Raw genomic sequence first — 144,179 nt, forward strand, 5'->3', positions numbered from 1 at the left:
CCAATGCCCCCATTGGTCCTGGTTCTGGACTGAATCGGGACTAATGGGCTGACCCGGCCTGGACCTTTGCCCCCTTTTCTACTAGTGAGCTTGTGTGTGGAGGCGAGTGGAGTGGAACGCAATTAGGGTTTTGTCCGGAATGCTGATAGGGTCCAATCTATGTGGGGTCGGGTGGGCCACAGTGGGCCAGATCCTATGTGGTAGACGTATATGGGCGTCCCCATATCCACCCCAGATATGAACTGGATATGGGAAGTGTCGGTCATTTCGAGCGTTTGAGTAGAATTTGCTATGTCCGATCGAATGGAAATTTCATGTTCGGACACCCGCCCGGGCGTTTGGGGCAGATTTGGGGGCTCCGATAATAGACGCTCTAAATAAAGTTAAAAAGGAAATAAAGCTTGGGAAACTGAAGTCGGGTCAGTAGGAAAGATCAAAAGAAAGAAAACTAGTATCACTGCATTCGTCCAGGGCCAATGCTCAAATGGTTGGAAAATCATTATGGGGATAAGGAAAAGCATAACGGCATCTCCAATGTCGTCCATCAAAACGGACACATCTGGACGTGTCCACGAATAGAAGATAGGGGGTCAACATCTAACCCTATACATTAAATGTCCACCGAGGGTTTTACCACCTTTTATTTGACATGCATATGTAGACCAATATCAATATAAGCATATGTAAATATAGTGCAAACATATGAAATCACAAAAAAAAAAGTTGGTTGTTCATAAGTTTTTTATATGCAGCCGATCCCAAAAGTTGCCAGTCCGGTTGTCTGTTCAAAAAAATCACATTTTCCCTCCTAGACGGGCTGACCATGCCAAGTTCTTCACTGTGCGGCTAGGTCCTCCTCAAAAGGTCGGTTCCTCTAAATCGGCCACCAAGATGCATGTCCCCTCATTCGCCATGATATACTCGAACCTCTTCATCATCTTGGTCATCATCCCTTCTCGCTTCTCCTTCTTCTCCTCCCACTTCCCCACCTGGTCTCTACTCCTTCACAAATATATTTTCTATTTATAAAAATTTCAATAATTCTCAAACATTTTTAAAATTCGAGAACGGTCATGAAAGAAAGAAAAAAAGTGAAACACTAACAAACAGTAAAGGGGAAAACCCAACAAGCGTTGTTGCATTCCCATGGTGTCGTGCGGAATGATTCCCTAATCTTGTATTGCATGGCTCCCCGATTGGGCCAATCCAGTGATGTAGAGTAATAGTGAGCAGGCACAGTAGGAAAAAAATCAATGGTAAATTTTGGATAAAACATGAACTTCTGTTTTTCAAAAAAATGTATATTTATTTAAAAAGTGAACATTTAAAAAAATTGTGAACAATTTTAAAAATACAAATACTTTTAAAAAATTTATGAACATTTTGTCAAAACTGGGGTCATTTTCTGAAAACTAGATTGTTTTTTGAAAATCTGAACATTAGAAAATCACACTACTGGAATCAGAGGATTTGTCGTCTGTCAGTTCTTTGCCGTCAGCTTGCGGACGGCAAAGAAGGTATTTGCTGTTAGTCCACAAAAAGCGGACGGCAAAGAACCGGTTGATGGCAAAGATGCAATTTGCCGTCAGCCTGTTTTTGCCGTCATCTAGCGGACGACAAAGGATCTTTGTCGTCCGCTAGCAGACGTCAAAGAGGTGGGTGGGGTCCAGTGGAGGCCAGAGCTGTAACGGCCCACCCCCCCCCCCCAATCTCTTTGTCGTCTGCTAGCAGACGGCAAACATGTTTGACCCTAACGGCTCTAACGGTCGTCCCTCCCCCCTCTCTCTCTTTCTCACCCATCGCACCCGACCCTGCACCGCCACCGTCGCCCCCACGCCCCACTGCCCGCCCACCCCGGCGCCTGATACGTCTCCATCGTATCTACTTTTCGAAACACTTTTGACCTTGTTTTGGACTCTAATTTGCATGATTTGAATGGAACTAACCCTGTCTGACGCTGTTTTCAGCAGAATTGCCATGGTGTTATTTTTGTGCAGAAATAAAAGTTCTCGGAATGACCTAAAACTTCACGGAGAATATTTTTGAAATTTATAAAAAATACTGGCGAAAGAATCAAGACCAGGGGGCCCACACCCAGTCCACGAGGGTGGGGGGCGCTTGCCCCCCTGGGCATGCCCCCCTGCCTCGTGGGCCTCTTGGTGCTCCACCGACCTCAATTCCAACTCTATATATTCACGTTCGGGGAGAAAAAAATCAGAGAAGGATTCATCGCGTTTTACGATACGGAGTCACCGCCAAGCCCTAATCTCTCTCGGGAGGGCTGATCTGGAGTCCGTTCGGAGCTCCGAAGAGGGGAATCCGTCGTCGTCATCATCAACCTTCCTCCATCACCAATTTCATGATGCTCACCGCCGTGCGTGAGTAATTCCATCATAGGCTTGCTAGACGGTGATGGGTTGGATGAGATTTATCATGTAATTGAGTTAGTTTTGTTAGGGTTTGATCCCTAGTATCCATTATGTTCTGAGATTGATGTTGCTATGACTTTGCTATGCTTAATGCTTGTCACTAGGCCCGAGTGCCATGAATTTAGATTTGAACCTATTATGTTTTCATGAATATATGTGAGTTCTTGATCCTATCTTGCAAGTCATTAGTCACCTATTATGTGTTATGATCCGGTAACCCCAAAGTGACAATAATCGGGACCACTCCCGGTGATGACCGTAGTTTGAGGACTTCATGTATTCACTAAGTGTTAATGCTTTGGTCTGGTACTCTATTAAAAGAAGGCCTTAATATCCGTTAGTTGCCAATAGGACCCCACTGCCACGGGAGGGTAGGACAAAATATGTCATGCAAGTTTTTTTTGAATAAGCACGTATGACTATATTCGGAATACATGCCTACGTTACATTGATGAACTGGAGCTAGTTCTGTGTCACCCTATGTTATAACTGTTGCATGAATAATCGCATCCGACATAATTATCCATCACTGATCCAATGCCTACGAGCTTTTCACATATTGATCTTTGCTTAGTTACTTTTCTGTTGCCACTATTACAATTACTACAAAACTGTTACTGTTACTTTTGCCACCGTTACCGTTACTTCCATACTACATTGCTACTAAATACTTTGCTACTGATATTAAGTTATCCAGGTGTGGTTGAATTGACAACTCAGCTGCTAATACTTGAGAATATTCTTTGGCTCCCCTTGTGTCGAATCAATAAATTTGGGTTGAATACTCTACCCTCAAAAACTGTTGCGATCCCCTATACTCGTGGGTTATCAAGACTATTTTCTGGCGCCGTTGCCGGGGAGCATAGCTCTATTCTTTGAGTCACTTGGGATTTATATCTGCTGATCACTATGAGGAACTTGAAAGATGAAAAAATCAAGATTTATCCCTCAACTACGAGGGGAGGTAAGCAGCTGCCATCTAGCTCTGCACTTGATTCTCCTTCTGTTTTGAGTAAACTTGCGACACCTAAACCTGCTTCTGCTATTAATTCTGATATGTCACATGTTATTGATGATGCCACTTCTGCTATGCATGATGCTTATGATGAAACTACTTCTATGCTTGATAATACTGTGCCACTAGGTGAATTTCTTGATGAACAACTTGCTAGGGCTAGAAAGAATGAAATTATTGAAACTGATAATAATGATGAAAGTGATGATGAGGATTCTCCCCCTATATATGAATTGCCTGTTGTGCCTGAGGGTTATGTTGTGGATGAAGAAACTGCTAGAGATTTTCTTGCCTGCAATGATAGATATGATCTTAAGAAATTATTAGCTAAGCTGAAAGAAAAGTATTTGAATGCTAGAATGAAATATGACCCTGTTTTTGCTACTTCACCTATTTGTATTACTGATAAGGATTATGATTTCTCTGTCGATCCTGAGTTAATTACTTTGGTTGAATCTGATCCTTTTTATGGCTATGAATCTGAAACTGTTGTGGCACATCTTACTAAATTAAATGATATAGCCACCCTATTCACTAATGAGGAAAAAAATCGTTAGTACTATATCCTTAAATTATTTCCGTTCTCATTAAAGGGTGATGCTAAAACATGGTTTAATTCTCTCGATCCTGGTTGTGTGCGTAGTCCCCAGGACATGATTTATTACTTCTCTGCTAAATATTTCCCCGCTCATAAGAAACAAGCTGCTTTAAGAGAAATATATAATTTTGTGCAAATTGAAGAAGAGAGTCTCCCACAATCTTGGGGGAGGCTTCTCCAATTACTTAATGCTTTGCCTGATCATCCTCTTAAGAAAAATGAAATACTTGATATCTTTTATAATGGACTAATCTATGCTTCCAAAGACCACCTGGATAGTTGTGCTGGTTGTGTTTTCAGGGAAAGAACTGTTGATCAAGCTGAATTCTATTGAATAGTATGTTGAGTAATGAAAATAATTGGACACTTACTAAACCAACTCCTAAGCCAACTCCGAAGAAAAGGGGTATTCTATTTCTCAGTCCTGAAGATATGCAAGAGGCAAAGAAATTTATGAAAGAAAAATGTATTAAAGCTGAAGATGTTAAGAATTTACCACCTATTGAAGAAATACATGGTCTTGATAACCCGACACAGGTAGTAAAGGTAAACTCTCTCTATAGATTTGATGAAGGTGATATTCCTCGTTATAAGTCTGCTAGCCAATGCTTAGATGAGTTTGATAATTTTATTGTTAAACAAGAAAACTTCAATGCTTATGTTGGTAGACAATTGAAACGTAATGCTTATATGATTGAACACTTGAGTGATTATATGTCTAGAGTTAAAGGTGAACTTAAACTTATTAGTAAACATGCTTCTATGGTTACCACTCAAGTAGGACAAGTGCTTAAAGCTCAAAATGATTTGCTCAATGAATTAAATAATAAGAAAAATGATAATGATGTTAGAGTTATGACTCGAGGGGGTAAAATGACTCAGGAACCTTTGTATCCTGAGGGCCACCCTAAGATAATTGAGCAAGATTCTCAGAGAACTAATGTTGATGCACCTAGTCCATCTAAGAGGAATAAAAAGAAAAATGATAAAACTTTGCATGCTTCTAGTGAACCTGTTGTTCACACACCTGAGAATCCCAATTATATTTATATTTCTGATGCTGAAACACAATCTGGTAATGAACATGAACCTAGTGGTAATGTTAATGATGATGTTCATGTTGATGCTCAACCTAGCAATAACAATGATGTAGGATTGAACCTGCTGTTGATCTTGATAACCCACAATCAAAGAATCAACGTTATGATAAGAGAGACTTTGTTGCTAGGAAGCACGGTAAAGAAAGAGAACCATGGGTTCAGAAACCCATGCGCTTTGCTGAAATGATTAGACCTGTCTTTTTGCGTATGCGTTTGACTGATATGCTTAAAATGAATCCTTATGCTAAGTACATGAAGGATATTGTTACTATCGAAAGAAAGATACCAGAAGCTGAAATTTCCACCATGCTTGCTAATTATACTTTTAAGGGTGGAATACTAAAGAAACTAGGAGATCCAGGAGTACCAACTATACCATGCTCCATTAAAAGAAACTATGTTAAAACTGCTTTATGTGATCTTGGAGCCGGTGTTAGTGTTATGCCTCTCTGTTTATATCGTAGACTTGATTTGAATAAGTTGACACCTACTGAAATATCTTTACAAATAGCCGATAAATCAACTGCCATACATGTCGGCATTTGTGAGGATGTGCCTGTTGTGGTTGCTATAACTGCTATACCGATAAATCAACTTCTATACTATTTAACGGACTTTGTTATTCTTGATATTCCCGAGGACGATGGTATGTCGATTATCCTTGGTAGACCCTTTTTGAATACTGCAGGGGATGTTATTGATTGCAACAAAGGCAATGTCACTTTTCATGTTAATGGTAATGAGCATACGGTACACTTTCCAAGGAAACAACCTCAAGTCCATAGCATCAATTCTATTGGAAAATTTCCATCGATTGTTATTGAAGGTTTTGAATTTCCTCTTCCTACTGTCAAGAAGAAATATGATATTCTTATTATTGGGGATGTGCATATCCCCGTTGATGTAACCTAGTGTTATTCGAAAATTCTCCGGTTTCATGTGATTCGGAATGAGTTTGTTAACAAGACTTGATCAACCTTGTTAGTGGATTCCTTTTGATGAGCATGAGATGGATGAAGTTAGAAAGCACAATTCTATGTACCCTCCTTTTACTTTCTGTTATTTAGACTAAATAAAGCAAAAATGGTAATTTCTATCTGTTTTTTGAATTATCCCTGCAATAAAAAATACCCCGAAAATAATTCTTCAAATGCCCTAAAATTGAAATATGTTTTTTGTAGAATATTTAAGAATATCTGGCACTAAGAACACATCAGGGGGAGCCACCACCTAGCCACGAGGGTCCAGGGCGTGCCTGCCCCCCTGGGTGCGCCCCCTACCTCGTGGGCCCCACGTGCCCCCCCTCCTCCACTTATTCCAGCACCCACACACTTCGTCTTCCTCCAGAAAAAATCACACACAACTCAAACTCGTGTTCTAGCTCATTTTGCTGCAATTTTCAATCTCCTTGCTCAAAGCTCCATTCACAAAACTGCTTTGGGGGATTGTTCTTCGGCATGTGACTCCTCCAATGGTCGAATTAGTTTTTGTTTTAGTGCTTTATTTATTACAAATTTTTGCTGCTAAGGTGACCTTGTTCTTGAGCTTGGATGTCGAATTTATTTGGTCCCAAGCAGTTCTAATGCATGATATAGTCTCTAGGCACTTGTGGGAGTAGTTGCTATCAATCTTGTTGAGTTTAGTTCACTTTTATTTTGAGTCACTAAAAATTTCAGAAATTTTTCAGAGGAAGAAATATGTTTAGGAAAATGTACCAAGGTGGTTCTTCAAGGAAGCAAGCACCCAGGCCTGCAATACGTGAGCCGGACCATGAGCCACCAAGAGAAGCTCAAGTGTGGCCTTGTGAATGGCCGTCAGAAAATTTCATGGTCCAAGCAGGAATTAAGGATGGATTTGACGCGTATGTGTGTAATGCTGAACTCGAGGGCTTCGTGTCAGATAAGTGCCCCCAACATTACTACCTGACTGACTCCTTTGTGAGAAGGTTTAAATTTACATCATCACGCAGTTCTCACATGGTCCTGTTTGATCTTTATGATAAATCTTGTACCATGGATTTAGAGGATTTTAATATTGCTTGTAAACTCCCGCAGTGGGGTAGTGCTAGTGATCCTCGCAAATCTGAATATAAAGACTTTCTTGCAAGTATAACTGTGGGGGAATCTAGGGAAATCACGCAAGCTACCATAGGGAGCATTCATTTTCCTGCCATACATTATTTTGCTCTCTTTATAGATAGATGCATTAACGGTAAGGACGAGGCATATCACATGTGCGTTCCTGATCTTAGTGTTCTCAAGAGTGCCGTATTAGGAGATTAACAATATAACTTGGGAGCTATTGTTGCACGAAGGTTGCATCGTAACAGTATTAGCGGAGATTTGTTTAGTGGAATTTATGCAACCCATTTAGCTAATTTTCTTGAGGTACCCATTCATGAAAATGATATGTGATACGTCCATTTTGCATCATGCTTTTATATCGATATTTATTGCATTATGGACTATTATTTCACTTTATGTCACAATACTTATGGATATTCTCTCTTATTTTACAAGGTTTACATAAGAAGGGAGAATGCCGGCAGCTGGAATTCTGGGCTGGAAAAGGAGCAAATATTAGAGACCTATTCTGCGCAACTCCAAAAGTCTTCAAACTCCATGGAACATCTTAAAATAAATAAAGAAAAATCCTCGCCAAAGATGAAGGCCAGAGGGCCCACACCCTGCTCACGAGGGTGGGGGGCGCCCCCCCCCCTTAGGGCACGCCCCCCTACCTCGTGGGCCCCCTGGTGGCTCTCCGACGCCCATCTTCTCCTATATGAAGTCTTTCAATGAGAAAAAAATAAGAAGGAACTTTTCAGGACGAGACATCGCCGCCACGAGGCGGAACCTTGGCGGAACCAATCTAGAGCTCCGGCAGAGCTGTTCTGCCAGGGATACTTCCCTCCGGGAGGGGGAAATCATCACCATCGTCATCACCAACGCTCCTCTCATCGGGAGAGGGCAATCTCCATCAACATCTTCACCAGCACCATCTCATATCCAACCCCTAGTTCTTCTCTTGTATCCAATTCTTGTCTCAAAGTCTGGGATTGGTGCTAGTAGGTTGCTAGTAGTGTTGATTACTCCTTGTAGTTGATGCTGTTGGGGAACGTAGTAATTTAAAAAAAATTCCTACGCACACGCAAGATCATGGTGATGCATAGCAACGAGAGGGGAGAGTGTTGTCTACGTACCCTCGTAGACCGAAGCGGAAGCGTTGACGCAACATAGAGGAAGTAGTCGTACGCCTTCCCGGTCCAACCGATCCAAGCACCGTTACTCTGGCACCTCCGAGTTCTTGACACGCGTACAGCTCGATGACGCTCCCCGGGCTCCGATCTAGCAAAGCTTCGGGGATGAGTTCCGTCAGCACGACGGCGTGGTGACGATCTTGATGTTCAACAGTCGCAGGGCTTCGCCTAAGCACCGCTACAATATGACCGAGGTGTAATATCATGGAGGGGGGCACCGCACACGGCTAAGGAACGATCACGAAGATCAACTTGTGTGTTCTAGGGTGCCCCCCTGCCCCCATATATAAAGGAGCAAGGGGAGGCCGGCCGGCCCTTGGGGCGCGCAGAGGAGAAGGGGGGAGTCCTCCTCCTAGTGGGAGTAGGACTCCCCTTTCCTAGTCCAACTAGGAATAGAGAGGGGGGAAGGAAAGAGAGGGAGAGGGAGGGGGAAAGGGGGGCCGCCCCCCCTCCTAGTCCTATTCGGACTCCCCATGAGTGGGGGCGCGCCACCTCCTGGGCTGCTGCCCTCTCTCTCCCCTCAGGCCCACTAAGGCCCATTACTTCCCCGGGGGGTTCCGGTAACCCCTCCAGCACTCCGGTTTTATCCGAAATCACCCGGAACAATTCCGGTGTCCGAATATAGTTGTCCAATATATCGATCTTTATGTCTCGACCATTTCGAGACTCCTCGTCATGTCTGTGATCACATCCGGGACTCCGAACAACCTTCGGTACATCAAAATACATAAACTCATAATATAACTGTCATCGAAACCTTAAGCGTGCGGACCCTACGGTTCGAGAACGATGTAGACATGACCGAGACACATCTCCGGTCAATAACCAATAGCGGGACCTGGATTCCCATATTGGTTCCTACATATTCTACGAAGATCTTTATCGGTCAGACCGCATAACAATATACGTTGTTCCCTTTGTCATCGGTATGTTACTTGCCCGAGATTCGATCGTCGGTATCCAATACCTAGTTCAATCTCGTTACCGGTAAGTCTCTTTACTCATTCTGTAATACACCATCTCACAACTAACACATTAGTTGTAATGCTTGCAAGGATTATGTGATGTGCATTACCGAGAGGGCCCAGAGATACCTCTCCGACAATCGGAGTGACAAATCCTAATCTCGAAATACGCAAACCCAACATGTACCTTTGGAGACACCTGTAGAGCTCCTTTATAATCACCCAGTTACGTTGTGACGTTTTGGTAGCACACAAAGTGTTCCTCCGGCAAACGGGAGTTGCATAATCTCATAGTCATAGGAACATGTATAAGTCATGAAGAAAGCAATAGCAACATACTAAATGATCGGGTGCTAAGCTAATGGAATGGGTCATGTCAATCAGATCATTCAACTAATGATGTGATCCCCTTAATCAAATAACAACTCTTTGTCTATGGTTAGGAAACATAACCATCTTTGATTAACGAGCTAGTCAAGTAGAGGCATACTAGTGACACTCTGTTTGTTTATATATTCACACATGTATTATGTTTCCGGTTAATACAATTCTAGCATGAATAATAAACATTTATCATGATATATGAGGAAATAAATAATAACTTTATTATTGCCTCTAGGGCATATTTCCTTCAGTCTCCCACTTGCACTAGAGTCAATAATCTAGATTACACAGTAATGATTCTAACACCCATGGAGCCTTGGTGCTGATCATGTTTTGCCCGTGGAAGAGGCTTAGTCAACGGGTCTGCTACATTCAGATCCGTATGTATCTTGCAAATCTCTATGTCTCCCACCTGGACTAGATCCCGGATGGAATTGAAGCGTCTCTTGATGTGCTTGGTTCTCTTGTGAAATCTGGATTCCTTTGCCAACGCAATTGCACCAGTATTGTCACAAAAGATTTTCATTGGACCCGATGCACTAGGTATGACACCTAGATCGGATATGAACTCCTTCATCCAAACTCCTTCGTTTGCTGCTTCCGAAGCAGCTATGTACTCCGCTTCACATGTAGATCCCGCCACGACGCTTTGTTTAGAACTGCACCAACTGACAGCTCCACCGTTTAATGTAAAAACATATCTGGTTTGCAATTTAGAATCGTCCGGATCAGTGTCAAAGCTTGCATCAACGTAACTGTTTACGATGAGCTCTTTGTCACCTCCATATACGAGAAACATATCCTTAGTCCTCTTCAGGTACTTTAGGATGTTCTTGACCGCTGTCCAGTGATCCACTCCTGGATTACTTTGGTACCTCCCTGCTAAACTTATAGCAAGGCACACATCAGGTCTGGTACACAGCATTGCATACATGATAGAGCCTATGGCTGAAGCATAGGGAACATCTTTCATTTCTCTCTATCTTCTATAGTGGTCGGGCATTGAGTCTTACTCAACTTCACACCTTGTAACACAGGCAAGAACCCTTTCTTTGCTTGATCCATTTTGAACTTCTTCAAAACTTTGTCAAGGTATGTGCTTTGTGAAAGTCCAATTAAGCGTCTTGATCTATCTCTATAGATCTTAATACCTAATATGTGAGCAGCTTCACCGAGGTCTTTCATTGAAAAACTCTTATTCAAGTATCCCTTTATGCTATCCAGAAATTCTATATCATTTCCGATTAGTAATATGTCATCCACATATAATATCAGAAATGCTACAGAGCTCCCACTCACTTTCTTGTAAATACAGGCTTCTCCAAAAGTCTGTACAAACCAAAATGCTTTGATTACACTATCAAAGCGTTTATTCCAACTCCGAGAGGCTTGCACCAGTCCATAAATGGATCGCTGGAGCTTGCACACTTTGTTAGCTCCCTTTGGATCGATAAAACCTTCTGGTTGCATCATATACAACTCTTCTTCCAGAAATCCATTCAGGAATGCAGTTTTTACATCCATCTGCCAAATTTCATAATCATAAAATGCGGCAATTGCTAACATGATTCGGACAGACTTAAGCATCGCTACGGGTGAGAAGGTCTCATCGTAGTCAATCCCTTGAACTTGTCGAAAACCTTTTGCGACAAGTCGAGCTTTGTAGACAGTAACATTACTGTCAGCATCAGTCTTCTTCTTAAAGATCCATTTCTTCTCAATTGCTTGCCGATCATCGGGCAAGTCAACCAAAGTCCACACTTTGTTCTCATACATGGATCCCATCTCAGATTTCATGGCTTCAAGCCATTTAGCGGAATCTGGGCTCACCATCGCTTCTTCATAGTTCGTAGGTTCATCATGATCTAGTAGCATGACTTCCAGAATAGGATTACCGTACCACTCTGGTGCGGATCTTACTCTGGTTGATCTACGAGGCTCAGTAGTAACTTGATCTGAAATTTCATGATCATCATCATTAACTTTCTCACTAATTGGTGTAGTTGTCGCAGAAACCGGTTTCTGTGTTGAACTACTTTCCAATAAGGGAGCAGATACAGTTACCTCATCAAGTTCTACTTTCCTCCCACTCACTTCTTTCACGAGAAACTCCTTCTCTAAAAAGGATCCATTTTTAGCAACAAATGTCTTGCCTTAGGATCTGTGATAGAAGGTGTACCCAGCAGTTTCCTTTGGGTATCCTATGAAGACACATTTTTCCGATTTGGGTTCGAGCTTATCAGGTTGAAGCTTTTTCACATAAGCATCGCAGCCCCAAACTTTAAGAAATGACAACTTTGGTTTCTTGCCAAACCACAGTTCATAAGGTGTCGTCTCAACGGATTTTGATGGTGCCCTATTTAACGTGAATGCGGCCGTCTCTAAAGCATAACCCCAAAACGATAGCGGTAAATCTGTAAGAGACATCATAGATCGCACCATATCAAGTAAAGTACGATTACGACGTTCGGACACACCATTACGTTGTGGTGTTCCGGGTGGCGTGAGCTGCGAAACTATTCCGCATTGTTTCAAATGTAGACCAAACTCGTAACTCAAATATTCTCCTCCACGATCGGATCGCAGAAACTTTATTTTCTTGTTACGATGATTTTCAACTTCACTCTGAAATTCTTTGAACTTTTCAAATGTTTCAGACTTATGTTTCATTAAGTAGATATACGCATATCTGCTTAAATCATCTATGAAGGTGAGAAAATAACGATATCCGCCACGAGCCTCAACATTCATCGGACCACATACATCTGTATGTATGATTTCCAAAAAATCTGTTGCTCTCTCCATAGTACCGGAGAACGGCGTTTTAGTCATCTTGCCCATGAGGCACGGTTCGCAAGTACCAAGTGATTCATAATCAAGTGGTTCCAAAAGTCCATCAGTATGGAGTTTCTTCATGCGCTTTACACCGATATGACCTAAACGGCAGTGCCACAAATAAGTTGCACTATCATTATTAACTCTGCATCTTTTGGCTTCAACATTATGAATATGTGTATTACTACTATCGAGATTCATCAAAAATAGACCACTCTTCAAGGGTGCATGACCATAAAAGATATTACTCATATAAATAGAACAACCATTATTCTCTGATTTAAATGAATAACCATCTCGCATCAAACAATATCCAGATATAATGTTCATGCTCAACGCTGGCACCAAATAACAATTATTTAGGTCTAATACTAATCCCGAAGGTAGATGTAGAGGTAGCGTGCCGACCGCGATCACATCGACTTTGGAACCATTTCCCACGCGCATCGTCACCTCGTCCTTTGCCAGTGTTCGCTTAATCCGTAGTCCCTGTTTCGAGTTGCAAATATTAGCAACAGAACCAGTATCAAATACCCAGGTGCTACTGCGAGCTCTAGTAAGGTACACATCAATAACATGTATATCACATATACCTTTGTTCACCTTGCCATCCTTCTTATCCGCCAAATACTTGGGGCAGTTCCGCTTCTAGTGACCAGTCTGCTTGCAGTAGAAGCACTCAGTTTCAGGCTTAGGTCCAGACTTAGGTTTCTTCTCCTGAGCAGCAACTTGTTTGCTGTTCTTCTTGAAGTTCCCCTTCTTCTTCCCTTTGCCCTTTTTCTTGAAACTAGTGGTCTTGTTGACCATCAACACTTGATGCTCCTTCTTGATTTCTACCTCCGCAGCCTTTAACATTGCGAAGAGCTCGGGAATTTTCTTATCCATCCCTTGCATATTATAGTTCATCACGAAGCTCTTGTAGCTTGGTGGAAGTGATTGGAGAATTCTGTCAATGACGCTATCATCAGGAAGATTAACTCCCAGTTGAATCAAGTGATTACAATACCCAGACATCTTGAGTATATGCTCACTGACAGAACTATTCTCCTCCATCTTGCAGCTATAGAACTTATTGGAGACTTCATATCTCTCAATCCGGGCATTCTGCTGGAATATTAACTTCAACTCCTGGAACATCTCATATGCCCCATGACGTTCAAAACATCGTTGAAGTCCTGGTTCTAAGCCGTAAAGCATGGCACATTGAACTATCGAGTAGTCATCAGCTTTGCTCTGCCAGACGTTCTTAACGTCGTCAGTTGCATCAGCAGCAGGCCTGGCACCCAGCGGTGCTTCCAGGATGTAACTCTTCTGTGCAGCAATGAGGATAATCCTCAAGTTACGGACCCAGTCCGTGTAATTGCTACCATCATATTTCAACTTTGCTTTCCAAAGGAACGCATTAAAATTCAACGGAACAACAGCACGGGCCATCTATCTACAATCAACATAAACAAGCAAGATACTATCAGGGACTAAGTTCATGATAAATTTAAGTTCAATTAATCATATTACTTAAGAACTCCCACTTAGATAGACATCCCTATAATCCTCTAAGTGATCACGTGATCCAAATCAACTAAACCATAACCGATCATCACGTGAAATGGATTAGTCTTCAATGGTGAACATCATTATGTTGATCATATCTACTATATGATTCACGCTCGACCTTTCGGTCTCTGTGTTCCGAGGCCATATCTGTATATGCTTGGCTCGTCAAGTATAACCCGAGTATTCCGCGTGTGCAACTGTTTTGCACCCGTTGTAGATGGACGTAGAGCTTATCACACCCGATCATCACGTGGTGTCTGGGCACGATGAACTTTGGCAATGGTGCATACTCAGGGAGAACACTTCTTGATAATTAGTGAGAGATCATCTTATAATGCTACCGTCAATCAAAGCAAGATAAGATGCATAAAAGATAAACATCACATGTAATCAATATAAGTGATATGATATGGCCATCATCGTCTTGTGCTTGTGATCTCCATCTCCGAAGCACCGTCATGATCACCATCATCACCGGCGCGACACCTTGATCTCCATCGTAGCATCGTTGTCGTCTCGCCAATCTTATGCTTCTACGACTATCGCTACCGCTTAGTGATAAAGTAAAGCATTACAGGGTGATTGCATTGCATACAATAAAGCGACAACCATATGGCTCCTGCCAGTTGCCGATAACTCGGTTACAAAACATGATCATCTCATACAATCATGTCTTGACCATATCACATCACAACATGCCCTGCAAAAACAAGTTAGACGTCCTCTACTTTGTTGTTGCAAGTTTTACGTGGCTGCTACGGGCTTAAGCAAGAACCAATCTTACCTACGCATCAAAACCACAACGATAGTTTGTCAAGTTGATGCCGTTTTAACCTTCGCAAGGACCGGGCGTAGCCACACTCGGTTCAACTAAAGTTGGAGAAACTGACACCCGCCAGCCACCTGTGTGCAAAGCACGGCGGTAGAACCAGCCTCGCGTAAGCGTACGCGTAATGTCGGTCCGGGCCGCTTCATCCAACAATACCGTCGAACCTAAGTATGACATGCTGGTAGGCAGTATGACTTATATCGCCCACAACTCACTTGTATTCTACTCGTGCATATAACATCAAACCATAAAACCTAGGCTCGGATGCCACTGTTGGGGAACGTAGTAATTTCAAAAAAATTCCTACGCACACGCAAGATCATGGTGATGCATAGCAACGAGAGGGGAGAGTGTTGTCTACGTACCCTCGTAGACCGAAGCGGAAGCGTTGACGCAACGTAGAGGAAGTAGTCGTACGCCTTCTCGGTCCAACCGATCCAAGCACCGTTACTCCGGCACCTCCGAGTTCTTGACATACGTACAGCTCGATGATGCTCCCCGGGCTCCGATCCAGTAAAGCTTCGGGGATGAGTTCCGTCAGCACGACGTCATGGTGACGATCTTGATGTTCAACAGTCGCAGGGCTTCGCCTAAGCACCGCTACAATATGACCGAGGTGTAATATCGTGGAGGGGGGCACCGCACACGGCTAAGGAACGATCACGAAGATCAACTTGTGTGTTCTAGGGTGCCCCCTGCCCCCGTTTATAAAGGAGCAAGGGGGAGGCCGGCCGGCCCTTGGGGCGCGCCAAGGAGAGGGGGGGAGTCCTCCTCCTAGTGGGAGTAGGACTCCCCTTTCCTAGTCCAACTAGGAATAGAGAGGGTGGAAGGAAAGAGAGGGAGAGGGAGAGGGAAAGGGGGGCCGCCCCCCCTCCTAGTCCTATTCGGACTCCCCATGAGGGGGGCGCGCCACCTCCTGGGCTGCTGGCCTCTCTATCCCCTCAGGCCCACTAAGGCCCATTACTTTCCCGGGGGGTTCCGGTAACCCCTCCGGCACTCCGGTTTTATCTGAAATCACCCGGAACAATTCCAGTGTCCGAATATAGTCGTCCAATATATTGATCTTTATGTCTCGACCATTTCGAGACTCCTCGTCATGTCCGTGATCACATCCGGGACTCCGAACAACCTTCGGTACATCAAAATACATAAACTCATAATATAACTGTCATCGAAACCTTAAGCGTGCGGACCCTACGGTTCGAGAACAATGTAGACATGACCGAGATACGTCTCCGGTCAATAACCAATAGTGGGACCTGGATGCCCATATTGGTTCCTACATATTCTACGAAGATCTTTATCGGTCAGACCGCATAACAATATACGTTGTTCCCTTTGTCATCGGTATGTTACTTGCCCGAGATTCGATCGTCGGTATCCAATACCTAGTTCAATCTCGTTACCGGTAAGTCTCTTTACTCGTTCCGTAATACATCATCTCACAACTAACACATTAGTTGTAATGCTTGCAAGGCTTATGTGATGTGCATTACCGAGAGGGCCCAGAGATACCTCTCCGACAATCAGAGTGACAAATCCTAATCTCGAAATACGCCAACCCAACATGTACCTTTGGAGACACCTGTAGAGCTCCTTTATAATCACCCAGTTACGTTGTGACGTTTTGGTAGCACACAAAGTGTTCCTCCGGCAAACGGGAGTTGCATAATCTCATAGTCATAGGAACATGTATAAGTCACGAAGAAAGCAATAACAACATACTAAACGATCGGGTGCTAAGCTAATGGAATGGGTCATGTCAATCAGATCATTCAACTAATGATGTGATCCCGTTAATCAAACAACAACTCTTTGTCTATGGTTAGGAAACATAACCATCTTTGATTAACGAGCTAGTCAAGTAGAGGCATACTAGTGACACTCTGTTTGTTTATATATTCACACATGTATTATGTTTCCGGTTAATACAATTCTAGCATGAATAATAAACATTTATCATGATATATGAGGAAATAAATAATAACTTTATTATTGCCTCTAGGGCATATTTCCTTCAGATGCTAGTTGGTTTATTTGGTGGAAGATCATATGTTCAGATCCTATATGCATATTATTACCCCTCTGATTATGAACATGAATATGCTTTGTGAGTAGTTACGTTTGTTCCTGAGGACAAGGGAGAAGTCTTGCTATTAGTAGTCATGTGAATTTGGTATTCGTTTGATATTTTGATAAGATGTATGTTGTCTAGCCTCTAGTGGTGTTATGTGAACGTCGACTACATAACGCTTCACCATTATTTGGGCCTAGAGGAAGGCATTGGGAAGTAATAAGTAGATGATGGGTTGCTAGAGTGACAGAAGCTTAAACCCTAGTTTATGCGTTGCTTCGTATGGGCTTATAGAACTGCATATAAAAATCCTATGGGTATGTCTCCGTATAAAATGGTATATGGAAAAGCATGTCACTTACCTCTCGAACTAGAACATAAGGCATATTGGGCTATTAAAGAGCTCAACTGTGATTTCAAACTTGCCGGTGAGAAGAGGTTATTTTATATTAGCTCACTTGATGAATGGAGAACCCAAGCTTATGAAAATGCCAAGTTGTTTAAAGAAAAAGTTAAAAGATGTCATGACAAAAGGATACAAAAGCGTGAGTTTAATGTAGGTGATTATGTATTGCTATACAACTCTCGTTTAAGATTTTTTGCAGGAAAACTTCTCTCTAAATGGGAAGGCCCCCATGTTATCGAGGAGGTCTATCGTTCTGGTGCCATAAAAATCAACAACTTCGAGGGCACAAATCCGAAGGTGGTAAACGGTCAAAGAATCAAACATTATATCTCAGGTAATCCCATAAATGTTGAAACCAATATTATTGAAACCGTAACCCCGGAGGAATACATAAGGGACACCTTCCAGACCGTTTCAGTCTCCGAAAAGTAATAGGTATGTGGTACGGTAAGTAAACCGACTCCAAAACAATTTTTAAGGCAATATTTCTCCATTTTGGAATATTTAGAAAAATAGAAAAATAAGTAGCACTCCGGGAAGGACACGAGGGCCCCACGAGGGTGGTGGGCGCGCCCTACCCCTCTGGGCACGCCCCCCTACCTCATGAGCACCTCGTGTGCCTTCCGGACTCCGTTTTCTTGCACGATACGTATTTTGGTCGGTAAAAATCCATTATATAACCTCCCGAAGGTTTTGACTCCCGTATCACGCAAATCTCCTCTGTTTTTGTTTCGAGCTATTTTCTGTCAGGGTTTTCCAGGCTAGGCATCATGTCGTCTCCCTCCTCAAACAATGGTGACAACGATGCTTGGCTAATGAAGATAGATCTGAAGAGGGAAGAACCCACGAGGGTCAACAAGGGTGAAAGGATCAAGAAGGCCACGGAGGATCAAGCTCCGGCAGTAAAAGACATCTTTCAACTTGATCATAACCTTCTTACCCCAACTGAGATCGAAGCTTTCAAGATGATTGAGTTAGCTCGTATACAAAACAAGTATCTCACACAAGAAAATATTTTGTTGAAGGACCATATTGTCGCACTCAAGGGCATTATTCGCAAGCTGGAGGACCTCTTACGCTCGATGTGCGATTATCCGTCACCTCCACCTTCTTCACCGACAAAGGAGATATAATCACATGGGTATGGGCACTCCCCTTGGCAACTTCCAAGCTTGGGGGAGGTGCCCCGGTATCGTATCACAATCACAACTCCTATCTTTACCCTTTTTCTTAGTTCGATCCTAATAGTAGTACCTTGATCTAGTTTTGACTTTTGCTTTATGATATCTCTCTTTGTAATCGAGTCTGTGAGCTATATATAATAAAGATTAGTGTTGAGTCAAGGGCTTGATTATTTTGCCATGGTCTTGGGTGAATAAAAGAAAGAAGAAAAGAATAAAAAGAAACAAAAAGTTCATATTGATCTTATTGAGAGTAATGACTTCACATAGAAAGAGTATGATGATTAAAAGTTGTTGGGAGTTGGCAGACATAGCTTTGGTCATTGTTGCAATTAATAGGAAGTAATAAGGAAAGAGAGGTTTTCACATATAGATATATTATCATTGACATCTTTTATGACTGGGAGCACTCATTAAAATATGACATGCTAAAGGGTTGATGTTGGACAAGGAAGACAACGTAATGAGTTATGTCTTTCTTATATCTGAGATAAAGTGTGTTATCATGGATCCTATAACCTGTTGAGCTTGCCTTTCCCCCTCATGCTAGCCAAATTCTCAGCACCAAGTAGAAATACTACTTGTGCTTCCAAATACCCTTAAACCAGTTTTTCCATGAGAGTCCACCATATCTACCTATGGATTGAGTAAGATCCTTCAAGTAAGTTGTCATCGGTGCAAAGCAATAAAAATTGCTCTAAATATGTATGATTGATTGGTGTGGGAGAAATAAGATTTATACGATCTTGTGAAGTGGAAGTAATAAAAGCGACGGACTGCATAATAAAGGTTCATATCACAAGGGGCAATATAAAGTGACGTTCTTTCGCATTGAAATTTTGTGCATCCAACCATAAAAGCGCATGGCAACCTCTGCTTCCCTCTGTGAAGGGCCTATCTTTTATTATTATCTTCTACCTTATGCAAGAGTCACGGTGATCTTCACCTTTCCTTTTTCATTTTATCCTTTGGCAAGCCCAGCATGTTGGAAAGAACATGATATATATATCTAATTGGATGTAGGGGAGCATGAATTATTATTGTTGACATTACCCTTGAGGTAAAAGGTTGTGGGGCAAAACCATAAGCCCCTATCTTTCTCTGTGTCCGATTAAAACTTCATAACCACAAATATTGCGTGAGTGTTAGCAATTATGAAGGACTAAATGATAGTTGAGTATGTGGACTTGCTTTTTAGCTCTGACATAGACTCTTTCCGATGTTATGATAAATTGCAATTGCTTCAATGACTGAGATTATAGTTTGTCGGATCCCAATAAGGTTTATGATTTATACTTTTGCATTGTGAATAGATCATCACTTGAACATAAGTAATCATATGACAAAATCTATATATGTTGCTGTTATGAGAATAATCATGATGCCTTCATGTCCGTATTTTATGTTTATCGACGCCTCTACCTCTAAACATGAGGACATATTTATTGTTATCGGCTTTTCGCTTGAGGACAAGCGAGGTCTAAGATTGGGGGAGTTGATACATCCATTTTGCATCATGCTTCTATATCGATATTTATTGCATTATGGACTGTTATTTTACTTTATGTCACAATACTTATGGCTATTCTCTCTTATTTTACAAGGTTTACATAAGAAGGGAGAATGCCGGCAGCTGGAATTCTGGGCTGGAAAAGGAGCAAATATTAGAGACCTATTCTGCGCAACTCCAAAAGTCCTGAAACTCCACGGAACATCTTAAAATAAATAAAGAAAAATCCTCGCCAAAGATGAAGGCCAGGGGGCCCACACCCTGCTCACGATGGTGGGGAGCGCCCCCCCTAGGGCGCGCCCCCCTACCTCATGGGCCCCCTGGTGACTCTCCAACGCCCATCTTCTCCTATATGAAGTCTTTCGATGAGAAAAAAATAAGAAGGAACTTTTCGGGATGAGACTCCGCCGCCACGAGGCGGAACCAATCTAGAGCTGCGGCAGAGCTATTCTGCCGGGGATACTTCCCTACGGGAGGGGGAAATCATCACCATCGTCATCACCAACGCTCCTCTCATCGGGAGAGGGCAATCTCCATCAACATCTTCACCAGCACCATCTCATCTCCAAACACTAGCTCATCTCTTGTATCCAATTCTTGTCTCAAAGTCCGGGATTGGTGCTAGTAGGTTGCCAGTAGTGTTGATTAATCCTTGTAGTTGATGCTAGTTGGTTTATTTGGTGGAAGATCATATGTTCAGATCCTATATGCATATTATTACCCCTCTGATTATGAACATGAATATGCTTTGTGAGTAGTTACGTTTGTTCCTAAGGACAAGGGAGAAGTCTTGCTATTAGTAGTCATGTGAATTTGGTATTCATTTGATATTTTGATAAGATGTATGTTGTCTAGCCTCTAGTGGTGTTATGTGAACATCGACTACATAACACTTCACCATTATTTGGGCCTAGAGGAAGGCATTGGGAAGTAATAAGTAGATGATGGGTTGCTAGAGTGACAGAAGCTTAAACCCTAGTTTATGCATTGCTTCGTAAGGGGCTGATTTGGATCCATATGTTTCATGCTATGGTTAGGTTTACCTTAATACTTTTGTTGTAGTTGCGGATGCTTGCAATAGAGGTTAATCATAAGTGGGATGCTTGTTCAAGTAAGAACAGCACCCAAGCACCGGTCCACCCACATATCAAATTATCAAAGTATCGAACGCGAATCATATGAACGTGATGAAAACTAGCTTGACGATATTCCCATGTGTCCTCGGGAGCGCTTTTCCTATTATAAGAGTTTGTTCCGGCTTGTCCTTTGCTACAAAAAGGATTGGGCCACCTTGCTGCACTTTATTTACTTTTTTTACTTGTTGCTCGTTACAATTTACCTTATCACAAAACTATCTGTTACCACTTATTTCAGTACTTGCAGAGAATACCTTGCTGAAAACCGCTTATCATTTCCTTTTGCTCCTCGTTGGGTTCGACACTCTTACTTATCGAAAGGACTACGATAGATCCCCTATACTTGTGGGTCATCAATATGGAGTTGCCTCCTGCTTATCTAGATTATAATGCTATGGTTCATCATCAGTTTGTTGAGAGGAATGAACAATTCCTCCAATAGCGACTAATCTTTGACAGACGTCGCACTGTCCATGTTGCTCTCCCTGCTCCTGCTTTCTTTGACTTTCAGGCAAAAGGGAGATATGTTATAACCAGGGAGGAGGCGAACGAGTATGAGAGGAGGACGGAGGCAGGTCGCCTCCAAGCTGCAGCTCATCAGGCAATAGCCGCTGCATCTCAGTACGACCCCAGTTACAACTTCGGATATCCGCGAGGCCATCCATGGGCATAGACCAACTTAGGCCAAAAGCCTAAGCTTGGGGGAGTACGTATTTCTCACAGACATTACATTCATGTTCACACACTCATTCTAGTTGTCGGTGCTCATACTTTTTCATTGTACTATCCATGCTAGTTTATTTTCTTTTCTTAGTTTCTTCTTGTGTGCTTGAAAAACCTTAAGAAAAACCAAAAAAATAGTTTTAGCTTTTAGCTAGTTTACTTTCCATGCATGTAGTAGTAATAATTAAAATAAAACCCAAAAAGATTTCTCGTTCTTCTTTTGCTTGTTGGTTTCCCGTGTAAATAGTTCTATTTCCTTTCTTTTCTTTGGGGTTCGAGAGGAGAAGACCTTGATGAAAATGTTGAAGTGGCTCTTATATGCATTGTTGTGGAATTAACCAAGAGCCCATATTACCTTGCCTTCTCCCTTGAATTAAATGCTTGCAGATTCCAGCTTAGACCAATGCACGTGCACTATTATTATTATCCACACCGTTCGGTCGTGCAAGTGAAAGGCAATAATGACGATATATAATGGACTGATTGAGATGAGAGAAGCTGGTATGAACTTGACCTCTCTTGTTTTTGTAAATATGATTAGTTCATCATTCCTGATTCAGCCTATTATGAATGAAACATGTTTGTAATGAAAATTAGAGATCATAACTGATCATGCCATGCTTAATTAGCTAGGAGTTTATAATGGTTTACCTTGCGTGCCAACATGCTATTAAAATGGTTGTGATGTAGTATGATAGGGTGGTATCCTTCTTTGAATGATTCGAGAGGCTTGACTTGGCACATGTTCACACATGTAGTTGAAACAAAATCAACATAGCCTCCATGATATTTATGTTCATGGTGGATTATATCCTACTCATGCTTGCACTCAATGTTTATTAATTTTAATGCATGTTCATGACTGTTGTCGCTCTCTAGTTGGTCGCTTCCCAGTCTCTTTCTAGCATTCGCTTGTACTAAGCGGGAATACTGCTTGTGCATCCGCTTCCATAAAACCCCAAAGTTATTCCATATGAGTCCACTATATCTTCCTATATGCGGTATCTACCTGCCGTTCCAAGTAAATTTTTATGTGCCAAACTCTAAACCTTCAAATGAAATTCTGTTTTGTATGCTCGAATAACTCATGTATCAACTAGGGCTATCTGTATCTTCCATGCTAGGCGGGTTATTCTCAAGAGGAGTGGACTCCGCTCCTCACTTACGAGAAAATGGCTGGTCACCAGGATGCCTGAGGGAGTCCTGGATTAGGGGGTGTTCGGGTAGCCGGACTATACCTTCAGTCGGACTCCAGGACTATGAAGATACAAGATTGAAGACTTCGTCCCATGTCCGGATGGGACTTTCCTTAGCGTGGAAGGCAAGCTTGGCGGTGCGGATATTCAAGATCTCCTACCATTGTAACCGACTTTGTGTAACCCTAACCCTCTCCGGTGTCTATATAAACCGGAGGGTTTTAGTCCGTAGGACAACTCCAACATACAACAATCATACCATAGGCTAGCTTCTAGGGTTTAGCCTCCTTGATATCATGGTAGATCTACTCTTGTACTACCCATATCATCAATATTAATCAAGCAGGACGTAGAGTTTTACCTCCATCAAGAGGGCCCGAACCTGGGTAAAACATTGTGTCCCTTGTCTCCTGTTACCATCCGCCTAGACGCACAGTTCGGGACCCCCTACCCGAGATCCGCCGGTTTTGACACCGACATTGGTGCTTTCATTGAGAGTTCCTCTATGTCGTCGCTTTTAGGCCCGATGGCTCCTTTGATCATCAACAACGATGCGGTCTAGGGTGAGACTTTTCTCCCCGGACAGATCTTTGTCTTCGGCGGCTTCGCACTGCGGGCCAATTCGCTTGGCCACCTGGAGCAGATCGAAAGCTACGCCCCTAGCCACCAGGTCAGGTTTGGAAGTTTAAACTACACGGCGGACATCCGCGGGGACTTGATCTTCGACGGATTTGAGCCACAGCCGAGCGCGCCGCACTGTCTCGATGGGCATGATCTAGCTCTACCGCCAAACAGTGCCCTGGAGGCCGCACACGCACCGGTTCCGACCCTCAATTCGGAGCCTACTATGCCGATCGAGGATGAGCAGTTGGGCTCCACCTCGGGGGCTGCGATCGCAAAGGCGATCGAGCCAAACACCAGCCCCGCACCCCGCATGGCCCGTGACTCCGAGGAGCCGGATTCCTCTCCGGACTCCGAGACCCCCACGCCCCTGCCGGTCGAATCCGATGGGGCGCCGATCATGGAGTTCACCGCCACGGACATCTTTCAGCACTCGCCCTTCGGCGATATTCTAAAGTCACTAAAGTCTCTCTCTTTATCAGGAGAGCCCTGGCCGGACTACGGTCAGCAAGGATGGGATACGGATGATGAAGAAATTCAAAACCCACCCACCACCTATTTGGTAGCCACCGTCGATAATTTAAACGACGTGCTCAACTTCGACTCCGAAGACATTGACGGCATGGACGACGATGCAGGAGACGTAGATGAACCAACGCCTATAGGGCGCTGGACAGCCACCTCATCTCACGATGTGTACATGGTGGATACCCCTAAAGGAAGCGACAACGAGGAAAACGGGGATGGAAAGAGGGATCGATCTCTCGAAAAACAATCAAAGCATCGGCGTAAACGCCGACCCAAGCCCCGCCTCGATAAAGACCTAGCCATAGAGCAGGATGAGCCGGTAGACGACGAGCATGCCTTAGAGCAACCGTCCGAACAGGAAAACCCGGATAGAGAAACCGAACATTCCTCCCCCGGCGAAAATGGCATTCCGGACGACCTTACGCTCGACAAGCCCATGGAGCAGAAGAACCTCCACAAGAGGCTCGTTGCAACCGCACGCAGCCTGAAAAAGCAGAAGCGGAAGCTAAAAACTGCGGAAGATGCACTCAGGATCAGATGGAGTAAAGTAATCAATACCGCAGACAAATACGGCGACAGTCGCCGCGCTAAAAGCTATCCGAAGAGAAAACTACTACCTGAATTCGACGAAGAGGCCCTAGAGCCCTCGCATTCAAAAAATAAGAAAGCCACACGGTCGGATAGACGACCCCATGGCCAGCATAAAGCGGCAAGAGGTGCCGCACTTAAGCCGGCATGCGACCCACTTAAGGATTCGCATCATGGCCCAGCCAGGTCCATTTACGGGCCAAGAAAGCAAGCTCTCGTAAGCAATGCAACAAAGCCATTATCAGAATCCGGCACACCCAAATACAGGGGCGCCACACACCCCCTATGTTTCACCGATGAGGTTCTGGATTATGAATTTCCAGCGGGATTCAAACCCGTAAACATAGAGGCATATGATGGAACAACAGACCCTGGAGTCTGGATCGAGGATTATATCCTCCACATACACATGGCTAGAGGAGATGACCTCCACGCCATAAAATACTTACCCCTCAAGCTTAAAGGGCCAGCCCGGCATTGGCTTAAAAGCCTTCCTAAAAACACAATCGGAAGTTGGGAAGAGCTCGAGGACGCTTTCCGAGCAAATTTTCAAGGGACCTATGTCCGCCCTCCGGACGCAGACGGTCTCAGTCACATAACCCAACAACCCGGAGAGTCAGCTCGGCAATTCTGGCATAGATTTCTTACTAAAAAGAATCAGATAGTCGACTGTCCGGACGCTGAAGCCTTAGCAGCTTTCAGGCATAATGTCCGAGACGAATGGCTCACCAGACACCTCGGCCAAGAAAAGCCTAGAACAATGGCCGCACTAACAAGCCTCATGACCCGCTTTTGCGCAGGAGAGGACAGCTGGTTGGCAAGATGCAGCACCAGCGACCGAAGTACATCCGAAACTAGGGATGGAAACGAAAAACCGCGACGCAATAAGGACCATCGCCGGACTAAGGAAAAAAGTCTGAAGAGCACGGCAGTCAACGCCGGATTTAAAAACTCGCGGCAAAATCAGAAATAGCCGCCCCTCCAGGACAACAGAGATGATTTATCCAACCTAAACAAAATCTTGGATAGGATATGTCAAATACACAGTACTCCCGGAAAGCCTGCTAACCATACCCACAGAGATTGTTGGGTTTTCAAACAATCCGGCAGACTCAACGCTGAACACAAGGGGCTCGACACACCAAGCGAAGACGAGGATGAACCCCAAAAGCAGAGCACCAGGAAACAAAAGAATTTCCCACAAGAAGTAAAAATAGTAAACTTACTTCACATAACAAAACGTGCGGCGCCCATAAAGGAACGCGCCACACGGCCTATCCCAAAGGGGTCCCGCCACTGGTTGTCAAAACCAATCATCTTCGATCATCTGGATTACTCTAGAAGTATCTGGAACGCAGGCTGGACTGCCTTGGTACTCGATCCAATAATTGGCGGACTCCAGTTTTCAAATGTCCTTATGGACGGCGGCAGTGGACTAAACCTGATATATCAGGACACAATCCGTCACATGGGGATAGACCCAACAAGAATCCGCCACAGCAAACCTCCTTTCAAGGGGTAGCGCCTGGTCCGGACACCCATTGCATGGGTTTTCTCCGGCTCGAAGTTATATTCGGCTCTACCGGTAACTTCCGCCGTGAAAAGCTGACTTTCCACATCGTCCCATTCTCAAATCGCTATCAAGCACTGCTGGGATGCGAAGCTTTCGCCCGCTTTAACGCAATACCGCATTACGCATCTCTTACGCTTAAGATGCCCGGTCCACGAGGCATCATCTCCTTGAAGGGGAAGCATTGAGTGCGCCTCCCCCGAGCAGAGGATTGTACGGCCGCTTTAACAGCCCCACAATACAATGGCTTCACCAGCCAGAACATCCGAATAGGTCATTAAGACCACGGACACGGATAGACGAGTCCGGCACAAAAGTATCGTTGATAAAGGCTTAGTGGCCATATACCCCTGCACTAGGGGCTCCGCACATATAAAATAAGAGACAATAAAGCTCAATTTTACATATTTTACTTTATACTTTGTTTATTTTAATATAACTTGTGTTCGGCACGACCCTTTTTCAACTTAGTTCCTCTCTTTTACAGATGAACGTCGTGTTGCGCCCGTCTAGGATATGGCACAATGGAGACACAGGCGCAGACGTGCAGTAGGGACCCGTTCCAAGGATTGTTTTCAGATTAAGACCCTGCGTAAACCTTTTTTACTGTCTCTTGTTGATACACATCCCCTGGTTCTATAACCAAGGAGGAGGCTGGCGTCTTGGCATGTGGCCACGTCAGAATTCCTGCGCGTACCTGGACACTAGGGGCTTATACCTCGGAGCGTTACCTCGCCTGCCCTCATAAAGACCGAATACCTTAGGGAGTGTTCGGCATCGCGAGTTTGGCCTTATATGCATCAGCTCCGAGTCATGATTTTGGTCAAATGTTGGGTTGCCCGGCTCCTGTGTTCGGCCGCCTTACGTTCCGCTCTATCGGCTAAGGCGGCACCAGGAGAACTACTGCGATTGTGCCCCGGTTCAGCCAGGCGAGCACCTCAGTAGAGAAAGCCGAAAACCGACTGGCATCATATAGCGTGAGACTGGTCAACCACTCGATGACTCTCTGGAATCTATAGGATTCCTCCGCATTAACAAAGGGCCGTTTCCCGGCCAGGCACATACGCGCCCTGAATTCGGGCGAGCGCAGTCGCCACCAGGGGCTACCTAAATAGTCCCATTGTCAAGCTCCTATGGCTAAGTGAAAGTGTTAAAGCATTATAGTCCGGTTGCCTAGCTTGCTACGCTATCACCTCCTTTGTAGGACCAAGACGTTGGATTCAGTGTGAAAATGCGCCTTCTGCGAGCACCCCCGCACTATGTGTGTGGGGCTGAAGCCAACGACTGCCATCTTTCAGATTTTGTATATATATCTTAAAACGGCCGCACAGGAGGTGTTCCAAATACTTGAAGGCACAAGTATAAAAGGCTACTACAATTCATCAAAATATTGCTTTATAATTACATATGCTATCAGAACATAGCATCCTTCGAGCACTGCTCTCTATTACACGAGCGCCTTCAAGGACTTCCTGAAAATAGTGCTCGGAGGGTACTCGGCTTTCGTCCGAATCTCGGGATGCAACAACGGTGGTCTCCATCTCCGCCCAGTATGTCTTGACACGGGCAAGAGCCATCCGTGCGCCCTCTATGCATGCTAACCTCTTCATTGCATTGATACGTGGCACCGCGTCAAGGAATTGCTGCACCGAGCTGAAATAACTCTTCGGCTCCGATCTCCCCGGCCACAAATGACCCATGACGTACTTCATGGCGAGTCCGGACAACCTATTCAGTTTGGCCCATTGAGCCAGACGATCGTCCACTGCCAGTGGACGCTCTGGATTGTGGAACTGCGACCAGAAAAGTTTTTCCACTTCGCGATCTTCTTGATCTCGAAAGTGTTCGGTCGCATAAGCAGCACTCGCTGCCAAATCCAGATAGGTGTCCTCCACACTCCACATCCGGTCCAACGGAGCAAACTTCGGATCGCAAAACTTCCTCCACGGCATAAAGGGCTTTCCAGTCGCAATCTGTTCGGCCTGACGCAGCTCCTCCTTCGCAGCTCTCATCGCAGAACGAGCGTCCTTGGCATCGGCAACGGCCTTCTCTAAATCCGTCTGTCTCGCCCGGTCTTCTTTCTCAAGAAGCTTGCAACGGTCAGCAGCACTCTTTAACTTCACGGCCATCTCGGCCATCTCCTCCTTGCTTTGGCAGTGAGCAGCCTGTTCGGCCTTCAGCTCTTCAAGGGCCTTCTCGGCAGCCGCATCACTTTTTCTGGCTTGTTCCTTAGCTCGGGCAAGTTCTGCTCGAAGACTCTCCACGGTGGCCGCACCATCTGCGTCAAGCACATACATTGTAAGATACTGGCATAAAGCTCCTCTTACCAGGTGCTGCCCGAGGAACTACATACCTTGAGCCTCATCAAGCTGCTTGTTGACGAGCGCGATGTCGGCATCTGCCACGTCAAGTTGCCGCTTTAGTTCGGCAAAATCATCAGTTCGGCTCGATTCCGGACACCTCGCCACCTACATTCAAAGGCGACATTTTAGACCTGGGATTATGATCCTCTGCGCGCTGTCACTTCTGACAACGCACAGAGTCTCAGGGGCTACTATCTACATAGGGCGCATCTTACTTATGCGCAACTGACAAAAGTGTACATTATCTAACGTACCTCAAAACCCGTCAGTAAACTTCTGACGGCCTCGTGCAATCCGCTTTCTGCGGATGAAATCCTTTCAATCACCGTGCCCATCAATGCACGGTGCTCCTCTGAGATAGAAGCTCGCCCCAGCAGATTCTTTAGCTCCTCCGGCCGAGCACCAGGCGATGCCAGACTTGTCCTATGGCCTCTTTAGAAGGCCGGACGCAAAGAACCTTGGGGGGCCACATAGCTATCTTCCGCCCCTTCCGGATTCGGAGAAGCCCTCCGCGACGACACCTCAGGGTCGCCCGCCTCGCTAGGTGGTACGGCAGGGGGAGGCGTCCCGCTCTCCATCATCTCCAGGAGAAGGTCCCCCGAAGACGAGCTCTGCTGAGAAGGGCTAAGGTCCGAGCTACAAGGTAAAATTTCGGTTAATCTTCTCAGGTTTAAAGCAAGGGTTTTTCTCTCAAGAATGTAATATTTCTCTACTTACGGCTCGCTGGTGGGCTGGTCCCCTTGAGGGCATAGTTCGGCCGAGGAATCCCCCGGCGTAGGACCCTCTGACGAGGATTTTTTTCCCCCGCTTGGAGGCCATAGCCTCCAGGTTTTCAGAGGCAGTCCTTTTCTTCCCCGGGGGAGAGGAATTTTCGGTTCCTTCCCTCCGAACAGCCTCCTTCGAGGAGGCCGTAGCTTCCTTGTCCCCTTCCTCACTTTCCTTTGAAGGCACGATCTTCAACATCCTGACTAGGACGGAATCCGGCCTGGTCTCAGGGAGAGGAGCCGGACACCTTATCAGCTTCGCCGTCGCTATCCACTCCAGTTTAAAGGGACAGCTCTTTAGGGGCAAGTTTATGACAAATATATGGATAACGAGTCCGGGCATAAGGCTACTCACTTGAGTATCCGGGCGATTGCATCTTAGACCTGCGTCCTCGGTCAAATCCGGACACATTGCTTGTGATCCGAAGAACAGTTTATACATCTCCGCGGGCGTTGCGCCCATGAAATGCTGGAGAGCTCGCGGTCCCTCTGGATTGAACTCCCACAGGCAAAGGGAGCGACGTTTGCCGGGCAGGGTTCGGCGAATCTGGATGACCTACGTCACCTTGACCAGGCTGAGGTCCCTTTCTAAGAGATCCCTAATGCGGCCCTGCAACAAAGGCACGTCCTTGGATAACCCCCAATCTAATCCTTTGTTGACCCATGACGCTAGCCGTGGTGGGGGACCCGAGCGAAAGGCAGGAGGCGCCACCCACTTGGTGCCCCTGGGAGCGGTGATATAGAACCACTCTCGTTGCCACAAGCCGAGCTCCTCTTGAAAAGAGCCCTCGGGCCATGGAGCATCGGCATTCTTACTTATGACAGTGCCTCCGCACTCTGCGTGCCGTCCCTCAATCAACTTCGGCTCCACTTCAAAAGTCTTGAGCCATAATCCGAAGTGAGGAGTAACACGGAGGAATGCTTCACACACGACGATGAATGAGGAAATATGGAGGATGGACTCCGGAGCTAAGTCATGAAATTCCAGCCCATAATAGAACATCAGCCCCCTCACGAAGGGATCCATTGGGAAGCCTAACCCCGAAGGAACTGAGACATGAACACCACGCTCTCACTAGGCTGGGGACTGGGAATAACCTGCCCTTGAGCAGGCAGCCTATGCGAAATTTTGCCGGTCAAGAACTTAGCCTCTCTCAACTTTAGCACGTCCTCCTCCATGACGGGAGAGGGTATCCATCAGCCTTGAATGTCGGAGCCGGATATTGTCGAAGGTCCAAAGCGCCTGCAATCTGGAGCCTAGGGTGTTGGAACTCGAGGCGACGGGCGAACTCGTTTGAGATTGGAAAAAAGGAGTAAGGCCTTGGTCTCTTTATATAAGAGGTTGAATACTAAAAGCCCTCCCCGTAACCGTTTGGGACTCGCCTTTAATCGAGAAAACATGCTAACGGGCACGATTGGGTTACCCACGTCCGTATTGATGAGAATCCCGTAAATAAAGGGGACACGATCTCTGCTTTGACAAGACGTGCCAAGGAAACCGCCTCGCAAAATGCGCTGAGGTGGAGAAGTGAAAACGTTTCGAATAAAGGCTTGGCCGTAGTGTGATGTCATGCTGCGGAATACGTCAGCAGATTAGATTTGTGTTATTCTCTCTATGGCAGTATGTGGAAATTTATTTTGCAGAGACGGACACTATCTTTAGTGTTTACAATCTTTTACGAGGAATTTGGAGGAGGAACCCGCCTTGCAATGTCGAAGACAATCTGCGCGCCGGACTCGTCGTCATTGAAGCCTGGTTCAGGGGCTACTAAGGGAGTCCTGGATTAGGGGGTGTTCGGGTAGCCGGACTATACCTTCAGCCGGACTCTAGGACTATGAAGATACAAGATTGAAGACTTCGTCCCGTGTCCGGATGGGACTTTCCTTGGTGTGGAAGGCAAGCTTGGCGGTGCGGATATTCAAGATCTCCTACCATTGTAGCCGACTTTGTGTAACCCTAACCCTCTTCGGTGTCTATATAAACCGGAGGGTTTTAGTCCGTAGGACAACTCCAACATACAACAATCATACTATAGGCTAGCTTCTAGGGTTTAGCCTCCTTGATCTCGTGGTAGATCTACTCTTGTACTACCCATATCATCAATATTAATCAAGCAGGACGTAGGGTTTTACCTCCATCAAGAGGGCCCGAACCTGGGTAAAACATTGTGTCCCTTGTCTCCTGTTACCATCCGCCTAGACGCACAGTTTGGGACCCCCTACCCGAGATCCGCCAGTTTTGACACCGACAATGCCCAATCCCATGCTCAAACCAAATCAAAATAATTGCAAACAAAACTCCCCCAGGATTGTTGTTAGTTGGAGGCACCCGTTGTTTCGGGCAAGCCATGGGTTGATGCTTGTTGGTGGAGGGGGAGTATAAACTTTACCATTATGCTTGGGAACCGCCTATAATGTGTGTAGCATGGAAGATATCGAGATCTCTTGATTGTTATGTTGACAATGAAAGTATGCCGCTCAAAATATTATTTATCTCCATTTCAAAATCGAGCTCTGGCACCTCTACAAATCCCTGCTTCCCTCTGTGAAGGGCCTATCTATTTACTTTTATGTTGAGTCATCATCCTCTTATTAAAAAGCACCAGTTCGGGAGCACCGCTGTCATTTGCATCCATTAATATTAATTTATATTGAGTATGACCATGACTGGATCTCTTTTACCATGAATTACAATGTTTAGTCAGTCCTTGATCTTCAAAGGTGCTCTGCATTTATGTTTTGCGGTCTCATAAAGGGCTAGTGAGATACCATCTTATTATATCATATTATGATTGTTTTGAGAAAGTGTTGTCATCCGAGATTCATTATTATTGCTCGCTAGTTGATTATGCCATTGATATGAGTAAACATGAGACCTAAGTGTTATTGTGAATATGGTTAGTTCATGATCTTTACTGAAAACTTGAATGCTGGCTTTACATATTTACAACAACAAGAGCAAACAGAGTTTCTAAAAGTTTTTCTTTATCACTTTCAGTTTGTCAACTGAATTGCTTGAGGACAAGCAAAGGTTTAAGCTTGCGGCAATTGATACGTCTCCATCGTATCTACTTTTCCAAACACTTTTGCCCTTGTTTTGGACTGTAATTTGCATGATTTGAATGGAACTAACCCGGTCTGACGCTGTTTTCAGCAGAATTGTCATGGTGTTATTTTTGTGCTGAAATAGAAGTTGTCGGAATGACCTGAAACTTCACGGAGAATATTTTTGGAATTTATAAAAAATACTGGCGAAAGAATCAAGACCAGGGGGCCCACACCCTGTCCACGAGGGTGGGGGCGCGCCCCCCTGCCTCGTGGGCCCCCTGGTGCTCCACCGACCTCAATTCCAACTCTATATATTCACGTTCGGGGTGAAAAAAAATCAGAGAGAAGGATTCATCGCGTTTTACGATACGGAGCCGCCGCCAAGCCCTAATCTCTCTCGGGATGGCTGATCTGGAGTCCGTTAGGGGCTCCGGAGAGGGGAATCCGTCATCGTCGTCATCATCAACCTTCCTCCATCACCAATTTCATGATGCTCACCGCCGTGCGTGAGTAATTCCATCATAGGCTTGCTGGACGGTGATGGGTTGGATGAGATTTATCATATAATCGAGTTAGTTTTGTTAGGGTTTGATCCCTAGTATCCATTATGTTCTGAGATTGATGTTGCTATGACTTTGCTATGCTTAATGGTTGTCACTAGGGCCCGAGTGCCATGAATTCAGATCTGAACCTATTATGTTTTCATGAATATATGTGAGTTCTTGATCCTATCTTGCAAGTCATTAGTCACCTATTATGTGTTATGATCCGGTAACCCCGAAGTGACAATAATCGGGACCACTCCTGGTGATGATCGTAGTTTGAGGAGTTCATGTATTCACTAAGTGTTAATGCTTTGGTCCGGTACTCTATTAAAAGGAGGCCTTAATATCCCTTAGTTTCCAATAGGATCCCACTGCCACGGGAGGGTAGGACAAAAGATGGCATGCAAGTTCTTTTCCATAAGCACGTACGACTATATTCGGAATACATGCCTACGTTACATTGATGAACTGGAGCTAGTTCTGTGTCACCCTATGTTATAACTGTTGCATGAATAATCGCATCTGACATAATTATCCATCATTGATCCAATGCCTACGAGCTTTTCACATATTGATCTTTGCTTAGTTAATTTTCCGTTGCCACTGTTACAATTACTACAAAACTGGTACTGTTACTTTTGCCACCGTTACCGTTACTTCCATACTAAATTGCTACTAAATACTTTGCTACAGATATTAAGTTATCCAGGTGTGGTTGAATTGACAACTCAGCTGCTAATACTTGAGAATATTCTCTGGCTCCCCTTCTGTCGAATCAATAAATTTGGGTTGAATACTCTACCCTCGAAAATTGTTGCGATCCCCTATACTTGTGGGTTATCAGCGCCCCTCCGCCCCGGTCCGCCGCCCGCCCACCCTAGCGCCCCTCCGCCCCACGCCCCACCGCCCCGCCCCGCGGCCCGACCACCCCGGTGCCCCTCCGCCCCGACACCCCGCCAACCCCCATCCGTCGCCGCCGCGCCACCCGGCGCCCCCCATGCCCGACCGCCCCGGCCCGCCGCCCGACCACCCGGCACCCCACGGCCCCGGCGCCCCTCCGCCGCAATGCTGCACCGACCCCCGACCGCCGTTGCCGCGCCACCGGCCGCCCCACCGCGGCCCGCCACCCGCCCACCCGGCGCCCCGCGGCCCCGGCTCTGCTGAGTTTTTTATTATCTTCTTTGTTTTTTATTTTGTTCTTTGTTTTTTAAAACTAGTAGAATTAGTAGGATATATAAAAATAGAATAAGTAGAATAAGAATAAGAATAAGAAGAAGAAGAAGAAGAAGAAGAAGAAGATATCCTTCAACCATACTACGAATATCTTACCCCCACTGAAATTGAAGCTTTTAGGACCATTAAAACGGTTCGTGTTCAAAACAAATATCTCACTCGTGAAAATATTCTATTGCAAGAGCACATCATTGCCCTCCGGAGCGTCGTCCGTAGATTGGAGTATCTTTTGAGCGTGAAGGATAAGCTCGCTTCTACATCACCAACACCATCACCTTCTTCACCACCAAAGGAGACTTGAGTATCGGGTTTGGGCACTCCCGGTTGTGCCAAGCTTGGGCGAGGTTCCCCGGTATCGTATCACACCACCTCTTTTGCCCTTATTTATCTTAGTTTGATCTTTAGTTATTGTCGGTGTCAAAACCGGCTGATCTCGGGTAGGGGGTCCCGAACTGTGCGTCTAGGCGGATGGTAACAGGAGACAAGGGACACGATGTTTTACCCAGGTTCGGGCCCTCTTGATGGAGGTAAAACCCTACGTCCTGCTTGATTAATATTGATGATATGGGTAGTACAAGAGTAGATCTACCACGAGATCAAGGAGGCTAAACCCTAGAAGCTAGACTATGGTATGATTGTTGTATGATGAAGTTGTCCTACGGACTAAAACCCTCCGGTTTATATAGACACCGGAGAGGGTTAGGGTTACACAAAGTCGGTTACAATGGTAGGAGATCTTGAATATCCGCATCGCCAAGCTTGCCTTCCACGCCAAGGAAAGTCCCTTCCGAACACGGGATGAAGTCTTCAATCTTGTATCTTCATAGTCCTAGAGTCCGGCTACCCGATAACCCCCTAATCCAGGACTCCCTCAGTAGCCCCCGAACCAGGCTTCAATGACGACGAGTCCGGCGCGCAGATTGTCTTCGGCATTGCAAGGCGGGTTCTCCTCCAAATTCCGTGTACTTGTTGAATAATGTCCGGTTTTTTGTAATACGGCGCTCCTTGGCTTCTGCGCCCAATAATGGCCGTCTTCCACGTGTCCAACGAATATGAAAAGTCTGAGCGTTTTTACATTCACACCCCTAGCCATATAAACGAGCCGTCTATTTAAGGGGATGGGGATTCAGATCCAAACCACACCTTCTCCTCTCCGCGAGTAATCATAAGAGCACCTCCAGCAAAGGTCCATTCCACCATGGTCAGCCATCGCAGCTCCTCCTCTCGCCCTCCCAGTCCTAAGCCTGGAGACTGGGAGAGGTGCTCCATCCCGCACAGCGAGCTAGTATCACTCCAGGCCAAGGGATTTATTCCTCAGGCCTATATGGTCCCGGTCCGAGCCGGACTCGCCACCTATGATGGCGGAGAGCAAGCGGAGAGCACCCCTGTCGGTGTCAAAACCGGCGGATCTCGGGTAGGGGGTCCCGAACTGTGCGTCAAGGCCGGATGGTAACAGGAGACAAGGGACACGATGTTTTTACCCAGGTTCGGGCCCTCTCGATGGAGGTAATACCCTACTCCTGCTTGATTAATATTAATGATATGGGTAGTACAAGAGTAGATCTACCACGAGATCAAGGAGGCTAAACCCTAGAAGCTAGCCTATGGTATGATTGTGTATGGAGATGATTGTCCTACGGACTACAACCCTCCGGTTTATATAGACACCGGATAGGGTTAGGGTTACATAGAGTCGGTTACAATGGTAGGAGATCTTGAATATCCGCATGGCCAAGCTTGCCTTCCACGCCAAGGAAAGTCCCATCCAGACACGGGACGAAGTCTTCAATCTTGTATCTTCATAGTCCAGGAGTCCGGCGAAGGTATAGTCCGGCTACCCGAACACCCCCTAATCCAGGACTCCCTCAGTAGCCCCTGAACCAGGCTTCAATGACGACGAGTCCGGCGCGCAGATTGTCTTCGGCATTGCAAGGTGGGTTCCTCCTCCAAGTCCTTCATAGAAGATTATAAACACCAAGAATAATGTCCGGCTCTGCAAAATAAGTTTCCACATATTGCCATAGAGAGAATAATATTAACACAAATCAAATCTGCTGACGTATTCCGCAGTGCGTCATCACACCACGGCCAAGTCCTTTACTCAAATCGTTTTTACTTTTCCACCTCAGCGCGGTTTGCTAGGCGGTTTCCTTGGCACGTCTTGTCAAAGCAGAGATCGTGTGCCCTTTTTACAGGATTCTCATCAATACGGACGTGGGTAACCCAATCGTGCCCATTAGCACGTTCCCTCAATTAAAGGCGAGTCCCAAACGGTTACGGGGAGGGCTCTTGGTATTCAACCTCTTATAAAGAGACCAAGGCCTTACTCCTTTTTTCAATCTCAAGCGAGTTCGCCCGTCGCCTCGAGTTCCAACACCCTAGGCTTCAGTTTCCAGGCGCTTCGGACCTTCGACAATGTCCGGTTCTGACCTTCAAGGCCGATGGACGCCTTCCTCCGTCACGGAGGAGGACGTACTAAGGTTGAGGGAGGCTAAGTTCCTGACCGGCGAGATTTTGCATAGGTTGCCTGCTCAAGGGCAGGTCATTCCCAGTCCCCAGCCCGGTGAGAGCATGGTGTTCATGTCTCACTTCCTTCGGGGGTTAGGCTTCCCAATGGATCCCTTTGTGCGGGGACTGTTGTTTTATTACGGGCTGGAATTCCATGATTTAGCCCCGGAGTCCATCCTCCATATCTCCTCGTTTATCGTCATGTGTGAAGCATTCCTCCGTGTTACCCCTCACTTCGGATTATGGCTCAAGACCTTTAAAGTGGAGCCGAAGATGATCAAGGGACGGCACGCAGAGTGCGGAGGCGCTGTTATAAGCAAGAATGCCGATGCTCCATGGCCCGAGGGCTCTTTTCAAGAGGAGCTTGGCTTATGGCAACGAGAGTGGTTCTACATTACCGCTCCCAGGGGCACCAAGTGGGTGGCGCTTCCTGCCTTTCGCTCGGGTCCCCCACCATGGCTAGCGTCGTGGGTCAGCAAAGGGTTAGATTGGGGTCTGCCCAAAGATGTGCCCTTGTTGCAGGGCCGCATTAAGGATCTCTTGAAAGGAGACCTCAGCCTGGTCAAGGTAACGCAGGTCATGCTGATTCACTGAATACTGCCCGGCAAACGTCGCTCGCTTCGCCTGTGGGAATTTAATCCAGAGGGACCACGAGCTCTCTGGAATTTTATGGGCGCAACGCCCGCGGAGATGTATAAACTATTCTTCGGATCACAAGAGATGTGTCCGGATTTGACCGAGGACGCAGGCCTAAGCTGCAATCGCCCGGATACTCAAGTAAGTAACCTTGTGCCCGGACCTCCTATCCGTAGAATTGTCATAAACTTGCCCCTAAAAGAGCTGTCCTTTTAAACAGGAGTGGATAGCGAAGGCAAAGCTGATCAGGTGTCCGGCTCCCCTTCCCGAAACCAGGCCGGATCCCGTGCTGGTCAGGATGCTGGCGATAATGCCTTTGGAGGGAAGCAAGGGGGAGGACAAGGAAACTGTGGCCTCCTCGAAGGAGGCCGCTCCGAAGGGAGGAACCGATAATTCCTCTCCTAAGGGGAAGAAGAGGGCCGCCTCTGACGACCCAGAGACCATGGCCTCGAAGCGAGGGAAGAAATCCTCGTCAGAGGGTCCGACGTCGGGGAGCTCCTCGGCCGAACTACAACCTCAAAGGGATCAGCCCTCCAGCGAGCCGTACGTAGAGAAAAGATTTTCTTTTTGAGAGATGAGAGAAATCCTTGATTTATATCTAAGAAGATTAACCGAAATTTTACCTTGTAGCTCGGACCTCAGCCCTTCTCAGCAGAGCTCGTCTTCGGGGGATCTTCTTTCGAAGATGATGGAGAGCGGGACGCCTCCCCCTACCGTACCGCCTAGCGAGGCGGGCGACCCTGAGGTGTCGTCGCGGAGGGTTGCTCCGAATCCGGCAGGGGCGGAAGATAGCTATGTGGCCCCCCGAGGTTCTCCGCGTCCGGCCTTCGAAAGAAGTCCTGGGACAAGTCCGGCGCCGTCTGGTGTTCGGCCGGAGGAGCTAAAGATTTTGCTGGGGCGAGCTTCTGTCTCAGAGGAGCACCGTGCATTGATGGGCATGGTGATTGAAAGGATCTCATCCGCCGAAAGCGGATTGCATAAGGCCGTCAAAAGTTTACTGGCGGGTTTTGAGGTACATTAGATAATGTACACTTTTGTTAGTTGCGCATAAATAAGATGCGCCCTGTGTAGATAGTAGCCCCTGAGACTCTGCCCGTTGTCAGGAAATGATGGCATGCAGAGGATCATAATCCCAGGTCTAAGATGCGCCTTTGAATGTAGGTGGCGAGGTGTCCGGAATCGAGCCGAACTGATGATTTTGCCGAACTAAAGCGGCAACTGGACGTGGCAGATGCTGACATCGCGCTTGTCAATAAGCAGCTTGATGAGGCTCAAGGTATGTAATTCCTCGGGCGGCATTAGGTAAGAGGAGCTTCATGCCAGTATCTTACCATGTGTGTGCTTGACGCAGATGGCGCGGCCTCCATGGAGAGTCTTAGGGCTGAACTTGCCCGAGCTAAGGAACAAGCCAGAAAAAGCGATGCGGCTGCCGAGAAAGCCCTTGAAGAGCTGAAAGCCGAACAGGCTGCTCACCGCCGAAGCAAGGAGGAGATGGCCGAGATGGCCGTAAAGTTAAAGGGTGCTGCTGACCGTTGCAAGCTTCTTGAAGAAGAAGACCGGGCGAGGCACACGGACTTAGAGAAGGCCGTTACTGATGCCAAAGACACTCGCTCTGCGATGAGAGCTGCGAAGGAGGAGCTGCGCCAAGCCGGACAGATTGCGGCTGGAAGGCCGTTTATGCTGCGGAGGAAGTTTTGCGATCCGAGGTTTGCTCCGTTGGACCAAATGTGGAGTGTGGAGGACACCTATCTGGATTTGGCAGCGAGTGCTGCTGATGCGACCGAACACTTTCGAGATCAAAAAGATCACGAAGTGGAAAAGCTTTTCTGGTCGCAATTTCACAATCCAGAGCGTCCACTTGCAGTGGACGATCGTTTGGCTCAATGGGCCGAACTGAATAGGTTGTCCGGACTCGCCATGAAGTACGTCATGGGTCATCTTTGGCCGGGGAGATCGGAGTCGAAGAGTTATTTCGGCTTGGTGCAGCAATTGCTTAACCGGTGCCGCGTATTAATGCAATGAAGAGGTCAGCATGCATAGAGGGCGCAAGGATGGCTCTTGCCCGTGTCAAAACATACTGGGCAGAGATGGAGACCATCGTTGTTGCGTCCCGAGATTTGGACAAAACCCGAGTACCTTCCGAGCACTATTTTCAGGAAGTCCTTGAAGGCACTCGTATAATAGAGACGCGGTGCTCGAAGGATGCTAATTTATGATAGCATATGTAATTATAAAGTAATGTTGTAGTGGTTTTATACTTGTGCCTTCAAGTATTGGAAACACCTCCTGTGCGGCCGTTTTTAATATATATATATATAACCTGAAAGATGGCAGTCGTTGGCTTCAGCCCCCAAGCACATAGTGCGGGGGTGCTCGCAGAAGACGCATTTTCACACTTAACCCAACGTCTTGGTCCTACAAAGGAGGTGATAGCGCAGTGGGCCAGGCAACCGGACTATAATGCTTTAACACTTTCACTTAGCCATAGGAGCTTGACAGTGGGACTATTTAGGTAGCCCTTTGGTGGCGACTGCGCTCGCCCGAGTTCGGGGCGCGTATGTGCCTAGCCGGGAAACGGCCCTTCGTTAAAGCAGAGGAATCCGATATATTCCAATAGGTCATCAAGTGGCTGACCAGTCTCACGCTACATCATGACAGTCAGTTTTCGGCTTTCTCTACTGAGGTGCTCGCCCGGCCGAACCGGGGCACAATCGAAGTAGTTCTCCTGGTGCTACCTTAGCCGATAGAGCGGAACATAAGGTAGCCGAACTCAGCAGCCGGGCAACCCAACATTTGACCAAAGACATTATTCGGAGCTGATGCATATAATGCCAAAACTCACGACGCCGAACACTCCCTAAGGTGTTCGGTCTTTATGAGTGCGGGCGAAACAACACTCTTCAGTAAAAAAGCCCCTAGTGTCCAGGTACGCGCAAGAATTCTGATGTGGCCACATGCCAAGACGCCAGCCTCCTCCGTGGTTATATTAAAGAAAACCAGGGGATATGTAGCAACAAGAGACAGTAAAAAAGGTTTACGCAGGGTCTTAATCTAAAAAGAATCCTTTAGAACGGATCCCTACTGCACGTCTGCGCCTGTGTCTCTGTTGTGCCGTATCCTGGGCGGGCGTCGCACGACGTTCATCTGTAAAAAGAGAGGAACGGAGTTGAAAACCGGTCGTGCCGAACAAAAGTGTAAAATAAACGAAGTATAAAGTAAATTATATAAAATTGAGCTTTATTGGCTCTTTATGTGCATGTAGCCCCTAGTGCGGGGGTATATGGCCACTAAGCCTTCATCAATGATTATTTTATACCGAACTCGTCTATCCGCGTTCGTGGTCTTTAATGACCTATTTCGAAGTTATTTGGCCGGTGAGGCCATTTTACTGTGGGGCTGTCAAGGCGGCCGCACAGTCCTCCGCTCGGGGGAGGCGTACTTTAGTGCTTCCCTTTCAAAGAGATGATGCCTCGTGGACCGAGCATCTTAAGCGTGAGGGATGCATAATGCGGTATTGCGTTAAAGCGAGCGAAAGCTTCGCGTCCCAGTAGTGCTTGATAGCGACTTGAGAACGGGACGATATGGAAGGTCAGCTTTTCGCGGCGGAAGTTATCGGCAGAGCCGAATATAACTTCAAGCCGGAGAGAACCCATACAATGGGTGTCCAGACCAGGTGTTACCCCTTGAAAGGAGGTTTTACTGCAGCGGATTCTTGCTGGGTTTATCCCCATGTGGTGGATTATATCCTGATATATCAGGTTTAGTCCACTGCCGCCGTCCATAAGGACATTTGAAAACTGGAGTCCGCCGATTATTGGATCGAGTATCAAGGCAGTCCAGCCTGCATTCTTGATATTTCTAGAATAATCTAGCTGATCGAAGATGATTGGTTTTAACAACCAGTGGCGGGACCCTTTGGGGATAGGTCGTGTGGTGCATGCCTTTATGGGCGCCACACGTTTTGTTATGTGAAGTAAGTTCACTGTTTTTACTTCTTGCGGGAAGTTCTTTTGTTTCCCGGTGCTCTGCTTCTGGGGTTCGTCCTCATCTTCGCTTGGTGTGTTGAGCCCCTTGTGTTCGGCGTTGAGTCTGCCAGATTGTTTGAAAACCCAAAAATCCCTGTGGGTATGGTTAGCAGGCTTCCCAGGAGTACTGTGTATCTGACATGTCCTGTCCAGGATTTTATTTAGGTTGGATGGATCATCCTTGTTATCCTGGAGGGGTGGTTTTGTCTGATTTTGTCGTGAGCCTTTGAATCCGGCATTAACTGCCGTGTTCTTCGGACTTTTTTCCTTAGTCCGGCGACGGTCCTTGTTGCGTCGTGGTTTTCCGTTTCCATCCCTAGTTTTGGATGTACTTGGGTCGCTGGGGCTGCACCTTGCCAACCAGCTGTCGTCTCCTGCACAAAAGCGGGTCATGAGGGTTGTTAATGCGGCCATTGTTCTTGGCTTTTCTTGGCCGAGGTGTCTGGCGAGCCATTCATCTTGGATGTTATGCCTGAAAGCTGCTAGGGCTTTGGCGTCCGGACAGTCGACTATCTGATTCTTTTTGGTGAGGAATCTATTCCAGAACTGCTGAGCTGATTCTCCGGGCTGTTGAGTTATGTGACTAAGATCATCTGCATCCGGAGGACGGACATAGGTCCCTTGAAAATTTGCTCGGAAAGCATCCTCGAGCTCTTCCCAACTTCCAATTGTGTTTTCAGGAAGGCTTTTAAGCCAATGTCAGGCTGGCCCTTTAAGAATAAGGGTTAAATATTTTATGGCATGGAGATCATCTCCTCTAGCCATGTGTATGTGGAGGATATAATCCTCGATCCAGACTCCAGGGTCTGTTGTTCCATCATATGCCTCTATGTTTACGGGTTTGAATCCCTCTGGAAATTCATAGTCCAGAACCTCATCGGTGAAACATAGGGGGTGTGCGGCGCCCCTGTATTTGGGTGTGCCGGATTCTAATGATGGCTTTATTACATTGCTTGCGAGAGCTTGACTTCTTGGCCCGTAAATGGACCTGACTGGGCCATGATGCGAATCCTTAAGGGGGGCGCATGCCGATTTAAGTGCGGCGCCGCTTGCCGCTTTATGGGGTCGTCTATCCGACCGTGTGGCTTTCTTATTTTTTGAATGCGAGGGCTCTAGGGCCTCTTCATCGAATTCAGGCAGTAGCCTTCTTTTCGGATAGCTTTTAGTGCGGCGACCGTCGCTGTATTTATCTGCGGTATTGATTACTTTGCTCCATCTGATCCGGAGCGCGTCTTCCGCTGTTTTTAGCTTCCTCTTCTGCTTTTTCAGGCTGCGTGCTGTTGCAATGAGCCTCTTGTGGAGATTCTTCTGCTTTGTGGGTTTATCCGGCGTATGGTCGTCCAGAATGCCATTTTCGCCGGGGGAGGGATGTTCGGTTTCTCTATCCGTGTTTCCCTGTTCGAACGGTTGCTCTGAGGCCTGCTCGTCGTCTACCGGCTCATCCTGCTCTATGGCTGGGTCTTTATTGAGGCGGGGCTTGGGTCGGCGTTTACGCTGACGCTTTGATTGCTTTTCAGGGGGGTCGATCTCCCTTTCCATCCCCTTTTTCCTCATTGTCGCTTCCTTTAGGGGTATCCACCATGTACACATCGTGAGATGAGGTGGCTGTCCAATGCCCTATGGGCGTTGGTTCATCGTTATCTCCTGCATCGTCATCCATGCTGTCGATGTCTGTGGAGTCGAAGTTGAGCACGTCGTTTAAATTGTCGACAGTGGCTACCAAGTGGGTGGTGGGTGGGCTTTGAATTTCTTCGTCGTCCGTATCCCATCCTCGCTGACCGTAGTCTGGCCAGGGCTCTCCTGATAAAGAGAGAGACTTGAGAGAGTTCAGGACGTCGCCCAAAGGCGAGTGCTGAAAAATGTCCGCGGCGGTGAACTCCATTATAGGTGCCCAATCGGATTCGATCGGTAGGGGCACGGGGGGTTCGGAGTCCGGAGAAGAGTCCGGATCCTCGGAGTCATGAGTCACGCGGGGAGCGGGGCTGGCGTTCGACTCGATCGCCTTTGAGATCGCAGCCCCCGAGGTGACGTCCAACCGCTCATCCTCGATCGGTGCAATAGGCTCCGAGTTAAGGGTCGGAACCGGTGCGTGTGCGGCCTCCAGGACACTGTTCGGAGGCAGAGCTAGATCATGCCCCACGAGATAGTGCGACGCGCTTGGCTGTGGCTCGAACCCGTCGAAGATTAAGTCTCCGCGGATATCAGCCGTGTAGTTTACGCTTCCAAACCTGACTTGATGGCCAGGGGCGTAGCTTTCGATCTGCTCTAGGTGACCAAGCGAATTGGCCCGCAGAGCGAAGCCGCCGAAGACGAAGATCTGTCCGGGGAGAAAAGTCTCACCCTGGATCTCATCGTTGTTGATGATCAAAGGAGCCATCGGGCCTCGAAGGCGACAACACATAGGAACTCTCAATGAAAGCACCAATGTCGGTGTCAAAACCGGCGGATCTCGGGTAGGGGGTCCCGAACTGTGCGTCAAGGCCGGATGGTAACAGGAGACAAGGGACACGATGTTTTTACCCAGGTTCGGGCCCTCTCGATGGAGGTAATACCCTACTCCTGCTTGATTAATATTAATGATATGGGTAGTACAAGAGTAGATCTACCACGAGATCAAGGAGGCTAAACCCTAGAAGCTAGCCTATGGTATGATTGTGTATGGAGATGATTGTCCTACGGACTACAACCCTCCGGTTTATATAGACACCGGATAGGGTTAGGGTTACATAGAGTCGGTTACAATGGTAGGAGATCTTGAATATCCGCATCGCCAAGCTTGCCTTCCACGCCAAGGAAAGTCCCATCTGGACACGGGACGAAGTCTTCAATCTTATATCTTCATAGTCCAGGAGTCAGGCGAAGGTATAGTCCGGCTACCCGAACACCCCCTAATCCAGGACTCCCTCAACCCCCAATCCCTCCAAAGGAGAGCGGGTATGCCCCGTCCCCTATCTAATAAGAGGACTAGGATTTCCAATTCATCCGTTTCTCCGCGGGCTTCTGGAGTTCTACGGCCTCCAGCTGCACAACCTCACGCCCGCCTCTATATTGCATGTCGCGGGCTTCATCGCCCTTTGCGAGCTATTCTTAGGTGTTGAGGCTCATTTCGCATTGTGGAAGAGGATATTCTGCCTGGTGCCCCGTTCTCAAGAGGGGTCCATATATCAAGTGGGCGGAGCCGAAGTATGGCGCATCGCCGGGACCGGATATCTATCCGGAACCCCAAAGAAGGCGTCCGAGGACTGGCCTTCGGAATGGTTTTATATAGATGATGTCCCGCTGACGGATCCTATCCGGGTCGGTCTCCCCGAATTCAACAATGCTCCCTTAAAGAAACGCTTAAGCTGGCATCCATGGAGCTCTCAGAGAGAAAGTGACAGGGACGTCCTTTACCTGATGGGCCGGATAAGACTATTGGCTCATTCCGGACTAACCATGATTGGAGTCATGGCCGCATGCATTATGCGGGGGGTGCTGCCGCTTCAGTATAGAGGCCACCCCATGTGGGATTTTAACGGGGAGGATGACGCCACCAGTTACGGTCGTAAGGGGCCGGCCTCAGCTGCCGCTCTAGTAAAGATCTTATTCTCTTTGTACAAGGGAGAAGAGGAGGAATTCCTCCACGTCAACCCGCAGGGCGGATTTACTATGTATAACCCTCCGAGTTGGGTAAGTGGACAATTTTGCTCGCCCATCCGTTTTATATTCCCATGATTAAATATGTAGTCTAACGACTTCGACGCAGGAACTGCGTCAGGAAGTAAAGGATATAAACAGCCGTCCTCCACAGCCCGAGGATCCAGAACGGCCCCTCAATCCGGAATCCGAAGAGGATCCGGACATATCGGTGGAGCTGATTGACGGGGTGTTTCATCAGCTAAGCAAGGACAATACCTTGGTGGCCATTACGGCCGATTACCCAGGGTTAATCCCGGCCTCCCAGGTGACAGAGACCGGAGTCTCATCCCTTTGAGAAGGATTCCATTCTCAAGCATTTCAGTTTTCCTGACGACAACCGTGTTTTGCAGGAGAGGTTTCCGAGGCGGGAGGCCGAACCTGCGGCGGCTAGCCAACGAGGGGTCGCAGGGCCCCGTGGGGTAAAAAGGAATGTAGTCCAGACCGAGACGCCGGCGCAAAGGTATAGCGCACCATCCATTTCCCTGGTGTTATCCCTTCAGGGAATATTAATGCTCGTGCTCTCCTCAGGACGAAGAGACCTCGCCGGACTATATCCGGAGAGGTTGCCAACCGCGCCTCCACCAGCAAGGCTCCAACGCCTGGCCCGGAAGCGGAAGCGAACACAAGGCGCGCACCGGACGCTCCTCCGACAGAGGATGCGGACAGGCTGTCTGCCACCAATTCCGAGGTGGAGAGTGCCATGAACCACAGGCGTCGCCGGACAGTTCTCCGCGACGCTTGTTTCTCCCAAGAGGCATTGGATGCCTTCAATTCGGGAGATGCGTACCTCCGTGCCGCTCAAAATGGTTTAGCCAGAGCCACGGAGCAATATGTAAAAGACATACGGGTAAGAAAATTTTGGTAAATATATATATACCAGTAGCCCCCGAGACTTGAAACAGTTAGAATAACTGATTTAAGGATCATTTGTTATGCAGGTTCTTACAAAAAAGAATACCCTACTGTCCCAGGAGCTGGAAGAGTGCAAAGCCCAACTTGAGGCCGTACTAGCCGCGGCAGGGGAGCCCAAGGAGACCCCCTCTGGTAATTTACGCTTCGAACGATAAATATTTTGTGAAGTGCGGCGTGGGTGCGAATCTGACAAATGAAATTGCAGATGGGGCCGGATTAAATCCGGAAAAGCAACAACTCCTACGCCAGCTGAAGGCTGGTGAGAGCATGCTGACAAAGGTGAGGCGGGAGAAGAACGATCTCCAAGATGCCAACACCAAGCTGGGCGTTGAACTGAAGGATGTTCGGGCCCAGCTGTCTGACTCCACTAAGGAGAATCAACGGCTTCGACGCGGCATGTATAGTAAGTGCTTAAACGAACTCTGAAAAGGGAGTTCGGCGGGGAAGTCGAGTAACAGAGTTATGTCTGTAGGTATGCTAACAGGTCGTCCTGCAGAGGAGATGCCCGGTTCAACGGGTGACCTTCTTCCCGAGCTCTTGCAACTGCACGAGCGAGTTCGGCGGGTGATGCAAGGCGTTGCCCAAGCCTTATGGCCATCCCTCCCCAGGCTCGAGGGCCTTGGAGAGCTTGTAGAGAAGTTGAAGGGAGCGAGGCGGTGTTTCCGGTTGTGGAAGATATCGGCATGCCGCCAAGGCGCGAGGGAGGCCTGGGCCATGGTGAAGACGCGGTACACAAAGGCTGACCCAAACCACATGGCCGAGGTCGGACCTGTAGGGCCAGACGGGAAGGAGATCCCTGTAAACTTAGTATACGGCCAGGTAGAATTGGCCGCAAAGTATTCCCAGCAGGACTGTAAATTAGACAGCCTGTTAGATGGTATTGAAGAGGAATACAATCAGTCAGAGTGACTATGTAATTTTTAATTGACATGTGTAATGCCTTCTAGCCGGATTGTAGATCGTTTGTCGTTGCCGACCTTTTCGCTTCAACCTCGGGACCTGACGGTCCGGAGTGTGTCCGAATACCCTACCGATTATGTAAGAACCGGGGTATGCATGGAGACCAGGCGTAGGGGTCATTAGTGCTTTATCAGATAAGTGCCCAACTAGTTATGTTATATTACATGGTTAGTAAGAAACATCTTCCAGAGAGAATAGTTCCGTTAGGGGTTCCTTTCTCTGGGAGGCATGCCCTAAAGTGCATGTCCGGACTGCAAACGCAGGAAAATCATCTGGGGGCATATATATAAATAAGTAAAAAAGGTCATCTTTTAGTTCACCGACCGAATATTCCCTTAAGAACGCTAGCTTTCGGCTTCACCCAGTCTGAGGTACACATCCGGCTGATCCAGCAGTAACAATCGCAAAGGTGCTCCCTTTACCACCTAGCCGAACAATCGGGAACGTAGGGGTAAGCACAGGAGCCAGGCAACCAAGCTTGGCCAAAACTTAAGTCATATCGATGCATATAATGGTGAAAAAAAGGTACATGCGGAAGTTTGACACATGTGTTGGGCGTGAAGCCCGTATAAATAAGCTTTTGTTTAAAGAAGCCCCCAGGTGTAGTGAGCGCGAGTAGCGCGTCACTTGTTGAGCCTTTAATGGCTATAAGAAGAAAAGAAAAAAGAAATGGTGGAAGGAGGGAAATGTAAGACAGAAAAATGTAAAAAATGGACAGAGGAAGGAGACGAACACAGAGTCTGGCGCTAGGCATAGAATCTTCGGAGACGGGCTGCGTTCCATGGGTTCGGCTCGAGTCGGTTATCCGACGCATCTCGCAGGTGGTACGCTCCACCAGTCAGGACTTGGTCGATTATGAAGGGACCTTCCCATTTGGGCTTGAGTTTGTCCTTTTTCTTATCCGGCAGGCGTAGAACTAGTTTGCCAACATTGTAATTTTTGGCCCGTACTTCTCTGCTTTGATATCTTCGAGCCTGCTGTTGATAGAATGCGGAACGGGCTTTTGCCACGTCACGCTCCTCCTCCAAGGCGTCCAAGTTGTCCTGCCGATCGAGCTCGGCCTCCCTTTCTTCGTACATGCACACTCGAGGTGAGTCATGAATTATGTCACAAGGCAGAACTGCCTCTGTGCTGTACACCATAAAGAATGGTGTGTATCCGGTGGTGCAATTCGGCGTGGTCCGTAGCCCCCAGAGTATGGAGTCGAGCTCCTCTACCCAGTGCGTGTTAGATTCCTTGAGGGACCGCACTAATCTGGGTTTGACGCCGCTCATGATAAGACCATTTGCACATTCAACCTAGCCGTTAGTTTGTGGGTGATAGACGGAACCATAATCGAGCTTGATGCCCATGTTTTTGCACCAGAGTTTTACCTCGTCGGCCGTAAAGTTCGTGCCGTTATTAGTGATGATGTTGTGGGGGACGCCGTAACGGTGCACAACCCCGGATATGAAGTCTATCACAGGTCCGGATTCGGCCGTTTTAACAGGCTTGGCTTCTATCCATTTGGTGAACTTATCCACCATGACCAGTAAGATTTTTTCTTGTGGGTTCCGCCTTTAAGGGGTCCAACCATGTCAAGCCCCCAGACCGCGAAAGGCCAAGTGATGGGGATAGTTTGAAGGGCGGTGGGTGGCATATGGCTTTGATTTGCAAAAAGCTGGCAACCGACGCATCGTTGGACCAAGTCCTGAGCGTCTGCCCGGGCCGTCGGCCAATAAAAGCCTGTACGGAAATCCTTGCTTACAAGGGACCGAGCTGCAGCGTGATGGCCACCGAGTCCGGCATGAATTTCGGCCAGCAGGTTCCGCCCTTCCTCTTCGGAGATGCACCTTTGAAGGACTCCGGTAGTGCTTTTCTTATAAAGTTCTCCCTCATGGACTTTATAGGCTTTAGATCGCCGCACTATACAGCGTGCCTCGTTTTGGTCCTCTGGGAGTTCTTGCCTAGTAAGGTAGGCTAGGAATGGTTCTGTCCACAGGGCGATGACGGCCATTAGTACGTGGGCTGAGGTTGTGATTTCATTGGCAGAGCCTCCGATTATGTCAGATTGTTCGGCGTCGGGCAGTGCGGTTGGGTCCGGGCTAATATTACCATGTTCCCGTCCCATACTATGGATGGCTTGAACAGCCTTTCCAGGAAGATGTTGGGGCGGACCGCATCGCGTTTTGCGCCGATGCGTGCCAGGACGTCTGCCGCCTGATTGTTTTCTCAGGCTATGTGGTAAAATTCGAGCCCCTCGAACCGAGCTGACATTTTGAGGATGGCGTTGCGGTAAGCTGCCATTTTTGGATCCTTGGCATCGAAGTCTCCATTTTTTGGGATATTGCGAGGTTTGAATCCCCGCGCATCTCTAGGCGTTGAATGCCCATGGATACTGCCATCCGGAGACCATGTAAAAGGGCCTCATATTCGGCTGCATTGTTGGAGTCCGTGTACATAATCTGGAGTACATATTGAACTGTGTCTCCTGTGGGTGACGTCAAAACGATGCCGGCCCCTAGTCCGGCCAACATTTTGGAACCGTCGAAGTGCATGATCCAGTTTGAATATGTGCCGTACTCTTTAGGGAGTTCGGCCTCCGTCCATTCTGCGACGAAGTCGGCCAAAACTTGCGACTTGATAGCTCGCCGTGGCTTATAAGTTATGTCGAACGGGAGGAGCTCGATGGCCCATTTTGCAATCCGGCCCGTTGCGTCATGGTTGTTTATAATATCATTGAGTGGTACTTCCGATGCTACTGTGATTGAACACTCTTGAAAGTAGTGTCGTAGCTTCCGGGATGCCATGAATACCGCATATGCAATCTTTTGATAATGTGGGTACCATGATTTGCATGGGGTGAGGACAGTGGACACGTAGTAAACCGGCTTTTGAAGGGGGAATTTGTGTCCGTCCGTTTCCCGCTCGACGACGAGTACTGCGCTGACAACTTGATGGGTTGCTGCAATGTACAATAGCATTGGTTCGCCGATGTTTGGCACGGCCAGGACTGGGTTTGTTGCCAATATGGCTTTTATTTCCTCGAGTCCGGCCGTGGCGGCATCCGTCCACTCGAAGTGTTCGGTGCGCCGAAGGAGGCGATAGAGGGGTAGCGCCTTTTCTCCCAAACGGGAGATAAAGCGGCTTAGAGCCGCCACGCATCCTGTTAATTTTTGTATTTGTTTGAGGTCCTTTGGGATATCCAATTGTGACAAAGCTCGGATCTTGGTTGGATTTGCTTCGATTCCTCTACCGGATACAATGAAGCCTAAGAGCTTTCCGGCTGGAACGCCGAAAATGCATTTTTCCGGATTTAGCTTGATGTCATATGCTCGGAGGTTGTCAAATGTAAGCCTCAAGTCGTCTACTAGAGATTTGACATGTCTTGTTTTTACGACCACATCATCCACGTATTTCTCCACTGTTTTGCCGATCTGGTTTGCCAGACATGTCTGAATCATGCGCTGATATGTTGCGCCGGCGTTTTTGAGCCCAAAAGGCATTGTGTTGAAGCAGAATGGGCCGTATGGGGTGATGAATGCCGTTGCGGCTTGGTCTGACTCGGCCATCTTGATTTGATGGTAGCCGGAGTATGCGTTGAGGAAGCACAACGAATCGTGTCCTGCAGTGGCGTCAATAATTTGATCGATGCGTGGGAGGGGGAAGGGATCCTTTGGGCAAGCCTTGTTAAGGTCTTTAAAATCAACGCACAGGCGCCAGGATTTGTCCTTTTTTTGTACCATCACCAAGTTCGCTAGCCAGTCCGAATGTTTTATATCTCTGATGAATCCGGCCTCCAATAGCTTGGCTAGCTCCTCCCCCATTGCCTGTCTCTTGGGTTCAGAGAAACGCCGAAGGGCTTGTTTGACAGGTTTGAATCCTTTTAGGATATTTAAGCTGTGTTCGGCCAGCCTGCGTGGGATTCCTGGCATGTCTGAAGGGTGCCAGGCAAAAATGTCCCAGTTCTCTCGTAGGAATTCTCGCAGTGCGGCGTCTACATCGGAGTTTAATCGTGCCCTGATGGAAGCTATTTTATTGGGGTCCATTGGATGGACCTGGAATTTGACTATTCCATCCGCTGGTTTAAAGGAAGTGGACTTGGATCTTTTGTCGAGTATCACATCGTCCCTGTTTACCGTGGAGTGCAGCGTAGTCAGTTCCTCAGCCGCTAGGGCTTCGGATAGTGCCTCAAGGGCCAATGCGGCTGTCTTGTTTTCGGCGCGGAGTGCTATGTCCGGATCACTAGTGAGAGTGATGATTCCGTTTGGCCTGGGCATCTTGAGCTTCATGTACCCGTAATGGGGTATTGCTTGGAAGATTGTAAACGCTTCCCGCCCTAGCAGAGCGTGGTATCCGCTAATGAACGGGGCCACTTGGAATGTGACCTCTTTGGACCTATAATTATCCGGCGTGCCGAACACCACATCTAGTGTGATTTTTCCTGCACAGCGCGCTTCCCGACTAGGGATTATTCCTCTAAAGTTTGTGCTGCTTCGCTCAATGCGGTTCCAGTCTATTTCCATTTTTTGAAGGGTTTCCTCATAAATGAGGTTCAATCCGCTGCCTCCGTCCATGAGTACCTTGGTGAGGCGAAAGCCATCCACTATAGGACTGAGGACCAATGCGGCTGGTGCTCGAGCTGTTCGGAATTTAGGTTCATCACTGGCATTAAAAGTAATAGTCGTGTCACTCCATGGGTTTATTGTTGCTACTTGATAGACTTCGGCGAGGCTGCGGAGTGTTCTTTTTCGCATATTATTTGATGCGAAAGTCTCGAAGACTGTTAAGACTGTACTGGAGTCCCTGAGGTGGCTTTCTACGGCCTCCGGAATTAGGAGATCTTCGCCCCTTTTGGCCACCTGCCGGAGTATCCAACATGCTCTAAGGCTATGAGTTGGTGTGGCGTCCTCTGTACTATGAATTTTACAGGGTCCATTAAGCCATCCCTCCAGTACGGTTCCATGCCCTGTAGAGGGTTTTGGTTTTTTGGTTTTTAACCCGGGTGTCTGATGATGATGCACCCTTTTACTTCGGACGAGGTTGCTATTCAGGGCCGGATTGTCCCAAAATTTAGTTTCGGTTTTCCAGGCACTTTCCGTCGCACAGTACTTTTGTACTATGGACGCCAAGTCAGCGAAGCGTGTAAGATCACGACGACCTGTGGCGTTGAGGATTCCCTTGTCCATGCAATTATTGTAGAAGATTGAAATTGTGTCTTCCTCGCGGCAGTCCTTTATCCTGTTCATAACCAGGAGGAACCTTGCCCAGTAACGATGTACTGTTTCTTTGGGCTTTTGCCTAATTTGGGATAGATCGCTTATGTTCGGGTGGGTGGGTGGAATTAAATCCAGAACCTCACCCAATCTGAGACTCGGAGGCCAAGGAGTTTCCGAACTCTGAAGTTTGGATTCTTGGATGTTGTCCAGTGAATCTAGCCTGTTGCCTGATTCTAAGTTCAGGTCTTGAGTCACATCCTCCCCTCCGCGGGTATCCGGCTTGGAGGGATCGGGAATCCGGACGTAGCTAGTCCTTAAGATAGATGAAGAGTCGCCGCATTGTGCCTCAACGTGATGGGTAACTTGGGGAGAATTAATTTCCCTTAGATCGGGTTTAAGCCCAACCTGGTCATAATCCGTAGTGACCCCCAAGGCGGCGAAGCGATCCAAGAGCTCGTTTACGGAAGAGAGCTCCATTGGATCTAACTGCTCGACGAGTTCCGAGCTGACGTGAAGATTGCTTTTGATGACCCGAGATGTCACCGTCGGCGCAACGGCCGAACAGGCGGTCATGAGAAAACCACCTAGCCGGAGAGTTTGGCCGACAGCCAAGGCTCCCTTAGTAACGGCGCCGTCTTTAAAGACGGGAAGAGGCATCCTTCCTGATTGCGACGACACAGAGGAACTCTCAATGAAAGCACCAATGTCGGTGTCAAAACCGGCGGATCTCGGGTAGGGGGTCCCGAACTGTGCGTCTAGGCGGATGGTAACAGGAGACAAGGGACACGATGTTTTACCCAGGTTCGGGCCCTCTTGATGGAGGTAAAACCCTACGTCCTGCTTGATTAATATTGATGATATGGGTAGTACAAGAGTAGATCTACCACGAGATCAAGGAGGCTAAACCCTAGAAGCTAGCCTATGGTATGATTGTTGTATGATGAAGTTGTCCTACGGACTAAAACCCTCCGGTTTATATAGACACCGGAGAGGGTTAGGGTTACACAAAGTCGGTTACAATGGTAGGAATCTTGAATATCCGCATCGCCAAGCTTGCCTTTGAAGGAAATATGCCCTAGAGGCAATAATAAAGTTATTATTTATTTCCTTATAATCATGATAAATTTTTATTATTCATGCTAGAATTGTATTAACCGGAAACATAATACATGTGTGAATACATAGACAAACAAAGTGTCACTAGTATGCCTCTACTCAACTAGCTCGTTAATCAAAGATGGTTATGTTTCCTGACCATGAACAATGAGTTGTTATTTGATTAACGAGGTCACATCATTAGTTGAATGATCTGATTGACATGACCCATTCCATTAGCTTAGCACCTGATCGTTTAGTATGTTGCTATTGCTTTCTTCATGACTTATACATGTTCCTATGACTATGAGATTATGCAACTCCCGTTTGCCGGAGGAACACTTTGGGTGCTACCAAACGTCACAACGTAACTGGGTGATTATAAAGGAGCATTACAGGTGTCTCCAAAGGTAGATGTTGGGTTGGCGTATTTCGAGATTAGGATTTGTCACTCCGATTGTCGGAGAGGTATCTCTGGGCCCTCTCGGTAATACACATCACATAAGCCTTGCAAGCATTACAATTAATATGTTAGTTGTGAGATGATGTATTACGGAACGAGTAAAGAGACTTGCCGGTAACGAGATTGAACTAGGTATTGGATACCGACGATCGAATCTCGGGCAAGTAACATACCGATGACAAAGGGAACAACGTATGTTGTTATGCGGTCTGACCGATAAAGATCTTCGTAGAATATGTAGGAGCCAATATGGGCATCCAGGTCCCGCTATTGGTTATTGACCGGATACGTGTCTCGGTCATGTCTACATTGTTCTCGAACCCGTAGGGTCCGCACGCTTAAGGTTACGATGACAGTTATATTATGAGTTTATGCATTTTGATGTACCGAAGGTTGTTCGGAGTCCCGGATGTGATCACGGACATGACAAGGAGTCTCGAAATGGTTGAGACGTAAAGATTGATATATTGGAAGCCTATGTTTGGACATCGGAAGTGTTCCGGGTGAAATCGGGATTTTACCGGGTTACCGGGAGGTTACCGGAACCCCCCGGGAGCCATATGGGCCTTCATGGGCCTTAGTGGAAAGATGAAAGGGCTGCCCACAAGGGCTGTGCGCCTCCCCCCTTCCCGTAGTCCTATTAGGACTAGGAGAGGTGGCCGGCCACCCCTCTCCCTCTTTCCCCCTTTGGGGAATCCTAGTTGAAATAGGATTGGGGGGGAGTCCTACTCCCGGAAGGAGTAGGACTCCTCCTGCGCCTCTCTCCCTGGCCGGTGCCCCTCTCCCCCCTTGGCTCCTTTATATACTGAGGTAGAGGCACCCTAGAACACACAAGTTGATCCACGTGATCTATTCCTTAGCCGTGCGCGGTGCCCCCTGCCACCATATTCCTCGATAATACTATAGCGGAGTTTAGGCGAAGCCCTGCTGCTGTAGTTCATCAAGATCGTCACCACGCCGTCGTGCTGACGGAACTCTTCCCCGACACTTTGCTGGATCGGAGTCCGGGGATCGTCATCGAGCTGAACGTGTGCTCGAACTCGGAGGTGCCGTAGTTTCGGTGCTTGATCGGTTGGATCGTGACGACGTACGACTACTTCCTCTACGTCGTGTCAGCGCTTCCGCAGTCGGTCTGCGTTGGGTATGTAGACAACACTCTCCCCTCGTTGCTATGCATCACATGATCTTGCGTGTGCGTAGGAAAATTTTTGAAATTACTACGAAACCCAACAGCCTTCCACGCCAAGGAAAGTCCCTTCCGGACACGGGACGAAGTCTTCAATCTTGTATCTTCATAGTCCTGGAGTCCGGCTGAAGGTATAGTCCGGCTACCCGAACACCCCCTAATCCAGGACTCCCTTAGTTATCTTTTGAATTTGTTGAATAAAAGCTTAGTTCGATCCTTTTCAAGTGTTTTGCTTAGTGATCTATCCATCTTTATAATCGTGTGCAAGACATATAATAAAGTTTAGTTCAAGTTTTGCTTTCTTTACTTTTATGTTTCAATCAAAATAAAGAAAAATAATAATGAAAAGATCATATGCTGATCTTATGGTAAGTAATGACATCATATAAGGAAAAGTATAAGTGGTAAAATTTATTGGAGATTGACAAACATAGCATTGGTCAATGATGCAATCCATGAAAGAATTAATAAGGGAAGAGAAGATTCGCATGCAAATACACTATCCTAGACATCTTTTATGATTGTGAGCCCCATCAAAATATTTTATGCAAAATTTGTTGATGTTGGACAAGCAAAACAACGTAATGATTTATGTTTGTTCATATTCACATAGAAGTTATATTGTCATAGATCCTTTAACATGTGGTGCTTGCTCCCTATCTTTGCTAGCCAAAAATTTCGCACTAAGTAGAGATACTACTTGTGCATCCAAAAATCCTTAAACCCAAATCTTATTTTGAGAGTCCACCATACCTACCTATGGATTGAGTAAGATCCTTCAAGTAAGTTGTCATCGGTTAGAGCACCATTGTCATTTTTATGCTTTGTGTTAGTTGATGTTGAATATGACTGTGACTAGATCTCTTTTGCCATGAATTACAATGCCGAGTCAGTCCTTGAAATTCAAAGGTCCTTGCATTTATGTTTTGCGGTCTCAGAAATGGCTAGCAAGATACCATTGTACCATATTATATTATGATTGTTTTGAAAAATTATTGTCATCCGAGAAATCTTATTATTGCTCACTAGTTGATTATGCTATTGATATGAGTAAATGTGAGACCTAAGTGTTATTGTGAATATGGTTAGTTCATAATCCTTGCTGAAAACCTGAACATCAGTTAGACATATTTGCAACAACAAGATCAAACAGAGTTTGTAAAAGTTTTTCTTTGTCACTTTCAGTTTGTCAACTGAATTGCTTGAGGACAAGCAATGGGTTAAACTTGGGGGAGTTGATACGTCTCCATCATATCTACTTTTCCAAAGTCTTTTGCCCTTGTTTTGGACTCTAATTTGCATGATTTGAATGGAACTAACCCGGACTGACGTTGTTTTCGGCAGAATTGTCATAATGTTATTTTTGTGAAGAAATCAAAGTTCTCGGATTGATCTGAAAATTTACGGAGAATATTTGTGGAATATATAAAAAATACTGGCGCAAAAAGATACCAGAGGGGGGTCAACCAGGAGCCACAAGCTCTGGGGGCGCGCCTACCCCCTCCCCCCAGGGCGCGCCTCCCAGGCTTGTGGGGGCCTTGGAGCTCCGGCAACCCTAACTCCAACTCCATATATACCTACTCGTGTAGGAAAAAATCAGAGAGAAGGATTCATCGCATTTTACGATACGGAGCCGCCACCACCTTCTGTTCTTCATTGGGAGGGCTGATCTGGAGTCCGTTCGGGGCTCCGGAGGGTGAAAATTGACGTTGTCGTCATCATCAACTTTCCTCCATCACCAAATTTCATGATGCTCATCGCCGGGAGTGAGTAATTCCTTCGTAGGCTTGCTGGACGGTGATGGGTTGGATGAGATTTATCATGTAATCGAGTTAGTTTTGTTAGGACTTGATGCGTAGTATCCACTATGTTCTGAGATTGATATTGCTATGACTTTGCTATGCTTAATGCTTGTCACTAGGGCCCGAGGCCATGATTTCAGATCTGAGCCTATTATATTTTCATGAATATATATGTGTTCTTGATCCTATCTTGCAAGTTATACGCACCTATTACGTGTTATGATCTGCATACCCCAAGGTGACAATAATTGGGATTCTTTCCGGTGATTACCGTAGTTTGAGGAGTTCATTTATTCACTAAGTGCTAATGCTTTGTTCTGGTTCTCTATTAAAATGAGACATTAATATCGAATATTGGTTTCTGAGACCGAGCTCAGATGCTCCCAAAATCTATACCGCAGGTTGTCATGTGGATTTGCGCCCACTGCTGTATTTCACTATTGTATATCTCCATATTTAGCACTGCTCAGCAGCGCAATGAATGCGACTGCATGTCACACTGTACAAGCAGAACAGGCAGTTGAGGCACGGTTCAGCCATATTTCTGAGCCGGCCTGAGCCGTTCACCATCACTCACAGACGGCTACTAGACGAGCCCGTCTTAAATACATCTCTGGAACTGCCATTATTCTCTTCTCCGTATCATCTGATCACGGTCAGCCACTTCATGTATGTTAAGCAATGAATCAAATAACCAGAAGTAGTTGCAGCATATTTAAATTCAGACAGATCGTCATCTGTTCACATAATCTCTAACACGTACATAGTTCAAATTACTCTAATTAGATCTCCATTAGGAATACATCCCATGCCCATAGCTTTCCAGATGCACAATGCTAGTAGGGTTTTCTGATGCAAAATAACACTAGAACTCAAATGTGCCCATTTAACGATAAGTACACGCACAGCCAAAACTGCATGCAGACTGGAATTGCTAATGTCTTTCTCGTCAGTCAATGATCTCCTCGTACAGGAACTCCGGGGTATCTCCCTTGTTCCCCTTCATGTTCACTATCTCGTATGCAATCTTCTTGCGCAGGTGCTTGATCTGACCCTGTGATGAAGCAAAAATAGGAGAAAACTATTAATTACTTTCATCAAATATGCCTATCAGTTTCAGCTAGTCAAGAAATAGGTTAGGTGGTTCCATACCTGGGTTATAGTTGATTAAAGGTATAGACCGGTGAACTCCAGCTCGTAGTGAGCGACATATACGCCACTGTCTTCCCTGTGAGGAAACAATATTGAACTTAGGAATTTTGCAGGCAATTTTCTTTTATCAACCTGAAATGCCTAGGTATGTTCTAGGGTACTCACACACGCCTAATGCATGGCTTGTGCTGCGCCACCAAAGGGTACACAAACGACCATCCAGTGGTCTCAACCAAACCGGCTCCGAACATGTCACTGAATATGGTGCATAACTTCTGCTGAAACTTCCTTGCTAGCGGCCCATGTTTGATTTTCATCTCATCCGACGGATCTGTCTCCGTTGGGTCAAGCACCATCATAATCTTCTCGGTATCCAGGATATATAATGACCGGCAATCCATGAAATGCACCGGGAACATGAACTGAAAGTTGATTTTCAAGAACACAGAGAAAATAGGAAAATTAGGAGCATATGGATAACTGATGCTCAACTTTTCCATTTATTCCGTTTACCTTCTTTAGCCAATCAACTCTATAGCCCGTGACTTTAGAGTCCATCGTCATCTGATGGCTCACTGTCCAACCATAACCTGTAATTTGGCAACGTACACATTCAGTCTACGAGTTCTTCCACCAAAACAATATTCAGTCTAATAGTTCTACTACAAGAATACTAACAGTATGATGAATGTGGTTCTGACTGTTAAACAAGGCACCGCTAAGGATGGGATGCAATGGCCAAGCTTACTTTCTGGTGTATATCGACTTTTTTTCTAACGATTACAGAAGTAAACAAATTCCGACAAAATCCAGTGCAGTTGTGACGAACATACAGTGACAGACCAACAGCGGGAGGATTTGGGTTTACACCTTTTTTGTCCTCCCAGATGCCTCTGGATTGACTCTGTCAGTAAACGGGGCCGACCTCGTCGGTGATGCATCCGCACGACGGCGGACTCGAAGTCCTGCCATATCATTCCCATCGCCGCCGAGCTGTTGAGCGCAACCAGATCCAGTATTTGAGTCTGCAGGAACGGCAAGGCCGGCTCCGCTGTTTGGCAACAAGACCGGGGGAACCGGATCTGGGTGCTCGAGGTTGTCCGCGAACTCCTCTCGTAATGGAAACCTGCAAGAAGATATCATTGGCCGCTACCAGGGCCCGTTCGTTAGGTCTCTTCTTCAAGGAAAAACAGCCTGAAGAGCAAATCCTCAAAAAATTAATTGCAGATCTGAGACCACTTACCTGTCAATGGCATTAAGCAGGAACTCAGCCCCACCATCTTCCAATTCCCCGTGCTCGCCGTTGCAGAACGAGCGCCGCAGCAAGGACCTACTCAGAACGGAGACAGAGGTGGGGGGAGAGGGACAAACGGCTCAGCCGTCCACTTCCGTCGCCGCACACCTATCTGATCCCTGGCTCGGCTGGACTAGTAACGATCTGGTCCATGGACCAGAGTTCCCGTGTGCGAGCGCCGTTCCACCCATACGCTTTGGGCCCACGAAATAGCTACTGTTTCGTACCGTATTTCATCGTACGTCCCTTTTTCCACGCTCGACGTCACACGCGTCAGAACGAATTATTCGGATCCCGAGCCTGGAACTGACGCCGGCGATTTCGGGATCATCTGGGCTCGGGCACCAAATCGCCGTGTCCCATTAATATCTCTTAGTTTCCTTATGGACCCCGCTGTCACGAGAGGGTAGAATAAAAGATCTCATGCAAATTCTTTTTCATAAATACGTATGACTATATACAAAATATGTGCCTAGATTATATTGATGAATTGAAGCTAGTTGAGTGTCGCTCTAGTTTATAACTACTACATGATGAATATTATCCAACACAATTATCCATTACTGATCCAATGCTTACGAGCTTTTCACATATTGATCTTTGCTAAGTTACTTTCGCCGTGCTGCTGTTACAATTACTATAAAATTGACTGCTACTATTGCCACTGTTACCGTTACTTCCATACTACGTTGCTGCAGATATTAAGTCTTTCAGGTGTGGATGAATTGACAACTCAACTGCTAATACTCGTGAATATTCTTTGTCTCCCCTTGTGTCGAATCAATAAATTTGGGTTGAATACTCTACCCTCAAAAACTATGGTGATCCCCTATACTTGTGGGTTACCATTACTTAAGACTAGCAGTCACACAAGCTCCTAGAGCTCGCTGCCTGAATCAGTTCGACTTCTTCAGTCTCAACTTCAAGCAGAAAGACATGGTAAAACTCAACTCCAACTTGAAATCTAATCTCTAAGGAAGTTCGCAGAGAACTCCAATGAGAAACTCATTGCTAAACAGCTAGAGTTGGAAGATGTGACCGACATGCTAGGCCGGTCTCATCACCTTGCTCAGCTGCTTGCGCAGCAGCTCCCGCGCAAGGCTAACGTTTCTTGAAGCATGGTGGTCTCGGTTCAGTATTATTTTGTTGCGTTGCAATGTCAAGGGCCTTTAATGCCCAGTTTTTGTAATCTGCTTCTTGGTTGTGCTTTATGATCACTGGTGGCGAATTTTGATGCCCAGTGGATGTAATATGTCCTAATTCATTTATTGTATAGTGTAGATTTATTCTTAGTCACTATGCGTAATTTTTTATTGTATAGCGTAGGTTTGTTCTTCATTCCTAGTTATGTATATGTTATCATTCGCTATCAGAAAAAGGGTGAAAATCTAATGGAGGTGAATGGGCTGAAACATGGGCCTCTAACGGGCCTACATTTCAGTGGGCCATAATTGGGCCGGCCCGCAAGATGTTGTACTTGGGCCTACGCGGACCTGCCATATGGGCCCTTCATGGATACGGTACGCCCAGGCTCATAACTCTCATGGGCCTTTAGCAGGTCCAATGTTTAGTTGGGCCCATGTAGCTTCGGGCCATTAACAGGCTGAATATTCTGCTGGCCTGTGTTGGCCCAGAAGACACCATCGGCCTTTAGCAGGCTGATAAGCATGTTGGGCCTCCATTTTCAAGAGTAGTCCACAAGCCTTTATCAGGCTGAAATATACCTCGCGCCATTATTGGCCCAGTTAGATGACAGGTCGTTATCAGGCTGAAACATACCTCGGGCCTTGGTTGGCCCAATCATATCATGGGCCTTTAATAGACCGAAAGCTTAGTAGAGACACCAATGGGCCGGAATGTATGATATGCCTTTAACAGGCCCGAAGTCAAGTTGGGCTAAATGTTGCCACCGAGATCACGAGCTATTAATGAGTCGAATGTCGCGTCGGACCATAAATGACCCATGCAACACGGGGCATTACCAGGCCGAAAGACACATCGGGCTGAAAATGGGCCCATTTCTACATTGGGTCTCTAACAGGCCGAAAACACACTGGGCCGTAATGAGGCCCAAAGACCGAGCGAACAATTAACGCGCCCGATCTGGCAGTGGGTCATAAATGGGCCATGTTCAAGCAAGCCGCGTTAGTGGGCCGACCCACTAGTACCTAAGCAAATCTTATGGGCCTTTGAATGGGTTGGCCTTTTTAACCTAAATGGGACATTATTTGGTCGTGCCATGTGTCACTGTTTCATAGGCTCGTCTTGTCCATTGGATGAGTGACATCTATCACGATGCCGAGCTAACACATGGTTCCTTTGACCAATGAGAATTTTACACGTGAAAAATCGCCATTGGTCCGGACTATTAATGGGTCATCGAATCCAAAACCGGACCCAATAGATTAATGACGACCCGTTATGGTGGATGCCACGTGTCGGTTACCCTTGATGAAAACACTTCCATGACGCGCCATTTATCGTCATGGAAGTGGACACTTCCATGATGATAATTTGAGTATTGTCATGGGACACTTCTACGACAGCATAGGTATGATTATCTTGATTGATTCTGTCATAAAATCGTCACTGATGTATATGCATGATAGAAAACGTGACCTACTGTAACAAACACGTATCATCACGGAAGTGGTTTTTTATAGTGGGCCTTTCCACCTCCCCTGCAACTGAATCCGGCTACCAATAAAGCAGCAGTCACGTATCATCACGGAAGTGGTTTTTTTATAGTGGGCCTTTCCACCTCCCCCGCAACTGAATCCGGCTACCAATAAAGCATTAGTCGGTGGAGCTCGGAAGAACATCGCGGCCGTCGCAATCTTTTTGGTGGGAGGGAGAGAAGGGAATGAGGACTGGGGAGGGAAAGGAGCTAGGTTTGCTGGAGAAGATGTTATATACCAAAGAAATTTTTGGGTTGTTTGTGGTCTGTTTGGGCCCTTGTGTTTAAATCTTTCAGCCCATCCCGCGGAATTGCAGCAATCAGAAAGACAACTCGCGCTGTTTCGGGCACGAGTAGCGGCAAATTGTGGTTTTCCAGTGATTGCCTCGCGGGGAGGCTCGCAGAACACGATAGCGTCGCGATCGCTCAGTTTTCGCCAGCAATTTACAAATTTGATGAGAAGGTCTCATTAGAATCAAACCGCATCTTATACTCAACAGATGAAACGCGGGCCATGATGAGGTCAATCCGATTTTAGTTGCCAAACATAGTTTTAAGAAAAATCCATTCGACACCGTCACAAGCCTTGTGCATATCACGCTTTACCGCACAAGTACCCACTTTCACATTCTTCTTTTTCTTCATTGAGCGTGACGGCCTTTGGTGAACTTTGCTCACGGTGATATGCAAAATGTGCATTGATGCTCGCACCACGAAACCCTCCCCCCCCCCCCCCCCCCCCCCCAAAACGAATTATAAAGCACGCAAGCAAAACAAAAAATAAATTATAAAGCACACCCAAACAAAACCAGGGTGGTGTCGCCCCTCCTCCTCGCCCCGCCCCCGCACCGCCTCGCCCCTCCTCGCCCCACCCCACCCCCGCACCGCCTCGCCCCTCCTCCTCGCCCCACCCCCGCACCGCCTCGCCCTCCTCGCCCCCGCACCGCCTCGCCAGAACTCGGAGGGGGCGAATCGCCGCGGCGTGGTGGGCCGGCGTCGTCGTCGCACGCGCGGGAACGGAAGGGACGCCGGAGTCGAACCCTGGGAGTGAGCGCACCACAAGTACTTCGACCGCCGCGGCGCGGGGGCGGGCGGTCGTCGTCGCGCGCGCGCGCGTGCGGGAACGGGAGCCGGAGTCGAACCCCAGAGGCATCCCGAGGTCGAGCCCTTCAAGCACTGGGTGGAGGTCGACCCCAACCCCAAGTACTTCGGTCGCGGCGGCGCGGGGCCGGTCGTCGTCGTCGTCGTCGCACGCGCGTACGGGAACAGGAGCCGGAGTCGAACTCCAGAGGCATCCCAAGGTCGAGTCCTTCAAGCACTGGGTGGAGTTCGACCCCAAGTACTTCGGTTGCGGCGGCGCGGGGCCGGTCGTCGTCCTCGTCGCGAACGCGCACGGGAAGGGGAGCTGGAGTCGAACCCCAGAGGCATCCCAAGATCCAGCCCTTCAAGCAGCGGGTGGAGGTCGACGAGTTCATCCACAACTCCTGGAAGAGAAGATCGACGATCCCATCGGTGAGATTTGATCTTACAGTTTGGTGACTCTAATCTGCCTTGCTTAATTTTCCGTGTTAAATTTTGGTGCACGTAGAATCGGGGAGACCGACTATAGATTGTGTTGTTGGCGCGGATCCAGACTAGTCGCTAGATTCTCGGATCTGACATGGTTTCTGTCTTTCTCGAGAGTGTGTTTCTGTTTCTTATGTTCTGTTGGATGATTGATATGAATGAAATTACTAAGGCTTTGATTCATCGGCAGGTTATCTGTTAGTAGAATATCCTATGCATGCAGGTTTGTAGTGTTTTGTTCGGACATTGGGATGTGCTGACCTGCTGAGAATTGAATTTCGGTTGAAATGAATTGTACGGGCTTTGGCATTTGTTGTTTAGAATTTGAGATGCATTGAGACTTGAGAAGCTGTGGATTTATCACTTTGGTAGAAATGAGTCGCGTGGGTTTTGCTGTGCTTGTGTGGTTTTGACTTGCGCAATCTGTAGTTGTTCAGAAATAGGGATGTGCTTGCTCCGACAGTGAAGTATTTGTTCAGAAATAGGGATGTGCTTGCTCCAACAGTGAAGTAGTGCTTAATTTTGGTCGAAATTAATTGCATGAGGTTTTGCTGCGTTGGCATGGCTGTGCAAGCAAATTGTATTTGCTGCTCGGAAAGTGGGATGTGTAATGTGTTACTCTGATTGTAGTTTTGGAGTCGTGGATGTAGCGATTAACTTTTGTAGATTTGCATGGGTTTTACCACGCTGGCGTGGCAGTGAGTTACTCGGGTTTGCGATTGTCATCAGAAATATGTATGTCGTGCCCTGGTGTTATTTTGGAAAATTGGATTTATTGCATAGTTAATTAGTTGTGCATGTATTGACCTGCCAGTGTGGCTGCAATGCCGTGTGACCATAATATTACGCTATAATTAATTTATCCATACATAATTACAAGGAATGTTACCTTTAAGTTGCTCTATTTTGTACTGTTAATGTGTGGTGTGATTGAAAGGCTGGATGAAGATGTTTTACATGCTGGTGTTGTTGCATGGGTGTCGAGGTGCATCTAGTTGTTACCAAAAAAGGGTTGGTGTTGAAAGCATTACTGTAGTGTGTCGTAATGTATCCAAAGGTTGGTGTTGAATTCACTTGTTAGTTGTTACTGTAACCTTTCAACTCAATAGTTGTACACTCAACATCGAAGACTATCACAGCAACATTTGTGTTATGGTTTCTGCAACCAGAATGTTCTTTCTGAAATTGACTCTTGTGCCTCTTAGAAGCGAAGGATTTTACCATGTGATTGATACATCCTACTTATTGCTTAGGTGTTTTCATATGGTCATACCTATTTTATATTAGTTGGTTATCACAAAATAGCCTTGTACAATTGTACATTACCTTTGCAGCCTTTACTTTGACTATGTTATGGCGAATCGTTATTTTTCCTTTCTATTGCAAGGTATGCTTTAACTAGTACGAAATAGAGAGATACATGGTAGGAAATTGAAGAGCAATTATTTGATAACACTGGATAGTTCGGAACGTAAATCATATAACTTGTCTGCTTTTTTTTAGTTCACTGAAGAGCCATTACACTTTTCTACATAACAAACTGTATGAATGATCATTTTGTAATTTCAGATCATGAGGATTGCTCGGTTGGCGCTCCAGATCCGATCATTGCTTACAGGCAGCCCAAGTCCTCGGAAACCTTTTCTGTATCGGCATGTCTCAAGCTTTCCTAAATGGGACTGCACTCCAGCAAGCAATAGAAGGTAAGTGTTGGCCCACTTAACTGTTTGAGGCACGCCACAGTACCATAATTTTGGCTACCAACCATCTTGTAGGTTCATGTGGGGCCTTTTGCTTTCTTCATTGGAAATACTAGCATATTAGATCTTTGTTTAGACGAGTAATAGTGAAGGTCTTGTTTGGGACGCATGATCCTGGGTCATTTTGTTATGTCTTTTTGCATTTAGATTTGCTAATCAATAGTTGTTTCATTTCTGAAATTAATCAGTGTCTATGTTTCCCTATGTTGCGGCACTAGCTCTTTAAAACATGTGTTTCTCATGTGCAAGTTATTTTTTCTGTATAGCTGGCACTCAAGGGAAATAGATGTTAAAGATCTCGAAGATCCAATCAGCTTTTACCGGAGAAACCCAATCTTCGATAACATTCTGACAAACAAGCTTGTTGGGAGACCAACAAGCAAGAAAGATAAGACAAAGATCAATGAGTTTCGTGCAAAGATATGTCAGATGGATCAAGAGATGCTTTCAGAATTGGCTGCATTCGGGATCAGGTCATTAGCAACAGGGGTTCTGAGACATCACGTTGGGGGTATCCATTTAGGCGATGCTGTGAATCTGTCCAACTTAAGGATATGTAAATCTTCTGGGGAGTGGATTTTGCTAAACACAATGCCGAAGGAACCAATGGAAACTCTCACTTTGAAGCATAGATCTGAGGATTGGATTGTGATAAGGAAGCTTGTCGAGGATGTTGTAGAGGCTGTCTGTGGATCTCAGATTGTCTATCCAGTAGACTTTCAGCATTGGTTGGATCAATTAGCAAAACCAAATCCAAGGATATTCCTGATATTATATCATACTGTTTTCCTGAGATTGAACCCTAGGTTTTACTATCACATTCAGATGGATCAGTTTCTAAGGAAGGAACCAAACTACATCAAACATAATCTCATTAATGAACCTGAGCTGATTGAAATGCTGCGCAATCTTGGTGATCTGAGGGGTTTGCTCAGTTTCGCTGAAATGCACGAATTGCTGAAGTCATGTATGGACCACTATGATCGAGCTGAGCCAACTGCTGCAAGTGAATCAAAGAGCAAAAGTGGAGCTGTAGCAGCAACTGCAACCCCAACAACTGCCTCCAAGAGAAGAGGGAACAAAAGCAAAACAGTAAAACTCAATGCGACAAGCACAGCAACTAATGCTGCATGTCAAGGTCTGTCTCAGTCTCCTGTTGCTCTTCGGAAGGGCCACAAACATTTCAAGGGTGGTAAAACTGCAACAACGATAAAAAATGCAACTAATTCTGCAGGCAAGACTCAAGCATCGATAGCATCAGGCCAGACTGTTTATGAACAGGAAAGACTCGATGGCGGGCGGAACTTGGTCGCAATTAACCGCAATGGTCCAATTCATGGCTGTCAACAATCTTTCAAGTTCTTCGAATTTACAGACAGATCAATGCTGAATAGGCAGGCAATTATCCAGTTGCTCTACTTTATATTTCTCCCTTTTGACCATACCGCTCTGGAGCTATTCTACAAGAAGAATATTCACCCAGCTCTTGACATGGAGGGTCTTTTTGGAGAGACACCTGCCACATGGAGAGCAGCAATCAAGCAGCAACAGGATGATGACATACTCGTAGAGCAAGCAACCAAGGCTGAGATCTGAAACAAGTCTGTTCTTGTTGTGAGCATCAGGTATGATTCGTAACAAGCCCTTCCCGGTGACATGAAGGAGCAGCAGCAAGGATGAACAACTGTCCTGTTGGAGCCGTTTTCTTGTCCTAAATGCTGTTCCATTGATCTTGTCTTGAAACTGATTTGATGATGATGTTTGTACAGCGATATAATGATGTTAAAACGATCACGTAAACTTGTTGAACACAGCAAATTTTGCTGTTGTTTTGTGATGTTTTGCGGTAGAAATGTTAAACGGGATGATGTTTCGTTGATCTTGTCTTGAAACTGATTCGATGCTATCTGCCCACCGATGTGATGATGTTAAAACTATAATGTACGCTTGTTGAGCATGACTAATGTTTTGTTAAATGTATCTGCTTGTTGAGCTGAAAGTACAAATGTTTTGTTGTATCCAGTTTATTGTGAATTTTTGGCAGCGGTACACCAGTCAGTCGATGACCAAGTATCCACTGACTGGATTGCGTCTCAGCTTTAGTAACGATGGAGCCAAGAGTGTAGATTATACTGTTGGAGACAACCCCATTTCTTTTGTGCAAATGCATGGGGTAATGTAGTTCAAAATTTTGTTACCATTTTCCATGCAAGTTTCTGCCTTAAATGCCAAAAATGATCAAAAGGATATTTGCGTTCTTACAAATCCTTTAGAACTTTTCCAGGGTTATTATATACCATCGATCACAATCATATCAGAAGATCAGCCCCAATGGAATTCATCTTGACCAGTAACAAAGATAAAACCAAAAATCAATGCCAATTGATGTGAACAAGTTTCACTATTGCAAAGTAACTTCCCAGCCTAACTTCTCTTGACTCGTCTTCTTTTTGACTGAAGAGACACGCACATAGCAAATTTGACAAAGTTTGGCAGCACAGAATGAGCACACGGAGCTCTTAATGCCACTTCCTGTAGCTCCACGCGGTGACTGCGCCGATGGCAAGCCAAAACGCTGGTCACCCCCACTGTGCCGCCGGTCCCCTACCACCGGCGCCGCGCCGTCCGCGCACAGTGAACTCCCCAGCGTGTCCCCCTATCCCCCTGTTCTCGCCAAAGCCCTTCGTTGCTCCTCCCCTGTCTCCAGGAGCTCGCCGGACCCCGACCGCCCATGCGCGGCACTGCTCGGCCGACCACCAGCTACCGCCGTCACCTCGCCGCTGGTTCCAAACAGATCCCCGCATAACCGCTTACTCAACCCCCCCCCCCCCTCTATTTGCCACGTCCAGTCCTCGGACCCTCTCCACTGTCGCCGGCAATCACGCACCCAAGGCGCAATCATGGCGTCCCCTCGGCCCCGGCTATTTAAGCCACCCCTGCGTTCGCACGCGTGCAAGATCCCATTACTATCCAAACTAGAAACCTCCCCGTGCAGGAATAGACCCATGTCCCCTTCCTTCTTCCTCTCCGGCGAGATCACCGCCGTCAGTCCCCTCCGCCATGGCGAGCTCGAAGCGCTTCCCCTCGCCAGTTACTTTACAACGCGTGATACACTGGTGAAGTCGTAGCTCTCCATAGACTCATTTACTCCGAGGGATGACCGGGAGCTCGACATCGACCTCGACCGATGAGCTCCTCCGCGGGAACCGATGCCGCCGTCGCCTGGGTCCTCCCCTGCGTCCGTGAAGTATTGCGTCTAATGCGCCTCGGCTTACTAAGAGCACTGATGCCTGTCGCGCCGTGGGAGATGGTCGGAGTCGCCGGGAATCGTCGTCGGCGTCGTTACTGACGTCACGCGCGCGAGGCAGACGACGGCCTCGTTGAACCCGACAAGTGGGACCGCATGGGCCCAGCTCGTCAGCCTCTGTACCGGCTTCCCCCGTGGCGCCTTCTCCTTTTTTTTTGAGGGGTGGTGGTGCCCTCTCTGATCGCGGCTTTCCCGCAGGCCGGCGTATTTTATATACAACACCATCCAGTTTCGGCCCAGTTCGGCCCATCTTCAGAGAATTGCACCCGTGCCTGCAGTATTGCAACAGTGCACTTTCTGATTAATTCTCAAAAAAAAAGTGCACTTTCTGATTTATTCGCAGAAAAAATCAGACCCAAAGGTGAATATTTATTTTACAGATTGGCCCTGGCATTCAATCTGCAATAACTTTCAAAGCCCACGTTCATACTTTTCTGAGGCCGGTGCAATGCAATCCATTTCATTCATGTTGCAAGTCTCTAAATTCGCACATATGCACATATTCTTTATTCTGTCATTCTCCGAATTATATTTTCAGATATTATTAATTCCTCCGGCAATCATCTATCTTTCTAAATGATCTTCACCCGAGGTAATACAATCAACTAGCCTATGCCCCGTAACATTGCTCACGATTTTTTTCGCATGATCTTTATCTTGATCTACATGCTAGAAGTGTGTATATGGTTTATGGTTTATATGGCTATGCTTTATGTGCTTGCATGGTATATATCCATATCCTTATATGCTTTGATTGCTAGAAGAGTACTAGAGATGTGATATGTGCGTATGAGTATGGAATCTGATGATTCACTCTAGTCAAATGAATAAACTTGTCGAAAGTACATGGATGCCAACTTAAAAATAATGGTGCACAATACCTTAACCGAACACTTACTTTATTTGCACCTGTTGAGCCCCCATGCCTAGCTTAGGCATGGATTAGATACATTCATACTTTCCTGCGGTTACTATGCCTCACACTATGTGGTAGTGATTGTTGATGGCTTACAACAACCGTTTTATATATTGATTGCACTATGACTATTATCCTTAGATGGAGTGTGGTTGTTATGTTATATAGTGATGTTGTCCTTTGTCATGATTATCCATCATTATAAAAATGTGATGAACCTGATTTATTTATTGGCATGATAAAGAACACACCTAATCAACACAACCGCCTCCATTAGTTAGATCGAGTCATAGTGCCGCTCAACCGAGCTAAATAAATGCGACCACATTTGCCTTACCTAGGAAGGCCCTAACCTAATATATCACCAAACCTCTTATTTTCATCCTCATTGGGTACGATTAGATGGCGTACATTGCCTAGGCCAGGTGAGCAACGTCTAACTTATGGGTGCATTGGACAAGTAGTTGTTATTGAGTACTCGAATCTAGTTAAACCGGTCACGGTCAGGAATGCCCTGGGGCATTGGGTCCATATATGCGCCCCCATGACATTGTTGTCGATGATGTTATAGACGTGTTATGATGGTAGAACCGGTTTGTTGGAGTAACATTTGTCCACTCGCGAGGGAAGTATATCGAGATACAAGACAAAGAGGGGGACTTCATGGTGTGGGTAAAATATACAACCTCTGCAGAGTCTTAGCCTATTTGAATAGCTGCCTCCTCGATTATGGACACAATTTGCATTTGGCCACACTATTTATTTCGTCTGTGTCGAGTTTGGAGGTATGAACATCTTTAAATATAAGATTGCACGTGAACAAACTTGAAACAGGGGATATGTCATAATTTTGTGCAGGAACTGGATGACATGACATGTCATGACTTGGTATGTTAGCCATGATATGGCTAGGAGACCGATGATATTGATTGGTAGGAAAACATGAGAATGATCTTGGGTGATAATAAGAATAAACCTGAATAAGATGCATTTGCAGGAACATGCTTTATCCTCGTTATATTATATTTAGTTCAGTTATCTTGACAGATATGTTAGTGATTTCTTGATAGCTAGACTTGCCGTGATACTATTTATGCTTGCCATGCCATGTTAACTATAGTTGTTAAGTTAAATTTTTGCAGATTATGTTGGTAGGTCATGTTTTCTTTTTATTTTCTTCTTTTGCAGGGGAGGTCATGTTTTCTTTGCTTGGGATATAGTATGTTATTTGATTGAGCTTGCAGTACATTAAAAGTACTCACAAGACTTTTAACGTGGGCATCTTCAACTAATATGCAGCTAGAGTGTTCGTGTGCTAGAAGATTAATCCAGCTAGTCATGTGCGTTTATAGAGCCCATCCATGAGCCATTGTAACCACTGAAGTCTTCCGCTGCGATAATTTAAGCCACTGGTCTATTACGACAATGTCGTATAAACAATCTTGCAATAGCTCTGTAAACCTGAGAATATATTGTCGTTAGCATTTCCATGTCATGAACTCAGTCATGCATGCTCGTTATCCTGGGCTGAGGTATGGAAGTGCCCTTAAGGGTATGAGACAGTCACCATCATCCGAACCGATGAAGATCGGTAAAGGGATTTCTCTCCCAAAGATGCCTTGCCACCAACTTTCCGTTCCGGCCACAAAACGGATTCCCCATACACATTAGGTTGTGTTTCTAACAAAAAAGGTGTGCACCGACGTTCACTGCCCTTCTTCTTTGACCTCCACGACGACGAGGAAAGTGGGTCGAGCTGTTGCTGAAGCCATGTACGAAGGTTCATGTATAACGAGTACATGCCTACTGTCAGATCCTTGTATCTTTTTTTTTTGGTAAAATCTGCGTGTGGTTTCCCACAATAATATCTATGGAAACCCAAGTACCTTCAACGAGTAAGATTTTCTTTTGGTTATAATGACCAAAAAAAGTATCTTAACTAAGGATAACTTGTTGAGATGAGTCTGGAAAGGAAGTAAAATTTGTGTTTATTGTGGACAGGGTTAATGTATTGATCATTTGTATTTTCAAAAGGCTAACTTGGAGCCTCATGAAATGTGTTTTTGCTCTTAATTCTACTCTTGTTAACCTGAGTGGTTGTTCTGGTAGGACCTGCAGCAATGTTCTGGTAGGACATGCAGATACGGATGAGGAAGAAACCCTCCCGCCGCCGAGGCCCGAGGATATCATCGACGTGGCCGGTTGCTTGATCTTGCTGACGAAACCAGACTTCCATCCATGCCCTACTGTGCCTTTTTCGGTTTTCAAATTACAGTTCGTCTTGTTTGTGGTGTGAACAGTTGTCGTATGGGCACGCGTCCTTTTACCGCGCTGTGATGATATTACGTTCCACACGCAGTTGTCCACAAGTCCATTGTCGTCCAGCCCGGTTAGGATACCTGGCTTTCACCCAGGCGACCCGGGTTCAAATCCCGGCAATGGAGATTTTTTTTCTTCCAGTTTTATCTTTTTTACTATTATAATAAAACACGAGGTCGTCGGAGCAGAGCTGAGCCAGCGCATCGCCCGTAGCTTTGCTCGGCACAGACACAACAAAGGGTAAGGCAGCAAGCAACCGTACAAATTTCTTCGGAGTTTCTAAAACGTTTTGGATTTTTGGCTAATTCTCATTCGACTGAATCTCGATTTCACTCTCGGTCGAGTTTTGAACCGCCTGATCGTCGTCCCCGGATCTTTGCGCGCACCCGCACCCGCACCGTGTGGGTTGTCCGTCGCTCCGCTTTCAGGTGCACTTTTGGCCGCGGTACACAGTGGCGTTCAGCGCTGCTCAGTTCGTCCTTGTGCCAGCGCAGGCGGGAGGCGGTGGAGTGAGGCGAGCTGCTGTCGAGCTAACGGAGGGGGGCGGAGGCTGCCGTCGCATCAAGCGGCGGAGGAGGAGATGGTGGGGATCGAGAGGACTCCAGCGGGGCTCTCCCTCACCGTGCGCGCCACAAGCTTGCAGTTGTAGTGGCCCGCGGGGAGGAACCGTCTGAGCGTCGCCGGCCCGAGATAGGCACGGCGAGCCCTCTCCCTCCCCATGCTGCTCAATGCTTTCTCCTCTCGCTCGCTCGTCCCGCTTTGATTTTTTGCACCCACCTCTCACTCTCAGCGCGGCCGGCTTTGTCGAAAAACCTCTCGGCGCGCCTGCATCCTCTTCCCCTTCTCGTCGCTTCACCGTCAGTTCATCACTGATCCGACGGGGAGCTAAGTATGTCAGGGATCAAAAACCTGAGGCGCGCGGCAAATGTCTGTCCGCTGCCTTTTGTTCAGGGACAACGTGAGTCGGTTCTTTTTGTCCGTAGGCAGTGCTGGTGATTTGATTCAGTTCTTGATGAGAGCTAGGTAGGATGTAATATTATTCAGGTCAGTGTTTTCTCCACGCATTCAGCATATGCTTCATTCCATTTTCTAGCAGCTTACAATATTGTTAAGGATCGACCTCAACTTTGTCATGTCGTGTAAAATACACAACAAAATTTGCTGGAATTTGGTGTGGCATCTTGAGTTACTGACAAAAGTTTGCACTGAAAAATGTCAAGCTTAGCAGAGGAGAAGATGGAGCAACGGCCACTCCAACTATATGCTCTAGAAGATGGAGCAATGGCCACTGAGAAATGTCAGCCGTCACCTCGTTTTGTTCTCTACCTATTCAGTTCATTGACGAGTGCTAGTTTGCAGGGTCCTATTTTCAGTTTGTACTGTAATTCTAGTCATTCTGTCGAACAGCTCTCATGCGCCATGAGGAGGCCAGAACTGGGTGGTCGCATCAACCGGAGGCGCTGGACGAGGCCATGGTGCCGCGCTCCGACACGCTGGGCACCAACGCCAGCGTCGTGCTGCCGGGCAAAGATGGAGGACGCACGCTTTCGTGCCCCGAAGCCGCCGCCCCTTGTCATCCCGGCACGCGTCCGCAGCTTGGTAGGCGCTCACACCACTCCGGGCTCCCCTTGACCATCCGGGCCGCCGACACCCACGCCGGAGGCCACTACCCTCGTGCTTATTTTTTTTTTGAAAAAACTACCCTCGTGCTTAAGGTGATGTGTGTTGGCCGATAAAGCCACGGCGATCGTGTCGGGTGCGCGTGCACGCGCTGGGCGCATCGGGTGCGGACCGGACCGAGCCGGATCCGTGGCAAGGGGGTGCGTGTGCGCGTGCGTGTAGTAGCCTGGAGTGCGCGCGCGTGTGTGTGCACCCAGCGGGCGTGCGTAGGATTAGGTGCAGGCAGTTGAGGGATCGCGAGGCGGGCGTGATCGCCGCGAGCCGTGCGCGTTCGTGCGCGTGGTGGCCGCGAGCGGAGCGGGCCGATCGGGGCGCCGGCTCGCCTGGGTCGTCCCAGCGCAGGCCCAGCTATATAATGCCTCGAGCTGATCATTGTAGCTCGAGAGAAACAAGGATCGCCGTTGCTGCGGCGGGGCGTACGTGCGCCAGAAAGTCCACCGTGCCCACTGATCCTTCTCCTTCCTCCTTTCTTCTTCGTTGTGCCTCTGAGAGAGAGAGAGAGAGAGAGAGAGAGAGAGAGAGAGAGAGAGAGCTCCGGCGAGCGAGGGAGAAGGCCGCGGCAACAACAATGTGGAGATGTACTCGTGCACCTCATCCCCATGTCCCAAGAGCACACGCCGTGCCAGGGCCGGCTGCGGACGGACTCGAGCCCCCACAGCGGCAGGCAGTCGAAGGCGAAGACCCTTCTGGAGGCGCCGGAGACGACGACGAACGCTGGGGTGGCGTGGAGCTCGTGGTCCACATCCTTCGGAGCCAACGCGCGTGTCCAAGGCCAACGCGTCGGCGTCCAAGCACGGCCGCCGCGGGTTCGGGAGCCTCCTGGCCGGCCGCGAGGCGCAGGAGCTGTACGAGGCGGACGTGAGGAGGGCAGGAGAGCGCGTCACTGCCGTCCATGTGATGCTGCTGAGGTTGGCAACAACCCGGGCGCCGATCGCCGCGAGCAGCATCGCCTCGACCTTCCCCTCGCAGCGGAAATAGCAGCAGCTGGAGAACCGAAGGCCATCGCCGCCCTCCTCCACCTTCCCGTTCTTCTCAGCGGAGCAGCACAATGGCCGCGGCCACCGTGTCATCCTCCAATTCCTTCCCAAGACGGCAAGACGCCGGTCATAGCTGCCTTGTTCGCCGTTGAATGGTTAGCTGCTGCTGGTGTCCTTTCGCCTCGCTTGGTTGCTCCGGCCGGTGGCGAAGCGGCCCGCATTGCGCGTGCGCACCTTGGCTCGGCGCTGGCGGCCGGCAGAGCATGCCGCAACGTAGGGGAGAGGAGAGATGCCGTGACATATAGATTACACACTGACATGTGGATCCGGGACCGAGATATAGCAGTACAAGTCAAATACCAAATTCCGGTCAACATGCCATTGTGGACAAAACCAACTTCTAGTTTTCCAGGGGTGATTTGGCTGGTTTTGGATAGTTTTCTTCTTTTTTTGACAAACTAGTTTTGGATAGTTTTTTCCTTTTTGATAAACTGGTTTTGGATAGTTTTTTTCTTTTTTTGAAAGGTTTGTTTTGGATAGTTGACGGTAATATCCCGGTTTTCTGACTTGAGGGGGTGATGTGGCCGAAACTGGGTACTTCATAGGGCATCTATACTTTTTTTTATTTCGTGTAGGCGTGGCCTATAATTCACAAGATAATTTAAACATTTTCTTTCTGAATCTCCAATAAGCAAGGGATAGAGTGGAAGTCAGCGCCACATTCAGTTTTAGTGTCGGCGTATTCAGTTGATCAGGTTCAGTTACTTGTTCCTTTGTGATTCAGTCTTCCCGTTTTTTGTTCCTTTGTTCAGTCCCTGTAGCTGGAAAATTACAAATGATACGAAGCTTTCCATTCTTCCATGATACGGGCTTCCGAGAGCCCTTGAATCTGAGATTGAATGGTTGCATGGCGTGATTCTAGATCTATGGGTGTATCATTTTTCAGCCACTTTGTTATTCACTGTGGTTTCGTTCCTCTCTTCAGTCACTGTGGTTGCATCATTTTTCAGTCTCTTGGGCCTCTCTTTCCTTCAGTTTTTCAGTTTCTTCTGTTTGTTCGATCTTTTCTGGTCCTCAGCCGCTTAGTTGAATCACACTTTTACCCCTCTTTCTTTAGCTTCTCAGTGTACCTAATTTGCTTGACTTCTTTCCTAAGTGTCTCATTTTCGTTTTTTACTCTTTAATCATTTGTCTTTGCCATTGATCATTCTTTCTCCGGTCGCTGTCTCTTATCTCTTCAATCTTCATTTCTCTTTTTCTTAGTCCTCAATATCTCTTTGGTTGGTTGGTCTTCACTCTTCATATAAGCAGATAGTGATCTGTTGGCACGTCTCCTCCCCTCCCTCGTGTCGCCCCGCTCGGGCGACACGAGGGGCGAAACCCTAACCCCGCCGCCTCCCTCCCCTCGTCGCCGCCCGAGGCAGCTGCCGCCGAGCAAGCTTAGCGCGCCGTCGATGAAGGTGGCGGCGGGGCCCTCGCCTCCTCGCCTCGCCCGTGGGGGGCCTCTGTATCTGGGGCGGCAGCCCCGGCTGGTGTGGCGTCGCGGGCTTCGGCATCCGGTGGCGCGGGCGTGAGTCGGCTGTTCTTAGCCGTGTGGACGGCGAGATCCCCGAAGACTGCGGGCCAGCGCGTGGCGGTAGCGTCAGCTCCGACTGCGTCAGACCTAGCCGTCCGCTCTGCCCTTCTTCTCCAGCGAGCTCCTCCCCCCCCCCCAGATCCGACCTGCCTCGTCATGGGGTCCCGGTCTACTTCGGGTGGGAGCGGGTGTCAGGATGCAGGACCGGGGGAAACCCCCAGCCAGCCATGCCAGCGGCGACGCCTGCGGGCGCCGCGCACCTTCCCGAAGGCGTCGTTTAGGTCTTGCCCCCCATCCCCTTCCCCTTTGTCTCCCAGGAGAAATCCTCAATTTTGTTGGGCAGCGGCGACGCCCTTGGCGCCGTAACCTTCTTGAAGGCGCTGTTTTGGGAACAAAGATGGGTTGTGGGCTTCGTTGTGGTGTAGGTGGAGTGTATCGGCGGCGACAGCATGCGTCCAGCAGTGGCGGTGTCTCCCTTGGTGCTGGGTCAAGTTGTTTTGGTGCTCTTCGACGGGCTGCGGTTTATTCCTCCGGTGCCCTTGGATCTTCCAGGACGGGAGGGGATAGGGTTCCCCTCCTACGGTGGCTGCACTACAGGTCGTCGAGCGAGTCGAAGCTCCCAATTTGGTCTTGGCCCTTGCTGTTGCCCAATTGTGCATTCTGACCGCTCGCCCTCTTCCAAGTCAGAACTACGGCATATGGTGTTGCTCTGCTCTAGGTGAGTCGTCATCGGCATGTTGGGAACGCCTGGTTCCGCCCAAGTGGTTTCTTCGAGGCCATCCATCCAGGCTCTAAGCATGTCCATCGCTTAACGGTGTGATGCCTTCGAGCCAGGCGAGGAGGCAGGGGTCTTCTTTGACGATGGATCTGGATGGATGTGTCTTTCTTCAAGCCCAGGTGTTTTGGCAACGGCGTGCCTTGCATCGTCGTCGGTGCACTCTCCTGACCAGGATATCGCTTTGGCCTTGGTTTTCGGCGTGCAAGAGGTTAATGGCATCTCCAAGCTATATGTTCTACGCCAATCTTTCTAACTAGCTTGTTGTATGTGCATTGACCCGGCGCCCTTGTACCTTTGCCGTCTGTCTTCTTTTCTTTAGTTGATGAGTGGTGTAATTTGAAGTTGGAATCCTGGCCGGTTGATGGCTTTGTTAATTTATAAAGTCGGGCTCTGCTTGAGCCTTCGTTCTAAAAAATGTATAAGCAGATGGTAAACATGTGTTTTTTAGGTGAATGGCCCATTATTTCTTTCTTTTTCTTCACTCTTCACTATTTTTCTTGGTTTTCAGTCCTTCTCTTTGGTTATTCTTCACTCTCCATTTAGTTCAGTCACTGTTTTTTGGACTTGACACGCAGAAAATCCCAAAGGAAGTAGCCCCAAACTTGACATCCCGGAGAGCGGGCCACCGACACAAGGGCCGAGCACGGCACTGCAGGCGATGACTGCATCACTTCAAGCAGAGTTTGGAAGGAGTTTCTCCTCAAGACAGATCTCACGACAGAAACTCACGTTCTAGTTACGTTCCACTCTGTTACAAACAAGCGTCGGGTGTCGGTAGTTTTCAATTGTCCTCTAAAGAATGTAGAGTGTTCAATCTAGCTATCTGGTATCGTGGCGCAAACTTGTTTGCTGACTGTTGTGGGCGTGCTACGGGAATCTAATCTTGTGTGTGCGCGATTACGTAGATCAGTTTCTCGTGCCTGGCACCTACCTTCTTTTTTTTCTTCCTTTGTTGCCTGTCTTTATGTGTGTTTTAAGATTATGGAAATGTTAACGCCCACACGTGTGGATGTTGATCATCTCAACCACACACATTCATCATCGTCCAATACTATATGCACGAATTTTGACACAATTTGGCTGATTTTCTGTGTCACGTAGGACAAGGCGTGTGTGTGGTGTGTGACATAGTTCGCCCACACATCTGTTTTACCACACGGAGGGGCCGGTGTGTGGGCGTTTAGCAGTTCATCCACACACCAGTTTTCAGTCACGCACAAGGGCTGGTATGTGGACATTTGCCATCTCGCCCACACGCCCGTCTCCTTTCCCATACGTAATCTGCTAGTTGCCATGTGTTTTTGCAGCGCACATGGCAACTGTCTCTAATGTGCTTTATAAATAGGTGACAACTCTCTTTTTTACCCGAGTTGCCATGTGTTTTTGCAGGGTACACGGCAACTGCCTAGTGTGCACGTAAGATGGCAACTGTCTTTTACCGAGTTGCCATGTGTTTTTGCATGGTACATGGCAACTGCCCCAACGTGCACGTACATGGCAACTGCCCTAACGTGCACGTAAGCAGATGACAACTCTTCCTTTTTACATGGCAACTGCCCTAGCATGCTTGTGAGCACATGGCAACTCTCTCAACTGCCTAGTGTTAGTATGTGGCAACTCCTAAAGTTATGAAATCATGGCAACTACATTAGATCAGACCATACATGGCAACTGCAGTTGTCCGACATGGCAACCGTAGTTCAGCGACATGTCAACTGCAGATAAACGAACATGGACGAGGGTCTGGACCATGGCAACTGCGGGCACGCGGTGGGCGTCACGCGTCGCGTGCGGGACCAGAAGGGTACGAGGCCTGACATACGGGCGTGTGGGCGTTATCAACTTCGCCCACACGCACGCATGTGAGAAGGTTTAGGAGGGGAAAAAAAATGTGTGTGGGCATTAATTGTTTTGCCCACACGTAGGTGTGTGGGCTAGTTGTTGTCCATGCCACACGAAGCGTGTGGCACAACTATCCGATACACGTGTGGCAGTTATCGCAACCCTAAGATTATTATCTCCGATGGTTAAACAACATCATTCGAGACCTGAGGTGCAGGTGTGTTTCCCTGCTGTGCTATTTCCCTCTCGTTCTATTCATTTTAAACAATATCACTTTGGAACATGACAGCGTGCTAATAGCTACTCCCTCCGTTCCGAATTACTTGTCGCAGGTATAAATGTATTTAAATGTATTTTAGTTTTAAATACATCCATTTCTATAACGAGTAATTTAAAACGAAGGGAATAAAACATGACAGCAGTCTCCAATAGACCTATTCATGAATGGCCCAATATTCATTTGCTGTTTGTTCTTTTATTCATTACCATTTGATTTCTTCTAGGGAACTTCACTGCCGTTTGATGGGAGCCATAATATTCATCACAAATAGATGGGATTACCAGGCAAAACCTCGCTAATAAGGCCCATGAACACTTTAGGGCAACTCCAATGGCCGACTCATTTGGTTGGGTTGTGTCCGTTTAAGTCCGCACCATGCAAGCACATATTTTATCTGCTTTTCATATCTGCGTGAATGCATTTTTGCCTCAAATTTGGACTCGATTTGCGTCCATATGTGTGTTCGCTCAGTGTTCGCCTTGGACCTGCACGCCGCCGCCCAACCATCACCTACCGGTCCTATTTTATTTCACGCGTGCGCTTGGGCCCACACATCAGCCACACAAGCCAGTCCATGCTTGTCCTTTTTAATGCCACGCGTGCGGTGGGAGGGGGGCGCCCAGTCCACTTCCTCAACAACCATCTTCCGTCTTCTTCTTCATGCCCCCTTGGTCGACTCCTCGTTGGTGTGCCGCGCAGCTAACTTCAGCATGTCGTCGCGCCATGCTTGAGTCGCCGACATGCCTTCCTCTCTACGTCTTTGTCCACCGCTGCAAGTACTTCTGGGAGCATGGCATGCCGATGTGGTGGCCCGACATGAACCTGATGAACGGGTGGCATCTCAAGCACGACAGGGTTCCGGTGCCGGTCTCAGACGCGTGTGGTTGGCAAAGATCCGCCGCCATCATGCTCAACTCCCGGTTGAGCTCCGCCATGACCCAGCATACACAGTGGACTCACCGAACTGGGACGCGTGGTTCACCTCTAAGCATGACTTGCACCGCCAATTAAGCTTCAAGGGTGCGCCCCGTGCACCGCACGAGCTTGCCGCTCCACCACCACCGTTGGTGGTGTAGGAGGAGGATCGGGCGGTCGAGGATCCCTACATTACGGACCTCGAGGAGGCCAAAAGGAGGGACATTGAGAAGTCCGAGCACGAGGAGCTCGCTAGGTGGCCTGCCTTTCGCAAGTGTTGGCCGAATTGGCGGCTAGAGTGGAGGCGAACGCGCCCTCACTCCTACCAAACCCGCCCGCGTCCGAGCCAGTGGAGGAGTGGTGGGAGCTGGAGCACCAATCTTGCTCGTGGACAAGCACGGTGCCCTGCTCGCCCATGCACGTGGCGTGCACGCCTGTGTGGTTGGGCGTGTCCGAGGAAGAGGTCAAGCGGCACGCGTTGGCTAAGCAGCAAGCGCCGACAACATTCCAGGAGGCCTTTTCGTGGATGCAGGTGCCGGTCTTCTTGGTCCTAACCAAAGAGGATGACGACGACGCCGCATAGTTTTTATTTTTCTAGTTTAAATTAATGTAAGACTTGACTTGCTGGCTGTTTTTTATAATTCGAATTTACGTCCAAATGTACAATGTGTCTGTTCACATTGGCCGCATTTATGAGCCGGCGGACAAATCAGACTCTGAAAAAAAAGAGATAAAATTCGCATTCATTTGGGTCTCTCGTTGGAGTTCCCTTGCAATATACTCCCTCCGTTTCAAATTACTTGCCGCATATATGGATGTATCTAGATGTATTTTAGTTCTAGATACATTCATTTCAGCGAGTAATTTGGAACGAAGGGAGTAGCATCAACCACGCGGAGCCGGTGTTGCACTAGCTGCATGGAAGCCCCCTTGCGGCGCCGTCCCTCCCTTGCGGCGCCGTCCCTCCCCCTTCATCGTCCCATGTCGCGGTCACAACATCGCTCCTCACCTGTCGCAGCAGCCGCGCACCTTTGCCGTAGCCGCCCCACCTCGTCCTCGTGTTCGCTCGTCATCGGTGCGCCTGCCGGTTCGCAACGTCCTCGCTCGTCCGCTTGCAGTGCTGGCCCACAAGGGAGACGCGTGCGAGTGTGGAAGCGACCGCTCGCACGCTGCGATCGGCCAGCCGATCCTAGCCGTTTATTTACCTTCTCTTATTACACTGCTCAGTAGAATAAGAAGAAAAAAAGGTATCATTGCTAAGAAGCGCAGCAGATGACTCGTGACTGTCTGAATCGAGGAGGAGATGTTGGAGGTGAACAGATATGAAATATCGTTAGGACTCCGACAGACCTCCTTCTGCGCCCATTTCATTTCGCCTCTCAAATGTCGATTCGACGGTGGTGCGGAGTTCTGCGAGCAGACATCGTTACGTCACGCCTACGCGTGTACCCCGCTACAAAGGGCCTCGATGGTGAAAGAGTTACAATAAATAAGTGCCAGCATGGAACTTGTCACCAGTCCATTGTCGTCCAGCGGTTAGGATACCTGGCTTTCACCCAGGCGACCCGGGTTCGATTCCCGGCAATGGAAATTCTTTTCCCATTGTAACAATTGTTCCATCGACTGTCCTTTTATTTATTTTTGGTTATTCTCTAGAGCCGCAGTGGTGCCTTTTATTTATTTATTGCAAACAAATAACTTCGTAGCTTTGCACAGCAAGTTGTTCTTCCAAATTTCATCAAGTTACCAACGATCCAAATTTCATCAGAGTTATCAAACGATTCTTTTGTTTCTAATGTGCTTACAGTTAGCACATGACAGCAGTCTCCAAGTACAACTAGCTGATGAATCAGGACTTGGCTTGCTCAATATTCATTCTTCTTTTAAATTCTTATTGACGGGAGCCATAAAACTGATCACAATTCATCGGAATCTCCAGACAAAAACACCTTGCTAGGAAGGCCCGTTAACACTTTACAATGCAGTATCCTCCTTCCAACACCAGCTAAAAACTTCCAATTTCCATCCCAGATGCAAAATACTCGATCAAGCGTGCCACTCAAACTACAGAAGACTAATACAATACAGACTCGCTGTTGGCTAGTAAGTACAGTAGTGATAACCACAATGACAGCTGAGCTGTGTAACGGGCCAAAGGAATGGATGAATAAGGCAAACTGCCACTGTTCATGTGCAAGAAAATATGACGGACATTTAAAAGAAAAATGCCGGACAGGCGACGGGTAGATGACCCTGCAGAGGCTCTTAGACCTAGGACCATATGCAGGCAAAAGCTTTGGAACCGGTGTTTAGTTTGCTGTGATAGTTCGCTGTGCAGAGCGGTTGATTAACCCCATTTGACGATAGCCGAACCCCAGGTGAGTCCAGCTCCGAAGCCAGATGCTGCGATGATGTCGCCCGCCTTCACCTTCCCGCCACGAACAGCCTCGTCCAGTGCTAATGGAATGGATGCCGCACTGGTGTTGCCGTAATTAGCAAGGTTTGAGATGACTTTTTCCGATGGGATAGATAACCGACTGGCAGCAGCATCGATGATCCGCTGGTTAGCCTGCAAAACATCGATGGGGTCAGTTAGATCGATGCTTCAGGTCAAAGAGTTTCATGGTCGATAGGCTAGGATACTCACTTGGTGAAGCAACAGCCAATCTATACTGGAGGCAGGTAGGCCGGCCTCCTCTAGCGCCTTCTCGATGGACTGTGGGACACAACGTACAGCAAAGCGGAAAACCTCCTTTCCGTTCATTTCGATGCAAGAAAAGTTGGTCTTCTTCGGTGGGAAGCCAGGGACACCATTGGTCTTGGATAAGATTGAGTCAGCGTTCGATGATGAACAATGCAGGTGCCTACATAAGTATAATCAGCAAACATAAGAAAGTGACCTACTAGAAATGTAACCTCAACACTTTCTAGAAAGAAGGCATACTTTTGCCCATGGCCATCGCTTTGCACACAAAAACCTAGCAAGCCATCTTCATCAGCATTGCATGACTGCAATATCGAGGATTTAAAATTAGACAAAAGAACTTGCACAAGGATCTTGCAAATTACAATGCCACACTACTACCGAACACCTCATACCTGTACTACAACAAATTGCAGTGTCTTACCCAATAGACTGTACAGAAAGACTACAGCCAACTGAACCATGGAAAGCAGACCAACATTTCAGCAAAAAAGAACAGATACCTGGACCAAAACAGCACCAGCAGCATCGCCAAAGAGGATGCATGTACCTCTATCTGTCCAATCCACATATTGCGAAAGAGCATCTGCCCCAACTACAAGGACATTTTGAATACCTCCACCTACAATAGTGGCAGATAATAAATTATTAATCCACCAAGGCGCTCAATAGCAACCCATTGTGAATATTTAACAAGGGAATTACCTTTGATAAAACGAGTAGCTGTAATTAAACCAACAATGAACCCACTACAGGCAGCAGTGATATCAAAGCCAAATGCATTTGTGCACCCCACCTCCGCCAGCACCTGTTTTCATTTTATCTTGATGTTATTTATGCAAAAATAGGCATATAAAATGCATAAAGCACTAGAGCAGAGTGGCACCGATGATTAGAACAACTAATTTACTGATAGTACAAAACATTAACAGTACTACTAAACAGGGAAAAAATTGAATGAAAATACTAAAATGGAAAGACCATTACGTAGTTCATATTATTTGATGACTACGTTATTATCAAATATAGGCTGCTCCACAAAGTATGCCAGTGAAACATTTTTAGTTTTGACTATCAAATATAGATATGTAATAACTTCGAAGTACCAATATAATCATCACGAATGAAACATACTATCATCATCTATATTCATTGTCATGCATTACAACATACTTCCATAGAAATCACTTTTCTCTGTTCTAAATACATCTCATTCTAGCTTCTGGATTTTTGTTCCGAAATACATGCCAATTTACAAGTTTGAGGCAACTACTGCGGTACTGCCATTGTTTGCTTCACATATCCCTAACATTCATTAATATACTAGATTAACACATAACATCCAACATTCATAATGAGCTAATTATGGAGGCAAATGTAATGTGTCAGTATACATGCCTTAGTTGGAGTGCCCTAAATTACAGTCATTCAGGAACAGAGGGAGTATTGTTCAAAGACTGAAAACAGTACTTTGGAGACTACCAGTACTGAAGTGAAAAAAATTACTGACAGAAAGTATTATAATTTAAAAAGAAACTCCTCAGATAAATTAACAATAAGATAGTACCATTTCTACCCCAACTTATGATATACAGTAAAAGAAAAAGGGAAATATTCTCAAGCATGAGATGACTTGCATTAAAAGCAGGAATATGCAGTCGCTCAGACATATCATTGTTTTAAATAACATAAGTAGTTTCCATATAAGTATGACAACTACTGTATTCTTGAGAAAAGACAGGGATGGCAACTACTAGAATGATTTAATAGATGTGCATAAGCAATACCCGACCAGCACCGCCAAAGAGATCGTCTGGAGTAGATGTGCAAAAGAGAACAAGGTCAACATCTTCAGGTCTTACTTGGGCCATCTCAAGTGCCCTTTGTGCTGCCTTTACTGAAAGCCCTCCCAGTGTTTCGCCTCCTAACACATTTGAAAAGAACAAATTACTCCTGAAACATAAACAAATGAAATATGTCTCCAAAACGGAATTGTTGCGACTCCTAAGCTTTCTTCCACAAAATCTGATACTCTGTTACCTGCCTACTTACACACAGTGGGGCCAACTCCCAACGATGTTATTGAAACGTCTTATAATTAGATATGTACATTGACTTAAAAAACATGTGAAAAGTGCTGCGTTTATTATATACTTATAAGCCAGCCAGAAATTTGGTAAGATACCAAGACATAAATTTATCAGCATTTATATTTACTCTTCTAAATTCATTTATTTATTATATTTACAATAGCTCGTGCCCACGTCACATGGTGTTGCTAGTCCTTAACCATGTATGCAGAAGGGTGCTTTGCGACAAATGCTCATTTACAATCATTAATTGAATCGATGTGCGTTCACTAAACTACTTCAACCACCAACAACGACGTGACACACATATCATCCACAAGTTGTCACCTAGCTAAGAGAAAGAAAACAAATACTACTCAGAAGTAACCAGTATACATCATGCCAGAGGGGCCACAATTGGCCTGAATCAGGCTAGCTTACTGAACTAGGAGGGAAAGAAGTGTAATAGAAAATACCTGAAAGAACCCGCCTGTTCCGAATCCCGGTCCGCGCCGCGATCCATTCATCGGACGTTTCAACAAATTTTGAAAGGTCGTCATTTGAAATACAAAGTGATGGAGTGGCCGATCCGCTTCCGATGAGCTTTGAGCCCATGCCAACCACCCTGCAATTTCTCATGGCCGTTAAGAAATGTTCTACCACGGTAAATCCTAAATCATGTTAACAATAATTGAGATGAGTGAGCCCAGCAACACAGTTGGATCAAGACACAAGCAACAGCATTGTGGCACTGCCTACTGCACAGTGAGCTACAAAAATAGCACCATCTGCCGCAGCATTTATGAGCAAGCTGGGCAGATCCCCATCCATGGTCATGGATTGGAGACCACGAGTATTGCTGGGGTATAGCGAGCTACCATCTGCACGACGCTATGCATGAGGGCGACCTATTCTGGTGACACGAAGTAAGACTAGTGAGAACAAGCATCGTGGCACCATCGCTATAGTACCAAAGAGCAGAAGCTTCTGAACGGTGATGAGCATCCGATCTGGCTACATAGAACTGCTTCGTTTCCATCTTAAAACTCCCGTATAAACCCGTAGCGGTACCGAAAGGAAGGCCCCAGAATAACCAAATTCTGCAGCGCGAGCCAACGCAGGCTAATAAATGCGAAAGTGGCGCAGATAAGGGTGGTAGTTGAACCTCCTACGGAAAGCCACTCACCGACTAACCAAATCACATAAACGAGCACCTGACTGAAACCAAAACCAGAGCCAATTCATGGACAGATCAAGTGGAAATCACGCCATCCTCGCAAAATTAGCTCGGAATCAGACAATGACTCAATGAGGGCAGGGGACGGAGATCCTTGGTAAAGGAACAGCGCAAGCATCACGGCACTGGCGCGAGGAGGGACTAAACCCGTGTTAACAGAGATTGGAGAAGCAGAGCACGAGAAGTCACTGAGTGATTCACATCTCGGCGCGTCGACATTGCAGGTAGTGAGGCGCGTGGCGTTACCTGGGGAGGCGGGGCCTGGGCGCGGCCGGGGCGACGACGCTGTCGTCGACGGCGGAGGCGCAGCACCGCAGCTGCGCCGCCACGGAGGCCGTGAGCGGAGGGGATCGGAGGAAGCCGGGGCGGTGCCCTCCGCGCGCGCGCGTGCAGGGGAGGGCGGCCGCGGCCCGCGGCGGCGCGATGCCGGAGGCGGCGACCATGGCCGGAGATCTCGCTGCGGCGGCGGCCCCGCGGAGGGAGAGCAGCAGTGAGGAGTGAATCACTGGAGGAGCGCAGGAGGAGCACAGGTGGGCGGCGGGTGCGAGGGGGAGCGTGGCCGGGGGAGTGGATATAGGGGCGGCGGCGGTGGGAACGGTGGGCGGTGGTGATGGTTGCGAGGTGGGTGGGGGCCGCGGCGCAGGTGGGGAGGGGAGGGGAGGGGGAGGGGGAGGGGGAAGGAGCTTCGAAAGCTCCGCCCGGAGGCGAGGGAGGCCTTTTTTATGGCGAGGGCGATGCGGCCCGTGCGTGGGTGACTGACCCCGACTGACTGACACCCCCGATGCCTATGCGGACTGGATGTGGCTGGCTCGCTGGCCTCGGGGCAGGGAGGGTTGGGTGTCCCCTGGTTGGGGTGGACCGGTGGAGCACCCCACGCCGTTTTCCCCTAGTTCTCGACGGAAACCGGCCTACCACATCGTCGGGGATACCATCCAGCGGAAAGGGAAAGCGGTCTGCGGTCGACACGATGCGGCGCGTACGCTCATTTTGGGCGCGTGCGCGTCAGAGTACCGTGTGGTCGTATCCAAGGACTCCCGCCGTGGTACCGTGCAGCGCAGCGCCACGTAGCGGTCGGTCGCGGATGTCCTTGCCCTTGCCTTGCCTTGGCTTGTCACGCGGCCTCTCGTCAGGTCTCGGTCGTGATCGTGCGTACAGTACCACCTTTGGCGCCGGGCCAGCAGCAACTGTAGCGTTAACGCCTCCCTCCCTCACCCTCGGTCGCATCGCTGGTCGCCGGTTAACCACAGGGCCTGTTTTTGCTCGCCAAGACCACATCCACATGGACTGTTGATTCCTAGTACCGGTCATCAACGAACCACCAAACCGCTTTCACTACAAACTTCGACATGTCGTGTTTTTTTCCTTTGCAAAGGCTCTATCCTCACATCCTTTTCCTACACTAGAACTCCGGTACGTCACGTATATTGGAGTTTCAATTGCACCGCACAACCTGGTAGGAACAAAATACGGGCAATATCTTGTTTTCGGGTGATTTCTCTTTTTTCAGTTAATATGTAGTGATTAATATGGTGTGGGTGGCCTCATCCATGAGGCCACGTGGCGTATTTGGAGGTGTTGTTGCGAGCTTGTTGTGTGGATTGATCACACTGACACGATGTTGGTTCCACGAGAATATAAGACACGGCTGGGTACAATTAAATCACTGTAGATGTGAATCACAGCCACCTAGATCATTGGTATCAATATTAATCAACGGCTGATATCACGTCTCAAGCCTAGGATTCAAAATTTCGAAATTGGTGCACTATATAGTAGTATATATATTTTGTCAAACTTTGAACCATTTCACTTCACACAAACTTTATCCGCCTTGTTGTCAAGCACAATTTTCAAGCATAGAGAGGGTAGGAGTATAGGTTAAGAAGGCTAGTTCCACTTGTTGGTCCGCATAGTCAATGTAGTATATGGCATGTCACATATGAGTTGCACGCGTATGTAAGCATGTTGGTTGCTTCTTGAGTCAAGACAGTGCATGAAATGTTTGACTCCCTCTGAGGACAATTATCTCGTAAACGGAAATAAATGTATTAATTCGGAACCACAAATGAGAGTCGTACCATTTGATATCGTCCTATTTGGAAATATTGTATCCACACTAGAAGGTTATACACCAACTTGAGGGGCGTGGGAGAACTATGGAGGTGGGAGAGTTGTGAGATTCTCAATTATTCGGTAAAGGGAAGTAAACTCTTAATAATTTAGAACCATAAATGAGCATTGCACCGTTCAAACTAGAAAGGTTATACACCAACGCGGGGTAAGAGTTGTGGAGGTAGAAAAGCTACTATGAGATTGTCAATTATCTGGTAAAAAAATGCCTTAATCCAGACTAGAATAAAAGCTACTAGGAGCTAAAATATTGTTGTCCTCGTTTTTGGGAATATTGTATCCAAACTAGAAAGTTATACACCAACGCTGGGTGAGAATTATGGAGGTAGAAGAGCTATGAGGTTCTATATCGATATGTGAGATCTTGTGTTGGTTGTCATGGTAGCTCTTTGAAATCATTTATATATGGAGATAAAAGAGTTTGCAATTCAAAGATGAAGTTTCTTACTTCTATGTCAACCCAATGTGGCAATAGTATCGTGCCCTGCCTAACCAAATAAATCTCGCTGTCACATATGTACGATGAGAAAACCTAACTTCGTCGTCTCAAGGAGATGACATGAATCTATGAGGGATCCTCGCCTAATCCTCTCAACAGATGAACTTGAGGAGAATCGAAAACTTGAAGACTGACTCGAAGAAACGGTGACATTCATCTTAGTGCCACCCCTGCGAGGACTACAACCCTAAACTATCTACTAGCCGAAGCTGAGACACCGAGATTCTCCCCCCACCACCAACCGGCGAAGCGACAGGCAGATAGGATGCGAATATACAGGCTCGCTGATGGAGATGAAGGAGAGGAAGATTTTGCCCTAGTCGCCTGGCGAGAGAGGAAACAAAGGCAATGGAACGGTTTAACTCTCTTCCCCTAAACAAATGCAAGACTATTTTTCTTGAGGGAACAAATGCAAGACTAGTTTAGTTTGATTTTAGCCAATTTTTTCTTAAATTTTAGCCAAATCCTTTTTCTCAACGTATTTGTCTCGACGAATCTGAAGATTTTACACCATGAGACTAGTCACAATGGGAGTAACTTAACTAGTAACATCACACATTTTAATATAAGATTGCTTATATGGCAGCTAATTAATGAGGAAAGAGGGGTTTGTGGTAACTTAGCTAGTTACTGTAACATCACACATTTAAAGGCATAATGAGTCTATATCCTAATAAATGAACTCTTTCATGATACCATTCATATATTACTACCCACTATGAAGGTAGTAATATAGACTAGTAACATCGGCAAGTTACTACCCTATGTTACTCCCCACTTTGAGCAGTCTGAGCCCTTTTGCTGACCCCCCGGTAATCTTCGTGGGGCTGACTGATCGGACGCCCAGGAATCGTTGACCCTCCACGTGTCCTCCATCCGACCATCAGTCCCCTCCCACCCAATCCCCAAATCCACACACCCTTTCCCTTCCCACGCATCCAAACCCCAAACCCCCACCCGCACCGGCGTTCGCCGGAGAACCTCCCCGCCGGCCGCCGCCATGCCGCCGCCTCTCCAGGCCCACCGCATGCTCCTCTCCCACCGCCGCACATCCCCTATCCCCCGCCGCCGCTTCACCGCGGTCTCTTCCCTCTCCTCCGCCCCCGCCAAGACCCTGGCCCCGGGCCCGCCCGCCTCCTCCATCCTCTCCATCCGCGAGTCGCTCCTGTCCGGCGAGAGGACCGCCGCCGACATCACCTCCGAGTACCTCTCCCGCCTCCGCCGCACCGAGCCGAGCCTGCGCAGCTTCATCCACGTGGCCGACGCCGCCGCCGAGCGGGAGGCCGAGGAGCTCGACCGGAGGATTTCCTCCGGCGGGCGGGATGCGGCGGGGCCGCTCGCCGGGGTGCTCGTGGGCGTCAAGGACAACCTCTGCACCGCCAGCATGCCCTCCACTGGCGGGTCGCGGATACTGGACGGGTTCCAGCCCGCGTACGACGCCACGGCCGTGCGGCGGCTGCGCGAGGCGGGCGCCATTGTGGTGGGGAAGACTAACCTCGACGAGTTCGGCATGGGGAGCACCACCGAGGGCTCTGGGTTTCAGGTACGGAGGCTCACTGATCAGATCCTGTACACTGTTTTGTCCAAGTTCGTTTAAGTTTGCATCATCAGAAAAAAGTGCTAAGAATGGTAGTAGATGCGTATTTATGCTGGTCCGTAGAGGTCGATAAAATCAAATTTGGTTAGTTTGTATATTGAATTGCGAATACATGTTGCAAGTGTTTAGTTCGTTGAGGTCAATCAAATCAAACTTGGGACTCGGCGACTCAGTTCATCTGTTGAATAGCAAATACATGTTGCAAGTGTTTATTGATGTGAATGGAACTTCTTGCTGCTTCCGACTTTCTTAAACATAACCTCGAGTTTCCTCTGTTGCATAATAATGCGGCCCTATCGGATGACATAAAATTAACGGATAACACTGATGGTATGCAGGTGACAACAAACCCTTGGGATGATTCGCGCGTGCCTGGCGGATCCTCAGGTGGTTCTGCTTCTGCGGTTTCTGCTAGACAGTGTGTGGTGTCCTTAGGGAGTGATACAGGTGGAAGTGTGAGGCAACCGGCATCGTTTTGTGGCGTGGTAGGGTTAAAGCCAACTTATGGCCGGGTATCTCGTTTCGGCCTCATGGCTTATGCTTCATCACTGGATGTTGTGGGATGCTTTGGATCATCAGTTTTTGACACTGCAACCATATTGTCCGTCATTGCTGGCCATGACAAAATGGATTCAACCAGTAGCTCTCATGTAAGGAAACTGAAACTTAACCTTAATGTACATCTTACATTTTTTGTTTGTTTCAATCTAGATATGTTTTCATCTGATTTAGCTGGCAATCGCTTATACTTTCCTTAGGTTCATCGAGTTCAATAACTATGACTAAGAAACAGCCTTTTAGCATGCAAGCATGTAGTACGAAACATGAAAGGAAGTCATATGGCTATTAACTTGCCTGAGCGACCTTATCTTGTGTTGACAACTGTCATTCTTAATGAGGAGGATTCTCTCGTTGTACGTTTCCTTCTCATGAATCATGATTTTTGTGTGTCACTTGTTTGATGCACTTATGGTGTTGAACTGTTGCCGACCACTGTGAAATGCTATTGCCCATTTACTTTGTGAGGGCAGAAGGACTACATACTGCTGCGCATCTCAACCATATAAAATGCTAATGCAATTCACTATGTGTAAGAAAACGTGCAATGCACGCTCGTGGTGTTTCTTTGCAAGGCGTTAAAATTCAACATTTATTTTTTGCTGGATCCACATCTATGCAAGCGGATCTGGAGCTAGTAGATCTCGAAGCAAGACGGCAATAAGCTTGGTTCATCACTGCTCAATCTGATCTCTTGTATCACTTTCTCAGGATGTTCCAGACTATAGATCAGACTTGGCATCTCTAAGTTTACTAGAATCAAAACCATTAAATAGTGTGAGAATTGGGATTATCCAAGAAACTCTTGGAGAGGGTGTGGATGCTGGAGTCATATCATCAATCAGGGCTGCTGCTTCACATCTGGAACAGCTGGGATCAGTAGTGGAAGAGGTTTGTTGCTTCCCTTTTGCTGGAAAAAGAATAAAATAAATAAATATGGATATTTTTTGTTGTCCTACGAGGGATTTCTGAAAGATAATAATCACCGAACTATTCTTTTCAATACTTTTCAGGTTTCTATGCCTTCATTTTCTCTTGGCTTACCAGCATATTACATACTGGCCTCTTCTGAAGCTTCATCTAATTTGTCACGCTATGATGGCATCAGGTGGTACCTGAACCTTTCCTTTTCCAATAATTTTTTCCATTCTATAAATATTTATCTTCTTGGAAAGTCATTTTCAGGTATGGGCGGCAGGTTTCAGCTGACGACTTGAATGAGCTGTATGGAAATTCCCGGGCTAATGGTCTCGGTCATGAGGTACAGTGCCTCCACCGGCCTAACCAAGATCCTCCTCCCCACTTCTCAGTATCTGTCCTTATTGTGAATAAATGAACATTAGTACTACAGAAATGGAAGCATAGAAAGCTATCACACCTGTTTGTTGTGTATGAGTTTAGAAAGCTGATTTAATATGCATAAATAAACTTCTGTTCTGTAACCCAACCAACTCTGCACATGTCAATCTCATTGTAGGTGGCACCATGCTAGTTGGAATGCTAATTGTATTGATATTATGTGTAACACGCCAGCGGAATCTATAATCCCTAAGCAAGGAAAAAGGATAATAGTTCTGTATACAACGTTGGGTATTACTTATATATTTTGTGTTTTAAGTGGACTACAGTAATGGTTTGCGGTAAATCACATGAAGTATAATTTTGACTGCTCTTTTCAGGTCAAAATGAGAATTTTGATGGGAACTTATGCATTATCTGCTGGATACTATGATGCATACTACAAGCGAGCGCAACAGGTAACCATAGGAAGGGAGCACCCAGTGCGAATTTGCACTTTGATTATTTTTACCTCTTAACTGACAAAATTTACACTGTAGTAGGTGAGGACGCTGGTTAAGAAAAGCTTCGAAGAAGCTTTGGGAAAATACGACATTCTTATTTCACCTGCTGCTCCATCAGCAGCCTACAAGATAGGTATGGTATTATCTGCTCACCTGTAATCCTGTCCTCCCTAAAAGAAGTATGGTCCCTTCCCTGCTTTCCTTTCACATTGAAAACGTGAGCCCTTTTGGCAGGCGAAAAGACAAATGATCCATTAGCTATGTACGCCGGAGACATCATGACGGTAATAAACTCTTGAATGCACTTTTTTTTTTTACATATAACCGCAGAATTATCTCTGTTTGCTCCAAAGTAATAGTAACGTTGCCTGCTGCATCGTGCGCCTTTTAGTTATTGCAAATATAGTTTAACATATTGGTAAAACTGCCAGCTGAAATTGAATTCTTTCCACCGTTATTTTGCGTGTTAAAAGTTACCATGGTAATGAGATCTTAAAGAGCGCAGTGCAAATCTGGTATGGCTGATGCAGGTGAATGTTAACATGGCCGGGCTTCCTGCATTGGTTGTGCCTTGTGGATTCGTCGAAGGTGGATCTGCTGGTCTCCCAGTCGGACTTCAGATGATTGGATCTCCCTTAAGTGAGGTAAAATATATTTGCTATTGCCTCTGTGAACGGCATATCATCATTCCAGGACCAGTGTAGTGCCCCTTTCAGTTGTTTCTACCTATTTTCTTAAATCAAGTGATTCAATTGATGACCAACGTTTTCATAATTTACAGGGGAAATTGCTGGAAGTAGGCCACATCTTCGAGCAAACGCTGCAGGATCTCAGCTTTGTCCCACCACTGGTGGCAGAACACTAGCGCCCTTCTCCTGTCTCGTTCAAGTGGTTCCTAGGGCTGCACGGGTCTTAGAGGGTCCCTCTTTTCATTCGTTCCTGAAGTTTTGAGCTATATTTCATTGTTGTATGCCGAGGAAACCGGTTCTGCGCAATGGGGGTGGTCGGTGGAGATCTCTCCCTCGTGGGAGAGTTGTTGGGAAACAAAATGAGACAGGTACATGTGCTGTTTCTGCAAGCCAACTGCTGGATGCAGTGCTCGCATTCAGTGTCTGCCCACATAGTAGATGATATTTTTTTGTAACCCTGGTTCACATCAGTGATATTTTGCAAATCCTTTTGATTGATTGACTGATAATAGTGCAAGCTGTTCATGGCTTCATGCCCACCGCGTTTTCGTGATAATCGGTGATCTGTCTGCTCCTCTTTGAGAAAACAGTTAACTCTGGCAATCTGTGCTTTCAACAGTCTTCTGATCAGTATGCGGTTGCTGAGCTGTGCTATGATTCGCTGTTGAAAATGATCATCAAATGATATTTTTGAGGTTTCAAAAAAATCTGAAAAAGGTATACACACAATACATATGATTTGTTTTTGTATTTACATATTTCTTTGTTTTTTTGTGCATCTCACGCCAAAACGTATCTCTTAATGAATTTTTACAAGAATGTACCCCCTCTTGTTTGTTTATTTTTACTCCGCATACAAGTGTTGTTTGAAGTCAAACTACAAAAAAAGTAATCATATGTATATGGAAAAAATATCAACATCTACAATAGTAAAGTTATATAGGATGAAAATTAATTTCATAATGCATCTAATGATATTGATTTCATATTGCGAAAGTTGATATTTTTTCCTATAATAGGTCAAACTATACAAAGTGTGACTGCTAACAAACTTTTTTTTGAAATAAAACATCCTCTTTATTTATTAGTAATAATGGTTACATCATCTATAAAAAAATTTACAATATCGTTCATAGGTTCCTCAAACCAATCCCTTGTTTCAGAAAATTTAGCTACTCTAGCAATTTCATGAGCTACTTTATTTGCCTTCCTATTACAATGTTCAAATCTAACTAACGGAAAATCACAAGCCATAAAATAACAATCATCAAACACAGCCGCCGCCGCTCCCGCTGTATGTCCTCCATTCTTCATCGTGTCAATTACTTCCATATTGTCGGAGTTAACAACAAGTCGGTTGCCTTCCGCCTTTTGTGCAAGTAATAACCCAAAACGTAGTGCCATGGCTTCTGCTGTTAAAACATCTGCACACCAATCCATCTTCTAATTCCCTCCAACAATAAATCTTCCTTTATCATCTCTAAGTACAGCTCCGGCTGTGCCTCTAAGCATGTCTTGATCGAAAGAAGCATCGACATTTAATTTCACAAAACCTAGAGGGGGTCTCGTCCATCCCTCTATTTTATTTGTTGCCTTGGAGGATTGGGCAATAACATAGTTCGTCGTTATAGCACGGGCTCCCATCAAAATTTGGTATGTATCTTGGGTCTTTCCCTGATGGACTAGCGAACGTCTTTCCCACCATAAATACCAGGCTGTTACAGCGATCAGTTTGCGAATATTCTGTATGCCCACTGTAGATAGCTCATGTTCTGGCATAAAAAGTAGAAATTCAAGTACTGCCTCTCCCGCACGATTGACCGCACATGCTTTTTAATGGCTTCGTGCAGTCCCAGTTTCTCCCACACCTCTTTTGCCTTTTGACATAAAAATAATAAGTGTTTAGTATCTTCATGCCCGTTCGAACATGATGGGCAGGTGGGCGAAACTTTCATATGTCTATTAGCAAGTGTAACACGACACGGGAGGGTACCATGTAAGGTACGCCAAATAAAAATCTTCACTTTTGCTGGACAAGATAATTTCCAAATCTTGCTCCAAATAGTATTGACATTTATTCCTCCCATGCCATCTGAGTGTTGCAATTTCCTCCCATGTTGCGTTTTCCATTCCTCCAGATAAGCAGAACGAACCGTGAATAGTCCATTCTTTGTAAAACTCCAAGCTATGAAATCCGACATGTCATACGTGGGGAGGGGGATCATAAGCACCCTCTGGACATCAATTGGTCATAATGTTTGTCTTACCAAATCTTCATCCCAGCAATCGTTGATTGGATCTATAAGATCAGCAACTTTTGTTAGAATCTGCCCTCTTCTAGGAGTGATAATTTTCCTATTTGCCCCATTCGGGATCCATGCATCTCTCCAGATATCAATATTCTGTCCATTACCAACTCTTCAAATATAACCTTTTTTGAGAGAATCCATTCCGGCCATAATGCTTTGCCAAGTGAAAGAGGATCCTTTTTTCAGACCCGTATTCATTAAATCTCCATCTGGAAAATATTTAGCTCTCAAAATGGTGGCACATAGGGAATCAGGGTTATCAAGCAGGCGCCACGCTTGTTTGGCTAACAAGGCCAGATTGAAACAATGTATGTCTCGAAAACCCATTCCTCCTTGGTCTTTAGGTACACACATCTTCCACCATGCCATCCAATGCATTCTTTTCTGATTGTCTTCGTCACCCCATCAAAAATGCGACATCGCGTCAATGATTCTTTTACAAATCTTTTTAGAAATTTAAAGACGGACATTGCATAAGTTGGGATAGTTTGTACAACCGATTTGAGAAGGATTTCTTTTCCTCCTGCTGATAGCAACTTTTCCTTCCAACCACTGATTTTCATAACAATTCGATCTATTAAGAATTGGAAACAATCACTTCTGTCCATACCCACATTAGAAGGCAGACACAAATATTTGTCATTGAGAGCTTCAGTCATAATGTTCAGAATAGTACATATATGCGCATTGACTGCTGACAAACTTTAAGAAACAGAGGGAGCATGCATATCTAAGGTGTGTGTGTTTTTTTCAAGTTAAAAAAAATTCATTTTCATTTTATTAAAGTTTGGGCTCCATGAAGCTCAAGGGCAAGAAATCGTCTCAGGAAAAGCAAGTCGAACGAACGCTATAAAATAGGCAAAAGCAGGTCCCAAAAAAATTAATGCCGATCTTTTAATTTACTTCACATAAATTCAGAATTTTGTGTTTATTTGGTTCCAAGCCGTAACGCAACAACTAATTTCCTCCAAGAAAAGCCGAGAAAGGAATACAGTAGCTGCCAAAGAGATACACACAACCAGAAAGAAAGATACAGAGCACAACCAGAGTGAAAGGTACAGAGCTGGTTCACAGCGAAGCGTGCCAAAATACAGGTGCACAACGTCTGGATAATAAATATGTAACTAAAACTGAGCGTGCAGGGGAACGAAATACGGTACAAAAGAATTTTTACTACTGCACATAGCCACTAGTTTCACCATCATTGTTTGGTTCCCAAAGTACAGAGAGAGATTATTTTGGGTCTTGGATGGCCATAATTTTAGGCTGCACACAGCCTGAAACAAAACCTCCGCCACTCTATATAAACAGATTCAATCCTGGAGCTCCAGCACCAGAACTTATTGTTTCCACCGCTGCAAGGAGGAAAAACAATACAACGTTAGAGAAAGATAGACGGAATCGAGCACCACTGCAAGGAGAAGCATGTTAAATAATCACAAACAAAGCAGAATAATCCCATAACAAAAATGCCCATTTAATCTAGCCCTCCCTTGCTTTCCGGCAAAGGTAAAGCAAGGATTCCTTTCTTTCGAGGGAGACCCAGACAGCGGCTCTCCTCCCGTCTAAAGCAAGTACTCGTATAAGGCTAAAGGAACCAAACTTGCTCTAAGTTGCTCCCGCACATGATTGGGAGACATCTCAGCAACAGTTTTGTGGCATTACCGACAAGCGGAAGGCTGCACTTGTGCCTAAACAGAGATTTCCAGCAAAATAGTAGTCTGGCTTCAACTTTTATCTGTTGCTATGAAAAATGGGCCACATTCAATAAATCCAGGCAGTTAAATAAGACTTTTGAGTATGACTGCCGTGCATTTGCTTTCCAAAGATATAACTCAGCTACTTATAACCAGAGAACTTATAGTTCAGGCAGACTAACAGAGGGAGTTAACCATTGAGAGCTAAACATATCTCACATTGCAAGTTCAAGGATCAGGCTACAGAGTAGCCCAAATGCACATGTACAACACTGAATTACCACTTCTCGCAATCAGTCAGGATTGATGCAAACTGCATAGAAAAATTATTGGCTTGATGCTAGTGCTACCTCCCTCCCCAGCCCTCCCCTGCCCTCTGAGATACCAATCTCCCCCTAACTCCAGATGTGATTACCATCAAGCTATATTGTATCTTGGAGCAATCATGGGTACTATAGATTAAGCGATTTTTCCTGAGAAGCATAACATCTTCCGTAATAAATTATTACACATGATATTATGGATTATTAGTACATCATTTGATTAACTTCTCAAACCATTTGTTCTTGACAAAGGGATAAAGAAGATACAGCTGAGGATCTTTGACTTCCTCATCCTGCGAACATCTGACTTTCTGTATAGGGTTACGAATATTTTGTCTATCCAATATGAATATGTGTGTGTATATAAGAGAGTTGTGGGTTTTCTCTTTTCTACCATGTTTGTGATGTGCTAATATGTTTGTAATGTGTTATCATACTTGTTGGCATGCCATATCTGTTTTTTTTCTTCTGATGAGGAGCACACATCCTATATATTTGACTAATCTATATGTATTTAGCGTTCCCCAAACTACAGGTGTGGTTATCCTGAATCTACATGTATCTAGAAGCTAAGCAATAGTGGGCAATCATCTAACAGACTAGGCTAATTTTTAAGACGCGTAGCATCCTTTGGTAAGAACTAAAGTTGCATGTGCTATATCTGTGGAGTTTTTGGCACATCACTTGCTTGTTTGTCTGTGTCTGTGTGTGCTTAAATTGCACACGGATACATGCATCAGTATCAGGGCGATACAGATACGTAAATAAAAGCACCAATACAGGGATAATTTTGACTATTTTAAATAATAATAATAATAGATATGCTTTCACTTAAGCATCGAGCCATTTAGCATGTATTTAGTCAGTGCAGTCCAGTCTGTTCAATCTTCTTATCCATGATGATAACAAAAGCCAAGAACAAACAACCAAACGGTAGCAGGAAGTTATTAAACATAAAAGTACAGTTAGAGAGAAAGGGAGGAGAAGGAGGGAATCAGTAGCCTGCCGCTAGATATGGGAGCTAGAGCACCGGAGAGAGCCCATCACCAGCTTGCCGTCGCTGCTAGAGCCTGAGAGGTATCGGGGACATATCAGGAACCAATCAATATGAGATATGGCACCCGATATGGATACGCTGGTTGCTGGGAGCATCGGGTTTTTGAGTAGCCAATCTTCTATTTTCTACCGTGTTTTGATGAGCACATGGAACTAGTTTGTTGTCTGATTAGCTGTTTGTTAATTTATTTATGATGTGCTACCCACTTATTGGTTTGATACCATGCCATATCCTGATGTTCATAGGAATGCATCGGAGGTTACTAATCTGCCAGGAACCTAATAAGATCATCTAAAGACCACTTTCCTTGGATAGTTAGCACTTGGAAGTTAGAGCACAGAAACGAGATAAGAGCAAAGTACAGCGCTCATGAAATCTTGTTGGCTAGTGATTACTAAGATAAGTTCAGAACCGTATTGAGTTAACAATTGTTTGAACAAGCTACCGCAATGCAAGGCTAGCAATATTTCTAGGTGAATAATGCAAAGAATGAGGATAATATAATTAAGCACAGGCTTGTGATTCAATCTGCTGTTTATGTTTGTAGTCAAATACTATACATCTGTTTGTTTCTTATGAACAGTGAATCCTATTTGACTAATCTATATGTTTCTATGAGACCAGACTTCCCCAAGCTCCAGGTGCAGTTACCCTCAATCAATACGTATCCAGGCTAATTTATATGACAAGCATAACATTCTTCAACAGAAAACAAGACGAGCAAATTTATAACGCCCATGAAATCTTATTGGCTAGCGGTTTAACATTAGAAGCTTAGAATCTTATGGCGTAAACAATTGTTTGATAAACTACCGTGATACAAGGCTAGCAAACTTTCTAGGTGAACAATGTACAGATTGAAGATAATGTAATGAATCATGCACTTGTGACTGTATATGTTGTTTATGTTTGACAGACAACAATCCAGCTAAGAACCATTGTTCCCAAACGACAATCCTTGTTAGACACTGTACAATCAAATGAATTAAATCAGCAGCATCTGTGAAATAAAGCATCACAGCTAACACATCTATCTATGTCCAAAAGGTTTCTTTCTAATCCTAGATCTAAAACGTGTGCACAAGGTAGGTAACAAACAACGCTACTCACCGATTGAACAATTGGACAGTTGGGGTGGGGATCAGAAGATGATGTCTTCGTCCTTGTCGCCGCCGCCGACCAGTATGTTGGTCGCTGCCCCCATGGAGGTTCCCCTCTTGAGGGCGAGATCCTCGGCGAGCTGCTCCTCGGCGAAGAGCTTGGCTGCGGCCATCTGGCGCTCGACCTCCCTCCTCTTGTAGCCCTGGATCTTCTTGAGCCTGAAGAAGTCCTCGCGCTCGAGCTCGTCGAGCTCGCCCTTGATGTAGGTGATGGTGTTCTCGAGCCTGGGCTTGACGACGTTCTCGAGGGCGTTGACGCGGCGGTTGGTGGTCTTGATGGCCTCGTCGAGGGTGAGGAAGGAGGTCTGGAGCGAGGCGAGCTCGACGAGCACCTCGATGGCCTTGACGTGGGCGGCGCGGCAGGCGGAGACCTGCTGCCCCCCGCGGGCGAGGCCGGTGAGGCTGGGGGAGGCGCCGGAGGGCCCGCCGGAGGAGGCGCCGGCGGGGTCGACGAAGTGGGTGAACTTGGGCAGCTTGACCCCGGCGACGTTCTCCTGGTGGGAGCGGACGCGGAGCGAGGCGGAGCGGACCGACTGGAGCACGACGTGGCGCACGCCGTCGCCGGCCACGTACTTGGCCTCGGCGAGCGAGAAGGAGGAGGCGCGCATGGCCTCGCCCATGGACTCCTTGGTGGCGACGATCTTCTTGAGGATGGCGCGGAACTGCACCGTGAGCGCGTCCGACTTCTTCTTGAGCAGCGCGTGGCCCCGCGTCGCGCCGATCAGCCGCGCCTTCACCACCCCCAGCATCGTCACCGTCGGCACCACGTTCAGGCGCTGGCTCTGCCCCGACATCTCGGCGGGGCGGGTGGGGCGGGGCGGCGGTCGGAGATCTGAGCGGGGGGAGACGAGGAGGAGGAAGAAGAAGGGGATCGCGGAGGAGGGGCAGAGATTAGAGTTATTGCGTCGTGGGTCGGATCGGATCGGAAATTTGTTTTTTCTTTCGGTCTAATTTGTGAGTTGATGAAAAGAAAAAGAAAATCTTAAATCGTTCTGGTAAATAAATAGTAGTAGTTGGACCGAGACACATCTCCGGTTCGTGTAGCCGCGTGCCGGGTGTGTTTTTTCTTTTGAGACAAAGCCGCGTGCCGGGCGTGTGTCCTCACCGTTGCAGCAGAGCTGGCCAAACGGGCCGCGGCCCGGCCCGTACTAAACGTGCCTGGCACGGCATGGCTCACATGCGCCGCTTCTCGGCCCAGGCATGGCCTGGTTATTAAACGGGCCGGCCCGTGGCACGTTTAGCACGCTGGCCACATGTTTTCAGCCTATTGGGCTGTATTTTAGGTTGTACATATGTGTAAAAATTACTAGCTTCTGTAGTTTCTGTGGCTCGCACGACTCATGGAGACACTCCCTCCTTGAGTGTTCAGTAGCGCGGTGTGTATGGGCCTTGGAAGACGGCGAAACGGTGGATCGGATGATCACTACATTGGAACCAAAAAATGCAAAACAATGGCTCTTTACTCTCATGGCATCATTGAGTCACAGCAGCTTCGTTCGGGTGACGGTAACTTTGTGGGCAATTTGGACGGCTCGGCAAAAATATATACACGAAGGAATCACCCAAAGCCCGCATACTATCTTCTTGTTCGTCAGCAGTTTTATCCGAGAGCTAGAAGTGGTTCAGGCAAAACCACAACGCAATTTATAGGGAACCCCTCAAACAATTCCAGTGGTACATGCAAGGCCAAAAGCACCTCCGGAGGGATTTGTGAAAATCCATGTGGACAGAGCGGTCTACTGAAATCGACGTGGGGCGGCGGCGGCGGCAGTATGCCGTGACCAGGTGGGCAATTATCTGGGCAGTTCGGCGTTGGTCTTGCCAGGGATCACTGACCCACCCACATTGGAGGAGATTGCTTGTAGAGAAGGATTGGCTTTGGCGGATGATCTTCTCTTGGGGAACCTAATAATCGCGTCCGACTGCAAGCAGGTTGTTGATGATATCAAGCTTCGTAACCAGGGTTCTTATGGTTCGGTGATTACAGAAATTTTACTTCGCTCTTCGGATTTTAATTGTAATTTCGTTTTTGAAAGTCGTTCTTCAAACAGTGACGCTCATAGGTTAGCTAAGCATGCACTGTCTCTCGGTGTGGGGCGCCACATTTGGTTGGCCAACCCTTACAATCCGAATTGTATACCACTCCATGTGGATTTTGATCAATAAAGCTTAGCTTTTGCCCTAAAAAAACTAATAAATAATAAACGGGCCATGTCATGCCGGCCCGCGTGCCCAGCCTTTAGGCCTAGGCATGGCCCAATGCGTGCCGCGTGTCGAGCACGGCCCGTTTAGCCTGTGCTGGCGTGCTCGTGGGCTGGCCTGATTGGCCCGACCTGTTTGGCCAGCTATACCATATGTTGCGGCAGATGTAAATCATAAATATGTTAGTATTTTTTGCGGGTATAAATATTTCAAGTATATATATTTTGGAAAGTAAAGTATGTTTATATTCAAATCACGAAATAATACAGAGTCCTTACCCATACAATCACACTCTAACACTCATGCAAAGAACCAGAATAACAAAGAGCACCCCAAAACAACCAGTAAAACACGAAGATCTCCAAAGCTCTGTTGTCATCATCCATGAACCTTGCGAAAAGACATCTACAACCAGACCCAAGCAGATCATCATCTTCAACCATGACATAATTATCACCAGGTTGCTCCCCCTTTTATTCGCTCCGGCACCGGAAAGACAAGGACATGATACGTCTCCAACGTATCTATAATTTTTAATTGTTCCATGCTATTATATTATCTGTTTTGGATGTTAATGGGCTTAGTTATACATTTTTATATTATTTTTGGGACTAACCTACTAACCCAAGGCCCAGTGCAAATTGCCGTTTTTTTGCCTACTTCAGTGTTTCGCAGAAAAGGAATATCAAACGGAATCCAAACGGAATGAAACCTTCGGGAGAGTTATTTTTGGAACAAACGTGATGCAGGGGACTTGGAGTAGACGTCAAGAAAGGAGCGAGGAAGCCACGAGGCAGGGAGGCGCGCCCCCCACCCCCGTGGGCCCCTCGTAGCTCCACCGACCTACTTCTTCCTCCTATATATACCCATATACCCCGAAAACATCCAGGAGCACCACGAAACCCTATTTCCACCGCCGCAACCTTCTGTACCCAAGAGATCCCATCTTGGGGCCTTTTCCGGAGCTCCGCCGGAGGAGGAATCAATCACGGAGGGCTTCTACATCAACACCATAGCCTCTCCGATGATGTGTGAGTAGTTTACCTCAGACCTTCGGGTCCATAGTTATTAGCTAGATGGCTTCTTCTCTCTCTTTGGATCTCAATACAAAGTTCTCCTCGATCTTCTTGGAGATCTATTCGATGTAACTCTTTTTGCGGTGTGTTTGTCGGGATCCGATGAATTGTGGGTTTATGATCAAGATTATCTATGAACAATATTTGGTTTTTCTCTGAATTCTTATATGTATGATTTAATTATCTTTGCAAGTCTCTTCGAATTATCAGTTTGGTTTGGCCTACTAGATTGATCTTTCTTGCAATGGGAGAAGTGCTTAGTTTTGGGTTCAATCTTGCGGTGCCCTTTCCCAGTGACAGCAGGGGTAGCAAGGCAAGTATTGTATTGTTGCTATCGAGGATAAAAAGATGGGGTTTATATCATATTGCTTGAGTTTATCCCTCTACATCATGTCATCTTGCTTAATGCGTTACTCTGTTCTTATGAACTTAATACTCTAGATGCATGCTGGATAGCGGTCGATGTGTGGAGTAATAGTAGTAGATGCAGAATCGTTTCGGTCTACTTGTCATCGACGTGATGCCTATATACATGATCATGCCTAGATATTCTCATAATTATTCGCTTTTCTATCAATTGCTCGACAGTAATTTGTTCACCCACCGTAATACTTATGCTATCTTGAGAGAAACCACTAGTGAAACCTATGGCCCCCGGGTCTATCTTTTATCATATAAGGTTCCAATCTATTATATATGGGTGGACGCAACTACATGTCCCCACCAGCCTGGTAAAACTTGCTTATCTCCAAGCGCCGTAATCAAAGGCGCGGTTGGGTTACCCACGCCCGTATTTATGAGAATCCCGGAATAAGGGGACACGATCTCTGCTTTGACAAGACGTGCCAAGGAAACCGCCTCGCATGACGCGCTGAGGTGGGATAATGAAACGACTCGGATAAAAGCTTGGCCGTGGTGTGTCGCACTACGGAATACGTCAACAGATTAGATTTGTGTAAATATTATTCTCTCTATGGCAATATGTGGAAAACTTATTTTGCAGAGTCGGACACTATCTTTGTATTTAAAATCTTCTATAAAGTACTTGGAGGAGGAACCCGCCTTGCAATGCCAAAGACAATCTGCGCACCGGACTCGTCGTCATTGAAGCCTGGTTCAGGGGCTACTGAGGGAGTCCTGGATTAGGGGGTGTCCGGATGGCCGGACTATACCTTCAGTCGGACTCCTGGACTATGAAGATACAAGATTGAAGACTTCGTCCCGTGTTCGGAAGGGACTTTCCTTGGCGTGGAAGGCAAGCTTGGCGATACGGATATGCAGATCTCCTGCCATTGTAACCGACTTTGTGTAACCCTAACCCTCTCCGGTGTCTATATAAACCAGAGGGTTTTAGTCCGTAGGACAACATACAGAACAACAATCATACCATAGGCTAGCTTCTAGGGTTTAGCCTCTCTGATCTCGTGGTAGATCTACTCTTGTACTACCCATATCATCAATATTAATCAAGCAGGACGTAGGGTTTTACCTCCATCGAGAGGGCCCGAACCTGGGTAAAACCTCGTGTCCCTTGCCTCCTGTTACCATCCGGCCTAGACGCATAGTTCGGGACCCCCTACCCGAGATCCGCCGGTTTTGACACCGACATTGGTGCTTTCATTGAGAGTTCCTCTGTGTCGTCGCCGTCAGGCTTGATGGCTCCTACGATCATCGATAGTGATGCGGTCCAGGGTGAAACTTGTCTCCCCGGACAGATCTCTGTCTTCGGCGGCTTTGCACTGCGGGCCAATTCACTTGGCCATCTGGAGTAGATCGAAAGCTATGCCCCTGGCCGTCAGGTCAGATTTGGAAGTTTAAACTACACAGCTGACATCCGCGGGGACTTGATCTTCGACGGATTCGAGCCACTGCCGAGTGCGCCGCACTGCCACGACGAGCATGATCTAGCTCTGCCGCCTAACAGTGCCCTGAAGGCCGCACCCGCATCGGCTTCGACCTTCAATTCGGAGCCAACTGCGCCGATCGAGGATGAGTGGTTGGATGCCGCCTCGGGGGCTGCGATCTTGACGGTTATCGAGCCGAACACCAGGCCCGCACTCCGCGAGACTCGTGATTCCAAGGAGCCGGACTCCTCTCTGGACTCTGAACCATTCGCGCCTCTGCCGATCGAATCCGATTGGGCGCCGATCATGGAGTTTACTGCCGCGGACATCTTTCAGCACTCGCCCTTTGGCGATATTATGAAATCACTAAAGTTTCTGTCTTTATCAGGAGAGCTCTGGCCAGACTATGGTCAACGAGATTGGGATACGGACGATGAAGAAATTCAAAGCCCACCCACCACCCACTTTGTAGCCACTGTCGACGATTTAACCGACATGATCGACTTTGACTCCGAAGACGTCGACGGTATGGACGCCGATGAAAGAGACGATGAAGAACTAGCGCCTATTGGGCCCTGGAACACCACCTCGTCATATGACGTATACATGGTGGACGCACCAAAAGATGACGACGAGGAGCGGAAGGATGCACCGAAGGCTTGTTCCCTCGAAAAGCATTCAAAGCGGCGACGCAAGCGCCGCCCCAAATCCCGCCTCGACAGAAATAGCGATCACACAGACCCAGCGCTGGAGCAGGGCGAACCGCTGCCGGACAACGGCAATCCGAATAATCAAACCGAACAAACAAATCCTATCAAGGATAATGGTCTGGACGACATAACGCCGGACAGGCACCCGGAGCAGCAGACTGCCCGTAAAAGGCTTGTTGCCACCGCGAGGAGTCTGAAAAAGCAGAAGCAAAGGCTCAAGGCTGCGCAAGACACACTCCAAATCATATGGAGTAAAATACTCAACACTGCAGCAAGGTACGGCGACAATCGCCCCTCCAAGAGCTACCCAAAGTGGAAGCTGCTACCCGAATTCGATGAGGAGGCCTCAGACCCCTCACAACCAAATATCAAAGCAGCCACCTGGTTGGATAGACGACCCCTCTACCAACACAGAGCGGCATACAACGCCGCTCAAAATACAATACGCGACCCATGCGAGGGCTCGCACCCGAAGGACGGTGCAACAAGATCCATCTATGGACCACGCAAGCGCGCCCCAGCATACAATGCAACACAACAAACATCTGAACAACGCGGTACACCCAGCTACAGGGGTGCCGCACACCCCTTATGTTTCATCGATGAGGTGCTGGACCATGAATTTCCAGAGGGATTCAAGCCCGTAAACATAGAGGCATACGACGGAACAACAGACCCTGGGGTCTGGATTGAGGACTATATCCTTCACATCCATATGGCTCGAGGAGATGATCTCCACGCCATCAAGTACTTACCCCTCAAGCTCAAAGGGCCAGCTCGTCACTGGCTCAAAGGCCTCCCCGAAAGCTCCATTGGAAGTTGGGAAGAACTCGAAGACGCCTTTCGGGCAAATTTTTAAGGGACTTATGTCCGACCTCCGGACGCGGACGATTTGAGTCATATAACTCAACAACCCGGAGAGTCAGCACGAAAGCTTTGGAACAGGTTTCTTACTAAAAAGAACCAAATTGTCGACTGTCCGGACGCCGAAGCCTTGGCAGCTTTCAAACATAGCATCCGTGACGAATGGCTCGCCGGACACCTCGGCCAAAATAAGCCGAGAATGATGGTCGCATTAACAAACCTCATGACTCGCTTTTGCGCGGTTGAGGACAGATGGCTAGCCAGATGCAGCACCAGCGACCCCAGTACATCTGAAGTTAGAGATGGAAATGGGAAATCACGGCGCAACAGCAATAACAAACGCCGGAATAAAGAAGACAGCATGAAGGGCACGACAGTAAATGCCGGACTCAAAAGCTCTCGGCCAGGTCAAAAGCCGCCCCCTAAAGGCACCAGGGATGAACTGTCCAGCCTCAACAAAATTCTGGACCAAGTATGTCAGATCCATAGTACCCCTGGTAAACCTGTTAATCATACCCACAGAGAATGTTGGGTCTTCAAGCAGTCTGGCAAGCTCAACGCCGTACACAAGGGGGAGGATACACCAAGTGAAGACGAGGACGAGCCTCCCAAGCAAGACACGGGGGAACAAAAGAAATTTCCACCAGAAGTCAAAACAGTAAACGTGTTACGCATGATCAAGGGAAAAAACAACACGACACTCCCAGGAAGATATACCCAAGTGCCTGTCACCGCGAAGTCCTGCCACTGGTCGTCTCAACCGATCACTTTCGACCATCGCGATTACTCAGCAAGTATCCGACACGCAGGATGGGCTGCCCTGGTATTAGACCCAGTAATTGGCGGATATCACTTCACACGAGTCTTGATGGACGGCGGCAGCAGCCTAAACCTAATATATCAGGATACAATCCGCGGGATGGGGTTATACCCAACACAAATTCGCCATAGCAATACTACCTTTAAAGGAGTAACGCCAGGCCCAGGGGCTCGTTGTACGGGCTCCCTCCTACTACAAGTTATATTCGGCTCCCCCGATAACTTCCGTCACAAGCATTTAACTTTCCACATCGCTCCGTTTCAAAGTGGCTATCAAGCACTGCTCGGATGCGAAGCTTTCGCTCGCTTTAATGCAATACCACACTACGCCTTCCTAACACTCAAGATGCCCGGTCCACGTGGCATCATTGCAGTGCACGGAAATATCAAGTGATCTCTGCATGCCGAAGAGAGTGAGGCTGCCTTGGCAGCCGCACACTAAAGGCGCCCGGACCAGCGAAAGCATCCACTAGGTCGTGAAGACCTCAGACACAACTAATCGAGTCCGGCGCCGCTACTTATACCGAATAAATGGTCACACCCCTATTTGTCAACACAAGGGGCTCAACACGCGCATACAAGTGGCAATTTCTTCTCATCTTGAATTATACATGGTTTCTTTAACAAACTATCTTTTTGCACGACAACTTTTTCACCTAAATTCCTCTCTTTTACAGACGATCATCGTGCTACACCCGTCCAGGATATGGCACAACGGAGACACAGGCGCAGACGTGCAGCAGGGACCCACTCCAAGGATTTTTTTTAGATTAAGACCCTGCGTAAACCTTTTTTACTGTCTCTTGTTGACACATATCCACCGTTGAGAAGGATGCTTACGTCTTGGCATGTGGCCACGCCAGAACAATGCACGTACCTGGACACAAGGGGCTTCTTACAAAGGCCATTATTTAGGCCCGGTTTATACCAAAAAGACCGAATACCTTAGGGAGTGTTCGGCTTCGCGAGTTTGGCCCTATATGCATTAGCTCCGAATCATCATCTTTGGTCAAATGTTGGGTTTGCCCGGCTCCTATGTTTTGGTGCCTTACGTTCCGCTTTACCGGCTAAGGTAGCACCAGGAGAACTACTGCGATTGTGCCCTGGTTCATCCGGACGAGCACCTCAGTAGAGAAAGCCGAAAACTGACTGTCATGATATAGCGTGAGACTAGTCAACCACTCGATGACCTGTGGGAATGTTAGAATTCCTCCGCCTTAACGAAGGTCCGTTTTCCGGCCAGGCATGTACGCACCCCGGGATCGGGAGAGTGCGGAGCCACCAGGGGCTATCTAGTAGCCCCACTGTCAAACTCCTATGGCTAAGTGAAAGTGTTAAAGCATTATAGTCCGGTTGCCTCGCTCGCTCCGCTATCACCTCCTTAATAGGACCAAGACGTTGGATTAAGTGTGAACGCATGTTTCTGCGAGCACCTCCGCATTATATGCGTGGGGGTTGAAGCCGACGACTGCAATCTTTCAAGTTATACACATGTATACATAAACGGCCGCCCAGGAGGCATCATATTATTTTCAGGCAAAAGTATAAAAATAGCCTCATAAAAATTTATAAAAGCATTTCGCTTACAATGAGATTACATATCACTCAAACATAATATTTTTTGAGCACTGGGTCTCTATCAAACGAGCACCCTCAAGAACTTCTTCAAAGTAGTGCTCAGCAGCCCTTTGACCTATGGCCGAATCCCGCGCTGCAACAGTGGTAGCATCCATCTCCGCCCAGTATGCTTTAACACGGGCAAAGGCCATCCGTGCGCCCTCTATGCACGCCGACCTCTTCATCGCATTAATGCACGACACCACGTCAAGGAACTGCTGCACCAAGCCGAAATAGCTGTTCGGTTTTGACCTTTCCGGTCATAGCTGATCCACAACAGACCTCATGGAGAGTCCGGACAACCTATTTAGTTCGGTCCATTTGGCTAATTGGTCAGTCAATGAAAGCGGACGTTGGGAGAATGGAATTGTCTCCAAAATAGTTGGTCTACTTCACAGTCCGTCTGACCCTGGAAGTACTTGGCCGCATCGGTAGCGCTCGCCGCCAAATCCATATACACATCCTCCGAACTCCACAGCCGATCCATAGGGGCATACCGTGGATCTCCGAACTTCCTCCGCAACATAAAGGATTTCCCAGCTACAATATCCCCGGCTTCCCGCAGCTCCTCCTTCTTTGCCCTCATAGCAGAGCGGAGGTCTTTTCTCGTCGCAGCAGCCTTCTCAAGGTCCTATGCCTTCGCCTGGTTTTCCTTTTCAAGAACCCGACAACGGTCGGCGGCGGCTTTTAATTCTATGGCCATCTTGGCCATCTTGTCTCGGCTCTCGCCATGTGCGGCCTTCTCGGCTTGCAACTCTTCGGCCGCCTTCAAAGCAGCCGCATTACCCAACCTCGCTTGTTCCTTGGCTCGGGCAAGTTTTGCCCGCAAGGCTTCAACAGTGGCAGCTCCATATGCAGTCACAACATATTAAAGATACTGGCATCATGCTGCTCTTCCTATGTGGCGTTTACCAGATAATGACACTTACCCTGTGCCTCGTCAAGCCTTTTGTTAACAAGCTCGATGTCGGCGTCTGCCGCATCCAACTGCCGTTCTAAATGGGCAAAGTCGCTAGTCTGGCTAGCCACCGGAGCTTCCATCACCTGCACATAGAGGCAGTATGGTTATTACCTGGGAATATGATCCTCTGTTCGTCGTCGTTTCCGGCGACAACCAGAGTCTCAAGGGCTACTATCTACACAGGGCACACCTAGCATGTGCAGGACTATCATACGTTCTTTTACGTACCTCAAAGCCTGTCAGTAGACTCATAAAAGCTTCATGCAATCCTCTTTCGGCGGACGAGATTCTCTCCATCACCGTATTCATCAGCACACGGTGTTCGTCTGAGATGGCAGCTCGCCCCACCAACTCCCTCAGAACATCCGATCGCACACTAGACGGTGCCGGACTCTTTTGTCTGCTCTCTTCGGGAGCCAGACACTGGGAGCTTCGGGGGTCAATGGGATTATCTTCTGTCCTCACCGGACTCGAAGAGGCCCTCCGCGACGACACTTCAGGGTCGCCCGCTTCCGGAGCGGAGGAGTCTGGAGGAGGCGTTTCGCTCTCCATCATCTCTGGAAGAAGATCCCCCGAAGACGAGCTCATTTGAGAGGGGCTAAGGCCCGAACTGCAAAGATATATGCGGTGGTTATTTTCTCAGAAGAAAAAGATGGCATATCTATTAAAGTATTTCGGGTCACTTATGACTCGCGTGAGAATTGATCCCCTCCGCGGACTTTGTGCGGCAATAGCGCCCCCCAAGGTAGGACCCTCTGTGGGAGACTTCTTCTCCCGTTTGGAAGCTTCGGCTTCCGAATCCCCGGGCGCAGTCCTTTTCCTCTTCTGGCCGTCTTCCTTCATGGAGACGCTCGCTCCCTCGGTTAGAATGGGCAGTGTTGGGGGCCCGCGTCCGCCCGTATTATCCTCCACGGTATCTTCCTTCAAGGGCTCCGGGCAAGGTGCGGCCTGGAGCATCTTTTCCAATACCGGATTTTCCAAACCCTCAGGGAGGGGTGCCGAACACGGAATTAACTTCGCCTTTGTTAGCCAGTCCTGGTCAAAAAGCGAACTCTCAGAAATAACTTCGTAACAAAGGAGAGATAGTATGTTCGGCCGGCAGATGCCTTACCTGTTCGGCGGCCCGGTTACTACTCAGGACCACGTCCTCGGTGATTTCCGAACACTTCACCTGAGGACCGAAGAATGACTTGTACATCTCCTCGTGCGTCAGGCCGAGAAAATTTTGAATGACACGCGGTCCCTCGGGATTGAATTCCCACAAGCGAAGAGGCCGGCGTTTGCAAGGCTGGACTTGACGAACTAGCATAACTTGTATCACCGCAACCAAACTGAAATCTCCATTAAAGAGATCTCGAATGCGGCTTTGCAGTATAGGCACGTCCTTGGCTGGACCCCAGCTCAGACCTCTGCTGATCCATGACATCAGTTGTGGTGGCGGGTCCGAGCGGAAAACAGGGCGGCCGCCCACTTGGCACTTCTAGGAGCCGTGATGTAGAACCACTCCTGTTGCCACAATTCAGACACCTCTGGGATGGAACCTTTGGGCCACGGAGCTCCCGTCATCTTGCGTATTGAGGCACCTCCACACGCTGCATGTTGCCCCTCGATCATCTTCGGCTTTACTTCAAAGGTCTTGAGCCATAGGCCAAAGTGAGGGGTAACCCGGAGGAAGGCCTCGCACACGACAATAAATGTCATGATATGAAGAAAGGAGTCCGGTGCTAGATCGTGGAAGTCTAGCCATAATAAAACATCAAACCCCTGACGAAAGGATCCAGAGCAAGGCCTAGACCTCAGAGGAAGTGGGAGACGAACACGACATTCTCGTTGGGTTCGGGGGTGGGGAAGGCCTGCCCTCGGGGAGGCAGCCGATGCAAAATCTTGGCGGTCAGATATCTGGCCTCCCTCAACTTTTTGATGTCTTCTTCCGTGACGGAGGAAGGCACCCATCGGCCTTGAAGGCTAGATCCGGACATGACTGAAGGTTCGGGGCACCTGACCTGAACTTTGGGCGCTTGAGCTTGAGGTGGGGGAAGGATTCGATTGAGCACAGGAGGGAAAAATAAAAGCCTTGTCCCTTTATAAAGAGGGTGAATATCAAGCGTTCTCTCTGTGTCCGTTTGGACTTGCCTATAATCTAGGAGTCCTAGAAGCGGTTGGGTTACCCACGCCCATATTGATGAGAATCCCGGGATAAGGGGACACGATCTCTGCTTTAACAAGACGTGCCAAGGAAACCGCCTCGCATGACGCGCTGAGGTGGGATAATGAAACGACTCGGATAAAGGCTTGGCCGTGGTGTGTCACACTACGGAATACGTCAGCAGATTAGATTTGTGTAAATGTTATTCTCTCTATGGCAATATGTGGAAACTTATTTTGCAGAGCCGGACACTATCTTTGTGTTCAAAATCTTCTATGAAGTACTTGGAGGAGGAACCCGCCTTGCAATGCCGAAGACAATCTGCGCACCGGACTCGTCGTCATTGAAGCCTGGTTCAGGGGCTACTGAGGGAGTCCTGGATTAGGGGGTGTCCGGATGGCCGGACTATACCTTCAGCCGGACTCCTGGACTATGAAGATACAAGATTGAAGACTTCATCCCGTGTTCGGAAGGGACTTTCCTTGGCGTGGAAGGCAAGGTTGGCGATACGGATATGCAGATCTCCTGCCATTGTAACCGACTTTGTGTAACCCTAACCCTCTCCGGTGTCTATATAAACCGGAGGGTTTTAGTCCGTAGGACAACATACAGAACAATAATCATACCATAGGCTAGCTTCTAGGGTTTAGCCTCTCCGATCTCGTGGTAGATCTACTCTTGTACTACCAATACCATCAATATTAATCAAGTAGGACAGAGGGTTTTACCTCCATCGAGAGGGCCTGAACCTGGGTAAAACTTCGTGTCCCTTGCCTCCTGTTACCATCCGGCCTAGACGCACAGTTCGGGACCCCCTACCTGAGATCCGCCGGTTTTGACACCGACACCCCAACTAGCCTTGTTGATGGGAAATCTTTAGATGAGCATGCTCATTTTGTGCGTCACCGTTTGTCTGAAAAAGGGAGACTCTTATGGGATCAAATAAACGGATTGCTATGTTATGCTTGGAATCTTTGTGAAATTTATGATTTTACTTGTTGCTCTAAGAACCCTAAAAAACACCTCCCCTACCTATGTGAGTTTAATGATAATAAAATCTTATCTTCTTATGCAAAGGGTGTTTATAGTTACTACAATATCAAACAAATTGAAGAATTTGTTGCTTTTAAGGGTGCTTATGAAGTTGCTTCTTTGATTGAAAAGTATAATATTACTCTCTACGAATTTGAAAATTTTGGCATACTTAAATATTGCTATGAAAACTACGCTCATAATGTCTATGTCAAAGAATTTATTGAAAGAATGACCATTGCTTGGGAAGAAAATAATGATATGCATGAATCTATAGATAATTATGATTCCGATGATTTGATTGAAATATCCCTTTATGAACATGATGCTTGCTATTCTTGTGGCCATGATGCCAATATTTATGAAGATGAGTTTGCTATAGTCCCTTATGTTAAACATGAGATCGTTACTATTGAAGGAAATATGCCCTAGAGGCAATAATAAAGTTATTATTTATTTCCTCATATCATGATAAATGTTTATTATTCATGCTAGAATTGTATTAACCGGAAACATAATACATGTGTGAATACATAGACAAACATAGTGTCACTAGTATGCCTCTACTTGACTAGCTCATTGATCAAAGATGGTTGAGTTTCCTAGCCATAGACATGAGTTATCATTTTATTAACGAGATCACATCATTAGGAGAATTATGTGATTGACTTGACCCATTTCGTTAGCTTAGCACTTGATCGTTTAGTTTACTGCTATTGCTTTCTCCATGACTTATACATGTTCCTATGACTATGAGATTATGCAACTCCCGAATACCAGAAGAACACTTTGTGTGCTACCAAACATCACAACGTAACTGGGTGATTATAAAGGTGCTCTACAGGTGTCTCCGATGGTGTTTCTTGAGTTGGCATAGATCAAGAATAGGATTTGTCACTCCGATTGTCAGGGAGGTATCTCTGGGCCCTCTTGGTAATGCACATCACTATAAGCCTTGCAAGCAATGTGACTAAGGAGTTAGTTGCGGGATGATGCATTACAGAACGAGTAAAGAGACTTGCCGGTAATGAGATTGAACTAGGTATGAGGATACCGATGATCGAATCTCGGTCAAGTAACATACCGATGACAAAGGGAACAACATATGTTGTTATGCGGTTTGACCGATAAAGATCTTCGTAGAATATGTAGGAGACAATATGAGCATCCAGGTTCCGCTATTGGTTGTTGACCGGAGACGAGTCTCGGTCATGTCTACATAGTTCTCGAACCCGTAGGGTCCGCACGCTTAACGTTTGGTGACGATCGGTATTATGAGTTTATGTGTTTTGATGTACCGAAGGTAGTTCGGAGTCCCGGATGAGATCAGGGACATGACGAGGAGTCTCAAAATGGTTGAGACGTAAAGATCGATATATTGGACGACTATATTCGGACATCGGAAAGGTTCCGAGTGATTCGGGTATTTTTCAGAGTACCGGGGAGTTACGGGAATACGGGGTAGAAGTATTGGGCCTCATGGGCCAAGTGGTGGAAGAGAGAAGGCAGGGCGCGCGGCCCCCCTAGCCCAAACCGAATTGGACTAGGGGGCCGACCCCCCTTTCCTCCTTTCCTCCCTCTCCTTCCTTCTCATGCAAGATCATGGTGATGCATAGCAACGAGAGGGGAGAGTGTGTCCACGTACCCTCGTAAACCGAAAGCGGAAGCGTTAGCATAACGCAGTTGATGTAGTCGTACGTCTTCACGATCCGACCGATCAAGTACTGAACGTACGCCACCTCCGAGTTCTGCACACGTTCAACTCGATGACGTCCCTCGAACTCCGATCCAACCAAGCTTTGAGGGAGAGTTCTGTCAGCACGACGGCGTGGTGACGATGTTGATGTTCTACCGTCACAGGGCTTCGCCTAAGCACCGCCACGATATTATCGAGGTGGACTATGGTGGAGAGGGGCACCGCACACGGCTAAAAGATCAAAGAGATCAATTGTTGTGTCTATGGGGTGCCCCTCTCCTCCGTATATAAAGGAGGGGAGGAGAGGGCCGGCCAAGGGGAGGAGGCGCGCCCAAGGGGGGAGTCCTACTCCCACCGGGAGTAGGACTCCTCCTTTTCCTATTTGGAGAGGGAGAGGGAAGGAAGAGGAAGGAGGGAGGAAGGAAAGGGGGGGGCCGGCCCCCCTCCCAATTTGAATTGGGCTTGGGTGGGGGGGGCTCCCTTGCTCCTTTCCCCTCCTTTCCACTAAAGCCCATTAAGGCCCATATACCTCCCGGGGGGTTCCGATAACCTCCCGGTGCTCCGGTATTATCCTGATCTCACCCGGAACCATTCCGGTATCCAAATATAGTCGTCCAATATATCGATCTTTACGTATCGAACATTTCAAGACTCCTCGTCATGTTCGTGATCACATCTGGGACTCCAAACTACCTTCGGTACACAAAAACCATAAACTCATAATATAACCGTCATCGAACTTTAAGCGTGCGGACCCTACGGGTTTGAGAACTATGTAGACATGACCGAGACACGTCTCCGGTCAATAACCAATAGCGGAACGTGGATGCTCATATTGTCTCCTACATATTCTACGAAGATCTTTATCGGTCAAACCGCATAACAACATACGTTGTTCCTTTTGTCATCGGTATGTTACTTGCCCGAGATTCGATCGTCGGTATCTCAATACCTAGTTAAATCTCGTTACCGGCAAGTCTCTTTACTCGTTCTATAACACATCATCTCGCAACTAAGTCATTAGTTGCAATGCTTGAAAGGCTTAAGTGATGTGTATTACTGAGTGGGCCTAGAGATACCTCTCCTACAATCGGAGTGACAAATCCTAATTTCGAAATACGCCAACCCAACAAGTACCTTCGGAGACACCTGTAGAGCACCTTTATAATCACCCAGTTACGTTGTGACGTTTGGTAGCACACAGAGTGTTCCTCCGGTAAACGGGAATTGCATAATCTCATAGTCATAGGAACATGTATAAGTCATGAGGAAAGCAATAGCAACAAACTAAACGATCAAGTGCTAAGCTAACAGAATGGGTCAAGTCAATCACATCATTCTCCTAATGATGTGATCCCATTAATCAAATGACAACTCTTTGTCTATGTCTAGGAAACATAACCATCTTTGATCAATGAGCTAGTCAAGTAGAGGCATACTAGTGATGCTCTATTTGTCTATGTATTCACACATGTATCATGTTTCCGGTTAATACAATTCTAGCATGAATAATAAACATTTATCATGATATAAGGAAATAAATAATAACTTTATTATTGCCTCTAGGGCATATTTCCTTCAGTCTCCCACTTGCACTAGAGTCAATAATCTAGATTACACAGTAATGATTCTAACACCCATGGAGCCTTGGTGCTGATCATGTTTTGCTCGTGGAAGAGGCTTAGTCAACGGGTCTGCAACATTCAGATCCGTATGTATCTTGCAAATCTCTATGTCTCCCACCTGGACTTGGTCCCGGATGGATTTGAAGCGTCTTTTGATGTGCTTGGTTCTCTTGTGAAATATGGATTCCTTTGCCAAAGCAATCGCACCAGTATTGTCACAAAAGATTTTCATTGGACCTGATGCACTAGGTATGACACCTAGATCGGATATGAACTCCTTCATCCAGACTCCTTCATTTGCTGCTTCCGAAGCAACTATGTATTCCGCTTCACATGTAGATCCCGCTACGACGCTTTGTTTAGAACTGCACCAATTGACAGCTCCACCGTTTAATAAAAACACGTATCTGGTTTGCGATTTAGAATCGTCCGGATCAGTGTCACAGCTTGCATCGACGTAACCATTTACAACGAGCTCTTTGTCACCTCCATAAACGAGAAACATATCCTTCATCCTTTTCAGGTATTTCAGGATGTTGTTGACCGCTGTCCAGTGATCCACTCCTGGATTACTTTGGTACTTCCCTGCTAAACTAATAGCAAGGCACACATCAGGTCTGGTACACAGCATTGCATACATGATAGAGCCTATGGCTGAAGCATAGGGAACATCTTTCATTTTCTCTCTATCTTCTGCAGTGGTCGGGCATTGAGTCTTACTCAACTTCACACCTTGTAACACAAGCAAGAACCCTTTCTTTGCTTGATCCATTTTGAACTTCTTCAAAACTTGGTCAAGGTATGTGCTTTGTGAAAGTCCAATTAAGTGTCTCGATCTATCTCTATAGATCTTGATGCCCAATATATAAGCAGCTTCACCGAGGTCTTTCATTGAAAAACTCTTATTCAAATATCCTTTTATGCTATCCAGAAATTATATATCATTTCCAATCAACAATATGTCATCCACATATAATATCAGAAATGCTACAGAGCTCCCACTCACTTTCTTGTAGATACAGGCTTCTCCAAAAGTATGTATAAAACCATATGCTTTGATCACACTATCAAAACGTTTATTCCAACTCCGAGAGGCTTGCACCAGTCCATAAATGGATCGCTGGAGCTTGCATACTTTGTTAGCTCCCTTTGGATCGAAAAAACCTTCCGGTTGCATCATATACAACTCTTCTTTCAGAAATCCATTCAGGAATGCAGTTTTGACATCCATTTGCCAAATTTCATAATCATAAAATGCGGCAATTGCTAACATGATTCGGACAGACTTAAGCATCGCTACGGGTGAGAAGGGCTCATCGTAGTCAATCCCTTGAACTTGTCGAAAACCTTCTGCAACAAGTCGAGCTTTATAGATGGTAACATTACCATCAGCGTCAGTCTTCTTCTTGAAGATCCATTTATTCTCGATGGCTTGCCGATCATTGGGCAAGTCAACCAAAGTCCACACTTTGTTCTCATACATGGATCCCATCTCAGATTTCATGGCCTCAAGCCATTTTGCGGAATCTGGGCTCACCATCGCTTCTTCATAGTTCGTAGGTTCGTCATGGTCTAGCAACATAACCTCCAGAACAGGATTACCGTACCACTCTGGTGCGGATCTTACTCTGGTTGACCTACGAGGTTCAGTAACAACTTGATCTGAAGTTTCATGATCATCATCATTAACTTCCTCACTAATTGGTGTAGACGTCACATGAACCAGTTTCTGTGATGAACTACTTTCCAATAAGGGAGCAGGTACTGTTACCTCATAAAGTTCTACTTTCCTCCCACTCACTTCTTTCGATAGAAACTCCTTCTCTAGAAAGGATCCATTCTTAGCAATGAATGTCTTGCCCTCAGATCTGTGATAGAAGGTGTACCCAACTGTTTCTTTTTGGTATCCTATGAAGACACATTTCTCTGATTTGGGTTTGAGCTTATCAGGTTGAAGCTTTTTCACATAAGCATCGCAGCCCCAAACTTTAAGAAACGACAACTTTGGTTTCTTGCCAAACCATAGTACATAAGGTGTCGTCTCAACGGATTTTGATGTGCCCTATTTAACGTGAATGCGGCCGTCTCTAAAGCATAACCCCAAAATGATAGCGGTAAATCTGTAAGAGACATCATAGATCGCACCATATCTAGTAAAGTACGATTACGACGTTCGGACACACCATTACGCTATGGTGTTCCGGGTGGCATGAGTTGCAAAACTATTCCGCATTGTTTCAAATGTAGACCAAACTCGTAACTCAAATATTCTCCTCCACGATCAGATCATAGAAACTTTATTTTCTTGTTACGATGATTTTCAACTTCACTCTGAAATTCTTTGAACTTTTCAAATGTTTCAGACTTATGTTTCATTAAGTAGATATACCCATATGTGCTTAAATCATCTGTGAAGGTGACAAAATAATGATACTCGCCATGAGCCTCAACATTCATTGGACCACATACATCATTATGTATGATCTCCAACAAATCAGTTGCTCGCTCCATAGTTCCGGAGAACGGTGTTTTAGTCATCTTGCCCACGAGGCATGGTTCGCAAGTACCAAGTGATTCATAATCAAGTGATTCCAAAAGTCCATCAGTATGGTGTTTCTTCATGCGCTTTATACCAATATGACCCAAACGGCAGTGCCACAAATAAGTTGCACTATCATTATCAATTCTGCATCTTTTGGCTTCAACATTATGAATGTGTGTATCACTGCTATCGAGATTCATCAAAAATAGACCACTCTTTAAGGGTGCATGACCATAAAATATATTACTCATATAAATAGAACAACCATTATTCTCAGATTTAAATGAATAACCATCTCGCATTAAACAAGATCTAGATATAATGTTCATGCTCAACGCTGGCGCCAAATAACAATTATTTAGGTCTAAAATAAATCCTGAAGGTAGATGTAGAGGTAGCGTGCCGACGGCAATCACATCGACTTTGGAACCATTTCCCACGCACATCGTCACCTCGTCCTTAGCCAGTGTTCGCTTAATCCGTAGTCCCTATTTCGAGTTGTAAATATTAGCAATAGAACCAGTATCAAATACCCAGGTGCTATTGCGAGCTCTGGTAAGGTACACATCAATAACATGTATATCACATATACCTTTGTTCACCTTGCCATCCTTCTTATCCGCCAAATACTTGGGGCAGTTCCGCTTCCAGTGACTAGTCTGTTTGCAGTAGAAGCACTCAGTCTCAGGCTTAGGTCCAGACTTGGGTTTCTTCTCCTGAGCAGTAACTTGTTTGCTGTTCTTCTTGAAGTTCCCCTTCTTCTTCCCTTTGCCCTTTTTCTTGAAACTGGCGGTCTTATTGACCATCAACACTTGATGCTCCTTTTTGATTTCTACCTCCGCAGCCTTTAGCATTGCGAAGAGCCTGAGAATTGTCTTATTCATCCCTTGCATATTATAGTTCATCGCAAAGCTCTTGTAGCTTGGTGGTAGTGATTGAAGAACTTTGTCAATGACACTATCAACAGGAAGATTAACTCCCAGTTGAGTCAAGTGATTATGATACCCAGACATTTTGAGTATATGCTCACTGACAGAACTATTCTCCTCCATCTTGCAGCTATAGAACTTATTGGAGACTTCATATCTCTCAATCCGGGCATTTGCTTGAAATATTAACTTCAAATCCTGGAACATCTCATATGCTCCATGACGTTCAAAACGTCGTTGAAGTCCCGGTTCTAAGACGTAAAGCATGGCACACTGAACTATCGAGTAGTCATCAGCTTTGCTCTGCCAGGTGTTCATAACATCTGGTGTTGCTCCTGCAGCAGGTTTGGCACTTAGCGGTGCTTCCAGGACGTAATCTTCTGTGCAGCAATGAGGATAATCCTCAAGTTACGGACCCAGTCCGTGTAATTGCTACCATCAGCTTTCAACTTTGCTTTCTCAAGGAACACATTAAAATTCAACGGAACAACAGCACGAGCCATCTATCTACAACAAACATAGACATGCAAAATACTAAATTTAAGTTCAATTAATCATATTACTTAAGAACTCCCACTTAGATAGACATCTCTCTAATCATCTAAGTGATCACGTGATCCAAATCAACTAAACCATAACCGATCATCATGTGAAATGGAGTAGTTTTCAATGGTGAACATCATTATGTTGATCATATCTACTATATGATTCACGCTCGACCTTTCGGTCTCAGTGTTCCGAGTCCATATCTGCATATGCTAGGCTCGTCAAGTTTAACCTGAGTATTCTGCGTGTGCAAAAACTGGCTTGCACCCGTTGTAGATGGACGTAGAGCTTATCACACCCGATCATCACGTGGTGTCTGGGCACGACGAACTTTGGCAATGGTGCATACTCAGGGAGAACGTTTTTATCTTTAAATTTAGTGAGAGATCATCTTATAATGCTACCGTCAATCAAAGCAAAATAAGATGCATAAAAGATAAACATCACATGCAATCAATATAAGTGATATGATATGGCCATCATCATCTTGTGCTTGTGATCTCTATCTCTGAAGCACCGTCATGATCACCATCATCACCGGCGCGACACCTTGATCTCCATCGTAGCATCGTTGTCGTCTCGCTAACTATTGCTTGTACAACTATCGCTACCGCTTAGTGATAAAATAAAGCAATTACATGGTGATTGCATTGCATACAATAAAGCGACAACCATATGGGTCCTGCCAATTGACGATAACTCGGTTACAAAACATGATCATCTCATACAATAAAATATAGCATCATGTCTTGACCATATCACATCACAACATGCCCTACAAAAACAAGTTAGACGTCCTCTACTTTATTGTTGCAAGTTTTACGTGGTTGCTATGGGTTGAGCAAGAACCGTTCGTACCTACGCATCAAAACCACAACGATAGTTCGTCAAGTTAGTGATGTTTTAAACTTCTGAAGGACCGGGCGTAGCCACACTCGGTTCAACTAAAGTTGGAGAAATTGACACCCGCCAGCCACCTGTGTGCAAAGCACGTCGGTAGAACCAGTCTCGCGTAAGCGTACGCGTAATATCGGTCCGGGCCGCTTCATCCAACAATATCGCCGAACCAAAGTATGACATGCTGGTAAGCAGTATGACTTGTATCGCCCACAACTCACTTGTGTTCTACTCGTGCATATAACATCAACGCATAAAACCAGGCTCGGATGCCACTGTTGGGGAACGTTAGTAATTTCAAAATTTTCCTACGCACACACACGATCATGGTGATGCATAGCAACGAGAGGGGAGAGTGTGTCCACGTACCCTTGTAGACCGAAAGCGGAAGTGTTAGCACAACGCGGTTGATGTAGTCGTACGCCTTCACGATCCGACTGATCAAGTACCGAACGTACGACACCTCCGAGTTCTGCACACGTTCAACTCGATGACGTCCCTCGAACTCCGATCCAGCCAAGCTTTGAGGGAGAGTTCTGCCAGCATGACGGCGTGGTGACGATGTTGATGTTCTACCGTCGCAGGGCTTCGCCTAAGCACCGCTACGATATTATCGAGGTGGACTATGGTGGAGAGGGGCACCACACACGGCTAAAAGATCATAAAGATCAATTGTTGTGTCTATGGGGTGCCCCTCTCCTCCGTATATAAAGGAGGGGAGGAGAGGGCCGACCAAGGGGAGGAGGCGCGCCCAAGGGGGGAGTCCTACTCCCACCGGGAGTAGGACTCCTCCTTTTCCTGTTTGGAGAGGGAGACGGAAGGAAGAGGAAGGAGGGAGGAAGGAAAGGGGGGCCGGCCCCCTCCCAATAAGGATTGGGCTTGGGGGGGGGGGCGCCCCCTCCCTTGCTCCTTTCCCTCCTTTCCACTAAAGCCCATATACCTCCCGGGGGGTTCCGATAACCTCCCGGTGCTCCGGTATTATCCCGATCTCACCCGAAACCATTCCGGTATCCAAATATAGTCGTCCACTATATCGATCTTTATGTCTCGAACATTTTGAGACTCCTCGTCATGTCCGTGATCACATCCGGGACTCCGAACTACCTTCGGTACATCAAAAACCATAAACTCATAATATAACCGTCATCGAACTTTAAGCGTGCGGACCCTACGGGTTCAAGAACTATGTAGACATGACCGAGACACGTCTCCGGTCAATAACCAATAGCGGAACCTGGATGCTCATATTGGCTCCTACATATTCTACGAAGATCTTTATCGGTCAAACCGCATAACAACATACGGTGTTCCTTTTGTCATCGGTATGTTACTTGCCCGAGATTCGATCGTCGGTATCTCAATACCTAGTTCAATCTCGTTACCGGCAAGTCTCCTTACTCGTTTCGTAACACATCATCCTGCAACTAACTCATTAGTTGCAATGCTTGCAAGGCTTAAGTGATGTGTATTACCGAGTGGGCCCAGAGATACCTCTCCAACAATTGGAGTGACAAATCCTAATCTCGAAATACGCCAACCCAACAAGTACCTTCGGAGACACCTGTAGAGCACCTTTATAATCACCCAGTTACGTTGTGACGTTTGGTAGCACACAAAGTGTTCCTCCGATAAACGGGAGTTGCATAATCTCATAGTCATAGGAACATGTATAAGTCATGAAGAAAGCAATAGCAACAAAGTAAACGATCAAGTGCTAAGCTAACGGAATGGGTCAAGTCAATCACATCATTCCTAATGATGTGATCCCGTTAATCAAATGAGAACTCTTTGTCTATGGCTAGGAAACATAACCATCTTTGATCAACGAGCTAGTCAAGTAGAGGCATACTAGTGACGCTCTGTTTGTCTATGTATTCACACATGTATCATGTTTCCGGTTAATACAATTCTAGCATGAATAATAAACATTTATCATGATATAAGGAAATAAATAATAAGTTTATTATTGCCTCTAGGGCATATTTCCTTCAGGGGCACCTTAGAACACAACAATTGACCATTGATCTCTTAGCCGTGTGCGGTGCCCCCCTCCATCATAATCCACCTCGGTCATATCGTAGCGGTTCTTAGGCGAAGCCCTGCGTCGGTAGCATCATCATCACCGTCACCACGCCGTCGTGCTGACGAAGCTCTTCCCGGAAGCTCTACTGGATCGTGAGCTCGCGGGACGTCACCGAGCTGAACGTGTGCTGAATGCGGAGGTGCCGTACGTTCGATACTGAGGATTGGTCGATCGTGAAGACGTACGACTACATCAACTGCGTTGTTATAACGCTCCCACTTACGGTCTACGAGTCTATGTAGATGTTGACCCACAAGTATAGGAGATCTATCGTAGTCCTTTCGATAAGTAAGAGTGTTGAACCCAACGAGGAGCAGAAGGAAATGATAAGCAGTTTTCAGCAAGGTATTCTCTGCAAGCACTGAAATTATAGGTAACAGATAGTTTTGTGATAAGATAATTTGTAACGAGCAACAAGTAACAAAAGTAAATAAAGTGCAGCAAGGTGGCCCAATCCTTTTTGTAGCAAAGGACAAGCCTGGACAAATTCTTATATAGAAGAAAGCGCTCCCGAGGACACATGGGAATTATCGTCAAGCTAGTTTTCATCACGTTCATATGATTCACGTTCGATACTTTGATAATTTGGTATGTGGGTGGACCGGTGCTTGGGTACTGTCCTTACATGCACAAGCATCCCACTTATGATTAACCTTTATTGCAAGCATCCGCAACTACAACAAAAGTATTAAGGTAAACCTAACCATAGCATGAAACATATGGATCCAAATCAGCCTCTTACGAAGCAACACATAAACTAGGGTTTAAGCTTCTGTCACTCTAGCAACCCATCATCTACTTATTACTTCCCAATGCCTTCCTCTAGGCCTAAATAATGGTGAAGTGTCATGTAGTCGACGTTCACATAACACCACTAGAAGAGAGACAACATACATCTCATCAAAATATCGAACGAATACCAAATTCACATGACTACTAATAGCAAGACTTCTCCCATGTCCTCAGGAACAAACATAACTACTCACAAAGCATATTCATGTTCATAATCAGAGGGGTATTAATGTGCATATAGGATTTGAACATATGATCTTCCACCAAATAAACCAACTAGCATCAACTACAAGGAGTAATCAACACTACTAGCAACCTGCAGGTACCAATCCCAGATTAGAGACAAGAATTGGATACAAGAGATGAACTAGGGTTTGAGAGGAGATGGTGTTCGTGAAGATGTTGATGGAGATTGGCCCCCTCCCGATGAGAGGAGCGTTGGTGATGACGATGGTGATGATTTCCCCCTCCCGGAGGGAAGTTTCCCCGGTAGAACAGCTCCGCCGGAGCCCTAGATTGGTTCCGCCTCGTGGCAGCGGAGTCTTGTCCCGAAAGCTTGCTTATGATTTTTATCTCCATGAAAGACTCCATATAGCAGAAGATGGGCATCGGAGGGCCATCAGGGGGCCCACGAGGCAGGGGGCGTGCCCAGGGGGTAGGGCGCGCCCCCCACCCTCATGGCTGGTGAGTGGCCCCCCTCTGGTACTTCTTGCGCTCTGTATTTTTTATATATTCTGAAAATAACTTCCGTGAAGTTTCAGGACTTTTGGAGCTGTGCAGAATAGGTCTCTAATATTTACTCCTTTTCCAGCCCAGAATCCCAGCTGCCGGCATTCTCCCTCTTTGTGTAAACCTTGTAAAATAAGAGAGAATAGGCATAAGTATTGTGACATAATGTGTAATAACAGCCCATAATGCAATAAATATCGATATAAAAGCATGTTGCAAAATGGACGTATCAACTCCCCCAAGATTTGACCTCGCTTGTCCTCAAGCGAAAGCCCAAATCGAAAAATATGTCCACATGTTTAGAGATAGAGGTGTCGATAAAAATAAAATACGGACATGAGGGCATCATGATCATTCTTAGAACAACAACTTATATAATCATTGTCATATGATCTCTTATGCTAAAGTAAAAATTCAATCACAATTTCAAGTATGAATCATAAACTTCATTGAGAACCAACAAACTCTAATCTCAGTCATTGAGGTGATTGCAATTTATCATAACATAAGAAAGAGTCAATATAAGAGCTTTTCAGCAAGTCCACATACTCAACCATCATGTAGTCTTTCACAATTGCTAACACTCACGCAATACTTATGGGTATGAAGTTTTAATCGGACACAGAGAAAGATAGGGGCTTTTAGTTTTGCCTCCCAACGTTTTACCTCAAGGGTAATGTCAACAATAATAGTTCATGAAGACTCACATCCAATTAGCCATATATACCAGGATCTTTCCAACATATTATGCTTGCCAAAAGATAAAATGTAAAAAGGAAAGGTGAGGATCACCATGACTCTTATGTAAGGTAGGAGATAAAAGTAAAAGATAGGCCCTTCGCAGAGGGAAGCAGAGGTTGTCATGCGCTTTCAGGGTTGGATGCACAAAATCTTAATGCGAAAGAACATCACTTTATATTGCCACTTGTGATATGGACCTTTATTATGCAGTCCGTCGCTTTTATTTCTTCCACATCACAAATCGTATAAAGCTTATTTTCTCCCACACTAATAAGTCATACATATTTAGAGAGCAATTTTTATTGCTTGCACCGATGCCAACTTACTTGAAGGATCTTAATCCATATGTAGATATAGTGGACTCTCATGGCAAAACTGGGTTTAGGGATATTTGGAAGCACAAGTAGTGTCCCTACTTGGTGCAAAGAATTGGCTAGCATGAGAGGGAAAGGCAAACTCAACATGTTGGATGATCCATGACAATATAATTTATCTCAGATGTAAGAAAACATAACCCATTGCGTTGTCTTCCTTGTCCAACGTCAACTCTTTAGCTTGTCATATTTTAATGAGTGCTCACAATCATAAAAAATGTCCAAGATAGTGTATTTATATGTGAAGACCTCTCTTTCTTTATTACTTCCTATTAATTGCAACGATGACCAAAACTATGTTTGTCAACTCTCAACAACTTTTATTCATCATACTCTTTATATGTGAGCTCATTACTCTCCATAAGATCCACATGATCTCTTTTATTCCTTTTATTTCTTCTCTTTTATTTTATTCCCTCAAGACCATAGCAAAATCATCAAGCCCTCGAGTCAACACTAATCTTTATTATATAGCTCACAGACTCGATTACATAGAGGGATCATAAAGCCAAACTCAAAACTAGATCATACTAAAAACTGTTATTCTATTAGATCAAAATATTATCAAAAGGATCGAACTGAGAAAACGGTAAAGATGAAGGTGATGGTGATACGATACCGGGGCACCTCCCCCAAGCTTGGCAGTTGCCAAGGGGAGTGCCCATACCCATGTGATTATATCTCTTTTGTTGGTGAAGAAGATGGTGGTGATGATGGGTAGTCGCACATCGAGCGTAAGAGATCCTCCAACTTGCGGATAATGCCCTTGAGTGCAACTATATGCTCCTTCAACAAAATATTTTCACGTGTGAGATACTTGTTTTGTATACGAGCTAACTCAATCATCTTGAAAGCTTCGATCTCAGTCGGGGTAAGAAGATTGTGATCAAGTTGAAGGATGTCTTCTGTTGCCGGAACTTGGTCCTCCGTGGCCTTCTTGATCCCTTCATCCTTGTTGATCTCCACGGGTTCTTCCCTCTTCAGCTCTATCTTCATTAACCAAGCATCATTGTCACCATTGTTGGAGGAGGGGGACGGCATGATGCCTGGCCTTGACAACCCTGAAAGAAAACAACTCGAAACAAAAACAGAGGACAATTGCGTGATACAGGAGTCAAAACCTCCGGGAGATTATATAATGAATTTTTACCGACCAAAATACGTAACGTGTAAGAAAACGGAGTCCGGAGAGCACACGAGGTGCCCACGAGGCAGGGGGCGCGCCCAGGGGGTAGGGCGCGCCCTCCACCCTTGTGGAGCCCTCGTGTCCTTCCTGGATTGCTTCTTATTTTTCTATTTTTCTAAATATTTCAAAACGGAGAAAAATTGCCATTAGAACTGTTTTGGAGTCGGTTTACTTACCGTACCACGTACCTATTCCTTTTCGGAGTCTGAAACGTTCGGGAAAGTGTCCCTTATGTATTCCTCCGGGGTTACAGTTTCAATAACATTGGTTTCAACATTTATAGGATTACCTGAAATATAATGTTTGTTTCTTTGACCGTTCACCACCTTCGGATTTGTGCCTTCGAAGTTGTTGATTTTTATAGCACCGGAATGATATACCTCCTCGATAACGTAAGGACCTTCCCATTTAGAGAGAAGTTTTCCTGCAAAAAATCTTAAACAAGAGTTGTATAGCAATACATAGTCACCTACATTAAACTCACGCTTTTGTATTCTTTTGTCATGCCATCTTTTAAATTTTTCTTTAAACAATTTGGCATTCTCATAGGCTTGGGTTCTCCATTCATCAAGTGAGCTAATGTCAAATAACCTCTTCTCACCAGCAAGCTTGAAATCATAATTGAGCTCTTTAATAGCCCAATATGCCTTATGTTCTAGTTCGAGAGGTAAGTGACATGCTTTTCCATAAACCATTTTATACGGAGACATACCCATAGGATTTTTATATGCAGTTCTATAAGCCCATAATGCACCATCAAGTTTCTTGGACCAATTCTTTCTAGATCTATTAACAGTCTTTTGCAAGATTAATGTGAGTTCTCTATTACTCAATTCTACTTGACCACTAGACTGTGGGTGATAAGGAGATGCAATTCTATGATTAACGTCATACTTAGCAAGCATTTTACGAAAGGCACCATGAATAAAATGTGAACCACCATCAGTCATTAAATATCTAGGGACTCCAAACCTCGGAAAAATAACTTCTTTAAGCATCTTAATAGAGGTGTTATGATCAACACTACTAGTTGGAATAGCTTCTACCCACTTAGTAATGTAATCAACAGTAACTAAGATATGTGTATATCCATTAGAGGAAGGAAAAGGTCCCATATAATCAAAGCCCCAAACATCAAATGGTTCAATAACAAGTGAATAATTCATAGGCATTTCTTGATGTCTACTAATATTACCAATTCTTTGACATTCATCACAAGACAAGACAAACTTACGGGCATCCTTGAAGAGAGTAGGCCAATAAAAACCGGATTGCAATACCTTATGTGCAGTTCTATCTCCAGCATGGTGTCCTCCATAAGCCTCGGAGTGACACTTGCGTAGGATCTGTTCCTGTTCATGATCAGGTACACAACGTCTAATAATACCATCTACTCCTTCTTTATAAAGATGTGGGTCATCCCAAAAGTAATGTCTCAAATCATAGAAGAACTTTTTATTTTGCTGGTATGTGAAACTAGGTGGTATAAATTTAGCAACAATATAATTAGCATAATCAACATACCATGGAGCAGTTCGAGAAGCATTTATGACATTTAATTGTTCATCAGGAAAGCTATCATCAATAGGTAGTGGGTCATCAAGAACCTTTTCCAACCTAGACAAGTTATCTGCAACGGGGTTCTCGGCTCCCTTTCTATCAATAATATGCAAATCAAATTCTTGTAGCAAGAGAACCCATCTAATAAGTCTAGGTTTAGCATCTTTCTTTTCCATAAGATATTTAATAGCAGCATGATCAGTGTGAATAGTTACTATAGAATCAACAATATAAGGTCTGAACTTATCACAAGCAAATACAACTACTAAGAATTCCTTTTCGGTTGTAGCATAATTTCTCTGGGCATTGTCTAGAGTTTTACTAGCATATTGAATAACATTTAATTTCTTATCAACTCTTTGCCCTAGAACAGCACCCACAGCATAATCACTAGCATCACACATAATTTCAAAAGGTAAATTCCAATCAGGTGGCTGAACAATAGGTGCAGAGATCAATGCTTTCTTAAGTATTTCAAATGCTTCTACACAATCATTATCAAAGACGAACAGTATATCTTTTTGTAATAAATTAGTCAGAGGCCGAGAAATTTTTGAGAAGTCCTTAATGAACCTCCTATAAAAACCGGCATGACCAAGGAAACTTCTTATACCTTTGATGTCCTTGGGACACGACATCTTTTCAATAGCATCAACTTTAGCTTTATAAAATTCAATGCCTCTTTCAGAAATTTTGTGCCCCAAGACAATACCTTCATTAACCATAAAGTGGCATTTCTCCCAATTCAAGACAAGGTTAGTTTCTTCACATCTCTGCAAAACTCGATCAAGGTTGCTTAAGCAATCATCAAAAGAGGATCCATAAATGGAGAAATCATCCATGAATACCTCACATATCTTTTCACAAAAATCAGAGAATATAGCCATCATGCATCTTTGAAAGGTAGCAGGTGCATTACATAAACCAAAAGGCATACGTCTATAAGCAAAAGTACCAAAAGGGCAAGTAAAAGTGGTCATAGATTGATCATCAACTGATACAAGTATTTGAGAGAAACCAGAATAACCATGTAGAAAGCAAAAATGTGTATGTTTGGATAATCTTTATAGCATTTGATCAATGAAAGGTAAGGGGTAATGATCTTTTTAGTAGCCTTATTTAATTTGCGAAAATCAATTACCATCCTATAACCTGTAATAATTCTTTGTGGAATCAATTCATCTTTATCATTAGGAACGACAGTAATACCTTCCTTCTTAGGAACACAATGGACATGACTTACCCACTGACTATCAGCAACGGGATAAATTATACCTGCCTCAAGGAGCTTTAGTATTTCTTCTCTTACCACTTCTTTCATCTTAGGATTCAGTCGTCGTTGGTGATCAATAACTGGTTTGGCATCTTTTTCTAAATTTATTTTGTGTTGACATAGAGTGGGACTAATGCCCTTAAGATCATCAAGAGTATATCCAATAGCAGCATGGTACTTCTTCAGAGTTTTCAATAATTTTTCTTCCTTCTCTGAAAGGTTAGCACTAATAATAACAGGATATATCTTCTTTTCATCAAGATAAGCATATTTAAGAGTATCAGGCAATGGTTTAAGCTCAAACACGGGATCACCCTTGGGTGGAGGAGGATGTTGGGTTTCGTAGTAATTTCAAAAAATTTCCTACGCACACGCAAGATCATGTGATGCATAGCAACGAGAGGGGAGAGTGTTGTCTACGTACCCACGCAGACCGACTGCAGAAGCGTTGACGCAACGTAGAGGAAGTAGTCGTACGTCTTCACGATCCAACCGATCAAGCACCGAAACTACGGCACCTCCGAGTTCGAGCACACGTTCAGCTCGATGACGATCCCCGGACTCCGATCCAGCAAAGTGTCGGGGAAGAGTTCCGTCAGCACGACGGCGTGGTGACGATCTTGATGTACTACAGCAGCAGGGCTTCGCCTAAACTCCGCTACAGTATTATCGAGGATTATGGTGGCTGGGGGCACCGCACACGGCTAAGGAATAGATCACGTGGATCAACTTGTGTGTTCTAGGGTGCCTCTACCTCAGTATATAAAGGACCAAAGGGGGGGGAGGCTGGCCGGCCACAAGGGGCCCGCCAGGAGAGTCCTACTCCCTCCGGGAGTAGGATCCCCCCCCCCAATCCTAGTTGGAATAGGATTCCTCGGGGGGGGGGGGGGAAGAGAGAGAGGGGGCCGGCCACCTCTCCTAGTCCTAATAGGACTAGGGGAAGGGGGGAGGCGCGCGGCCACCTTGGGCTGCCCCTTTCTCCTTTCCACTAAGGCCCACTAAGGCCCATATGGTTCCCAGGGGGTTCCGGTAACCTCCCGGTACTCCGGTAAAATCCCGATTTCACCCGGTACACTTCCGATATCCAAATATAGGCTTCCAATATATCAATCTTTATGTCTCGACCATTTAGTGACTCCTCGTCATGTCCGTGATCACATCCGGGACTCCAAACTAACTTCGGTACATCAAAATGCATAAACTCATAATATAACTGTCATCGTAACCTTAAGCGTGCAGACCCTACGGGTTCGAGAACAATGCAGACATGACCGAGACATGTCTCCGGTCAATAACCAATAGCGGGACCTGGATGCCCATATTGGCTCCTACATATTCTACGAAGATCTTTATCGGTCAGACCGCATAACAACATACGTTGTTCCCTTTGTCATCGGTATGTTACTTGCCCGAGATTCGATCGTCGGTATCCAATACCTAGTTCAATCTCGTTACCAGCAAGTCTCTTTACTCGTTCCGTAATACATCATCCCGCAACTAACTCATTAGTTGCAATGCTTGCAAGGCTTAAGTGATGTGCATTACCGAGAGGGCCCAGAGATACCTCTCCGACAATCAGAGTGACAAATCCTAATCTCGAAATACGCCAACCCAACATGTACCTTTGGAGACACCTGTAGAGCACCTTTATAATCACCCAGTTACGTTGTGACGTTTGGTATCACACAAAGTGTTCCTCCGGCAAACGGGAGTTGCATAATCTCATAGTCATAGGAACATGTATAAGTCATGAAGAAAAGCAATAGCAACATACTAAACGATCGGGTGCTAAGCTAATGGAATGGGTCATGTCAATCAGATCATTCAACTAATGATGTGACCTCGTTAATCAAATAACAACTCATTATTCATGGTTAGGAAACATAACCATCTTTGATTAACGAGCTAGTTAAGTAGAGGCATACTAGTGACACTTTGTTTGTCTATGTATTCACACATGTATTATGTTTCCGATTAATACAATTCTAGCATGAATAATAAACATTTATCATGATTATAAGGAAATAAATAATAACTTTATTATTGCCTCTAGGGCATATTTCCTTCAGAGGATCCCCTAAGATTTCAACAGGCAAGTTGTGTTTCAGAATAGGTCCCTGTTTAAAGAACACCTCATCTATTTCCCTTCTTTCATTCATAAACATATCATTTTCATGGTCTAGCAAATATTGTTCTAAAGGATCACTAGGAGGTATGGCAATATAAGCAAGACCAATAATTTCATCTTTACTAGGCAATTCCTCTTCACGGTGTTGTCTACGAAATTTAGAAAAGTTGGACTCATGAGACATATCACCTAAACCAATAGTAACAACATCCTTTTTGCATTCTATCCTAGCATTAACAGTGTTTAAGAAGGGTCTACCAAATATAATGGGACAAAAGCTATCTTGTGGGGAACCAAGAACAAGAAAATCAGCAGGATATTTAGTTTTCCCACACAAGACTTCAACATCTCTAACAATCCCAATTGGTGAAATAGTATCTCTATTGGCAAGTTTAATTGTGACATCAATATCTTCTAACTCAGTAGGTGCAATATCATGCATAATTTCTTTGTATAAGTCAATAGGTATTGCACTAGCACTAGCACCCATATCACACAAGCCATGATAACAATGATCTCCTATTTTAACAGAAATAACAGGCATGCCTACCACAGGTCTATGTTTATCTTTAGCACAAGGTTTAGCAATTCTAGCAGTTTCATCACAGAAATAAATAACATGCCCATCAATATTATCAGCCAAGAGATCCTTAACAATAGCAATATTAGGTTCAACTTTAACTTGCTTAGGAGGTGTATAGGTTCTAATATTGCTTTTACGAACCACAGTTGAAGCTTTAGCATGATCTTTTATCCTAACAGGAAAAGGTGGTTTCTCAACATAAGCAGTAGGAATAATAGGATCATTATAAGTGATAGTCTTTTCTTCAACTTTAATAGGTGCAACTACTTTTACTTCTATGGGAGGATGATATTTAAACCACTTCTCCTTAGGGAGATCAACATGAGTAGCAAAAGATTCACAGAAAGAAGCTACTATCTCAAAGTCAAGTCCATATTTAGTGCTAAATTTACGGAAAACATCGGTATCCATAAAAGATTTAACACAATCAAACTTAGGTGTCATACCTGACTCCTTACCTTCGTCGAGATCCCAATCTTCAGAGTTGCATTTAATTCTTTCCAATAAATCCCATTTGATTTCAATAGTCTTCATCATAAAAGAGCCAGCACAAGAAGTATCGAGCATGGTGAGATTGTTATCAGAAAGCCGAGCATAAATTTTTTGAATAATCATTTCTCTTGAGAGCTCGTGATTGGGACATGAATATAACATTGATTTAAGCCCCCCAAGCTTGAGTGATGCTTTATCCTTCGTGGAGCCAAAAATTATATATATAATTATGATCACGATGAACAAGATGCATAGGATAAAACTTCTGATGAAATTCCAATTTCAATCGTTTGTAGTTCCATGATCCCATATCATCACATAGCCTATACCATGTCAATGCATCTCCCTCCAAAGATAAAGGGAAGAACTTCTTCTTGATAACATCATCGGGCATACCTGCAAGCTTAAATAATCCACAAACTTCATCCACATATATTAGGTGCTCATCAGGGTGTAATGTTCCATCTCCTGCAAAAGGATTAGCTAGAAGTTTTTCTATCATACCCGAAGGAATTTTGAAGTAGACATTTTCATTTTCAGTAGGTTCAGTAGGTTGAGGAGCAACTCTATGCTCTACAGGTCGGGGTGAAGATACCCCGAACAAGCCCCTCAGAGGATTACTTTCCATAGTAACAAGTGACAGTAAATTTCAACACACTATATAAATTTTTCCTTACCAAATTCCACCTACCGAAGGCGCTTCACTCCCCGGCAACGGCGCCAGAAAAGAGTCTTGATGACCCACAATTATAGGGGATCTATCATAGTCCTTTCGATAAGTAAGAGTGTCGAACCCAACGAGGAGCAGAAGGAAATGATAAGCGGTTTTCAGCAAGGTATTCTCTGCAAGCACTGAAATTATAGGTAATAGATAGTTTTGTGATAAGATAATTTGTAACGAGCAACAAGTAACAAAAGTAAATAAAGTGCAGCAAGGTGGCCCAATCCTTTTTGTAGCAAAGGACAAGCCTGGACAAACTCTTATATAGAAGAGAGCGCTCCCGAGGACACATGGGAATTATCTTCAAGCTAGTTTTCATCACGTTCATATGATTCGCGTTCGGTACTTTGATAATTTGGTATGTGGGTGGACCGGTGCTTGGGTACTGTCCTTACTTGGACAAGCATCCCACTCATGATTAACCTCTATTGCAAGAATCTACAACTACAACAAAAGTATTAAGGTAAACCTAACCATAGCATGAAACATATGGATCCAAATCAGCCCCTTACGAAGCAACGCATAAACTAGGGTTTAAGCTTCTGTCACTCTAGCAACCCATCATCTACTTATTACTTCCCAATGCCTTCCTCTAGGCCTAAATAATGGTGAAGTGTCATGTAGTCGACGTTCACATAACACCACTAGAGGAGAGACAACATACATCTCATCAAAATATCGAACGAATACCAAATTCACATGACTACTAATAGCGAGACTTCTCCCATGTCCTCAGGAACAAACGTAACTACTCACAAAGCATATTCATGTTCATAATCAGAGGGGTATTAATGTGCATATAGGATCTGAACATATGATCTTCCACCAAATAAACCAACTAGCATCAACTACAAGGAGTAATCAACACTACTAGCAACCTACAGGTACCAATCCTAGACTTAGAGACAAGAATTGGATACAAGAGATGAACTAGGGTTTGAGAGGAGATGGTGCTGGTGAATATGTTGATGGAGATTGGCCCCCTCCCGATGAGAGGAGCGTTGGTGATAACGATGGTGATGATTTCCACCTCACGGAGGGAAGTTTCCCCGGCAAAATAGCTCCACCGGAGCCCTAGATTGGTTCTGCCAAGGTTCCGCCTCATGGCGGCGGAGTCTCGTCCCGAAAGCTTGCTTATGATTTTTTTCTCCACGAAAGACTCCATATAGCAGAAGATGGGCATCGGAGGGCCACCAGGGGGCCCATGAGGCAGGGGGCGCGCCCAGGAGGGTAGGGCGCGCCCCCACCCTCGTGGCTGGTGAGTGGCCCCCCTCTGGTACTTCCTGCACTCAGTATTTTTTATATATTCTAAAAATAACTTCCGTGAAGTTTCAGGACTTTTGGAGCTGTGCAGAATAGGTCTCTAATATTTGCTCCTTTTCCAGCCCAGAATCCCAGCTGCCGGCATTCTCCCTCTTTATGTAAACCTTGTAAAATAAGAGAGAATAGGCATAAGTATTGTGACATAATGTGTAATAACAACCCATAATGCAATAAATATTGATATAAAAGCATGATGCAAAATGGATGTATCGGTAGACAACACTCTCCCCTCTCGTTGCTATGCATCACCATGATCTTGCGTGTGCGTAGGAAATTTTTGAAATTACTACGTTCCCGAACAGTGGCATCCGAGGCAGGTTTTAAGCGTAGATGTTATATGCACGAGTAGAACACAAAGGAGTTGTGGGCGTGGATATATACATATTGCTTGCCGTCACTGGTTGATTCTTGATTCAGCGGTATTGTTGGATGAAGCGGCCCGGACCGACATTACGTGTACTCTTACGCGAGACTGGTTCTACCGACGTGCTTCGCACACATGTGGCTGGTGGGTGTCAGTTTCTCCAACTTTAGTTGAATAGGATTCAATGAACATGGTTCTTTCTGAAGATCAAAGAGCAATCATTATACCGCATTGTGGTTTTGATGCATAGGTAAGAACGGTTCTTGCTCAGCCCGTAGCAGCCACGTAAAACTTGCAACAACAAAGTAGAGAACGTCTAACTTGTTTTTGGAGGGCATGTTGTGATGTGATATGGTCAAGACGGGATGAGATATAAATTGTTGTATGAGATGATCATGTTTTGTTGAAGTTATCAGCAACTGGCAGAAGCCTTATGGTTGTCTCTTTATTGCATAAGATGCAAGCGCCATACAATTGCTTTACATTATCGCTATGCGATAGCAATAGTTGTAAGAGCAATAGTTGGTGAGACGACCATATGATGACACATTGATAGAGATCAAGATGATGGAGATCATGGTGTCATGCCGGTGACGATAGAGATCATGACAGTACTTTGGAGATGGAGATCAAAGGCACAAGATGATCACATGGCCATATCATGTCACATATTTTGATTGCATGTGATGTTTATCCTTTATGCATCTTATTTTGTTTAGTTCGGCGGTAGCATTATAAGATGACCTCTCACTAAATTTCAAGGTAAAAGTGTTCTCCCTGAGTATGCACCGTTGCCAAAGTTCGTCGTGCCGAGACACCACATGAAGATTGGGTGTGATAAGCTCAATGTTCATCTACAACGGGTGTAAGACAATTTTGCACACGCAAAATACTCGGGTTAAACTTGACGAGCATAGCATATGCAGATATGGCCTCGGAACACTGAGACCGAAAGGTCGAGCATGAATCATATAGTAGATATGATCAACATAGTGATGTTCACCATTGAAAACTACTCCATTTCACATGATGATCGGTCATGGTTTAGTTGATTTGGATCACGTGGTCACTTAGATGATTAGAGGGATGTCTGTCTAAGTGGGAGTTCTTAAGTAATATGATTAATTGAACTTTAATTTATCATGAACTTAGTCCTGATAGTATTTGCATATCTATGTTGTAGATCAATAGTTTGTGATGTAGCTCCCCATTTATTTTTGATATGTTCCTAGAGAAAATAAAGTTGAAAGATGTTAGTAGCAATGATGCGGATTGGATCCGTGATCTAAGGATTGTCCTCATTGCTGCACAGAAAAATTATGTCTTTGATGCACCGCTAGGTGACAGACCTATTGCAGGAGCAGATGCACACATTATGAACGTTTGACAAAGCTCGGTATGATGACTACTTAATAGTTTAGTGCACCATGCTTTATGGCTTAGAACCGGGACTTCAAAAACGTTTTGAACGCCATGGAACATATAAGATGTTCTAAGAGTTGAAATTGGTATTTCATACTCATGCCCGTGTCAAGAGGTATGAGACCTCTGACAGTACTTTGCCTACAAAATGGAAGAGAATAGCTCAGCTAGTGAGCATGTGCTCAGAATGTCTAAATGCTACAATCACTTGAATCAAGTGGGAGTTAATCTTCCAGATAAGATAGTGATTGACATAGTTCTGTAGTCACTATCACCAAGTTACTAGAACTTCGTGATGAACTATAATATGCAAGGGATAACGGAAACGATTCCCAAGCTCTTTGTGATGCTAAAATCGATGAAGGTAGAAATCAAGAAAAACACCAAGTGTTGATGGTTGACAAGACCACTAGTTTCAAGTAAAAGGGCAAGGGAAAGAAAGGGAACTTCAAGAAGAATGGCAAGAAAGTTGCCACTCCCATGAAGAAGCCTAAAGCTAGACCCAAGCCTGAAACTGAGTGCTTCTACTACAAAGGAAATGGTCACTGGAAGTGGAACTGCCCTAGATACTTGGCGGATAAGAAGGATGGCAAAGTGAACAAAGGTATATTTGATATACATGTTATTAATGTGTAATTTACTAGTGTTCATAGCAACCCCTCGGTATTTTGATACTGGTTCAGTCATTAAAGAGTAGTAACTCGAAACGGGAGTTGCAGCATGAACATAGAGTAGTTAAGGGTGAAGTGACGATGTGTGTTGGAAGTGGTTCCAAAATTGATACGATCATCATCGCACACTCTATATACTTTCGGGATTAGTGTTGAACCTAAAATAAATGTTATTTGGTGTTTGCGTTAAGCATGAATATGATTGGATCATATTTATTGCAATACGTTATTCATTTAAGTCAAAGAATAATTGTTGTTCTATTTACATGAATAAAACCTTCTATGGTCATACACTCAATATAAATGGTTTATTGAATCTCGATCGTAGTGATACACATATTCATAATATTGAAGCCAAAAGATGCAATGTTAATAATCATAGTGCAACTTATTTGTGGCACTGCTGTTTAGGTCATATTGGTGTAAAGCGCATGAAGAAACTCCATGCTGATGGGTTTTTGGAATCACTTGATTATGAATCACTTGATGCTTGCGAACCATGCCTCATGGGAAAGATGACTAATACTCCGTTCTCCGGAACAATGGAGCGAGCAACCGACTTATTGGAAATAATACATACTGATGTATGCGGTCCGATGAGTGTTGAGGCTCGCGGCGGGTATCGTTATTTTCTGACCTTCACAGATGATTTGAGCAGATATGGGTATATCTACTTGATGAAACATAAGTCTGAAACATTTGAAAAGTTCAAATAATTTCATAGTGAAGTGGAAAATCATCGTAACAAGAAAATAAAGTTTCTGCAATCTGACCGTGGAGGAGAATATTTGAGTTACGAGTTTGGTTTTCATTTGAAACAATGTGGAATAGTTTCGCAACTCACACCACCTGGAGCACCACAGCGTAATGGTGTGTCCGAACGTCATGACCTTACTTTATTAGATATGGTGCGATCTATGCTGTCTCTTACCGATTTATCACTATCATGTTGGGGTTATGCATTAGAGATAGCTGCATTCATGTTAAATAGGGCACCATCTAAATCCATTGAGATGACACCATATGAACTGTGGTTTGGCTAGAAACCTAAGTTGTCATTTCTTAAAGTTTGGGGCTGCAATGCTTATGTGAAAAAGTTTCAACCTGATAAGCTCGAACCCAAATCGGAGAAATGTGTCTTCATAGAATACCCAAACAAAACTGTTGGGTACACCTTCTATCACAGATCCAAAGGCGAGATCTTTGTTGCTAAAAGTGGATCCTTTCTATAGAAGGAGTTTCTCTCGAAAGAAGTGAATGGGAGGAATATAGAACTTGATGAGGTAAATGTACCTTCTCCCGAATTGGAAAGTAGTTCATCACAGAAATCAGTTCTAGTGATCTCTACACCAATTAGTGAGGAAGCTAATGATGATGATCATGAAACTTCAGATCAAGTTACTACCGAACCTCGTAGGACAACCAGAGTATGGTTCGCACTAGAGTGGTACGGTAATCCTTTCTAGAAGTCATGTTAATAGACCATGACGAACCTATGAACTATGAGGAAGCAATGATGAGCCCAGATTCCGCGAAATGGCTTGATGCCATGAAATCTGAGATGGGATCCATGTATGAGAACAAAGTATGGACTTTGATTGACTTGCCCAATGATCGATGAGTCATTAAGAATAAATGGATCTTCAAGAGGAAGACGGACGCTGATAGTAGTGTTACTATATACAAAGTTCAAATTGTCGCAAAATGTTTTCGACAAGTTCAAGGTGTTGACTATGATGAGATTTTCTCACTCGTATGGATGCTTAAAAGTCTGTTCGAATCATGTTAGAAGTTGCCGCATTTTATGAAATCTAGCAAATGGATGTCAAGACTGTATTCCTTCCTGGATTTCTTAAAAGAAGAGTTGTATATGATGTAACCAAAAGGTTTTGTCGATCCTAAAGGTGCTAACAAAGTGAGCAAGCTCCAACGATCCATCTATGGACTGGTGCAATCATCTCGGAGTTGGAATATATGCTTTGATAAAGTGATCAAAGCATATGGTTTTATACAGACTTGCGGTGAAGCCTGTATTTACAAGAAAGTGAGTGGGAGCACTACAACATTTCTGATAAGTATATGTGAATGACATATTGTTGATCAGAAATAATGTAGAATTTTCTGGAAAGCATAAAAGGAGTGTTTGAAAAGAGTTTTTCAAAGAAAGGCCTCGATGAAGCTGCTTACACATTGAGCATCAAGATCTATAGAGATAGATCAAGACGCTTGATAAGTTTTTTCAATGAGTACATACCTTGACAAGATTTTGAAGTAGTTCAAAATGGAACAGTCAAAGAAGGAGTTCTTGCCTATGTTGCAAGGTGTGAAGTTGAGTAAAGACTCAAAACCCGATCATAGCAGAAAATAGAAAGAGAATGAAAAGTCATTCCCTATGCCTCAGTCATAGGTTCTATAAAGTATGCTATGCTGTTTACCAGTCCTATTGTATACCTTAGCATCTTTCTGGCAAGGGGGTACAATAATGATCTAGGAGTAGATCACTGGACAACGGTCAAAATTATCCTTAGAGGACTAAGGAAATATTTCTCGGTTATGGAGGTGATAAAAGAGTTCGTCGTAAAGAGTTACGTCGATGCAAGCTTTTTACATCGATCTAGATGACTCTAAGTCTTGATCTGGATACATATTGAAAGTGGGAGCAACTAGCTAGAGTAGCTCTGTGCAGAGCATTGTAGACACAGAAATTTGCGAAATACATACGGATCTGAATGTTGCAGACCCGTTGACTAAATTTCTCTCACAAGCAAAACATGATCACTCTTTTGGTGTTAATCACATAGCGATGTGAACTAGATTATTGAATCTAGTAAATCCTTTGGGTGTTAGTCACATGGAGATGTGAACTAATCACATAAAGATGTGAACTATTGGTGTTAAATCACATGACGATGTGAACTAGATTATTGACTCTAGTGCAAGTGGGAGACTGAAGGAAATATGCCCTAGAGGCAATAATAAAGTTATTATTTATTTCCTCATATCATGATAAATGTTTATTATTCATGCTAGAATTGTATTAACTGGAAACATAATACATGTGTGAATACATAGACAAACATAGTGTCACCAGTATGCCTCTACTTGACTAGCACGTTGATCAAAGATGGTTGAGTTTCCTAGCCATAGACATGAGTTGTCATTTGATTAACGGGATCACATCATTAGGAGAATGATGTGATTGACTTGACCCATTTCGTAAGCTTAGCACTTGATCATTTAGTTTACTGCTATTGCTTTCTCCATGACTTATACATGTTCCTATGACTATGAGATTATGTAACTCCCGAATACCAAAAGAACACTTTGTGTGCTACCAAACGTCACAACGTAACTGGGTGATTATAAAGGTGCTCTACAGGTGTCTCCGATGGTGTTTGCTGAGTTGGCATAGATCAAGAGTAGGATTCGTCACTCCGATTGTCGGAGAGGTATCTCTGGGCCCTCTCGGTAATGCACATCACTATAAGCCTTGCAAGCAATGTGACTAATGAGTTAGTTGCAGGATGATGCATTACAGAACGAGTAAAGAAACTTTCCGGTAACAAGATTGAACTAGGTATGAGGATACCGACGATCGAATCTCGGGCAAGTAACATACCGATGACAAAGGGAACAACGTATGTTGTTATGCGGTTTGACCGATAAAGATCTTCGTAGAATATGTAGGAGCCAATATGAGCATCTAGGTTCCGCTATTGGTTATTGAACGGAGATGATTCTCGGTCATGTCTACATAGTTCTCGAACCCGTAGGGTCCGCACGCTTAACGTTCGGTGACGATCGGTATTATGAGTTTATGAGTTTTGATGTACCGAAGGTAGTTCGGAGTCCCGGATAAGATTGGGGACATGACGAGGAGTCTCGAAATGGTCGAGACATAAAGATCGATATATTGGACGACTATATTCGGACATCGGAAAGGTTCCGAGTGATTCAGGTATTTTTCGGAGTATCGGGGAGTTACGGGAATACAGGGACGAAGTATTGGGCCTCATGGGCCAAGTGGTGGAAGAGAGGAGGCAGGGCGCGCGTCCCTAGCCCAAACTGAATTGGACTAGGGGGCTGCCGCCCTTTCCTCCCTCTCCTTCCTTCTCCCCTTCCCTCTTCCTTTCCTCCTGCTAGTAGGAGTAGGAAAGGGGAGTCCTACTCTTACTAGGAGGAGGACTCCTCCTGGCGCGCCCTAGGAGGGCCGGCCGGCCTCCCCCTTGCTCCTTTATATACGGGGGCAGGGGGGCACCCTAGAACACAACAATTGATCATTGATCTCTTAGCCGTGTGCGGTGCCCCCTGTCGGTCTCAAAATCGGCGGATCTCGGGTAGGGGGTCCCGGACTGTGCGTCAAGGATCGATGGTAACAGGAGGCAGGGGACACAATGTTTACCCAGGTTCGGGCCCTCTCTATGGAGTTAATACCCTACGTCCTGCTTGATTGATATTGATGAATATGTGTGTTACAAGAGTTAATCTACCACGAGATCGTGATGGCTAAACCCTAGAAGCCTAGCCTATATGACTATGGTAATGAATGTGTCCTTTCCGGACTATCCCCTCCGGTTTATATAGACACCGAGGGGATCTAGGGTTTACATAGAGTCGGTTACATAAGAAGGAATCTTCATAGTCGGTCGCCAAGCTTGCCTTCCACGTTAAGGAGAGTCCAATCCGGACTCAGGTATAGTCTTTGGCCTTCATGTCTTCATAGCCCATCAGTCCGGCCCATGGATAACAGGCAGGACGCCCGAGGACCCCTTAGTCCAGGACTCCCTCAGTAGCCCCTAAACCTGGCTTAAATGACAAGGAGTTCGGTGCGCAGATTGTCTTCGGCATTGCAAGGCGGGTTCCCTTTTATCCGAACTTCAAAATAGTCTTCGGATGCGATGATAGTATCCGGACCTGTCACACACACCACACAAAGCCGTAGAGGGAATATTTTTTTTGCACGAGTGTAATCCACTGAGAGCTTTCTACAATATGACATCACGCCTGTCCGGTCATAATTTTGGACCATTTTTCGTCTGCCGCTCCATGTTTTGAGACGCGGTTGCCATTGGCACGTCTTGTCAAAGCAGAGATCGTGCCCCCTTATTACGGGATTCTCATCAATACGGGCGTGGGTAACCCAACCGTGCCGTTTGTACAGCCCTTGGGAATATGCGAATCTTAAGGCGAGTGATGAGGCGTTCAATATTCGTTGCCTTAATAAGGGGATAAGGATTCCCTCTTCCTCCCTCACGCCCTCTGTCCTTCCAATCTCGAGCTCCAGCACCCAAGTCCTCATCTCTTTCCCACCCAAGCAACCATGTCCGGATCCGAAGGTCAGGGCAAGTGGATGGTTTCCTTCATCAAGGAGGATAACATTACGGAGCTTTGGGTGGCCGAATACTTGGCGAAGGAGATCGCTCATCGCCTGCCGGCTGAGGGACAAGTCGTCCCCACGCTGGAGCCCACCGAGAGGGTGGTGTTCCTTCCCCATTTCTTCTGCGGGCTAGCGTTTCCACTCCACCCTTTCGTCCACGGGCTGATGTATTATTACGGGATAAATTTCCATGATCTGTCCCCGAATTCCTTTCTCAACATCTCGGCGTTCATCGTCGTGTGTGAGGCCTTCCTCCACATCCACCCCCACTTTGGGCTGTGGCTCAAAGTCTTCAACGTGAAGCCGAAGGTGGTGGACGGACATCACGCAGAGTGCGGAGGAGCCATGGTGAGCAAGCTTTCCAACGTATCCTGGACCAAAGGCACTATTGTGGACACAGTGAAGGAGTGGCAGAAGCAGTGGTTCTACATCACAGAACCTAGCGGCACCACCTGGGCCGCAGCTGCCGAATTCTGCTCCGGCGCCCCCACGCGACTCACCTCTTGGGTTGAGAAGAGTCCGGACTGGGGTTCCCCTGGCGAGGTGATAACGCTGCAGACGCGCGTCCAGAGCATGTCCACCAAGAAAGTCAAGCTCGTTGATGTGAGCCAGGTGATGCTGGTTCGCCGGATCCTTCCATGCCAGCGCCGAAGCCGTCCTTTGTGGGAGTTCAACCCAAAGAAGGATCAGACTCTGGTGAGGCTCTTCGAGACTACTCACGAAGGCACATGGAAGTTGCTCTTTAAGGGCAACAAGAAGCCACCAGCTACGGATTCAGACCGTGGTCACGATTGTAGACACCTCACCAGTGAGGTATGCTATTTTTCGATGCATCCCCAATTTAATCATTTCAAGGGTGATGTCTGAGCTTGTTATTACATTTCCAGGACTGGATGGAGAGGGCGAAGCGGATCCAGTGTCCTGCTCCGCTACCTGAAGAACCGGTCATCCCGCGTCTAGCGAAGATGCTGGTGCCAGCGCCTTATAAGGCGCCGGAGAAGAATGCCAAGAAGAAGGCCAAGGGGGACAAGGGTGGCCCCCGTCGCAAGGGCACTTCGGACGTGGCGTCC

At 46.1% G+C, this 144,179-nt stretch overlaps 4 protein-coding genes, 2 long non-coding RNA genes and 2 other non-coding genes across 8 annotated transcripts; 4 read left to right on the forward strand and 4 right to left on the reverse strand.

Moving 5' to 3' along the window:
- Positions 1-57,585: 57,585 nt before the first annotated feature.
- Positions 57,586-58,611, reverse strand: LOC125538257 (uncharacterized). The gene is made up of 4 exons (XR_015617596.1): positions 58,580-58,611; positions 58,232-58,488; positions 58,067-58,142; positions 57,586-57,968 (listed from the first exon to the last, which is right to left on the reverse strand). It is a non-coding gene; the product is annotated as an uncharacterized LOC125538257 (long non-coding RNA).
- Positions 58,612-58,630: 19 nt separating this feature from the next.
- Positions 58,631-59,507, reverse strand: LOC147987222 (uncharacterized). Its single transcript, XR_015617597.1, has 3 exons — positions 59,310-59,507; positions 58,937-59,215; positions 58,631-58,656 (listed from the first exon to the last, which is right to left on the reverse strand). It is a non-coding gene; the product is annotated as an uncharacterized LOC147987222 (long non-coding RNA).
- A 3,349-nt stretch (positions 59,508-62,856) lies between these two features.
- LOC125540186 (uncharacterized) lies at positions 62,857-67,362 on the forward strand. Its single transcript, XM_048703769.2, has 3 exons — positions 62,857-63,549; positions 65,173-65,306; positions 65,630-67,362. The coding sequence occupies exons 2-3, from the start codon at positions 65,176-65,178 to the stop codon at positions 66,957-66,959; spliced, it is 1,461 nt and encodes a 486-aa protein (XP_048559726.2). The 5' UTR covers positions 62,857-63,549; positions 65,173-65,175; the 3' UTR covers positions 66,960-67,362.
- A 4,594-nt stretch (positions 67,363-71,956) lies between these two features.
- Positions 71,957-72,030, forward strand: TRNAE-UUC (transfer RNA glutamic acid (anticodon UUC)). The gene has a single exon. It is a non-coding gene; the product is annotated as a tRNA-Glu (tRNA).
- Positions 72,031-81,471: 9,441 nt separating this feature from the next.
- Positions 81,472-81,543, forward strand: TRNAE-UUC (transfer RNA glutamic acid (anticodon UUC)). The gene has a single exon. It is a non-coding gene; the product is annotated as a tRNA-Glu (tRNA).
- Positions 81,544-81,959: 416 nt separating this feature from the next.
- Positions 81,960-86,622, reverse strand: LOC125540187 (3-ketoacyl-acyl carrier protein synthase III). Its single transcript, XM_048703770.2, has 8 exons — positions 86,210-86,622; positions 85,203-85,351; positions 84,445-84,581; positions 83,363-83,465; positions 83,161-83,279; positions 82,898-82,962; positions 82,601-82,817; positions 81,960-82,522 (listed from the first exon to the last, which is right to left on the reverse strand). Exons 1-8 carry the CDS (start codon positions 86,404-86,406, stop codon positions 82,301-82,303), a joined length of 1,209 nt encoding a protein of 402 aa, XP_048559727.1. The 5' UTR covers positions 86,407-86,622; the 3' UTR covers positions 81,960-82,300.
- A 2,889-nt stretch (positions 86,623-89,511) lies between these two features.
- On the forward strand, positions 89,512-93,771 carry LOC125540188 (Amidase family protein). The gene is made up of 10 exons (XM_048703772.2): positions 89,512-90,135; positions 90,528-90,839; positions 91,459-91,638; positions 91,761-91,855; positions 91,933-92,008; positions 92,427-92,504; positions 92,589-92,682; positions 92,784-92,833; positions 93,080-93,193; positions 93,331-93,771. The coding sequence occupies exons 1-10, from the start codon at positions 89,593-89,595 to the stop codon at positions 93,412-93,414; spliced, it is 1,626 nt and encodes a 541-aa protein (XP_048559729.2). The 5' UTR covers positions 89,512-89,592; the 3' UTR covers positions 93,415-93,771.
- Positions 93,772-96,596: 2,825 nt separating this feature from the next.
- LOC125540189 (vacuolar ATP synthase subunit D (VATD) / V-ATPase D subunit / vacuolar proton pump D subunit (VATPD)) lies at positions 96,597-100,722 on the reverse strand. The gene is made up of 2 exons (XM_048703773.2): positions 99,735-100,722; positions 96,597-96,902 (listed from the first exon to the last, which is right to left on the reverse strand). The coding sequence occupies exon 1, from the start codon at positions 100,576-100,578 to the stop codon at positions 99,766-99,768; it is 813 nt and encodes a 270-aa protein (XP_048559730.1). The 5' UTR covers positions 100,579-100,722; the 3' UTR covers positions 96,597-96,902; positions 99,735-99,765.
- Positions 100,723-144,179: the final 43,457 nt, after the last annotated feature.

Source organism: Triticum urartu, chromosome 2A (genome assembly GCF_056163025.1).
Source record: "Triticum urartu cultivar PI428250 chromosome 2A, HENAU_Tu73, whole genome shotgun sequence".
Taxonomy (NCBI): Eukaryota; Viridiplantae; Streptophyta; class Magnoliopsida; order Poales; family Poaceae; genus Triticum; species Triticum urartu.

Bases quoted from the DNA above. Each gene is read 5' to 3' on its own strand.
- LOC125540186 (XM_048703769.2), top strand. From the start codon at position 65,176: ATGAGGATTGCTCGGTTGGCGCTCCAGATCCGATCATTGCTTACAGGC. The intron at 65,307-65,629 runs GTAAGTGTTGGC...TTTTCTGTATAG, and splicing joins ACTCCAGCAAGCAATAGAAG to CTGGCACTCAAGGGAAATAG.
- LOC125540188 (XM_048703772.2), top strand. From the start codon at position 89,593: ATGCCGCCGCCTCTCCAGGCCCACCGCATGCTCCTCTCCCACCGCCGC. The intron at 92,505-92,588 runs GTAACCATAGGA...ACACTGTAGTAG, and splicing joins ACTACAAGCGAGCGCAACAG to GTGAGGACGCTGGTTAAGAA. The intron at 92,834-93,079 runs GTAATAAACTCT...TGGCTGATGCAG, and splicing joins ACGCCGGAGACATCATGACG to GTGAATGTTAACATGGCCGG.
- LOC125540189 (XM_048703773.2), bottom strand. From the start codon at position 100,578: ATGTCGGGGCAGAGCCAGCGCCTGAACGTGGTGCCGACGGTGACGATG.
- LOC125540187 (XM_048703770.2), bottom strand. From the start codon at position 86,406: ATGGTCGCCGCCTCCGGCATCGCGCCGCCGCGGGCCGCGGCCGCCCTC. The intron at 85,352-86,209 runs GTAACGCCACGC...GAGAAATTGCAG, and splicing joins CCCAGGCCCCGCCTCCCCAG to GGTGGTTGGCATGGGCTCAA. The intron at 82,818-82,897 runs GTATGCCTTCTT...ATACTTATGTAG, and splicing joins AGCGATGGCCATGGGCAAAA to GCACCTGCATTGTTCATCAT.